The 111,390-nt window shown below is 45.8% G+C and overlaps 1 protein-coding gene across 4 annotated transcripts; it reads right to left on the reverse strand.

The window, feature by feature from the left end:
• Nucleotides 1-1,382: 1,382 nt before the first annotated feature.
• Nucleotides 1,383-101,865, reverse strand: SORL1 (sortilin related receptor 1). Of its 4 annotated transcripts, none has more exons than XM_068135380.2 (47): nucleotides 101,573-101,865; nucleotides 70,106-70,219; nucleotides 53,293-53,415; nucleotides 52,769-52,924; nucleotides 52,524-52,591; nucleotides 50,356-50,536; nucleotides 49,655-49,756; nucleotides 49,161-49,318; nucleotides 48,517-48,742; nucleotides 48,186-48,297; nucleotides 43,698-43,771; nucleotides 43,080-43,168; nucleotides 42,753-42,931; nucleotides 36,378-36,564; nucleotides 36,175-36,291; nucleotides 35,962-36,047; nucleotides 35,410-35,582; nucleotides 35,042-35,170; nucleotides 34,876-34,967; nucleotides 33,732-33,978; nucleotides 33,343-33,481; nucleotides 33,078-33,212; nucleotides 32,592-32,717; nucleotides 30,650-30,772; nucleotides 29,831-29,956; nucleotides 29,518-29,637; nucleotides 28,875-29,006; nucleotides 28,558-28,698; nucleotides 28,263-28,397; nucleotides 27,953-28,096; nucleotides 24,425-24,559; nucleotides 23,419-23,538; nucleotides 23,121-23,241; nucleotides 22,668-22,837; nucleotides 22,439-22,554; nucleotides 17,994-18,092; nucleotides 17,782-17,851; nucleotides 13,101-13,186; nucleotides 10,879-10,975; nucleotides 10,531-10,721; nucleotides 10,063-10,182; nucleotides 9,309-9,470; nucleotides 7,936-8,122; nucleotides 5,783-5,892; nucleotides 5,335-5,512; nucleotides 4,225-4,413; nucleotides 1,383-4,017 (listed from the first exon to the last, which is right to left on the reverse strand). In XM_068135380.2, exons 1-47 carry the CDS (start codon nucleotides 101,798-101,800, stop codon nucleotides 3,950-3,952), a joined length of 6,381 nt encoding a protein of 2,126 aa, XP_067991481.2. In that variant the 5' UTR covers nucleotides 101,801-101,865; the 3' UTR covers nucleotides 1,383-3,949. The 4 variants fall into 4 exon arrangements, with proteins under 4 accessions (XP_067991481.2, XP_067991482.2, XP_067991480.2 ...); XM_068135381.2 differs by having other exon boundaries at nucleotides 30,650-30,769; nucleotides 48,517-48,745; XM_068135379.2 differs by having other exon boundaries at nucleotides 48,517-48,745.
• Nucleotides 101,866-111,390: the final 9,525 nt, after the last annotated feature.

A 111,390-nucleotide genomic window follows, 5' to 3' on the forward strand; every position in this document is an offset into this window, starting at 1 on the left:
AGATGGCATTGGCTCATACCAGTATAATAGTTGTTTTCAGTTATTGCAAATTGTTAATTGAACCTATTCATGTGATACCTTTTCCCTGAGTTGTTTCCACCCTATTGGAAATTTTCATTTTATTTAATCTTCATATGCTGTTTGGAGTCTGGGTACTATTTGTTGATGAAAGTATGCTATAAAAGTTGTTAATGTCTACATGCTACACTACCTCATGACACCCATCAGTGCTTTGTTTGGAGTACTTTTTGTATACTTAGTCTCGGCTCATATGAGAGCTAACACACATGAAACATGTAATAAAGGGAGCAGGAGACAAGAGGAGGAGAGAGAGGGAAGCATAACAACAGTAGTGAACACTTAGCTGAAACATTTCCATCAATCCACCTGGAAAAAAAGAGAATAATCACCAGAACAGTCTTGAGTTGCTATTTCGAACAAGGGTTATAAACACTCCAAACAGTCATTCTAACTCCTGGGTCTCTCTATCAGACATGATATTTCTTAGGAAAACCACATTTCAAAGTTGCCTTCCAAAGCCAACCACCGACTGGGCATCCTCCATCGTATAAAGTCCTTCCATTGCACACCTGAAACTACAAGGCCTTCACTGCTCCCCTGCCTTAGGTCTTGCTCAGCTTGACGCCATGGAAACCAAAGCCTTCCAATATTATTGGAATATCACGTGATGAAGCTACGGGTCTATCACTCCGTCATTACAGACAGGTCGGTGGTCTAATCTGTCTTCTGCCTCCTCCTTTCTGGTCTTGCACCTCTGCTCTTTCCCTGCTTTGTCCCGCACCAGGTTTCTGCAGGGCTCACACAATCCACCATCAATCCCTTCTGGTGAAACTACATAAATCCAGGACCACTGCTCACCTCCACTCATTCGTTCCTCTTTTTTCCCACCTGTTGAACCAACGTCCCCATTCTCTTTCCTCCAGGTCTTCAAAACAGCTACCCTCATAAACCCCCAACCCCTATCCTCCCTCCTTCCAAATTTACAGTTTGCCCTCCTTGGAGTTTCCTTCTGTATCCACCTTGTGCACCCCATACATCCTCTCCCCTCCCACCCCCCCCCCCCCCCACCACACACCCCATTCTCTCTTCTACTCCTTTTGCATGAGTGACAACTGTTCCCTTTGCGTCCTGCATGAGTGTTTTTGTCTGTAATGTGCTGGTCAATTCAGTGTACTGTCTCTTCTTCCACGAGCCTCGACAATGTATACAAAAAAACCCGGTGTACTGTAACCCTTTGGGGGATCTCACGGGGCACCTCACGGAGGACAGCAAAGATTGGCATCGTTCACACAATTGAGATTGTACATGATGTTGCATTGCGAAGGAGCAAATATCCTTCAAGATTGACAAGAACACCAAAGTAGACAACCAATTTAATTATTATATTTATTGAAATAGGACTCAAGTTTGCCCCCAGACAACAGATAACGGAAGAGTTAATTTATGTACAAAGAGATAAACATTTTATCCACAGGGCATCTTAAAGTGAGTTTAAAGGCTTGCAGAAAAATGGACAGCAGAAGGTCATGGTTGGGAGGGGAAAAAAATGGAGAGCAAAAGGTCATGGGTAGTAGGGTCAAGATTGAGAGCGAGAGGTCATGGGTGGGAGGAGAAAAATGGAGAGCAACACGTTGTAGGCAGAAGAGGAAAGGTCGAGTGCAAGAGGTCATGGGTAGTAGGGTCAACATCGAGAACAAAGAGGAAAGAGGTCATTGGCAGGAAGGGAAACATCAAGAGTGGGATGTCGTGGGGGGGGGGGGAGGGGGGGAGATCAAGAGTATTAGAGGTTATGTAGCTCTGACAGACAGTAATGTAAGAAAAAGTATTATGTAAAAATATTTTTCAAAAATTTCTTTGGGATGTTAAAATGGTAATATTAAATATTATCGTTCAAATTATCATCATCATTGCCCTGTCTGTCCCTGTACCTTGTGTCACCGGGGCAGTACCGGTGTCCGAGCGGATCATTCCCAAAAATATACAAATCACAGCGTGAACCCACCATTCCGATTTGGAAAGAAAAATTACTTAAAGTGGCTTTTGCATCAAAGAAATAGCAAAGTAGACATTCAAACACATAGAGACAACTGAACCAAGTGTCGATGCAGAAGATTCAAAGTACACATTCAGTTCACCGTAACCAATAACTTTAGAATCACATGTGAAACCATTCCGCAAAAGCGATATACTCAATTCCAATAGTTCACAGACACAGAATCCCGTTTCCTTTTTTCATTCTCCATCCCACACCCAAAACAAAAATCACAGTACAGATGCTTTTGGCCGTACATGATTCTCCCCAAATTCAGTTTGTATTATTTTTTCAATCCCTTCCGAATTGAATTGAATTCCCAAAATAACACGTATCTGAGTGCACCGTGTGTGGACATACCGTGCGTACGTGTTCCCTTCAATGCAAATCACCACAAGCTTATCTTAAATGGTGAGTCTGGTTTAGTTTAAATGAGAGGTCTTTGCTTCCCCAATCACAGTGCAGTATGTGGACAATCATATTGACAGGGTGTTTTGCACAGAGGTGGATTGTTTAAAAGCAATTTGAAATACTTTTTTTTTTTTAATCACAATACGGCCATCCACATATTCTGTACACAATAAAGAGGGAGAGGGGCTCAAAGGAGAAAAATAGGGAGACAATGAAGAGGAGTCGAGATGATGATACAATGTGGGGTTAAGAGGTGAGGAGGGGCCAGGAATACGATGAAAAGAAAAATCAATGAGACGTACACTGCTGTGCAAAAGTCTTAGACACATTCAGGAGTTAAAATATATGAATGTTAAATAGAGAAACATCATCTGTAATGGACAAGCCCAGGACTAGAAGACCCAAAAGGTTGTCTGACATGGATGAGAAATAGCAAGAAGACGAGCGTTGAATGGACAACGGAACTGCAGACGGCTCAGGTCTTGCTGTCCGTCCCTCAACAGTACGAAGGTCACTTTTGAAATCAGGACTTAAATGATGTGTTGCAGTAAGAAAACTTCTGTTAAGAAAGGGGAACAAGACTAAAAGGCTGAAATATCCACAAAAACACACAAATTGGACAATGGAGCAATGGTCAAAGGTGCTTTGGACAGACTAGTCGAAGTTTCAGTGATTTGGATCGAGCCGACATAAGATGTATGTGAGACGATGAAAAACTGAAACTTGTAAAGAACCTTGCTTGAAGACAACAATTAAGCATGGAGGAAGTTAAATTCAAGTTTGGGGGAGCATATCCTCACGTGGTGTTGGAAAATTGATGGAATATTGACTGCAGCAAGGTACAAACAAATTTTAACCCACAACACCCAGTGGTGCAAGACTTATTGATCCAAAATTCATCTTACTGCAACATCATGATCCAAAACACTCAACTGGAATAATTAAAACTTATTTGCAAAATAAGGAGGAATCTGGAGTCCTTCAACGTGTGGAATAGCCTACTATATCAATGAAGCTGTACGTGATGATTGTGAACAACTAAAAAGTAATAAGAAACCCAGCAACTTAGATGATCTTTGGGAGGTCTTGTAAGAAGTGTGGAACACCATTCCACAGGAGTTTATAACAAAAATTTTTAAAGTGCCCCTGGAAGAATTTCAATGGCTTTGAAGTAAAATGGTGGACATACTCACTATTAGTTTATATCAAGGTATATTGTGTATAAATTTCTTTATTTGAAAATGTTTTTTTTCATAAAGGTATATTTGCATTTAGTTTCCTTATGCATTAGAGTAGAAAAATTGAAAATGTCTAAAACTTTTACACAGCAGCATATGGGAAGGATTGTTGGGTAATCATGACGTCAGAGATTTTTACCTACATCATATGTAGACAGCCCCGAATGGAATCCAGGAGATCTTAGTTATAACACAGTGCATATTACGGCACAAACACACACACATGCTCATCCAATGACTGAACCTGTCACGCAATCACAAGTGGCTCGTCATCCGAGAAACCCTGGATTGGTACATCATCGTCTTCATCATCTCCTGCAAAAACAAATGGGACGGGGTCCGGGTACAAACAAAGTGGGGAGGAAAAGAAGAAGAAGAGGGTATCAATTTAAGACCACGCTCGTGGAGGAAGTGCGAGTCGAGAATTGTTTTATGATCGAGGCCTTGCAATGGTAAGTGAGACTTGTGTGAGACGGTGAATCAGTGGAGAGCAGCAAGAAAGTTGCTTGTGATGTTCCTTACCGAGATAGAGTGTTGCCGAGCCATTGCGAGAATTGTAGTGAGAGTTGGCATCAATTACTAGTCTGGTAAAGCCAAAGCGCCTGCGTAGGATCAAGCAAGTTATGAATGCCGCAAAGGTCAGCAGCACAACGATCACGATCACAGGGATCACCACTAATGCATTATCCCATTTCTCTTCTTCATGTGCAGCTACAGGGAAGAGGAAGAAGTGGAAAGTGAACATATGAAAGGAGGAACCGGAAAGTGGGATTTGGAGAAGGATGTGCAAGGGTATAAGGACTGTGGATTGAGGAGGAAACCCCAAATGGGGAACAGCATTCATGCATGTTTATCACAGGATCGACCACACTTGAGCCACGGAATTATTCGGCCATGATGGAGTTATCTATAGGAATACCCTAAAGTACCAAATAATGGAGTGTAGAAAGGAGGGGGCAGGTGTGATTGGCTTTGTGGTGTAGTTAGTGGTTGGGGAGGAGGAGGGAGGGTTGAGTTTGAGTGAATAATTTCATCAATGTAGGAAGTAACAGTTCATTTTTCATGCCCAGCTATAAACAAGGAGAGCCACAAAAAGGCTGCCAGGCCTTTACCAGAACACTTACAACACCAGACCATTCCATGACGTCACGTCTCGAGGACGAAAATTATGGCGCATTACACCATGAAGAGGATTTTGAAAGAAATCATGAATCAAAACGTAATTTTTCTTTTTACTTTCTTTCTCTGTTTCTATTTCCTTCAGAACACTTTTCTTCTTCCTACTCTTCCTATCCCGGTGTGTACCCCAGTTTAGAATAGGTACACCGTATCCCTGCACATCGTAAGAGGCGACTAAGGGTTGGCTCCAGGAAGGGCATCCGGCCATAAAAAAAAACATTGCCTCAAACAGGGAACCATGATTGTCATGGGGCCCGCAAGGCTAACCCCTGCTCTGGCGGGGAAAATGGCCTTAAAACGATCATTCATTCATTATTTTCACTCTTCCTATTCCGAACACCGCAGATATCACATTTTTGTTGCACCTCATTTTACTCTCACGTGATTCTCGAATTGGATTTGTCTCGTAATGTCGTGCGTTTACATCACTTTGCCACCTTCACACATTCTTACCCTGGAAGCTGGTCGTGGCAGCAAGGCTGCAAGTGTTTCCACGGCGACAAGCTGCACGCACATTGAACAGGTACATCTGGCCAGGTTCAGCAATGGTCCACAAGACATGTGTCTCCATTGTTTGTATCACGTAAGGGCTTTTCTTCCATTCTAGGGATGTCACGTTGACTACATAACCCTGCGGTCAGAAATTTCACGGTCATGGTATTTACAATAATAACTTTAATGTCAGGAAGAGCATCCAATCTTTATCACGTGACATTAAAGACTTGAATGAATGACTGTTTTTTTTTTTATGTGCAAGCACTGCATATAAAGAGTCAAGACTCACAGAGGAGAAAAAGTTAGGTGAAACAAGGTAGATAGAGGAGGTTATTCAAGGTGAAGATGAGTCACAGGATACATTTTGTAAGAGAAGAAGAAGAAAACAATAAAATAAAAGACAAACCCTGCTGCGATTGAAGTTTTTGTCTGAAAGAGCAAGATCCTTCCATATAATCATCACTTCCTTCACTCCCAAGGGTACCACCTTAACTGCTCGAGGAGCTGCCAGTGGATCTTCAGGGTAAAAGGTAAATTGATAGAAAAGAGAACTTGATTATAACGAATGCTGATCGAGTTTGGTGACGATTGCAGACATGTTCGGGAACGTCTTTTTGATTAAAAAAAACAAAAAAACATTGTACTTATAACGCTCTTGTTTGAGGCATAAGGCTGCCCTCTCTTGAATCGATGCAATTATAATAACCTTAAAGTGGGGGTCAAACATGGATGTGCAGTGTGAGAAAGAGAGAAATAATGAGTACAGTATATATATATATATATACAGTCAAGTGAAAAAGTAAGTACATCCCATGTAAAGTTTTGACTTTTTCAACATATTTCAACATACAGCTATTTGATCTTCATGTCAACAATATTGATAGATAAAGGTGATATAATATAACAAATATCATGAAACATTTACATTTTGTAGTCCATTGTATAATTTAAATAAACATAAATGCAAATTTCGCATGTGGAAAAAGTAAGTACACCCCCACATTTATCATGACTTCAAATACCTAAAATTAGAATCAGGTGCACCAGCTCAGGTGCAAATGATTAGAACATAGTTAGAGAGGATCTTGGAGGAACCTGTCTTATTTAAACCTCAGACATTTAGTTTGGTTTGCTCTTTGTTGTTGAAGTGTGCGGCATCACCATGCCTAGATCAAAAGAGCTCTTTGAGGCCTTCAGAAAGAAGGTTATAGATGCCTACGAGTCTGGGAAGGGATTTAAAAAGATCTCCAAACAATTTGAAATCAATCACTCGACTGTCCGGAAGATCATCTACAAGTGGAGAAGATTCCAAACAACTGCCAACTTGTTCAGGCCAGGCCGCCCCAGCAAGTTCAGCCCGAGAGCAGACTGCAAGATGCTGAAAGAAGTCTCAAAGAACCCCAGAATGTCATCACGGGACCGACAGGTAGCTCTTGCCACTGTTGACGTCAAAGTGTACGAGTCTAACATAAGAAAGAGGCTGCACAAATTTGATCTACATGGGAGGTGTGCCAAAAGGAAACCTTTGCTGTCCAGAAAGAACATCAGGGCAAGACTAAAATTTGCCAATGAACACCGAGGCAAAAACCAGCACTTCTGGAACAATATGCTCTGGACAGATGAGTCAAAGGTAGAGCTATTTGGCCACAGTACCAGAAGACATGTTTGGCGAAAACCAAAGACAGCATTTGACCACAAGAACGTGATACCAACTGTAAAGCATGGTGGTGGAAATATGATGGTTTGGGGCAGCTTTGCTGCATCAGGGCCTGGGCAGCTCACCATCATAGAATCCACTATGAATTCTTCATTGTACCAGAGGGTGCTTGAGGATAATGTGAGGCCATGTCGGAGAAGTTGAAGCTCAACCGAAGGTGGACCTTGCAACATGACAATGACCCTAAACATACCAGTAAATCCACCAAGGAATGGCTGAAAAGAAAGAAATTGAGGGTTCTGGAATGGCCAAGTCAAAGCCCGGATCTAAATCCCATCGAGATGATGTGGGGGGATTTTAAACGAGCTGTGCATGCAAGAAACCCCTCAAACATCGCACAGCTGAAAGAATTCTGCATGGAGGAGTGGGCAAAAATTTCTCCCAGTCGATGTCAGAGACTGGTAGACAGTTATAAGAAACGCCTACTTGAGGTTGTTTCTGCCAAAGGGGGCAATACCACCTATTAGAGCCAAGGGTGTACTTACTTTTTCCACATGCGAAATTTGCATTTATGTTTATTTAAATTATACAATGGACTACCAAATATAAATGTTTCATGATATTTGTTATATTATATCACCTTTATCTCTCAATATTGTTGAAATGAAGACAAAATAGCTGTATGTTGAAATATGTTGAAAAAGTCAAAACTTTACATGGGGTGTACTTACTTTTTCACGTGACTGTATATCATTCACACATCATTCAAACAAAATACCAAACCCGTGTGGGGATACACGTACGACTGCAGCTCAAAGTAAGTATCTAAAGCATCCAAAGTATCTAAAGCTCTCCCGAGCGCAAATGCGCAGTCTGCTGTCCATGTTTTACAGTAGCCTTACCTGTTGCAAAATGCAGCGAATTAGATTTGATGGACCCGTTGGCCACAGACACCCACGCGTCGTATTCCTCTCCCGGTGATAGACCATGGATTGTGGTGGACACCGACAAATCCTTTGAGCTTACATGATAAGCCCGTGTTCCAGATACCGCATCATTGTCGTTTGGTTTTACCCACACTGTGTAGTTCTACGTGGAGCGAACAAATGGCGATTACAAAACACCAACAACCACATTGTGCGTGTTCAGACATCTTCAGTATTGATAGTACTTGATTGATCGGCAAGTGATAGTTGTATGACTACATCCACAAGTAATTTAAAAAAAACATTTTTTAAATGTGAAAGGATGTAGGGATAGTATGCTAAAAAAAAAAAGGTATGTAAACAAGGTAGGGGTGGTCACAAGAAATAATCATGTGAAACATCCCTACATCTTTGTTTGAATAATGGTTGCTCCCTGGTACATCCATGCATCCATTCAGAATGATAATAATTACCAGTGTAGGTTGACTTTTTCCATTCATGAACTGAACCAGTGAAATATTAAACCGTTTTCACACACACACACACACACACACACACACACACACACACACACACACACACACACACACACACACACACACACACACACACACACACACACACACACATACACACACTCTTCAGATAGTGTTTGTGAACCCCAAATCGAGAGAGAAGTACAGTGTAATTTGTAGGAACAACCCATGGCCCTTCCTTGTCATATGTGTAGCTGTGCAGAAATGCTTACTTTGCAGAATCCTTTCAAAGTTATGAAAAATTTGAACAGTCATGAACCTCCCCACTACAAAATGCAGTTGATTCCTGTTCCTGTCCTAAGCTACAACCAATTTTGAGTCAAGCTATCTGAAAAGAAGAAGAAGGGCTATTTTGCCAATGTATGTCAGTTTTGTAGATCAGGGATGCTGCCCAAGAGTTTCACAAGTGTTGTTGGATGTGAAATCCTCTGCAGATGACTGGTTGGTACCTTACAGGTTTATAAGTTTGTATATTGGTAGATTGTTTTTGAGGATTTGTGTTGTATTAAACATCTGGAGTGTCTGGGTCATCCCTACATAGGAAGTCTACCAACTTCCTTATAACCAAGTCAAAATTGAATGACACAAATTCCAAGCAAGACGCTAAAACTTTAAAGAAAGGCAGATATGAGGATATGCACAAGTTATAAGCAGAGGAAAACAACAAATGGGGAAATAAAGGGAAAGAATAAGGGAACAAACTTTACGAGCACAATTGAAAAGCAGGAAAAGGAGGCAATGAACAGAGAAGAAGAAGACTGAAGGACTAAAGAAGGAATAAAAAGTAACTTGAAGATGAGATGTAAAAGTGACCTTCAAGTTCTGTGAGGCACCGTATGCCGGACTCCATTTGAGGGTGACCGACGTTTCCGAAAGCCTGGGTGAATGCAGACCATATGGTGCTACATCGTACTCCACTGTGGAACGGATGGCAAGGTTTGATGGAGGACCGATAAATGGCTTTAGGACTCTTACCTGGAGAGAAAGAAAGCACAAGATTAGGAGATCAAAGGGAAATTAAACAAGTGTAGACAAATGAGGAATGAAAACGTATGAGGCAATGTGATGTCGTACACAGCATTTGAAAAAATACAAGGGGAGGACAACATGTAAAACTGGAATATCCACATCTTATCAAGATGATTGGGAGGTAATGTGAAGGTTAACTACCGAGCAATAAAAATAAAATAAGAGAAGATGAAAGAGGATGCAGTTATATGGTCAAGCAGCTGTGAAAAAGGGCAGGTGAGGTCAAGTGTTAAAGTATACCAAGCCACCAAGTATATCAAGATATCAAGTGAAGTTTATCAAGGTTACCCAGGGTATCCCAGGAAGTGACGGCACTTCCCCCAAGCTCAGTGGCTGTGTTAAGTGTTTGTTCCGTCAGTATGTCCGTGTGTGTGTGTGTGTGTGTGTGTGTGTGTGTGTGTGTGTGTGTGTGTGTGTGTGTCAGCTCTATTGCGAGCCTCAGCCCAAGTATTTTTTTTTTAAAGCCAAGAAGTATGAAAATGGATTGACATGACAACACGGAAAAGTGGTAAGCATGGTTTACATTATAAATACAAACCATGAAAATGGACATTTCATGAAGAGGAACAGTGATCGTTGCATTGTGATTGGCCGTCTGGATCCGTGGCCCTTTCTCCCACATGTTCTGTTCATTTTGGCCAGAGTACAGGCCAAATTCCTGGAAGAGAACCAGGGATACCAAGCATTCTTAAACAACACGGATTGCTAACATTAATTAATAAACAAACAAGAAATATGTCGTGCATAGCACGATACTTGTGAGATCCCCAAATAAGTTATTGACCTTTGGCCTATGTTGACCTCAAAAAAATACTTGGTGGTTGAATTCAGTGACCAGATATGCAAATCCTCTTCAAATTTCAAGTTAATAGGATAAAAATTGAGGATTTTAGAAATTTGGCCTCAAAATCAATAGGCTTTTTGCTTATGACCAACTGTACCATTTCATTTCCTCCCCTCACCCTCCTCCATTTTCATTCCAGTTGCTCATCACTGCATGACTAACCTCCCCATCTCCTTTCCACGAGCACAACATTGTGGTGGAATTTATAGCCTTAGGATAGTTGAGGAAAGGCATCTGTGGAGCAGGGCCAGGTAGCTGGAGAAGAACCTCAGGACTCCAAAATGAAGTACTTCCATGCCCCATATCCATAGCCAAGGACACGGTATACTCTTGGCCGCCAGCAATTTCAGTCACTAAAGGACACAGGGACAGGAGGAGAGCGGTAAGAACGAGGAGCAAAGACAGATCATATTTAAGGAGCCCTTTTTTCTGAGTATTGTACCTATGGATTCAACTTCCTGCTCAACACTACAACACTACAACAGCATCCATGGTCGTTCAAAGTAATACCTTTAAAGGAGTTTTCTGTTCCAGCAACGCTGAAGAATTTCATTTCCTCCTGAAAACCTTCGAAGGCCCACTTCAGACTCACATTGTAATTCTGGGGCTATAAAGGAAGGCAGGAAATAAAAGAAAACATAGAGGTGGTGAAAGAACTCATAGAATGGATAGAAGGAACATAATGCGGGTCTACATTGTGCCAGAACGGTTCCTGTCGGATAGTAGGCCGCTCACAAGCATGTATATGGGCTCTTAAACCTTGCGAACAGCCATCTCGGTAGGAACTGCAGTGCACCGTTAGCAAGGCCTAAGGCTTCTAGAGGCAGACAAAGGCAGAAACTGCTCGTTACTCGCGAGATGCTTCCATATCCGGAAGTAATTAGAACTTCCCCGAACATTCGCAGAAGTATATAATCCTCTATATTAACACTCGTCACATTTTTACTCCACTCTACATTTACGATTATCATCTAGCTACACTGCTACAGCAAACATTGCAGAGTATGCAATAAAAACTAGCGTGAAGTCGATGGCGCGCTATTGCAAATCCTCGCATTGTCCACGTACAGCAAAGTTGAAAGAAGCCAAAAAGTTCCACCAGGAATGACCCAATATCAAATTTTTGAGTTTAAATGTTTTTTTTCATTTTTACCCCTGTAGCCCCAAGTCCCTACCCCCTGGGGCATGAACCAGGGGACAAATCCAAAAAATCCTTACATATTTCATGCATCTCCAAATGTCGATTGCAAATACAAAGTTTCATTCAAAAATGTTTTAAAATGTGTGTGATGACATTTTTGGTATTTGACCTTTTGACCCCACCCCAGGGGTTGGGGCCAAAAATGACGCTGCTCTCGCACCTTTGTGCTACGTGGTGATCATAACTACCACGTTTGGTGAATTTCTGCACAACAGTTTAGGAGGAGATTTCATGGCGGACAGACCGATTACAATGCCGATTACAATAACCCACACTTTTTTTTTTATCAAAAAGCATGGAGATAATAAATGCTTGCATATCGATAGCTCAGAATACAGTATGAGGCCTCAACAGTTGCTCATATATAATTTGCGAGAGCTTTTGTCTTCGGATATCACTGCGAATAAACAAGTCGGCAAGGAGAAGCTGAAAAAATATGATAACAAAAATGAAAACTCAAAGATCACAATCAACAGAGCGGGTCAATCTCCAAAAACGCCAATTTGATTTCTGGCACGCATGGCCAAGGGTGTTTATCTGGTTTCTTGGACCAAGTGTGTTTATCTGCCTACTACATTTGAATACGGTTCAACCCCAGCAGAGTCATACCAAAGACTTTTAAAATACTACATGCTGCTTCCTTTTTTTAAAAGTGTTTTTTGTAAATTTTTTATATGTTGAAGGTGCCAGTCAATCGCCAGTCAGTCAATGTGCCAGTCAATCAATGCCAACTATATAGTCCTCATCGAGGCCAGGCCTTAAATAAAAAAGCTGCATTGATAGAAAAGTGAACACCGAGCACCTTGCTTGACACCCAGCATTTAAAAGGGATTTTTAACGGATCACACAAACACGGCTGTTGACTTTGGGTGAAGTGACTTGGCGGAACACCTGGATGTCAGCGGTTCCATATCCTGGTGGCAATTTACTCTCTCTGTAGTCAGCGGGGAAGTTTTATGGATAAATCTTCTTGCCTAAGGGATGCACCCACAGAGGTTGTCTGTACTTTATCCTCTAAATGCTGAATGTCAAGCAAGGACTCTGCGAATGGCATCTGCACACATCATTTTAAAAGTCTTTGTTAGGACTTGGTCTGACTCAGGCCTACCATATTCAGAGCAGACGTTCCAACCACATTGCCACTGAATTGACTTCAGCAGATGTCATCGACCAATATGAGAGGATGGTAGAAGGCAGTAAAGAATGAAAGGGATTACGGCTAATGTGTGATAGGATAATGTTAAGGATTTATTCAGACAAAGCCAAATATTAACTTTAGCCCAAAGACCAAAATGGATGGTCTTACGCGAAGCTGGTGTTTCTGCCTTCAGGTATCACAAGCCAGACAAAAAAATAGCCTTTCACCTGTTTGACACACTGCATGAGGGGGGTCTTCAAGAAAAGTTACCACTTCATCAGTGATGTCAGATTGGATTGACCAATCCAGGGAAAGAGAACCATGGGCCATATGTGATAAGTGGAAAGTAGGTTAGCGTAACGAGTGCGTAGACAGTGGTGTACGGAGACGTACCCGAGGAGAACCAGGTTTCCAGGACACGGTGAAGCTGTTGGTGCTCACGTCCAGAATCTTCACGTTTTGAGGAACATTTTCCCATGCTGTGCACACACGTACGATTGTAACCAAACATCACAGGTTCAAGTGCAGTTAAAAGTAGCATGAGGACACAGTGACACGAGTGTTGCAATATGTGCAAGAGCCTCAGTTTGAACAAAATTAACTTGTCAAAATAATAAATCCAATGCATTGGGGGATAATTACAATTCCTGTTTAATTAAATTGAGAGATCACATATGTATGAAGGTTGTCCTGGGTGGTTTGCCTTTGCCTTCCCCAGCAATCAGTCAGGGAAAGGAATTTGTAATTCGTTCAGGGCACCGGTGATAATTATCCTACTCTTGTAAAAGGCCAGACACTGGGATATTTAAGGTCTACCAACCAATGCTAGCAGACGGAAAGCCGGGCTTAAGGTCCATCGGAAATATGGAGCACACATTGATGCCACCCCCCCCCCTCCCCCGCGCATCACACACCAACTCAACAATCTTATTATAACGACAACCAAGCGCTTATCTGTCATTAGGGTTTTCGTTATGGTACTATCGCAGACTCGCAGGATGTGGTATGCAGAAAAACAAGGAGTAGTGTTCATACAGAAGCCTTCGGCTGTTTATTCCCAAGAAGCTCCGAAAAGTCCTAAAGGCTCCGTGAAAGGCTCTGTGAAACACTTCAATCCTCTTTTTAAAAATAGCACTTGTACGCAGATAATGACACAGAATGGGCCTCATCACGAAGATGGCCTAGTGGTTCGGTATAATAATAATAATAATAATAATAATTCATTTATTTTGTATAGCGCTTTTCAAGAAGCCCAAAGGCGCTTTGACAGAGTGGAAAACATAAAGCATAACAATACATGAAAACAACAATTGCAAAAAGACAAGAATCAATAGGGAAATATTTAAAGCAAAAGGAGGGAGGAGAAGTGATAGTCAGGGGTTAAATGCTGTGGGTTGAATGTTGAATGCAGTGTTGAACAGGTGGGTCTTTAGTGATGTTTTGAATGTGGTGAGTGAGGAGGAGTCTCTGATGGTGTGAGGTAGTGAGTTCCAGAGGGTGGGAGCAGTGATGGAGAAGGCCCTGTCCCCCCAGGATCTGAATTTGGTCCAGATGGAGGGGGTCAGGAGGTTGGTACCAGCAGAGCGGAGGTTGCGGGTGGGAGTGTGTCTGGAGAGGAGGTCAGCCAGGTAGGATGGGGCCAGGTTATGGAGGGCTTTGTATGTCAGGAGGAGGATTTTGTACTGGATTCTCTGGGGGATGGGGAGCCAGTGAAGCTTGTAAAGGACGGGGGTGATGTGGTCACGGGTCCGGGAATGGGTGAGTAGACGGGCAGCGGAGTTCTGAATGTATTGGAGTTTATTGGTGATTTTTGAGGGTGAACCATAGAGGAGGCTATTGCAGTAGTCCAGACGGGAGGTGATGAAGGCGTGGATGAGGGTTTCTGCAGCCGTGGAGGAGAGGGATGAGCGGAGACGGGCAATGTTTTTCAGGTGAAAGAAGGCTGACTTTGTGATCTGTTTAGTGTATTTGTCGAAGGAGAGGGTTTGGTCAAAGATGACGCCAAGATTCCGGATGTGAGGGGAGGTGGATACTGGGATACCGTCGATGTTGAGGACAAAGTTATGGGTGGATTTTGTGAGCGTTTTTGGGCCAATGATGATTATTTCAGATTTATCACAGTTAAGCTTGAGGAAGTTGATTTGAAGCCAGGATTTTATTTCAGTGATGCAGTTTGTCAGGATAGAGTGGGTGTCGGTGGAGACGGACTTGGTGGAGATGAAAAGCTGGATGTCATCGGCGAAGCAGTGGAATTGGAGACCATGACGGCGGATTAAGTGACCGAGGGGGGACAGGTAAAGGATGAAGAGGAGGGGGCCAATAACTGAACCTTGGGGGACACCTTGGGGGAGGGGAGCAGTGGGGGATTTGCAGTTATTGATGGAGATGAACTGGCGTCTGTCAGAGAGGTATGATTTAATCCAAGAGAGGGCAGTGCCGGTAACGTTAAAGGTGGATTCAAGTCGGGTGAGGAGGATGGTGTGATCGATGGTGTCAAAGGCAGCGCTGAGGTCGAGGAGGACGAGAATGTTGAGGTTGCCAGCGTCAGAGGAGAGGAGAAGGTCGTTGGTGATTTTGAGGAGAGCAGTTTCAGTACTGTGGTTGGAGCGGAATCCGGATTGGAATGTTTCTTACAGGTTATTGGCAGAGAGGTAATTTTTTAGTTGAGTGACTACAGCGCTTTCCAAAACTTTTGACAGAAAGGGTAGGTTGGAGATGGGTCTGAAGTTGTTTAGGGTGTCAGGGTTTAGACCAGGTTTTTTTAGAATGGGGGTAACAGCAGCAATTTTGAGGGAAGGTGGGACGATGCCTGTAGACAGGGAGGAGTTTATTGTTGCAATGATAAGTGGAGAGAGAGCAGGGAGAGAGGCCTTGACAAAGCTGGAGGGGATGGGGTCAAGAGTGCAGGTGGCAGTTTTCATTCCTAAGAGGAGTTCAGAGAGGTCAGTAGGGGAGATTGGGGAGAACCGAGACAGGGGATGGCAGGACAAGGGGGGGGCAGGTGGTTGGAGGGGGAGCGGGTGCGGCGGTGGTCAAGCTATTGTAGATGTTGTCAATTTTGCGTTGGAAGAAAGAGAGGAAGGAGATGCAGTTGTCTACTGTGAATGACTGGGTGGTGGTGTTCAGGGGGCGGAGGAGTTTGTTTATTGTCGAGAAGAGTGCTTTTGGGTTTCCGGAGCCAGAGTGGATAATTTGAGAGTAGTAGGCGGAGCGGGCGCGGGAGAGGGCATCTTTGTAGTGTTGTAGGTGGTCCTTGTAGGCTTGGGAGTGAACTGTGAGACCTGTTTTATTGCGGAGTCTTTCAAGTTGGCGAGCACGAGTTTTCATCAGGCGGAGTTCAGGGGTAAACCAGGGAGCAGAATGGGTGAAAGAAACTGTTTTGGTTTTTACAGGCACAAGCTGGTCAAGGCAGGAGGAGAGAGTGTGGTTGTAGTAGTCAGTGAGGTCGGAAGGGGTGTGGAGGTCAACGAAGGGAGAAGTGGACATTTTTTCAGAGAGGGTGGATGAGAATGAGGTAGGTGAAAGAGCGTTTAGCTTACGGAAGTTGATAGTGCGATAATGTCTTGGTGTTGGGGTGGGGATGTTGATGGTCATATTGATAGCTAAGTGGTCAGAGAGGGTGAGGTCGGAGCCAGAGAGATGGTGCAAATTTAATCCAGTGGAGCAGACAAGGTCCAAAATGTGACCACAGATATGGGTAGGAAAGTCGACATGTTGAGTGAGGTTAAAGCAGGTGAGTAAATCAGTGAAGTCAGTGGTTATTGTGGAGTCAGTGGAGTCCTTGTGGATATTGAAATCACCAAGGAGGAGGATTGAGGGGGAGAGGGAACATAGCTGGGTCAGAAAGTAGGAGAAGTCAGACAGGAATGATGGGTGTGGTTTGGGAGGGCGGTAGACGACAGCCATGACTGACTGCGTGTGACCAGAGAGTTTAAACGCCAGGTGTACAAATGATGAGGATGAGGCGATGGGGATGAGGCTGGTCCTGATGTCTTGACGGTGGATAACGGCAATTCCACCACCTCGGCCCCCCGAGCGTGGTTTATTGACGTAGGAATATCCATTGGGTGTGGTGAGGTTGAGTGTGTAGTAGTCCAGAGGTTGTTGCCAAGTTTCGGTGAGACAGAGAAAGTCCAGTTTGTTATCCAGGATGTATTCGTTCAGGATGAGGCATTTGTTGTTGAGGGACCGGGTGTTGAACAGGGTGAGCTTGATGTTGTTTTGAACAGCAGGGATGAATTCAGGTGATTTAGCCAGGGTTCGTAGGCAGGAGGTGCGATTGTGTGCGTTGCTGTGACCAGGTGCGCTGGGACGAAGAGTGAGAGTGCGCTGAGCCGACCAGAGGACGGGGATGGAGTGACCTGATTGCAAATATACAAACTTACGACCGGAGCCACGGTGAATGTACCTGGGCAAAGCGATCACGGCAAAGCGGCAAATGCAGCGGCAATCGACCGCCGCCGCTACAAATCTAGATCACGGCGGGAAACCGCCACCAAACCGCTGCGATGGTCACAACCCACGAGAGCGTGCCCGAGGAAACAGCGAGCAGGCGAAGGAGCCGGGCAGGCGAAGCAGGGAGCAGAGCCGGGGCTATGCAGAGGGCAGACTCAATGGCCAAAAAATCCGCACGACCACCAAAAAAGCAAGCAACTGACAGTGGCCCGGTCGAAGAAGCGGCGAGCATGTGACGCCTGCGTCCTCTTCATACCGGACCGGAAGCGGAAGCCATGCAGTATGAACCTCGCAGCACAGTAATAGCTTTACACTACGATGTAAGATTCGCAGATTCGCAAAGTGCTGTAAGCTTCACCCTTCGCAGGTAGCCATAGGAAAAAGAAGAAGCCACGAACATCCGCCCAGAGGCTAAAGGGATTTAATTATTTAACCTACCAATGTCATGACTGACGTTACACTTATAGTCGGGTCAGAAATGAAACTCATAACAGACATCTCAGGGGCAACTGAATTACGTCGGCACTATTTTATCAGACCTAGGAACTTCAGATCACTCTTTAAAAAAAAAGAGCTTTTTTGTACAAATCAAAGAAGACAAATGGCATCTGTACTTTACCAGTTGTATTTGCGAAAACGTGAACCCAGTCTGTCCAAGGCCCTTGGCCGTAGCTTGTCGCTGCTGCCACCTAAACACAAACGAGTACTTCAGGGCCTGCACCATCCATCATACTTAAACGACATGCCAAATGTAAGAGAGAGACTGGTTATGATGGTAAGGAAGAACAGCAAATGAGATGTGAATAAGAAAGCACAGAGGAGAAGTCTAACCCTGAGGTTGTAGTCTTCATTAGGGTTGAAAGACAGGGTGAATGTCCGTTCATTGGTGATTTTGTCAACTACGGAGGAGCCAGAGGTTTGAATGGAAACCTGTGGAAAGGCAAGTGATGGGGAAGGGTTAGCGGAAAGGAAAGGCTTCAAAAATAAAAAAGCGAAATGTATTTAAAAATAAAAAGAATGAGTACAAGCTTGTCTGTACTGTGTTTCAATAAGCTATCACACACACCGTGCTGGCAGTATTAACACTTTTTTCTCAGCAGGGCTGGTTTCCACTTGGTGATTCTTAAAGCCACTAACCACATCAAATTTGACAAAAACAACATGACCTTTCCAAGCATATGAAATCACCTGTGCAAAGTGAATTTGTAATGCACTTGATAGTTTGGAAAGAAACAGGAAGTGTCAACTTCCTTCACGTCGTGATTTCACTGAAACAACAAGTCATCTTTCATGATCCCAGTCACCTACAGTGCTTTCAGAAAGTATTCACATTCCTTGACGTTTCCACATTTTGTTGTGTTACAGCCAGAATTTAAAATTGATAAAATTGAGATTTTTTTGTCAATGATCTACACATAGTACCTCATAATGTCAAAATGGAATTTCTTTAAAGGAAATTTTTACAAAATAATTAAAAATGAAATGCAGAAATATCTGATTTACATAAGTATTCAACACCCTGAATCAATACTTCGAAGAAGGGCCTTTGGCAGTGATTACAGCTTCGAGTCTTCTTGGGTATGTCTGCATCAGCTTGCACATTTGTATTTGGGGACTTTCTCACATTCTTCCTTGCAGATTTGCTCAAGCTCTGTCAAGTTGGATGGGGCTCTGTCAGGGTGGTCATTGGGTTATTGGTCACCTCCGTGACCAAGGTCCTTCTTGCCCGCTTGCTCAGTTTGATCGGACGGCCAGCTCTAGAAAGAATCTCAGTCGTTCCATATTCTTTCCATTTCCTAATGATGGAACTCACTGTGTTCTTGGGAAATTTCAATACTGTAGAAATTGTTTTATCCCCTTATATTACCCAAATCTATGTCTCCTCACAATTGTATCTCGGAGTTCTACAAACAGTTCCTTGGACTTCATGGTAGAGTTTCTGCTCTGACATGCACTGTCAACTGAGGCACCTTATATATGGAAAGGTGTGTTTCTTTCTAAATCATGTACAATTAATTGAATTGCCACAGGTGGACTCCAATCAAGTTGTAGAGACATCTCAAGGATGCTCAAAGGAAATTGGATACACCTTAGCTCAATTTGAAATGTCATAGCAAAGGGATTGAATACTTATTAACTCAAGACATTTAAACTTTTCATTAACTCACCTGGAACAGTTCTGGGGAGTATATTAGTCAGAGAGCCTACTACACTCTATTTCAACCCATAGCATACAAAAGGTTTGACCCCCTAGAGTTGTTGGGGGTATCAAGCTGAGTAAAAAAAAGTATGTAAGATTGACCCCCCCTGCTGGAACTAGTCACCAGACCCCCCTAAAATGACCCCAATAATGGGTTATTTCAACCCATCTCATACATGGACCAAATTTGGTTACAATATAGTGTCATGTCAGGACATTACAAAAATGTCAAATCTAACAACTTACCCTGCTGGAAAGGTGATGTTAGACCCCCCGCAAAGTACCCCCCAAAATGGGTTATTTCAACCCATCTCATACATGGACCAAATTTGGTCACAATATAGTGTCATGTTAGGACATTACAAAAACATCAAATCTAACAACTTACCCTGCTGGAAAGGTGATGTTAGACCCCCCGCAAAGTGCCCCCCCCTAAAAACGGGTTATTTCAACCCATCTCATACATGGACCAAATTTGGTCACAATATAGTGTCATGTCAGGACATTGCAAAAACATCAAATCTAACAACTTACCCTGCTGGGTAGGTGATGTTAGACCCCCCCCCCCCCCCCCCCCCGGCCCCAAAGTACCCCTGTTTCAAGCCATCGTTTACATGAACCAACTTCGGTCACAATCATGTCATCAGGGTTAGTTAGCTGAAAATTAATATCACAAATCAAATAAAGTCAGCATACACTACAAGTGTTGGTTAATGAAATCAGCATACACACTACAAGTTACAACTACAAGTATAGAAGTTTGATTTAACTATTAATCTCCATTGTAAGAGGCTTCTGAGCTTTATTAGTTAATCTTTGTAATAAGATTAAACATTTTAAATTATCAAACCAATGCATTTCAAATAATGTTTGATTGTTAAACATTTTAATATCCTCTAATGTGGAACAAATATCAACTTTGTTATCATTATTAACCAAAAGAAGAGGGGAATGTCAAGAGGAAAACATAAATTCTTCAGATTAAGTTTCCATACTTACTATATGAAAGCATGTTGCTTAAAAACTGGAAAATCTAGAATATGCAGTTCCTCAAGGAGGGGCTCGTTCAGTATCTGTGAAAGTTAAATACAAAATGTATTTGCTATTTGACCATATAATGCTCATGAAATTTAGGATAGTATGCCTACAAGTCAATCATCTCTGATTGGTTTCATTCAGGCTTCTATTATTATATTATATTTGATCATGTCATGCTATTATAAGTGCATCAACAATATTTTATTGGTTGTCCTCTATTGGCTTCCGTAGTTTACAAAAAATATTACCAAGGAGGGCCTAGCAAGGTCATTTGCATACTTTTACTAAACTAGGGGCATTAAATGATGATGTATGTCAATGTACAGACATGTCTTAAGCTGTTAAGTTGTTACATTTGATAATTTGTAATATCCTGATGACATGATTGTGACCGAAGTTGGTTCATGTAAACGATGGCTTGAAACAGGGGTACTTTGGGGCCGGGGGGGGGGGGGGGGGGGTCTAACATCACCTACCCAGCAGGGTAAGTTGTTAGATTTGATGTTTTTGCAATGTCCTGACATGACACTATATTGTGACCAAATTTGGTCCATGTATGAGATGGGTTGAAATAACCCGTTTTTAGGGGGGGGGCACTTTGCGGGGGGTCTAACATCACCTTTCCAGCAGGGTAAGTTGTTAGATTTGATGTTTTTGTAATGTCCTAACATGACACTATATTGTGACCAAATTTGGTCCATGTATGAGATGGGTTGAAATAACCCATTTTGGGGGGTACTTTGCGGGGGGTCTAACATCACCTTTCCAGCAGGGTAAGTTGTTAGATTTGACATTTTTGTAATGTCCTGACATGACACTATATTGTAACCAAATTTGGTCCATGTATGAGATGGGTTGAAATAACCCATTATTGGGGTCATTTTAGGGGGGTCTGGTGACTAGTTCCAGCAGGGGGGGTCAATCTTACATACTTTTTTTTACTCAGCTTGATACCCCCAACAACTCTAGGGGGTCAAACCTTTTGTATGCTATGGGTTGAAATAGAGTGTAGTAGGCTCTCTGACTATATGCGATTGCACGTCATCCGTCTGTCCATCCGTAAACATATGCAACTTATTCAACAAAACTGCTGTAGGGATTGTGACTAAACTTGGCACAAATTATATTTGGTATGTTGCAACTCATGTTTGTTCATGGCATGAAACAAAAAAAATCGGGGTCTCAGGTGGTCTACTGGGGGTTAAAGTGGCTCCAGGTTTGACCCCCAAAATAGGTATTTGCTTTTTCCTCTGAAACTACACACAATTTCGATGAAACTTGACCACAACCTTTATCACCCATGATGTACCCACGTTTGTTCGCGGCATTAGAAAAATCGGGGTCTAAGGGGTTCTTCGGGTGGTGGGGGGTGGTGGGGTGCTTCCCCCCAAAATAGGTATTTTTTGTTTGTTTGTTTAAAGTCTTATGATTATGTTAGTATGATTCTACATGCTGCTTTGTCTTCTAGCAACCATTGAAATTGGTTTAAAATATCTTTAGTCAGTGCAGTATACTGTTTATTCTACCTGGTGAGTGCCAAGTGGTATTGCCGCTATTTTTTAAATTTATTTTGTAAATAAATTCTCCAAAAAATAAAAATCCACTTTGACAGTGTATTATGTGTAGATCAGAGACAAAAAAAATTTAATTTAATCCATTTTAAATTCAGGCTGTAACACAACAAAATGCGAAAAAGTCAAGGGGCGTGAATACTTTCTGAAGGCACTATATTTGTGAAGGTGTTTCATTGATACTCTCTTTCGCATGCCCATCCTTCCTCCACCTTCTCCATCCTCATGAAAGATATGTTAATTAAACGCAATTTAAATATGCCCACTAATGAAACTTCATGCATTTTTCATTTCCGCCAAAAATACACTTAAGATATTAAACCACGATCACATCACACACCCCTTAATCACCACCATATACATAAATACCACCAAATACACAGATAACCCCCTCTCCACAGATGCCTTCTCCCACCTCCCTCCCCACCCACTCCTACCCCTCCAAAACCCCCTGGGTCCACTCTTACAACATAAAATCGAATGAGGCCATTGGTGCTTGCTGGGGGTAACCAGGATAGTCGGAAGGCAGGGTCAGATTCCAAAGACAGGAAGGAGACGTTGAGAGTTCGAGGCACAGTGGGCACTGCAGAATGATGGAGTAAAGCAGGTTAGAGAAGCTAAACACGTGGCATCAGGATAACGAGGCACTGTGTAAAGCAAAGGGTGAGTACATGGTGCTGATAGCAGGATACTTACATCCTTCCGGAGTAATCAGGACAATAGAAGAGGTGGCATTATATTGAAGTACACTCGTTTTTACAGACACGGTGACCATGTAACGGGTTGCTGAGCGAAGCGAGCTGCAGTGCCAAGATGTCTTCCCTGCTGGGACCTGTGCACTCAATTGGCTGCCACCAGCTATTTGCCTACAATAGGGGTGTGGGGTTCACAGTGATGGATGGAGATAAAAAGAGCAGGAAAGAGATAGAGAAAGAGGAAGGGGAAGTAGAAAGGGAGAGAGAGTGAGAAGTAGAAAGACAGAATGGAGAGGAAGAGTAGAGAGCTAAAAACGTAGAGAGAAGAGAGGTAAAGAGGGAGAGGTAGAGAGAGTGAGAGGTAGAGAGAGAGAGGAAGAGGTAGATAGAGAGAGAACAAATGGAAGGGCAAAGCGAGTAAGGGAAAGAAAGAGAGAATGGAGAAAATGATTACGTTACGTGTACGATGTAGACGAATTCATGAGGGGCAGGCTTTGGAGGCTCCCACTCCACAGTGATGTTTCCATCAACAGAAACAGATGACTTCAAAGAGCGGACAGGAAAGTTCTTGAAGTCTGTGAGATGGGAAACGAGAAATGACTAAAATGTTCCTTTGAGGAAAGTACAGCTGTGACTGTGAGAGGCTCAGGCTGGGTATGTGTGGTTGGAATGTAGGAACGGTTGGTAGTCACGATGACTTAGTCATGTATGTAGGAGATTAAGATGGCAGAGGTGAAAGGTGTTCCCTTCACCTGGGCACGACTTTTCATCACTGCCATCGGGACAATCGTGAAAGCCATCGCAGCGCTGCGTAGCAGAGATGCAGCCAGCCATTCCTGTGCAGGCCACCTGATTAGGTCCACACACGAAAGCTGGGATTGGGAAGGGTTGGACAAAGGGACACGTGAGTAAATAAATCGTTCAGAGGGAAGTGAGGTGTAAATATCATGTGCTTTTAAAGTGATGAAGAAGGAGAGAGACAAAAGAGATACAACAGAGAAGGCAAATAATGGAAAAGGATTTTTTTTCAGGATTTGAAGAGAAAGTGAGAAATAAAAGGAGAGGGAGGGGGGGGGGGGGGTAGAGATGTAAAAATGGAATCAACAGGAAAAGAGGATTTAAAAAAACATGTTTTGATCCTTTTTAACCCAAGATAAAGCAGAGACAACCCAGAGTAGACCAGAAAATCACAATACAGATTCACATTTAATCAAAATCATCCGTCCACAACTTTTTTTGAGATATTCTGCAATGTATCGTTTTTAGCCCCATCTCCCAATGGTGAAGAATGACTTAAAAATCAAATAATTATCATATCCGAATCCATATTCAGATCTTCACCAAAATCGAATCGATTCATCCTTGTCACACACCCAACCCAACTGGTCCACCAAGTTTTGTCCAAATCTGTCCACAACGTTTTGGGATATCCTGTTATGTATCGGTTTTGGCCCTATCTCCCAATGGTGAAGATTCACTGTAAAAATTCCACTAGCCGAATCCAGATCTGCACCAAAATCTAATCATTTCGTCCTTGTCACATACACTACCTCTCTGCCAAATTACGTCCGAATCCGACCACAACATTTTGAGATATCTTGTTCACAAACAAATAGACAGACAGGGGTGAAAACATAACCTCCATCCACCTTTGGTGGCGGAGGTAAAAAGGTCAACTTCAAGAGGACTAAAGTGCAAAACAAAGTGAGTACTATTGTGACCAGACACATTCATGGGAGATCGGTCCGTCTGACTCACAGCAGCCGGCTTCATCTGAAGCGTCTGCACAATCTGTTCGTCCATCGCAGCGCTGCTTGGCTGGCAGGCAGCGGTCATCGCTGGTACACATGAACTCAGAGAGGGAGCACAACATGGAATCTGGGTGCTGGGGACCTGGGATAGAAAACATAAACACAGCAAAGTCAGATCCCACCTACCTCAGGCATGTCTGAAGGCCACCGGTCCCGAGAAGGATATGCGGTTAGACTAATTAGTAGAGTACTCGCCATATGGGTTGTCTTGATCCACGCATGCAACACTTTCTTCTGACACGTCCCTTTATTTGGGTGGTGTATAGGCAACAGACCGCTGCCACGATCATTTCCGAAAATAACAATAACCCAAGTTACACACATGAAGCAAACACATATGTACTGCATATGTGCATATATGTTCAGTGTGTGTGCGTACACGTTCATGTGTACTTGCCATGTTTATGATTATGTATGTACACATGTTTGTGTGCATACGTGTGTGTGTGTGTGTGCGTGTGTGTGTGTGTATCCATATATATGTGTATATGTGTGTGCACATGTGTGTGTATGTACCTGTGTATCTGCGTGATTAAGGAATCTCTTTCCTTAGTTGTGCTAATCTTACTGCAGCATGCTCAACCAATGGTGTGAGGCAGGGCGCAGTGTGACGTACCCTCTGCGAATGGTGCACGAGCGTCTGGTATGCGTTTCTCTCAAATTACATGGCAAATTATGCTGTCGGGACACAATACTGTAAGGACATGTCCTGAACATTTAATGCAGATGTGACAAACGGTGAGGGAATGGCATGTACAGTCGTGGCCAAAAATATTGGCGCCCTTGCCCTTTTTTCAAATAACTCACAATTTTCTCTAAAAACAAGTTGAAATTGACGAAAGTATTTGGTCTCCACAATTCTTTATTTCACTGTTAATATTACAGAACCTTTGTTTTTGATTCAGAACTTAATATATCTTTTTAAATCAGAAAATAAAAAGAAATGGCATTGACAAAATTATTGACACTCTCAACTTAATATTTAGTAGCACGGCCTTTGGACAAAATAACTGCAGTCAAGCGCTTCCTATAGCCATGAATGAGCTTCCTACACCTCTCTACTGGCAGTTTGGCCCACTCTTCTTGTGCAAACTGCTCCAGTTCTCCCAGATTTGAAGGGTTCCTTCTCCCAACTGCTGTTTTCAGATCTCCCGACAGGTGTTCAATGGGATTTAGATCTGGCTGGCCACTTCAGAAGTCCAGCGTTTTGTCTTGAACCATTCCTGGGTGCTTTTTGAAGTGTGTTTGGGGTCATTGTCCTGCTGCAAGACCCATGACCTTCGACGGAGACCCAGCTTTCTGACACTGGGTTGAACATTGTGCTCCAAAATGCCTTGATAATCTCCTGATTTCATGATGCCATGCACACATTCAAGGCACCCAGTGCCAGAGGCAGCACAGCAACCGCAAAACATCACTGAACCTCCTCCAATCCTCCATGTTTGACTGTAGCAAAGGTGTTCTTTTCTTTGAAGGCTTCATTTTGTTTTCTGTAAACATAGAGATGATGTGCTTTACCAAAAAGCTATAATTTGGTCTCCTCTGTCCACAGGACATTCTCCCAGAATGATTTTGGCTTGTTCATGTGTGTTTTGGCAGACTCCAGTCGGGCTTTCTCAGCAGTGGGGTCCTCCTGGGTCTCCTACCATAGAACCCCCTTTCATTGAGTTGGCGACGGATAGTGCAAGTTGAAACTGTCGTACCTTGTGTCTGAAGGTCAGCTTGAATCTGTTTGGCAGTTGATCGAGGTTCTTTCTCCACCATTTGAACAATCCTTCACTGCAGTCTTTGATCCAGTGTTCCATTGCAGCCACGTCCAGGGAGGTTGGCTACATTGGCCTGATAACATTGTGTGGACACAGGAACATAAAGGTCTCTGGAGATGGACTTGTAGCCTTGAGATTGTCCATGCTTGGCCACAATCTTGTGTCTGACCTCCTCAGACAATTCTCTGGTTTTCTTTCTTTTCTCCATGCTCATTGCAGGACACACAGTGACATAAAACAGCAGAATGACTCCTTTTCTCTATTCAACCTGGTTGAATGAGTGATTTTTATATTGTAGGCACCTGCAACTCACCACAAGTGAGTTCAATTCCAAAGTGAAGGAGAATCACCTGCTTGAAATCTGATTATTTCTAACAACTTCTAAAAGGTGCCAATAATATTGTCTGGGACATTTTAGGATTTCTGTGTGGAATAAGCTAAGATTTAGTATTTTTTTCAGTTTTTCTTGTTTTGTTCCACTGCAAACCAAAGAAATACATCTGTGGATACCAAAATATATTTTTATTTCAACAATTTTCTGCAATAAATGGTGCATTATTTGAAAAAAGTGCAAGGGTGCCAATATTTTTGGCCACAACTGTATATGGAATCACCCGGCCACAGAGGGTTTGCCGTTGCCTCAATTTTTCAGTTCAATTCCTGCATTTTCCATTTGTTATGCAAAGCATCCACAGTTCTCCACATGCACGAAGTGAAGGGACGTCTGCCGTAATACAAAATGCGTTTTGGTGAGTTTGTACCGAATAACAAGATCGCGAGAAAGAGCCATTGCATCGTTCGTTACCAATCATCTACAAAGCCATAGCTAATTACTATTACCAGCAGGCACTCCTGCCCTGTTCCTCGGCCCACCCTAGGTGGGCAATATGCTGTGGCACATTCGTGAAAATGCACTTTATAATTTTGTTATTTCTGAAAGAAATCTTATTGATCACATATCATACTGCAAAGGAAGATGATTTGTAATACCGGCTATCACCAAAGGTGGCGTTATTTTTGCAACACGTAAATTTTGGAGTTTCCGTGACATCCATATTTGTTCCATTAAAATATAGTAAGATACAGTACGTGACAACAAATAGCACCCAACTCTGCTCGAGGGTGAAGGAACCGCCATGTCACAGTAGAGTAGTTCTGTGCTTTGCCATGTTACTAGACAGCTGAAGAATTGGAAAATCACAAGATATAGCAAGAGAGCAAAAACACCAAAATCGTTGTCCAATAATATCGCCATCGTTGTCTGCTACGGCAGCCATTGGCTTATCGACTCACCGAGACAGCACCGGATATGCAGTTCACTAATTAAAACAAATGCACAAACACGGACTGAACTCATATTTGTCCTTTTTAACATCACCACGGCCCCATGGTGAAACTGAGGTCCTGCCACATAAAAAGAAAAACTCCATTATATTCATTATGGGAATGTAATTAATAACTTCACATCACAATTAATTCCCTTCAAACATTCATTATTTAATTCGTTGTCATACTTATTTACACCTGATACACTTAAAAGTCCCATTGGCCTCACCATGAATGAATGAATAAGCTTTCCAATAACATGGTGTATAGCTTATAAGAGTTCAATAATGTAGTTTTAATGGGCAACTCTAGTACCAAGCTCAGGCCTTCCGAGACAAAGGAAAACCGAATGATTTGCACATATCCATTTAAGGACATCGAACCTTGTGTGGTGCAGTTGGCTTCGTCTGAACCGTCCGCACAGTCTTGCCCGTAGTCACAAACAAGTTCAGACAATATGCAGGATCCATCCGCACATGTGAAGCGGTCGCTTGGGCAGGGAGTGTAACTGGTCGGGGAAGCCTCTCCTGAAGTGTTGGGAAAGCAGAGGATGACAGAGCAGTTTGGAAGGAAAGATCTACAGAGAGGTCACAGTTGAATTTCCCCGAAATTCTGTATGTGATCCTTCACCCTCCCCGCCACCCCCACCCCTTCTCCCTCCCCTTACGATTTACTCTTGAATCTACCACTCACCAGGACAGTCCTTCTCATCGGTCCAGTCGCCACAGTCATTGTCCCCATCACATCTCCACCAGGAAAGCACGCAGCGACCGTTTCCACATTGAATTTGAAATAGTGGATAACACAAGGATGGAGCATGCGTCAGTCCTGGGGGGAAAGGAGGGGTGGGCACGGGCATGTCAGGATATTATCTGCTGTCCTAAAATGAATGGAGGTCTGTCTAATCTAGAGCCTGGTGGCGTAACTTTATAACTACAGGCAAGTAGTGGCAACCAGCTGGTGAGTGGCCGGGGATCTGGATTCTAACCTGAGCATTCGGCTTCATCCGAGTAGTCTCCGCAATCATTGATACCATCACAGCGCCAGCGCAGACTCACACATCCTCCTCCCATACATCGGAACTCGTGAGTAGAGCAGGTCGTGGAAGAAGGGGTGGTGGAGGTTAAAGCTAGGGAAGGGGGGAAAAAATATCAAAAGTAATAAAATAGTGGATGTTAAAAAATGCGAGATTGGGATGGTGGCTGGCCTATGGTGGAGAATTCCCAGCAGGTTATGTGCCACGGGTGCGTTTGCGGAGGGGGTAGTTAGGATGTTGGTGTTCATGGAGGGGAAGCGTTTAATTACCCGTGTTTGGTGTGGTCATGCAGTTAGTCTCATCACTGTCGTCCGGACAATCCGCATCCCCGTCACAATGCCACGAGTACAAAATGCAGTGCCCAGAGCTACAGCGGAACTCATTTTCCTGACAGACCTCACCTGTGTGCACGGAAACAACACACCTGGAACTCATTTTCCTTACAGACCTCACCTGCGTGCACGGAAGCAACAAATCATTAGGCACGAATAACAAAAATACCAAGAGGTTAAAACGAGTCAATCAATCACACAATAGCCATGACAACACAGTGTTGCACATTCCTGTGAAAATCTAAAGCTCTGCTTCGTTTTTTACTTTACTCCACTGTGCAATGATAAATCCCTCTCTTGTTGTACCCATCGATCCATCATCCTGCTATTCCTTTCACCTTTGCAGAGACCATGAGGTCCTCGGCCTAAAACATCACTCAGTTTAAAATATCTGAAGGAGCACAAAAGGTTCCATTGACAAATAAATGTGGAATAATAACAAGAACAACAACAATTGGAATAACCGCACCAGCACTCAAGCAAGATGAAAATAAAACACAAATAAGTTATTGGAGGACCGAGTATGATAGAAGTCAAAAGAGTATAAAGGCTTTGGAGGAAGCATTATTGGTCCCATTACCGCAGTCCTTCTCATCCTCGCCACCGTAGCAGTCCTGATCTCCGTCACATTTCCAACTGACCGGGATGCATTGACCAGCAGGACAGAAGAACGAGCTTGGGCTGCACGACCGCTCCGGATCTGCACGTGACACGTACCAGACAAGAAGGAAAGTCACCGGGTCCTCGGCAAAGACTTGTCAGACATTTTGTGCAATCACGACACAGGAAGTGTTTGCTTCGTTTTTGCTTCCTTGCACCGAAGGTATGCAAAGGGAAAGGAAGTGCTTGCTTCTTTGTACCATAGGTCCGCAAAGAGAACAGCAAAGCCACACCTTTGGTCGGGCAGTTCCTCTCATCGGACCCATCTCTGCAGTCATCCTCCCCGTCACATTTCCACGTTGGAGAGATGCAGTGGCCATTGGCGCAGCTAAACTGGTGTGAATTGCAAGCAGTCCGAGCTGGAGATTAGAAAGGGAAGGGGTGAAAAAAAGGTGATGTTGCTTGGAAATAAGAACCGCCTTTAGAGGCCATTTTCCCCCGCAGAGCGGGGATTGACCTTTTTTGGGCACCGTGGTCCCTTTTTTGAAGCAATGTTTTACGGCCGGATGCCCTTCCTGCCACCAACACTGTTAGTCGCCTCTTGCGACACACAGGGAATTACCAGTGAAACTGGTACTCAATTTGCCGACCTCAGAAGGATGACTGGCTGAGTTTGCTTGTAAATAAGGGAAGCAAAAATTCAACAGAAAGGGAGGTTTAAAGGAAAATGGAGCAAAACAGCAGCGTTTGTGTTATTTACAGAATATATGGTCACGTGATCCACCCCACATGGTCACTATATCCAATGTGAGAGCTGTGCGTAATTATTCTGCAGCGTTGAGATTTCATTACAAGTATAAAATGTTCAATTTGGGTGACTCCGTTGATGAGTGGCTTCCAGATTGTGCGAGCAAAAATACCACAGACTAACCAGAAGAGAAAGGCACGAACAATTAACGAATGGATCACAGTAGCAGTGCTACCTGAAAATGTCACAACATGCAACATCTACAAATGGAGTCAAGGTCATGTGATGAGGGTCGGAGAATTCCATCAATTTTGGAACACTAGGAGTAGACACGAGAGTGAAACGGACGTTTTGCGAGACTCACGGCACGAGTTTGGTTCATCACTGCCATCCCCACAGTCGTCATTTCCATTGCAGCGCAGGTCATTTGAGATGCAGTGACCCATCAGGACACAGCGCAGCTGGTCTGGCCCACATGTTGTGTCTGCTGCAGTTCAAAGGTCAATGCATGAGATAGAAATTATAGTTCTAACAATTCATCTTCGGTCGTCACATTCTTTCTACAAGGTCTAGGTTTTATCACAATCTGAGTCCATACACTAGGTCTACTCAAAATCTACATGCACTCATTCAATACTGTGAAATTTCACTCTCTCAATCTCTCTCTGTCTGGCAAGCCTTCCTATCTACTTTCTTAACAATCCTCTTGAGGATATTCAGTCGCTCAAATTCATGGGTCTCACGCTCAGTCATGATCTTTCTTGGACAAACCACATTTCATAGTTGGCCTCCAAAACCAGTCACCGACTGGGCATCCTCCGTCATACCAAGTCTTTCCTCGGCACACCTGAACTGCTATCCACCTACAAGGAATTCATCTGCAGCTTGATGGAGTACTGATCTCCCTTATTGGCTAGCTCCCCTGCGTAGCTCGACGCCGTGGATACCAAGGCCTTCAAGATCGTAGGAATCTCTCGCGATTAAGTTGAGTCTATGGGCCGATCACTTTCCAGACAAGTCTGTGGCCTCTAAATCTTATACTGTCTCCTTTCTGGTCTTGCACCCTCTGTTCTTTCCAGCTTTATCCCCCTAGCCCCTGACCCCAGGTTTCTACAGGGCGCATGTGGTCCACCTTCTGGTGAAACTACCAAAATCTGAATCACTGCCCACCTCCACTCAATTGTTCCTCCTTCTCCCACCTGTGGAACCAACTTCCACATTCTCCTCAATCTCATTCTTCCCTCCAGGCATTCAAGACAGCTGTTCAGCACCATCTCAGATTGTTCCCAATCCAAAACCATGATCCTTTTTACCGCCTTAACTCAACCACTCCCAGACAACCACCCCTAGGCACCCAGCACACTTCCTTCCAGAATTAGTTTTTGCCTCCACCACCGAAGGTGGATGGAGGATATGTTTTCACCCCTGTCTGTCTGTTTGTTTGTCCGTTTGTGAACAAGATATCTCAAAAAGTTGTGAACGAATTTGGACAAAATTTGGCAGAGATGTAGTGTATGTGACAAGGACGAAATTATTAGATTTTTGGTGAAGATCCGGATTCGGATCCGGCTACTAGAATTTTAAAAGTGATTCTTCACCATCGGGAGATAGGTGCAAAAACGATACATAGCAGGATATCTCAAAAAGTTGCGGACGGATTTGGACGAAACTTGGTGGACCAGTTGGGTGTGTAACAAGAACGAATCGATTCGATTTTGGTGAAGATCTGAATTTGGATTCGGATACGAGAATTATTTAATTTTTAAGTGATTCTTCACCATTGAGAGATCGGACGAAAAGCGATATATAACATGATATTTATAAAAGTTATGGATGACTTGTGACTAAACTAGTTGGACGAGTTGGTTAGGTGACAAGAACAAGCTGATTCGATTTTGGTTTATGTCTGGATCCAGATCTGGCCTATCAGTGGGATACAAAACAAACTGTTCAGCCTGGCGGAGGTATGCGCTCTACCGAGTGCCGTTCTAGTTCCTTTCTGAGAGTATGCTTCTGTAGCCATCTTGTCCACCCCATGCATCTTCTTCTGCCCCTTATTCCTCCCCACAGCCCGTTTGTCCATGTCTGCCTCTATTTTGTCCTTCAACCCTGCTGTTGGTTTCCCCCCTTCCCCGCTCTCTAATGTTCCTCTTGTCATCTTACGTCCTGATTCGTCCAATGTTCTAGCTTTTCCACAAGCCTCGAAACTGCATGCAAAAAAGAGAGAGAAAAAACTCCCAACTCAACATCAGTTGAAAGCAATGTCAGTCCTCATTACAGGCCTCATCCAAGTCCTATAAACTCACCACAATTGTTCTCATCAGATCCATCCCAGCAGTCGTTTTCACCATCACAGCGCCACAGTGGGTTGATGCAATGACCGTTATCGCAACGATAATTGGCACCACAGCCAGTATCATGTGCAGATCCGTCTATTCGGGTCAGGTTCAAGGAATGATCTTCAGATATCCCGTTGCCAATCCAAGCACATACATCGATATAGCGATGGAGGTCAAAAAAGGTAAAAAAACAACTCTCAACTTGTGTACAACTATTTTCCAGACTGGGAACAGATCTCAAGAGTGATCGAGGATGATGATGATGACATTAATAATAATAATAATAATAATAATAATAATGTATACATAGTCACACAAATCATGCGATGTGCCATAGTTTAAGGAAAAAATGGTGTAAAAGAAAATAAAAAGGTAAAAATAAAATTTCTACATCATTCTCCCTCGATTGGTGTGCAGCTTGAGATACCCAACGATGACAGTGTGTGGGCGTACCGCACAGAACGTCCCCAGAATCTTGTGGCAGGCCTGGAGTAGAGTTGTCGGGGCAGGTACAGATTCTCTGGGAAGGACCCGAGGGCAAACAGAGATGGCTGCAATTTCCGTTTGAAACGGAGCATGCCGAGAGCCCTGATGGGGACGAAGGAGGTTGTGCAGAGGGCGGCGGGGGTGTGAGAGGTGCTGCCTATGACGGCTGCCAAGGGAAAATAAAATAAGCATGACATGCAAAGGTGGCCAAGCATGGCGGTGCTCAACTCACCGTTCTGTGAACCCTGATGGTAAACCTTCAGGTCAAGGATGTTTCCAAGGCGCTGCAGAAGAACCCGGATGCCGGAGCCATCCATTTTACTCGCTGTGAAAATACTCTCCCTTTCCCAGTCGCCCCAGTACATATATTTCTGTAAAACAAAGAAATTACAACGAGCCATGAACTTAAATGTCAACCGACACAGAAATTTTTTATGTGATTATTTAGATTTTTAATTGATAAACAAAGAACTGAATGTGGTTTTTAATTCCAATAACATTTTGAGGTGTTACAATTAAAAAAGCAAACCCGTCGGGTACCACCTGAAAATTGTGTTGGTCATGACGTCATCTGCGTGATCATAAAGTGATTATAAAGATACACAGTGCACATTAAAGCACCTTGTAGACGGCAATAGCATATGGGTGCGGTACACCCTGCCAAAGGAGCACTACACGGTCATCCCCGTTCAGCTTCGCACTCTCTATGCGGTCGAAGAAAGCATCTGTCCAGTAAATACGGTCTCCATCCACTGCCACGCCGTTGGGCCATCGCAGATTGGTGGACACCACGTGAACAGGATTGGACCCAGCCATCGTTGCCCGAGAAATGGCAGCGTGTTCACCCCAGTCAGTCCAGAACAAGAGGCTGGGGAGGAAGGGATAGGGTGAATGATGGAAGGACGATGTTTGTATGTTTTCCAAGTTCGAGACTCGATGACCTAGTCCGTAAAGAGGAGTAATACGGCAGATAGGTGAAATATTTGGGAGAATTGTGACTTTGATGATACAAGCACGAGAGTTGGCACACATTTAGAGTATGCCCTAAGGAAGATATTTGGCAATAGGGGCATCGCAATTTATCCTGTGACAACAATGGCGGACATTTTTCAAAATGGCCTCCATTGCTTGTTATTTTACATATATTTGGTACATTACTGTGTTTAAACTGTCGTTGTGGTCATACAAGCTTGACATTTGGCACATAATTAAAGACCCCTAACTATAGGGTTATCATATATTTGTCCTGTGACAACAATGTTTTTAAACTGGCCGCCATTTATATGGTATATTATGGTATATTAATTTGTATAAACTGTTGTTTGAATCATACAAGCATGGTATTTGGTACACAGTTAAATATTCTGACTATTACAGTCATCACAGATGTGTCCAATAAAAATGGCGCCCAATTTCTAGTACGGCAGATAGGTGAAATATTTGGGAGAATTTTGCCTTTGACGATACAAGCACGAGAGTTGGCACACAGTTAGAGTATGCCCTAAGGAGGATATTTGGCTATAGTATAGGGCCATCGCAGATTTGTCCTGTGACAAAAATGGCGGCCATTTTTCAAAAAAGGACAAATCTGCGATGGCCCTATAGGCAAATATCTTTCTTAGGGCATACTCTGACTGTGTGCCAAATGCCATGCTTATATCATCAAAGGCACAATTCCTGCACCTATCTGCTATACTAGAGGAAAGACTGCAAGAAGGAAGAACGAAAGGAGTTATAGAGCAGAGACGAAGCTAATGTTTCTCACCCCTGTTGTGGAACCAGAGCGAGAGAACGAGGTCGTTCCAAAAAGGACGAGTTGAGGAGAACTTTTCTCTGTGAACCGTCGAGCCTGCTAACCTGCACACGACACCTTCATTCAAACCAATTCCAAATTTATATTCCTCAATGCCCACACAAAGTTGGCCTCTTACCTCTATGGTAGGGGCCTGGGAATTGACCCAGTAGAGTAGAGAGCTGGAAGGATCCAGAGCAAGGCCCTCCACCCCTTTCAGTTTACCGTGTACTATCTGCTGTTCTGTGGATCCATTTAGGCAGACACGCTAGGATGGAAAGGGAAAGACAATCGATGGGATCACATTTGGTGAACGATGTGAATATGCACATGGTTAAAGGTCAGCAGTATGGAGTGGGGATTTAGCGATTGCGTAATGTGTATATAGCTTTGCTACTTGATCTGACATTGGCGAAAGTTGAGATAAAAGCAAAACATTAAAAAAACAACGTTAAAAAAACGTAAACCCATGTGGATCAGAAAGACGGCGACTGCAAGTGAGAATACCTGAATACTGTTATATCCAAGATCTGCCCAATACAGACAGTTGGTTCTGTAATTAAAGTCTAAAGCAGAGACGGAGTGCAGGCTGGCAAGAGGCAAGGTCTCTAAATGACCAGTCGCGAGGTCATAGCGCTTGATTGACGAACGGCGAGAGAACAGAATGAATTCCCGGATCTCTGTGGGACAAGAGAAACGGTCCTGAGGACATTCAGATCTACTGAGATATTCAGATCAAATAAGTTAATTTACGGTGCATCCGATCACAGACAAGAGTGTAGTCGTCAGTCCAGCGATGCATCAACGATTAAAGGGTCAAACACCTTGAAAACACGGCTCATTGTTCATAATCATATCAAAAAAGAGAAAGACTCCCCCTCCCCTGCCCCTCCATATCCTCACACCCTCCCCCCTGGACCTCACACAGTGAAGGTAAATATTTCAAACAAACAGTGGCTATTTTCTGGTACTTTGGGTTACCATGTAATATATCAAATGGAGAAAGATTCCAAAGCAGTTCGATTTAGTTATGAAACAAAGGCCTTGAGATAAACAAACCTTGAACAGGACAAGAAACAGCTTCTGGGCTCAAACTCCTCTCCACATCCCCTCCAGAACACGTGTCACCGGAGACCTTACGGTACCTGCTCAGTGACAGCGAAAGATCACCATCATAAACTTAGCTAGGCTTGTTAAGCGAAACAAAGGCCAAGTTTAAAGCTCCGATATTATCAATACAGGTCGGAGTCAAAACCGTCAAAAAATTCATACCCCCGAGTACGTTGGTACGTGTGGTTGCAGGAAGCTGGAGGTAACGTCGGATCTCCATCAAAGTCAGGGTCTCGAACGCAGTGTTCCGAGGCCACAAGGAGTCGATAGCCCTCGTCGCTGTGCAAAACACACATAGACCAATAGTCACCTCCTGCCTTTACCACGATGATAACCCCTTGAGTAAACCATGTCCAATCTCTCACCACTCAAAATCCAATCTGGAGCAGGAGCAGTTGATGGAGTGGATAGGTCGATCGTAATTTCTTCCATTGTAGCATTTAGCATGCGGTGTACGACGTCGATACACCATCTTTCTCCCAAGCAAGCAGGAGATTCCTTTTTCATCTGCCGGAGACCAATCCTTGTAGTCTACGTCAGAACACGGTGGGCCTGCAATTGGGTAGAGCATCCGCTTCAAGGGGCGCTATGGTAAGTTTGACATTGCAAAAGGGATCCGACATCAGGAGGGCATCACAGTGTGCTTAAAAAAAAAAAATCATTATGGGCCTTCAAATAACTCACCAGGGGACAAGGATTGATCAGGATAACTCCTGGACAATGTCATTGAATCATATCAAACACGACAGACCACAAATATGTAACCTCACGTACAGTGGCATAGTGATGGGGGTGGGGGGGAGGGTATTGGGTAGGCGGGGGGGGGGGGGGGGGGTAGGGGGTAGGGGGTTGGGTGACCGCACCAGGCGCGAAGTGGAACGGGTGCCAAATGACACCCTCAAAAAAACGTTTTCATGCTCAATTTGTTTGTATTGTAGCGGTTACAGGAAGCATGACACAATTACCGTGCACCAGCCGATGACGCAACCGGCGAGCGGTCACGTGTCCGGACTCGCCCGGGCGTGTCCAGACTTGCCCTTCTCGGGCGAACACGTGACTTACATATTTTGCATACCACGCCCCGCCTGAGAGGCGTGGCTTTTGTGTGTTCAGTTTGCGATATAGATTGCCGCCCGTTCGAGGGGCAGATTCAGTGTGCTTTTGAGTTCTTTGGTTTTGAGCTAAATAAATAGCTCGGTGAAACTTCGTTCCTGTGTCGTCCATTTTGTCTGGCTTTATAGTGCGAGCACAGCTCCCACAATTGGTGACGCCTTTCTACGAACACGGCGATGGAGTCAGCTGCAGCTTTGAAGCTCCCGGGCTTTTGGGAATCTCACGCGGCCGTTTGGTTTGCTCAAGCCGATTCTCAATTCGCCCTGCGGAACATCACGGAGAACACGACGCGCTACCACCATGTGATGTGGTCTCTGCGCTCACCGCCTCCTCCGCTGCCCGGGTTCTGAGCTTCCTCCAGCACCCGCCGAACGCCGACAAATACGGCGCGCTCAAAGGCCTACTCCTCGGTGCGTTTGGACTCACGGAGACCGAACGCGCACGACAACTACGACACCTCCCGGAGCTGGGCGAGGCCCGTCCGTCCGAAAGCATGGACCACATGCTTGCTCTTCTCAGTGACCACAGCCCGGACTTCCTCTTCCGCGAGCTGTTCCTCCAGCGGCTACCCGGGCAGGTACGCTTAGCTTTGGCTAACTCGCCCATCACGGACCCTCGCGCCCTGGCCAAGGAGGCCGATAAATTTTTCTCGGCCAGCGACACGTCGGAGCGGCCGCCTGGAACCCTGGGCCGACCGAGGCAATGCCCGCGCCATGACCGGCGCCTCCACCGGCCGAGTCTGCGCCACTGACGGCTGCAGCCGCCGCGACGCCCCGTCGACCGAACCCGACGCGACCGCCGGAGCCTCCACCAGAGCGGACCATGTGCTATTACCACGCCAGGTTCAGGCAGAAGGCCAGAACGTGCCGCCCACCGTGCACTTTCGGCGGGTCGGGAAACGACCAGGCCGGCGCTCGCTGCCTGCCATGAGCGTCGGCCATTCAGGCAGCCTTCTGTTTATCACGGACACAGAGTCCGGGCGGCGTTTTTTGTGTGACACCGGCGCTCAGCTGAGCGTGATACCCGCCTCGGTGGAGGACAAACAGGCCGCACTATGCGGCCCGCCTTGGTCGCCGCAAACGGCTCCTCCACCCGCACCTTCGGTTCGTGCAGCGTCGCATTCTGCTTCGGGGGTCAGCGCTTCAGGTGGGACTTAATCACGGCGAACGTGCCCATGGCCTTGCTGGGTGCAGATTTTCTTTGTGCGCATGGGCTTTTGGTTGACGTCAAACGGCGTCGGCTCATCAACGCGGAGACCTTCAGCTCGCTCGCTTGCTCATTGAGTGGCTCTGCTCCGACCAAGATAGACTGCGCGCTCCCGGCTGCGGACGATTTCACCCGCCTGCTCGCCGAGTTTCCCGCCCTCACGCAGCCGACGTTTTCGGCCGTCGCCGTCAAGCATGGCGTCGAACACCACATCCCGACCACAGGTCCACCGGTCTACGCCAGGGCTCGCCGCCTCGACCCGGCCAAACTCGCCGTCGCGAAGGCGGAATTCGATGCGCTGGAGCGATTGGGCATTGTGCGGCGCTCGAATAGCGCGTGGGCCTCGCCCCTGCACATCGTGCCCAAACCGGGTGGCGGATGGTGACCATGCGGCGATTACCACCGCCTCAACGATGCCACCACCCCCGACAGGTACCCGATACCACATATACAAGACTTTTCCGCCCGTTTGGCAGGGCGGGTGATCTTCTCCAAGGCCGACCTTATTCGGGGCTACCACCAGGTACCTGTCCGGCCGGCCGACGTTCCGAAGACGGCTGTAATTACACCTTTTGGCCTCTTCGAGTTCCTCCGAATGCCGTTCGGCCTTAAGAACGCGGCCCAGGCCTTCCAGCGGCTGATGGACAGTGTGCTGCGCGATCTCACCTTTCTGTTCATCGACCTGGATGACATTCTCATCGCCAGCACTTCCCGGGCGGAGCACCTCGTCCACCTGCGCACGCTTTTCGAGCGCCTCGGCCAGCACGGCCTCATCATCAACCCGGCGAAATGCCAGTTTGGCGTAACGGCCGTCGACTTCCTGGGGCACCGCATCACGAAGCGCGGGGCCGTCCCGCTGCCTACCAAGGTGGAGGCAGTCACAAGTTTCCCGTGCCCCCGCTCCATCAAGGCCCTACAGGAATTTTTGGGTATGGTAAATTTTTACCACCGGTTCGTGCCTCGCGCTGCCCAACTCATGCGCCCCCTGTACGAAGCCCTCCGGGGCAAGCCGGCCAAGCACGACGTCGCCTGGACCACCGAGATGGACGCGGCGTTCACGGGCGCTAAGCTGGCCCTCGCCAACGTGACCATGCTGGCACACCCGGCGCTCGACGCACCCATCGCCCTCACCATGGACGCTTCCGACTATGCGGTGGGCGCCGTGCATGAACAGTGGGTGAACGGGGCTTGGCAACCGCTGGCCTTCTTCAGCCGGCAGCTTCGCCCTAACGAGCGCAAGTATAGCGCTTTCGACCGCGAGCTCCTCGGTCTTTACCTGGCCGTTCGCCACTTCCGCCATCTTTTGGAGGGCCGCCCGTTCACGGCGTTTGTAGACCACAAACCCCTGGTCTTCGCCATGGCCAAGGTTACGGAGCCGTGGTTGGCCCGCCAGCAGCGCCACCTCTCCGCCGTGTCCGAATTTACGATGGACATCCGGCACGTTGCGGGCAAGGACAACGCTGTGGCCGATTGCCTCTCCCGGTCCAGCGCGAACGCCGTCCACCTGGGTGTGGACTTCGCCCGCATGGCGGCCGACCAGACCGCCGACCCCAAAGGTGCAACCCCTCCGGACAGCGGACACAGGCCTGCGGTTGGCCGACGTCCCCTTCAAGGACACAGGCACAGTTCTCCTGTGCGACGTTTCCCTGGGCCAACCTCGCCCCATCGTGCCCACCGGATGGCAGCGGCGCATTTTTGACGCCCTTCACGGCCTTTCCCACCCGGGCCGGAAGGCATCACAGAAGCTCGCGGCAGCAAAGTTCGTCTGGCACGGGCTCCGCAAGGACGTCCGCGACTGGGCCAATGCCTGTGTCGCCTGCCAGTGCGCGAAGGTCCACCCAGGCCCCGTTGGCACCATTCGACGTGCCCGCGCGGCGCTTCGACCACGTCAATGTGGACCTGGTGGGACCCCTTCCCTCCTCGCGGGGTTTCACCCACCTCCTCACGATGGTGGACAGGACCACCAGGTGGCCGGAGGCCGTCCCGCTGGCATCAACATCCGCCGACGTGGTGCAGGCCTTCATTGGCACTTGGATTGCCCGTTTCGGCGCGCCCTTGGACATCTCCTCCGACAGAGGCCCGCAATTCACCTCCGAGCTTTGGGGCGCGGTCGCCCAGGCCTTGGGGGTCAAGCTTCACCGCACCACGGCCTACCACCCCCAAGCCAACGGCTTGTGCGAGCGGTTCCACAGCTCGATGAAGGCCGCTCTCAGAGCCAGTCTCCAGGACGACGGTTGGGCCGACAGGCTCCCGTGGGTCCTATTGGGCCTCCGAACGGCCCCTAAAGAGGACCTCCAGGCTTCCACCGCTGAGCTGGTCTACGGCCAGCCACTGCGCATGCCGGGCGAATTCACCCCTGACGCCACCGGCCCCTGTTCCGCGGCTCGCCAACGCTCGGACCTCCAGGAGGCCGCCAGGAGATTTGCCCCCATGCCCACGTCCCACCATGGCTGCCCCCAACCCCACGTCCCCCCAGCACTTCGCATTGCGGAGTACGTTTTTATCCGGCACGACGCACACCGGGGACCGCTCCGGCCGCCGTACGATGGACCTTTCCGGGTCCTGCAGAGGGACAACAAGTCATTCATCGTCGACATCGGCGGCAAGCCGGACCGCATCTCCGTGGACCGCCTCAAGCCGGCCCATTTGGACCTCGACCAACCTCCACGGTTGGCCCTTCCTCCACGACGGGGCCGTCCCCCGTCAACCAAGCCCCCCGCCCGACCATCCATCGCCACGCCGCCTACCACCCCCACACGAATCGCCAAGGGGCGTTTCGGCCGGGTCATCAGGACCCCCCTCAAAATGACTCTCCCGGTGCAGATTAATTCTGGGGGGGAGGGGCGCTCTAGCGGTTACCAGAAGCATGACACAATTACCGTGCACCGGCCGATGACGCAACCGGCGAGCGGTCACGTGTCCGGACTCGCCCGGGCGTGTCCAGACTTGCCCTTCTCGGGCGAACACGTGACTTACCGATTTTGCATACCGCGCCCCGCCTGAGAGGCGTGGCTTTTGTGTGTTCAGTTTGCGATATAAATTGCCGCCCGTTAGAGGGGCAGATTCAATGTACTTTTGAGTTCTTTGGTTTTGAGCTAAATAAATAGCTCGGTGAAACTTCGTTCCTGTGTCATCCATTTTGTCTGGCTTGATAGTGCGAGCACAGCTCCCACAGTATTGTGTATAAATTATGATACAACGAATTTATACACGAGATACAATTAAGATAAACGACAAGCAACTTTCAGAACCACGTTTTACAGTTTAAACTCCGTACTACGTGTCAATGTGTCAGGTTGATGTTTACAAACTCCTTTCCATCCGGATTCACTTTTTTCCTAATTCCTATTTCTATCACCTCGCACAGTAAATAAATCCGTGTTCCGGTGTTTGCTGCGTATATCTCTCATCTTGTATAATAAGGTTTAATATGCACTCGGTAACATGGAGATCGCTCATTGGTCCAAGGGATGGAGGGGTGTAACTGTTGGACGTTTGTTATGTAATTAACATGTTAATTTTGTAACCACAATACCCGTTTGTTATGTAACCCCCACAATACCCACCACCATCCCACATGCTCCACAATCCCCCATTAACAGTGTGCCTCGGCGGTGTAAGTGTCGAGTCCGTTCCACATCTGGTCCGTGCTGTATTTATTCTGGAGTTAAATAAAACTGATTTATCAATTAATACAAAATCCTTGATAAACCGTCAATTGAACGGAAAAACAAAACCTACCAATCTGTAGTGAACATTCGACCAGCGTTTTCATCTGCGCTACGATTATAACACCAGCATCTTCTTCTTCACTAACACCACGCTCGTCTGATTCGCTCGCACATGGTTTGAAACGATTCGGATCTACAATTCCTCCAAAAGCATTTCCATCACTAATTTTATCTTCAATAGCTTCTTCCCAATCCCACTGATCAGTTTCAACATGCTGAGAACCTTCAGTGTTGCGAACGATGTCGGAATCAGTATCGGAATCCAAGCTCGACATGCACTGTTTCTCTATGGAAGTCACTGTTAGGATCAAGGTGAGTTCACAATGTGACGCCACTGGAAAAATTGAAAATCGACACTTTTTTCTGCACTTAGAGATTGGCAAAAAAAAATCAAAAAAACTGTCCCTTCAAATTTGACTGTGATTAATGATTTTCAATGGTTTCCAGAAAAAAACTAATTTTGCATTTGGGTTCCCCTTTAAGATTGATGTTGAGCACAGGACTAAATTGGAAGACCTGACAGTAGATTTAGTGCTGGAAAGGGGATGTGGTTAAAGAACCTTATGCAGCATATTTGGGATTTTGGACATGACTTGTAATTAATTAACAGTAGGATTAAGCAGAAATAGGATTGGTAGGGTTAGAGGATCGAGGTGCAGGATTCCCAAGGCAACAGGGGTCACTCCTTACCGAGCACGTGTGTGAGGTTGACCTGAAAGATGAGCCAACTGTGCGTCTCGTCCGATATTGATCCGAAGATGGTGAATACGGCTGTACGTTCTCCCGGCTCGGTCAGTATCCCGTAAATGGTCAGGGGCTCCGATGAAAGTGCCATCTCCTGCCATGTTCCACCCTCATCCACACTGTAGCTGTGGTTATGAAAAAGAAGATGAAGAAATCAATCAATCAGGGTGAGGGAATAGGAGTAAAGGTCGGGTTTCGACACGCGCATCATTGAAAGTGCCGAAGTTTATTGCAATCTTATGACGTGCGGAGAAAAGCAGAACTTCACAATACCGGATCGATTTAGTGGTTCCGTTCTGCCTGATGGCAACTATAATGCCACCGTGGTCTCCAAATGCAAAATCATGGGGTCCTTGCAGGGTCTGACGAGATCAATACAAAGAGAAATGAGACTGTTAAAGGAAAGACGAAGATGAGCTCAAGCATGAAGCTCGATTCATATCTGAAACGAATCAAAATGAAGGACAAACAGTGTTCGAAAGGAGTTGTAGTAACAGGTTGGTGCAGTAAATACATCAGTTGAACTTGGGAGGAGTATATTTAATGGGCTGGAACAGGGGACAATGAAACGAGTTGTAGGTAAGATCAGCTGTGGTTAAGATGGTGGGAGGTACACACCTGGAATGTAATGAGGATAAAGTGCAAGAAAAAGTGTACACAAAGCTTATCGGTGAGGTTCAAGTATGCAATGCTTCAGGTGAGAGTCATGTATGAAGGAAGAGGTGGAATCGTAAATTAAATATAAACAATTATAAGTTTGTGGGTTCAATTGTAAAGTGGTATCAAAGGATTCATTTGAAGATGGTGGGATAGAACTTGTGTCGGAATAAAACAGTGAGCGTGTCAAAATAAGTAAATAAATATCTATAGGCTATCCATGGATCCGAGTACCTCTCTCCACTTCACTCCGGCATTGGTCGAGATGTAAACATTTGGTTTGTTGGACAGAAATTCTCCAACGGACCCTGGAGGAGTACAGAGCGAGGTGCCACACAGCAAAGCTCTCCTTTGACCAAGCATGACAACAGTAAAATAAACATAGTTGGGCCATATTAAATGTACAAATGTAACACCGATATTAAATAAAGGTTCCATAGATGAATTGGGGAACTACAGACCTGTTAGCTTGACTTCCGTTGTGGAGAAGGTGTTGGTGATATTAATTAGGAACATTTAAATAAATATAAACTAATTAAAGCTTTGTCGGCTAACATCGCCACCACCTTACACTACGCATCTGAAGAGCTCAAAAACCCTAGCTAACAATACCCATGACCTTCATCCCCCACAAATGTAACTTCCATCATCCCCCACAATCCCCCATCAACTATCACCCCACATCAACCACGGACGTCCAGACAAACTTGATCTTTAAATTGATATTCATTCTGAAGGAGAGGAGATGAAATGTAATGATGTGATGTAATGACAGTTTAAAATATATATATTTGTCGGAGACTAAACCGACACCCCTCACTGGCTTTGCTAGTGCGGAGGGTGACTTTGACACCCTGCCAGGATGCCAGGACTGAAAACAACACCTGGCAAAGGGTGGATGAACTCCCGTATGGAGCCAAAGGCCATCCAGTAAGGAGATGGTGTCTCCTAAAAAACGCCCATCCAGTTTGGACCTGTTCAAGTCATACCAAAAAACTTTTTAAATGGTACATGTTGCTTCCTACTAGCTTGAAACGGTAGAGCATGGACCTTTGGCATCCATGCGACCCTTTGTTGGCATCCATGGGGAGGAGGAAATTCCTCTTGAGGAATTGCTCCGCTGAGTACGGTGATAAAAGCAGCGCCATTTTTATGATGTCGCTGGTACCCAGAGTCTCCCGGTAAGTGGCGTTAGTGATGGCACTTCACCGAAGCTCAGTAGCTGTGTTAAGTGCTTGTCTCGTCAGCATGTCCTTGTGTGTGTGTGTGTGTGTGTGTGTGTGTGTGTGTGTGTGTGTGTGTGTGTGTGTGCCAACTCCATTTCAAGCCTTAGCCCATATATGAAAAATAAATTAATTTTAAAAAGGTATTGAACACGTTTTTATTAAAGGGTGGTCACATTTAACACATTTATTGGAGATCTATGAAGTAGTTTCGGATTGGACGGATGAGGGAGGTGCAGTCGACATCGTAGACTTTCAGGTATTTGATGAGATACCACATAGGAGGTTGTTAGCTCAGGTGAGGCTTGTGGAGTAGCCGGTCAGGTAACTTACTGTATTGGAAACTGTATTAGTGATAGGAAGTAAAGCGTGGCTGAAGGAGACAGGACGGAGGTGATTACGAGGATCATAGGATAGAGATGTTTAAAATCATCAACGGTGTGGACAAGATCCAGGAAGTGGAGATTTTTTAGCAGAGTGAACAGTGACAGGGCCAGCGGCCATATCTTTTGTAAACAAGATGAGTTAGGACAGTTTTAAAGCATGTGTTTTTCATTCAGATAGTGGTTAAGGTTAAGAGATTAAGAGAGGAATGTTCTCCCAGAAAGGTAGTGGCAGTGGAGGGGGTGGATAGGTTTATATGGGAATTAGACAACTACCTGGATACATTGGAGATAGAGGGGTATGGGGTAATTGGCAGGACTTGTAGGTAGCTAGTGTGTGGATGGGTGATTGATTCTGGGGTTGGTACAGCACAGACATGATGGGCCGAATGACCTCCTCTTGCACCAAAGTTGCTTGCGTGTATCTTTATATGTAACGGAGTGCAAAGTACGTGTGCCAATCTCAGGTAATTGGTTTACACATATAAAAATGCGCCATGTTGTTCATCCCTGGGAATGAACATCAAAGACCCAAAAGTGAAGCAGGAGTCGACTAGTAAAGAACCCATCCTCACGGATTGGTCAATTTCCTCACTTTTATGATTTACGATTTGTAATACCAGGAAAACCCCCACCAGGTGGCATGATGTATGATACATCTTTACATGGAAAGAAATGGAGTCCTTTTCCCCACCCTGAACCTTAGGGACAATAAATATATTTATTGCCTAAAACCCTCCAGTTTACACTGCAAGTACAACGACCAGTTTCAAACTTATTCCGTCGAAAGGTTCAAGAGTGCAGAGAAGTGAAACAAACAAACAAACACTTCTCAGATTATACATCGTATGATAAGAACCTGGCACAAAGCTCCATTGAGTGTATAACCACAATGTGGTTACAAAAAGCAGAATTCAATAAAATATGTCAATGTATACTATAAAAGATGTTTGTCTGTATACGTCTGTGTGTCACCATTTTCTCAGAGATGGCCAAATGGATCTTCATCAAACTTTCCGGAGTTCATCAGTGAGTGCCGGGGAGTGTTTTAGGCAAACTGAAATTTTTTTGAAAAATAAACGTTTGATTTTTATTACTTGCAAAATCGAAGATTTTTCAAGTATATTGGTCGGTTGCGTTTGTGGTTCTGTCTGTCTGTCTGTTTGTTTGTATGTTTGGCACTGGCCTACAGGTCACAATTCTAAACCGATCGTCACGAAACTTCACCAAGTTGTATAGGTCGTCCCAATTGAGAAGTCTATTGTTTTTGGGGTCAAAAGGTCAAAAGGTCAACATAGGCCAAAGGTCACCAACTTCGCCAAATTTCTAAAATCCTCAATTTTCATCCGATTGACTTGAAATTTGAAGAGGACTTGCAGATCTGGTCACTGAATTAAACCACAAAGTATTTTTGAGGTCAACATAGGCCAAAAGGTCAACATAGGTCAAGTTTCAAAAATCCTCAATTTTCATCCGATTGACTTGAAATTGAATAGCATTTGCACATTGAGTCACTAAATAGGGAAACTAACTATTTTTGACGTCAAAAGGTCAAAAGTCAACTCAAGATCAACCTTCCAAAATCATCATTTTTCATCTGAAAAATCGTCACTTTTCTTCCTGTTGACCCGAGCTTTGATCAAGATTGTCAATTTTAATCTTGATGAAATGGACAATTTGCTGTATCAATGGAATTTTTTTGCTTGGGGAGAGGGGGGGCGGATTTTGCAAGTATCGTGCTCCGCATGACGTCTTCTTGTTTATTTATTTATTTTTAAGTCGCTCTATAATGCCTAATCCTTTGTAGCGATGTTAAAGGTAATCTTAAATGATCCCTCTCCCCATTTATTAGAGGGTGTAGGGAAGTGTTTTAGGCCCCCACAGAAATTAGAATACTGGAATGGCACTCGGTAGAACGCAAACCTCCGCCGGGCTGAACAGCTTACGTTTTGTACCCCATTGATAAGCCGGATCTGGATTCGGACCTGACTCAAAATCAAATCGCCTTGTTCTTGTCACCAAACTACCTAATCCACCTAGTTTTGTCATAACCTGTCAACAACTTTTTTAAATATCGTGTTATATATAGTTTTTGGCCCTATCGCTCAATGGTGAAGAATCACAAAAAAAAAAATCTCACATCCAGAACTATATTCAGATCTTCGCCATAGTCGAAATGATTCATCCTTATCACACACTAAACCTGTCCACGAAGTTTTGTCCATATCCATCCATAACCTTTGGAGATATTGTGCTGTATATCGGTTTTAGCCCGATCACTCAATGGTGAAGAATCACTTACAAAATTCTCTGATCTGGATCCGGATTCGAATCTTCACCAAAATCTAATCATTTCATCCTTGTCACACACCCAACCACTCCACCAAATTTTGGCTGAATCCATCCGCAACCTTTTGAGATATTCTGTTTACAGATAGGCAGCCAGACAAACAGGCAGGGGTGAAAACATAACGTCCGAAAACATAACGTCCGAAGATTGTTGACAAACAGGCAGGGGTGAAAACATAACGTCTGAAGATTGTTGACAAACAGGCAGGGGTGAAAACATAACGTCCGCCCACGTTCGGTGGAGAAACTGAAATTAGCTCATGGAGAAACCACAACACAGATCATGCACACACGTGCAGACAAGTACATGGGACAACACCGGACTTGACTTCAGATGAACAGCCACTGAGCTTGGGGGGAAGTGACATATCTGCTCGGAGAACTCTGCGTATTGGCAACGCCAATCTTATGACGTCGCTTTTCCCTTCCTCTGCACTCAGTGGGGGAAATAAGGAGAAATTTCCTCCTCCTCACGGATGTCAACCTCTGGTTTTTTGTTCATGTTCTATCCATTTAAATGTTTAGCCTCAAGGAAGGAAGCAGTACATACCATTTAAAAAGCCTTTGGTATGGCTTGGCCAGGGTTCAAACCACCGACCTTCCGGACTCAGGGCAGATGCTCTAACCATCATACAACCGAAGCGGCATTCAGTATCCAGGAAGTAATTAGAATCAAACAGTGACGACGAGTTTACTTAAACACAGCGAACGTGATTAACAAAACAGAAGTGCTGTATGTGCAGCAAAGCGTTAAACTTGGCACTAACCAGAGGCTACAATGAGTCCCGGTGCAGAGGCCTTGGTTAGGACTGGCGACAGACGCCGTCCAACACTTTCCAAGCGGCCATATTTCTGGGTAATATGCAGGGAGCAGTTCTCCTGAATACAAGGAACGAGGAAGAAGCCATATCACTGACGGAGCAAGATGAAAAAGTTTGATGCACACAGAGAAATAAATTAATCGGTGGACACTTCAAACATTGTCGTAAAACTAAAGTTTGGATCATCAACATGTGTTTTATGCAAAACTGTTTACCAAGTGCAACTGAGAAGTTACCAGGGAGCTAAATGTTTTGACGAGTGAACAAAATAAATCACCGAGCAATGGAGCGGGCGGCCGTATGCATCCATGGCTGGGGCCTGGAGCACCTCCCAAGTGCCACCCTTGTCGAAGGACACCAGGGAGCGTTTCTTCAAGGGGTACTCTAGCCCGTTACCCTGGAGATGATAAGTGCGGTTGTCTCGAAATACCTGGGAAGCAAGGTACACCCCAGATAGACCTGCAACCCGGTGAACATCTGCAAATGCTTCATCGCCAAGCAACCTGCTGAGCATGGTGGGGAACAAGGCAGTGAGGATAACGGGTCATGGAAAAGGTCTCTTGGTATGTACCTTGTTGGATGAACCAATCATTAGGTTCACATCATGCACTGGGTTTGACTCACCTTTAACTGAAAAATAAAATAAAAATTCACAAAATAAGGCATCAAGATTTCACTGAACTCAAGTTACAGAGTGCGGTGAAGGAATGAGGAGAAGGTGCGAAATAAACAGTCAGAATGAAGCTAAAAGTGAGAATGAAGCATAGGTGAGGACGAATGACGAAATGGCATAACGAGCTTCTTGCGGTGATAACATCATGAAGGAGATTCGTGCCAAGATGATAAAACCTGGAAAGAGCGTCAAGCCGAGTGAATTGGACGTGTTGTTTGAACATTGAAAAGCCCAATCCCCCAGCTCACGTGAACAATACACCATGGGGATTGTAGTGGAGAACATTGTCCAAGGAGCGGGAGAAGGACAGGCTTCGTCTGTCAGACACGTACAGGTTTGCATCGCCCGGACCGTGGATAACGCAAACCATCACAGCATCCTCTTCGGCATCCACCACAATTAGCTCCTGCATCACACACGAAGAATGTGAAGATTGTTGACAAGCGGATAGATGATCAAGACCGGTCAAAGGGACGGGTGAGTTAGCGAGGAGTACGGGGGACCAATTAGGACCAAAAGGACATGGCACAAAAGATGATGAATGAGGATGAATAAGGGCCCAATGAAGGGACAGGATACGGGGCAGAGGAAAGTGAAAACAACAAATGGAGACAAAGAGACAGTACAACACGAGTAAACACGGGAAAGGTGAAGAAGAGTTTGGTTGTTCAGGTATCGTGACCGTGAGCATTTTTGCCACGGAGTTTTACCGATGTAGTTCGCGGGTCACATGGACACAAACCGTGATGCGACGCCTGGTATGGAAGTCTGCCGCTCTCATAGGTGAACGTTCAAACGACGTCCACAGCTGCACCGAGTTGGGAAATGCAGATCCCAGCAGTTTCTGTGAACGGACCAGGGTTAAAGGTGAGTCGTAGGCTAATTCGTAAGGTCGTAAGGAAAAGTCGTCATGGGTTGAGGAAACTGATACAGTAAACCCTCGTTGCAAACACACTCATTAACCTCTACATATTTTTAATGAGGATTTATCTGAGGAACCTGAGACTCCTTTGAACCTACAGGCGTGGAAGTTTGCTCACTAGCGCGGATCTTGTCCTCACTTGACCAAATGGTGCGTACGGTGGACTCATTCACATGACACCCACGGCCGACTGGCGCTACACTCATCCCACCACACAACTTATCTCCTGGGCACAAGGAAATGCACAAGGGCAGAAGAAATCTCCTGGGCACAAGCTGACTCGACTGCAGCGCAATGCAGACTGAAAACAGCAGAGGTGGTAGAAGATGGTGGGAGACGTCACCTCACAGCAGCACATTCAAACCCACATGTAATCAAGTTTGATGTCGCATTTATTCCCAGGAGTATAAACAAATCTGTGTTGTGAGGACCCGGGTTGGACGAGGGTTTACTGTATGCAGAACAACAGATGAAGACACAAAGTCGTCTGCTCAGAGAGATGGCGTGGGCAAAGGGCTTACCACAGTCTTGGTGGCAAATAAATATGGGCCTCGAATTTCAAATCTGTCTGCTCTCTCAAGGACGACGTGCAACTTGGTAGAGTCCTGAAAGTAATCGTTTGAACGCAGAACTGTGGTCATGCCACCGGGTTCTTCACGAGTCACATAGATCGTTGTGGGATCATCATATGGTACTTCTCCCCTAAAGTGGAGGTTTAAGGTTGGTCAGGTAAATACAAATGTAAATGAGACCATGTATGACATGGAAATAATATATAATCTTCACCGAATTTCACCAACCATAAAACACAAAGGCTTCAAAAAGAGTAAGATGTCATTTGGTTTGTTAAGAAAGGACATTGAATTGGGGAAGGAAGCCTTGTGGCTGAGGGGATGAAAGGGTGTAAGGCAATGACATGAGATCGTGGTGCACTGGCTGCTTGATGCCTTGGAGGGAAGAGTGAGTTTGAACTGACTCAGGAAGTTAAACAAATTGGGGAAAAGTGGAATAGAGAGAGGAAGTGTGTGATAACCCTGGATGTTAGGAATTTCACCAGGAAGGCATTACTGGAAGAATGCACATGCATCCTGGACAAACTGGAGAGGTGGTAAAAATAGAGGCCACCAAACTCTCTATGATGTGAAAGCAACAGGCCTTGTGCTTTGGCCTCATCTTGGGAGATCCCAATAAGGTCGAGAACTTTACATTCCAAAGAACTTGGTGAGACGGATGTGATGCTGGGCACTGGCACACAAATAACACAAACGCTCAGATGAACTACAGACAGCCTTGAAAGCTCCCAGTGTTTTTTTGTTTTTTTCAAGGAATGACTTGGAACGACGGAGGATGGCCAGTCTGCAACTGGCTTTGGAGGCCAACTTTGTATGTCGATTAGTGGGATGGGTACTGTACAACACAATATGGAGCCATCCGCAACAAGGAAGAGAAGGTTTTCTGGAGCATCGGAGAGTTAATATAGATCTGAGGAACAACACTAGGCCCAAAGAACTGCCATGGGGAACTGCAGCATCCATTGGAAGAGGAGGTTGAGGATTCCATTGATGGCAACACATAGACTGAGTGAGTGGAGGAAGTCGGTAATCCAGGAATGAAGACGGATCTGGACGTCACAGCAACAATGAATGAATGAATGATCGTTTTAAGGCCATTTTCCCCGCTAGAGCGGGGGTTAGCCTTGCGGGCCCCATGACAATCATGGTTCCCTGTTTGAGGCAATGTTTTTATGGCCGTATGCCCTTCCTGACGCCAACCCTTGGTCACGCTCTTACGATGCGCAGGGATTCGGTGTACCTATTCTAAACCGGGGTACACACCGGGATCATTCATCCCAGAAAGCTGGTACTCAATTTGCCGACCTCGGAAGGATGACAGGCTGAGTCAACCCCCCTGGCGTTAATTCAGTGATCGACCGGGATTCGAACCCAGGATCCTAGGATCCCAAGCCGGCACCCTAACCGCTAAGCCAACACCAGGCTTTGGTGCAAGTGGTTGCTTTGCAACCTTTGTGGTTGCTTTGCAAGTTGCTTTGGTGCAAAGCAACAGTGCTTTGCAAACAGAGCAAGACGCCAGACTGTGTCGTAAGTTCGAGATATGTCCAGAGAGATGGTCCTAACCTCTTGTCTGAGATTGAGGGTCTACAGCCATTGCCGAGAGAGGATCAGAAGCATGTCGAGAGTTGAGTGACCAGGATGGAATCCAATCCGATGGTCAGAGATCAGACCGTTTGAAAACAGGAAATATTTGACATCAGATGTAATGATGGATTCCATGACTTTACTTGTAATTTGAAGCAACTACATATTAATTTGGAAAGGGGGCGGATTCCAATTATATCATTGAACAATTTGGAGGCAAAAAAGGAGAAATCCACTAAATGGCAAAAAACGTGTCACACATTTGGCAAATTTGTTGTTGGGACAGGTAGACAAATAATTGCTGTTGAGACAGGTAGACAAAGACAAAAGTTTGGAGAAAGAAGAAAGTGCACAGAAAGTAGGTGCTCCAAATAGATTTGCATGTTTTAAATATTAAAATAAATGAGAGAATTGAGTGCATTGTACAATAAAAATCACCATTACAGAGCCAGAAGCGTGCACACACAGCCGTGTAAGGAGGGAACAATCCTCACCTCACCCTCACCACCCTTCCCTCATAACCCATCCCTCACCAAAAGTAAGCTTTCACTTTCTCTTGTATCAACATCCAGGTCTCACCAAAGTTGTCTGACTTCCATAACTGTGAGGAGAGAAACAAGAAGACTTCTTAACACAAATTACTAGGACAGGGGATGGGGGCTGAGTGTAAGGTCCGCAAGTTCACAACTAGAGGAAAACACTGAGGTACAGGAAGGAAATGATGAGAAAAACCACAATGTCACAAAAGACAAGGAGACAAAAATTCGTTGTTTGAAACCTGTTTGCTTGTACTGTCGTATCCAAGGAGGAGCTGAGGTTGTCGTCCGTGCAGAAGCAAGTCGGACGGGCGGAATGGACATGGGCAAGGTGTCACGGTCCTGCCGTAGTCTGTTGTCCGCCATAGGAAACTGTGCTCGGAATCTGCAAAAATGTACTGTAACAGAGAGACAAGACACCCACGGGTACAGGTGTGTTTCTGGTTGCACGAGAAGCCTCTCCACTAATTCCAACCTCTCAATTAATGGCTCTAACATCCAATATAAGGCAGGCCGGCTCGGCTCTGGAAATGCAGCAGAAACGTCACGTAAGAGATGTGGAAAGTCCCCACAATATGACTGAGGTGGAATGTTTAATTTAAACAAACAGATGATGTACAGTGCAGTCGCCTACCCACAGAACGGTGGAAGAAGAACATTTTTGATGAGAAAAGTGAAAGAAGAATCGAACATGTTTGAAGAGTTTAAGTTTAAAGTCACGTGAACAAACGAAAGGTAGAGATAGTATGGGCCTGCAGGAGCTTACCCTCTTGTTGTCCATTGGGCTGTGGTAGAACTGTGAGATGACAGTCACCGTACCGTTGGGTAGGTCTGAAAACTTCTTCTGAATGTTGCTATAATTTTTTCCATAATCGTAGGACATGTACAGCTGATGAAGAAAACGGTTGGAATAGTTACAATTCACTGCAAATAATAAGGGTATGTCTAAAATAATAACCACAACTTCATAACTCATAACAAAAGGAAAGATTGTGAGGAGTGGCAAGCAACAGCTCCAGAGATGGATGAGGAAGATGATTCAGAGGGCAAAAGTGGGGATGATTGTTGTACAAGAGCACACGGACATCTCTGGACCCGTCTGGCATCCACCATTGCTTTATTATGAATGATCACCAACTTGGAGAGGAATTTGGGTGTTTGGGTGGTCCGTCCAGCAAGGCATCAACACTATGGTTTGGTCTCCTGTCAAATAACCCAGACAGTGCATTTAAAATGTTATACAAACTACAGAGTTCATAGAACACTCCTGGGTCTCACTATCAGCCATTATCTTTCTTGGGCAAACCAAATTTCAACGTTGGCCTCCAAAACTAGCCGCCGACTGGGCATCCTCCGCTGTACAAAGTCCTTCATCGGCACACCTGAACTCCTATCCACCTCCAAGGCCTTCATCCGCAGCTTGATTGAGTACTGCTCTCCCCTGCCTCACATCTTAAATGCCATGTCCAAGTTCTGCACAACTGGAGGTGTTTGGAAGCAATAAGAAGGCGATTTGTGTTCTACAGTGTTAAAGTATATAATCAAATTGAAATAAAATAAAGATTGTGAGCGTCGTATAAAAAAAATGAATTCCGGAAGTTTACTGCCATTGACGCAGTGGCCATTACACTCCCTTATCTACTACGTTTACATTAGTTCTTCGTACCTGTTGTTTGTGTCCTTTTTAATGCCCTTAAAAACATTAAGTTTCCTGTTTGGAATGATTTTCAATTTTGTTCGACTGCGAGACAGGCAGAGTGAAAATAATATGTTACCCTTTGCTCATGTGTGATCGGGACAAATTCAGAGCCATAATATTGCTAAACTACACGTTCGTTTTCTGATTCACGTTCCGATTCGTGTTCAAAATATAACATTCAATTGAAATCAAGTTGTTCCGCCATCATAAACTGACGTTTGCAGACAGACACGTGAACCAGTTGCTTAACCTCACTTTTCGCTTCGTGTGCGCAAAGCAAGGAAGCAGCACGTACCATTTGAAAAGTCCTTGGTATCACTCGGTCGGGATTCGAATGACCAACCTCGCAGACCTAGTGCGGACACTAACCAATATACCACCTTTGATTTTATCCTCGATGGACGCTAGGCCAGGTGTCTCGTCTGACAGCACTGGTTGCTGGTAGACGTTAAAGACCCCACAGTGTCCTTCACAAAGAGTAGGCGAGTGATGGATGGTACCACAATCGAATTACAAATTCCTGTCCCAAAATTCAACTGCAGGGAAGGCAAAGGCAAACCACCCAGTGCATTTCTTTGTGCAGGAAGATGCTTTAGCAATCCCAGACATCGCCAAAAGGGCGTGGGATAAAGATCCTTGTCCTTTGAGCGATAAAACAACCTTCGCGTGTCCTTGATTATCTCGTTCTGAGAACTTTTAGTAAGCGCACTTCTGTTTACGAAGAGCCCAAGGAGAGTTTGGCTGCAAACCACCTTTTTTACCCACAGAATATTGTTAAAAACTACTCTCCTATGAATTATTATCCTCAACACATGAGAATTTCACGATTCTACAATGGATATTATCCACAAGCCTCAAACTTGTAACAAAAGTAATCTTTCAAGGTGACCTTTGGCAAGGTTTGCAGAACATCATTCAGAATGTATTTATGAGACTTATGGCAACACCCATGAGTTTTCCACAACCTGTCGGTCAGGTTTTCTCACCTCACGTTTTCTCACCGAGCCATAGGTAAACACAATGGTTTTACAACTGGTTGTACAAGCTGAAGTGTTGGCAGAACAGGTTGAAAGCAAAATGTTTTTCCATTTCAATTTATGATACGAGCAAAGAACCCTTCCATGCGAAGAACCCGGGTACATTCCCCCAGAATTACATATGCGTTCATTCCCCCAGAATTACAGATGGGTTAATTCCCCCAGAATTACAGATGGGTTAATTCCCCCAGAATTACAGATGGGTTAATTCCCCCAGAATTACATATGCGTTCATTCCCCCAGAATTACAGATGGGTTAATTCCCCCAGAATTACAGATGGGTTAATTCCCCCAGAATTACAGATGGGTTCATTCCCCCAGAATTACAGATGGGTTAATTCCCCCAGAATTACAGATGGGTTAATTCCCCCAGAATTACATATGCGTTCATTCCCCCAGAATTACAGATGGGTTAATTCCCCCAGAATTACAGATGGGTTAATTCCCCCAGAATTACATATGCGTTCATTCCCCCAGAATTACAGATGGGTTAATTCCCCCAGAATTACAGATGGGTTAATTCCCCCAGAATTACATATGCGTTCATTCCCCCAGAATTACAGATGGGTTAATTCCCCCAGAATTACAGATGGGTTAATTCCCCCAGAATTACAGATGGGTTAATTCCCCCAGAATTACAGATGGGTTAATTCCCCCAGAATTACAGATGGGTTAATTCCCCCAGAATTACAGATGGGTTAATTCCCCCAGAATTACAGATGGGTTCATTCCCCCAGAATTACATATGGGTTAATTCCCCCAGAATTACAGATGGGTTAATTCGCCCAGAATTACAGATGGGTTAATTCCCCCAGAATTACAGATGGGTTAATTCCCCCAGAATTACAGATGGGTTAATTCCCCCAGAATTACAGATGGGTTAATTCGCCCAGAATTACAGATGGGTTAATTCCCCCAGAATTACAGATGGGTTCATTCCCCCAGAATTACCGATGGGTTCATTCCCCCAGAATTACAGATGGGTTAATTCCCCCAGAATTACAGATGGGTTAATTCGCCCAGAATTACAGATGGGTTAATTCCCCCAGAATTACAGATGGGTTAATTCCCCCAGAATTACAGATGGGTTAATTCCCCCAGAATTACAGATGGGTTCATTCCCCCAGAATTACATATGGGTTAATTCCCCCAGAATTACAGATGGGTTAATTCGCCCAGAATTACAGATGGGTTAATTCCCCCAGAATTACATATGGGTTAATTCCCCCAGAATTACAGATGGGTTAATTCGCCCAGAATTACAGATGGGTTAATTCCCCCAGAATTACATATGGGTTAATTCCCCCAGAATTACAGATGGGTTAATTCCCCCAGAATTACAGATGGGTTAATTCCCCCAGAATTACAGATGGGTTCATTCCCCCAGAATTACAGATGGGTTAATTCCCCCAGAATTACAGATGGGTTCATTCCCCCAGAATTACAGATGGGTTCATTCCCCCAGAATTACAGATGGGTTAATTCGCCCAGAATTACAGATGGGTTCATTCCCCCAGAATTACATATGGGTTAATTCCCCCAGAATTACAGATGGGTTCATTCCCCCAGAATTACATATGGGTTCATTCCCCCAGAATTACAGATGGGATCATTCTTCCAGAATAACAGATCCTGGAATCCTGGACCTTGATCCAAGCAATGGAGAAATCATTGGATAGTATTGTTACGGATACGACTTTGATGGTATGGTGGGCCGAGCGGGATGGCCGCCGTATCCGTACAAGTTACCCCGATTGCACCCGGGGTTGACTAATCGCGCTATGCTGGCTCAATAAGAAAAAGAAGACACCCGGCTGGATTATAATGACACAATACGACACCAGGGGTTCAGTTCTCAAGTATATTCGTACGGAAAAAGGTTAGATTACAACTACAAGAGGGACAGCATAGGAAGACAGGCACTTAGACACACTCTTATATTAACCCTAGACAGACCACAGATAAACGGGACAACGCTGACTCACACGGGATTTGATGGCAAGGAAAGCGGCAGTCGATGGCTCAGGTGCACCTGGCTCAGGGACAGAATCACGTACGGTGGTGTCCAGCAGATGCGGGGAGGTCGCTCAGCGCTCGTGGGTCGCGACTTTGGTGGAGATGCCGGGGAGGTCGCTCAGCGCTCGGGAGGGTGGCGTCTTGTCCTTCCAAGCTCGGGGCGCATCTCCCGTCACGTCCGGCGCGGGGCCGCGTATATCCGGCGGGGAGTGACACGCCCTCGGCTCGTTAGCGCCGCCCCAGATGGCATCGGCCCATGGCTTCTCATTGGGTGCGGGGGTTACCGGCTCCGCCCTTGACGAGGGGCCGACAGGGAGCCCCTTCGTGGTAACCCCGTGGAGCGCGTGGTCAATGGCGGCTAACCGAGCCGGAAGGAGGACGCCCACTCCCCATGCCGTCACCGCGCCGCCCCCCTCTTTTGTTGTTGTTGTTGTAGTTGGCGCTTCTTCATGGGGAAGAGATGCGGAGAGGTATGGGGAGGTCCTAAACTTCCTAACAGGTGCCATATAATCACATTCTGGTGCAACGAAGAGTCATAATTAATGGAAACAAGTCCTTAACTGACATAGATTAAGAATAACTAGCAAGATGTCCTATAATTGTCTACGTGTGGTGCGGGGGACCTGGGCACGACATTTAATGGGGGGATGAAGGGGAAGATCGGCTCTAATGGGTGTTGTTTACAGACAATGGGACTAGGGAATGGGGTAAGGGAGAGTTGGGGAGTATCGGAGAAAATAGGGGAATATTTACAAGCGGATATGGAGGCCAAATTCCATATTCGCAACATTGCACCCTTCTCTACCCTCGGGGCGTCCCGACCCGATAAATTTTTACCTACTTTAGTGTGGCACGCAATGTAGTTCCCTCTACTATTAACTCTACCCTGAGTGCGACAGTTTTACAGATATTCACAAATGAGTAAATATGTCCCCCTGCGACGTTGCACCCTTCTCCTCACAGAAACACACCCACAGGATAACCGAATCCGGAAAGAATTCTCAAACTAAACATACAGCCGGTAGGGAGCATTATTTACAAGACTACGCTGCTATTTACACTACGGTCCAGGACCTGTTTTTGGAGGAACACATGCAGATGTTATGCATAGAGAGAGCGCGCTTGCCAACATCGATACACCAACCCACGAGTGCTCTGTGGCCGACGGCCTTTAATAACGTGCAGAGCACCCTTTCCCGAGCATCAACAGCACCACCCCACCACCAATCGGTGCAGTCACCATTGTTCATTGGAATAAAAATAACTTCAACAACCCCTAACCCTGCAGGTGTCTCTTGCTCTTCTTGTGGTGCACTTGGTGGTTAACTAAAAGTGGTTCACCTGTATGGCATAGGTGCCACGTTGACCCATAGGTCCATCCCCGGGTGGTGCTTGGCCGCAAACGAACTGCGGTCCATTGTGGGTGGCCACAAACATTGCGGTCCATATGGTGTACCGATCCAGGCAGCGAACAGCGAAAGTGCAGGCCCACAACTGCGTCGCCAGCACCTCTCTCTCCTCTCTCTCTACCCCAAAGCCAGATCCTCGGAGGTGGGAGACAAAAGAAGCAGACAAGTGAGTAAGGTGGTAAGGGCGCAAAAGTGCACGCAATGTAAGGTAATGCACACTGGGGGCACATGGGAACCAGGTGAGACAGGTACGTTCCTATCGTACGCCCCCCCCCCCACCAGGTAACCTACATGGCCCCTCCCTTACCCCTTACTGCATCCACACAACACAACACTACTCATAAACATCTACTTTACAAATCAACAAACATCCCTACTGTCTTCCCCGTTCCTCCCATATACCAAATTCGTCTTCTCTCCCTCCTAACCAATCAAATTTGCCATTTTCAACTCTCATCAAAATTTGCCATCTCCAACTCATCATCAGTCCCTCCTAGGGAGGGAGAGATGGAATCACCCCAATGTCTCATCCACGTCGTGATGCGTCTCACAAATCCTCACAGCAATCTCATTTCCTGCACAAAACAAAGAAAACACAGGTGTGGAGTCATCATCATCACCACAGGTAAGTAAGTGGCTGCGTATGGTGCGACAGGTTCATCAATCCTAACTATCTCCTAAATGACTTTAACAACTTTACACTACCCGGGGTCTCTCTCCGGCCAAACCATTGGCCCTCTTACACTATGGGTTCTAAAAACCAATTCCCATTGGCCAAACTGTGGTGCTCTTCAATTTGGGGTCTCACTCCCCCGATTCATCTCCCGGTGCCCTCGTACAATTTCTGGGCTGTGGCGTGTACCTCTCCCAGTGGGTCTACCCACCTGCACACCTCCACCACTGCAGTTGCCTCCGAGCTTACCTGCTCCTTGCCCTAACCTAACTACCTGGGGAAGGCCCTCTGGCACTCTCCCCACTCCGTGCCCTCTCTGGCACTGGGCTGCCCGATCCACACCCGGGATCCTCAGGCACCCACTCACAACTACCGGCTCCCAGAGCCCACCTGCGGCCTCACCTGGCCGACATCCTCACAGTGGTGGAGTGCCCAACCAACTACACACACTAACAGGCTACACGCCCAGCCATTTCCACAACACTAATGCACCCATTCACAACACCATTCTGCAACCGCACCACAAATGCCAATATCCAACCACAATTTACCTGCACCCTCTACCTAACACTTACACTACCCGGCCCGGGTGCTCGTGAAAGGGGTCCACTCTTCCCCCATCCACACCTTCACACCATGCACACCACTCCGTACCACTCACTCCAACTCTCTCCACACACCTGTACCTGCACACCTGTGCTCTCACACCTGGTGCCACCTGCACCCTTCTCTCCCCAAGCGCATTCGCGCTGATCCACACACTCACTACTCATACACTGCTCCACACACCTGTCCAGTTGCACACCTGTGCAATCACACCTGTTCAATTCTCACAAACACGGCATCATCTCAGCTAACTACTCCCTTCTGAAACTTGCGCTTCCCAGTCGTCCCTTTAAACTATTGCGCTCCCTCGTCATTATCATCCATACTAATCTACCTGCGTCCCCACTACAGGTATCAGTCACTAACTAATCTTAACGTTACCTAATGTCATCTTCTCTAGATCCCTATCAATATAACCTAACCCACCCGGGCTAGTTTCCACTGCCATACACCCCATAAGCTATTGCTCCTTTGCCCCCCTCACATGGGAAAGGTGGCAGGGATGCCACCCTCTCCCACCGGGCCTATCGCTCCTCAATCCCCCAGTCCTCTGGCACTAATAAGCCCCCCTTATTCAGAGGTACTGGGTCCCGCCTCGGCATCTAAAGCCGAGGCGATCCACGGGGGCGCCTGCTCGCCGGTGTAAGGTCTTATCCGGTCGGCGTGGACGATCCGAGGGAGGGCTCGTGGCCCCATTTTGATCTTAAAGACCACGTCACAGATTTGCGACAGGACGACTCCTGGGCCTTGCCAGGGGGAGGTGAGTTTTGGGCACCTTCCCTTCCGCCTCCGGGGATTAAAGAACCAAATCTTCATCCCCGGAGCGTATTGACTCCCCTGGCTCCGGTCGTCGTACCTGCGCTTCATCTTTTCCCCCGCCAGATGGAGTTGGCGGCGGGCGAAGGCATGGACTAGCTCCATGCCTTCCTCTAGGTGACGTGCGTACCCCTCCCTCGGCGGGTTAACCACTGTGTCTGGCACGGGACCGCATAGCAAGTCGGCGGGAGCCCGTAACTCCCGCCCATACATAAGCAACGCTGGACTGCATGCGGTGGCCCCGTGCTGGCTGGTTCGGTAGGCCATGAGCAAGTAAGGGAGATGTTCGTCCCAGTCATCCTGACGGGTGGTGGTGAACAGTGCCAGTTGTTGGATTAAAGTTCGGTTGAATCTTTCCACCATCCCGTCAGATTGAGGTCTTAAAGGCGTTGTCCTGGTTTTTCGAATTGACAGGAGACTGCACACATCTTTTAGTAATTTGCTCTCAAAATTTCGTCCCTGGTCGGTGTGCAACTCCTGTGGAATCCCATGCCGGCACACAAATCCTTCCACGAAGGCCTGCGCTACCACCCCTGCTTCTTGGTTGGGGAGGGCGTAGGCCTCCGGCCACTTGGTGAAGTAGTCCATCACAACGAGGATATACTTATTACCTTGGCGGGTGCGGGGCAGCGGTCCTAGAATATCCATAGCCACCCGCTCAAGGGGGGCCCCCACCTGATGTAATTGAAGGGGGGCCCTCATCCTCCGTGCTGGTCCCTTTTTGGCAGAACAGGCGTCGCATCTCCGACACCAGTCCTGTATGTCGCGCCCCATATTCACCCAATAGAACCTCCGGCGGACCCGAGATATTGTCTTTGTCCTGCCCAAATGGCCGCCGGAGCGGGTACCATGCACCTGTTGCAATATGACGTTCTTGAATTTGTCAGGGACTATCACCAGCCAGGAAGTTCGATCAGAGGGAACCTCCACCCACTTGCGATACAAGATGTTGCCTTTCAATTCCAGGGTCTGCCACTGAGCCCAATATGCCTTTGTCTGCGCCCCGAGGGGGGTGACCTCTTCCCCCTTCGGTCTTTGCCCCAATTTGACCCATTGGAACACCGGCCCCAGAACAGGATCCTCCTGCTGGGCCGTGCTCCAAGCCAACTCTCCAAATTCCTCGTCCGCGGTTAGTGGCAAAATTGGCCCTCTCACCCGGGTTGCCCGGACGACGAGAATCGGGGCGGAATCGCCCAATTGCTCCCTCTCCTCGTGTCTCGCACAAAATTTACAGTTTTCCCCCAGACAAGGACGCCGAGAGAGTGCGTCCGCATTACCATGGGCCTTCCCGGCCCTATGGGCCACATCAAAATCGTACTGCTGCAACTTTTCCAACCACCTTGCAATTTGGCCCTCCGGTTCCTTGAACCGAAGGAGCCATTGCAAGGAGGAATGGTCAGTTCTAACCAAAAATTTCCGCCCGTACAAGTACGGGTGGAAATGGTTCATGGCAGCCAGCATAGCCAATAACTCTTTGCGAGTGACGCAATAATTTCTCTCGGGCCTACTTAAGGCCCGGCTATAATAACCAATCACTCTCTCCACGCCCTCCTGTGTCTGAGACAAAACTGCGCCCAATCCTTCCTGGCTCGCATCCGTGTCCAGGGTAAATGTCCCGTCACTAGTGGGGTAAGCTAGAAGGGGTGCGGATGTTAGACACCCCTTCAATTTTTGGAAGGCCTCGTGGCACTCCCGTGTCCAATTAAATCGCGTCCCCTTCTCCGTAAGCCGGTGGAGGGGACGGGCCAACTCCGCAAATTTCGCCACAAAGCGCCGGTAGTAGGAGCAGAGTCCCAAAAATCCCCGCACCTCTTTGATGGTACGTGGTGCGGGCCACTCCTCTACCGCTTTAATTTTGTCTGGGTCTGTTTTTACCCCCTCGCGGCCAATCACGTGACCTAGATAGGCCACCTCTCTTGCAAACAAAGTGCACTTACTCGGGTTCAGCTTCAACCCTGCCTGTCTGAGGCACCCGAACACCTGGTCCAAATTAGCTAGTGCCTGGGGGAACGTTTGGGCATGTACCAGGACGTCATCCAGGTACACCAGGCATGACTGCCATGGCATGCCGCCTAGTACATGCTCCATCAATCTCTCAAAGGTGGCGGGGGCGTTACACAAACCAAACGGCATCACAGTAAACTGATACAGTCCCTTACCTGTGGAAAATGCCGTTTTCTCCTTCCCTGCCCTATCCATCTCCACCTGCCAATACCCACTCTTGAGGTCCAAAGTTGTGAACCAATTTGAGCCCGCAACGGCATCGAGGGTGTCATCAATCCTTGGCAGGGGATATGAGTCCTTGAGTGTCACGTTGTTTAGCTGGCGATAGTCCACGCAGAACCGCGTGGTCCCATCCTTCTTTTTGACCAGCACAACAGGTGACATCCAAGGACTTCCCGAGGGCTCGATCACACCTGCGTCGAGCATTTTTGCAACCTGCTCGTCAGCTTCCGCCCTCTTGCTCCAAGGGAGCCGTCGGGCGGCCTGACGAATAGGCCGGGCCTCACCGGTGTGGATCTGATGTTTCACCAGGCCCGTACGTCCAATATCCTCGGTGGACAGGGAGAAGAGGTCCAAATGGGACCCAACCAGTTTGTGTAAGGCCTCCCTCTGGGTACCTCCCAACTCTACGCTACTACGATTTACCATCTCGCAAATGGGATCGGGCCAATTCCTACTTGTTATTGAAGGCTCCCCCCGGGGTCGGCTCGGCTGGACGTTCTCGCCCCTCACTGTCGCGACTTCCTCAACTGGGGTGCAGCCAGCTACCCTCGTGCCCCTTACTATAGTGCGTGGTTCTGTACTCACATTTACTACTCGGACGGCCACTACCGGTCCGTCCGTTTTTACAAGGGTGCGGCCCACGATTAAACCCGGTATGGACTGCGCTGCCACCGGTTCGACCAGGCCGCAGGACTCCTGCCATGTTGGGCGAGCTGCCCACCGGGCCGGCACTATCGCCTCGGCCCTGGGGGGGATGGTCACGGCCTCGGAAGCCTCCAGCTCCGCTCTCTCGGCCGTGCTCACTCCCCCTAACGGCAGCTCTTCTCTACTCCCACCTGCAGGATCCCCCGGCACAAGTCGATTTTACAACCGCTGGCAGTCAACAGGTCCAACCCTATTAAACATGGGTCGCACACCTCCGCCACCCAAACATCTATCTCCCTCCTTACCGACCCTAACTTGAGGGTCACAGAACCACGCCCTATGATCGGGGCCGTTACCCCGGTAGCAAGCTGCAAACTATAATTTTGCAGGCGCTGGATCTTATCCCAGCCACCTGCGCTCGAATCAAGGACCACAGGGCTGATGATCGTGGCGCTAGCTCCTGTGTCCACGACGGCGTCTACCCCCACGCCGGCAATTTTGCATCTAATTGTCAGGCTACCGGTTCCAATTTGGCCACAATAAATGACCCGTCGCGTCAATGAGGGCTCTCCTCCATCCTCTGCTGCCGAACACCGCCCTACGTGCCCGACACCTTCTAGTTTCCCGGGGTCTGGCGGGGGGGTGTCTGGGGTCGGCTAACCCGCTCCCCCCTGGGCGGAGTTGAGGACCTCAACTGCCGGGGATCATCCCGGCGCGCGTTTCGACAGTGCCGCGCCAGGTGACCCAGGCGGTTGCAGGTATAGCACCTCACCTGATAAGGTGCTTGCCTCCGGAATTCCAAATTCCCCCCCCTGTAGGTCCGAATTGGATTACCCGCTCGTGGTCCACCGCGGGCCACCTCCGGGGCCGCCTGCCATGGTCCAGGTCCTGCCAGGCGCTGGTCCACCAGCCTCCGGACCATGCCCGCCAGGTCAGGACCCACGTCGGGGGCGGGCCCCCTAAGGGGTCCGCCCTCCATCGGGGGTCCCATCTGGCGGACCGCCATTGCGAGACGCTCGCCCCCCCGGGCCAGGGGCCTCGCTGCTTCCCAACGGGCCGCAGCGTCAGCCGCCTGGCTCAGAGTCTGCGGGCGCCACATGGCGAGCTGTTGCCGGAGCTCAATATCCGGGAGGGCCTGGATAAAATGGTCCAGCGCCAGGCTTTCCCGGGAATCCGCTGCCATGCTAGCATGTGCGATCCCCACTGCGCGGCGAATGTCGTGGGCAAGTTCCCCGATGGCTTCCTGGGGCTTGCGCTTTCGCAGCGCGAGCTGAGCTTTAACAAGCTCGCTCTGCTGTTCTATTCCAAATCGATTAATTAGGGCGTCGCGGAGGGCTGGCAGGGTGAGAGCACCCGCTGGTAATGCCGTCAGCACCTCCGCCGCCGCGCCGCGCAATGCGGCCACCAGGTGTACTCCACCTTCGTCCTCACCCCAACCGTTACCCTTACACACACAGTCGAACTGCGCCAGGTACGCGCGTAGATCACTCTTGCCGTCATACGGCGCGAGTGGGACCTTGTGGGACCACCTCGTATGCGAGTCGTTGCCCGCCGGCCGGACCCCGTGCGTCGCCCCTTGCGGGGTCAGCGCGGGGCCGAACCGGCCGGGCCCCCACAGTACACTACCCCCAAGGGGCTCTCGTGCCTCCCCGGTCCCTCCAACAACTACCCCTGTTGGTGTCGATGCATGGGTCACACCTCCGCAACCCGCTACCCATTCCATACCACCACAACCTTGCTCACCCACACCTCGCACCTCTCGTTCCATACCCTCCGGACCAGCCATACACCTCACTCTTGGCCTCTCACGAACATCCGGGTCTATCTCGACCCCCAAGCTTATTAAATCACCTGGCGCATCATACGCACGACCATATTGGTCACCACTTACACCGGGTCCTCTTTCTCTTCGCTTCTCCTCCATCACCTGCGAATCCCTCATCCGGTTAATGAGCACATCATCACGATCCGAACACAGACTTTGGACCAATTCTTTTACTTCCTCCTTTATCTCTTTCTTATCCTCTCTCCGTCGCTTCTTAATTTCGCTCACCCCTTCTTCCACTTCCTCTAATTTTTGCTTCATCTCCTTCATCTCTTCGTGCGCCCCTTTAAGTTCTTCCTCTAACTCCACTTTATTTTTTTCTATGTGCTCCCGCACCTCCCGCTCTTTAACCTCCATTACCTCTACCACCTTGTCCATTTTCCTCGTCAGGTCCTCATGTACCGTCTGGCACTCTTTTTTAATTACCCCTACGTCCTTTTTCATCTCCTTCTGTGTCGATTTTAAACCCTCTATTACCGCTGTGTTCTTCTTTACCTGGTCCCCCAACTCCTTTTGTCCCACTGTCAGTTGTTCTACTCCCAGCGTCAACTCCTCTATACCACCTTGCAATTTTACAGTCCCCTTTCTCACCTCTTTCTCCATGCGCTCCTTACAGTGCCTCACCTCCTCGCGCACTCCTCCGACCTCCTCACTCACTCCTCTTCGGATCTCCTCTCCCATCACTTGCATCTCCTGCCCAGATGCCACCCTCATCTGCTCCATTTCCTCCCTGTGAGCATCCAGTTTGGTTTCTACCCCCATTCTGACCCCCTCTATCTGCTGCTCCATTTGTTTAACTTCCCTTTCCGCTTGGTCCCTCATGTCCCTCAATTTGCCTTCCATACTGTTTTCTAACCCCTCTAACCCTTTTTGCATCCCTTCCATTTGATTCTCTTGAGCGGCCATTCTGTTTTCTACCCCCGTTAACCCCTCCTGTATTTCCCCTAATCTATTGTCTAACCCCTCAAATTTGTTGTCTAGTCCCTCAAATTTGTTTCCTAATCCCTCTATTCTACTCCCTAACCCTCCGATCTGGGCCCCCATGTCCTCCCTCAATTTCTCGCTATTGGACCCCATCCTTTGTTCTAACCATTGGCTATTGGCCCCCATGTCATTCCTTAAACCCCCGATCTGGTTTCCCATGTCATCCCTTAATTGCTTGCCCATTCTTTGTTCCAATTGTTCGCTATTCTGGGCCAACAGGGCCCCTATTTGCGCCATGAGGACTTGCATGTCCATCGGCGGCACGGGTACCGCTACTGCAATCCCCTGCGCGGCGCCGACCTGTTGTTCACGCTCCTCTTCCCCATGCCTAGCGCCGCCATTTTGCGAACCTGCCGCCCTCACTGCTTCGCTCTCCTCATGTCCCTCAATTTGGTCCTGGATCGACCCTGCTTCACTCTCCCCTACCGGACCCCAGCCGTCTTGATCCGCCATAGCGCGACTTGCAAAATTCGAGTTTCGTAAAACAAAACAAATTTCGGCCGCTCCAAATTTTGACCAAATTTTTTTTTTTCCTCTATTCGTTTTTTTTTTTTTTCTTCAAAATTTGGTCGGGCCTCGAATCCCACTCCTGACACCAATTGTTACGGATACGACTTTGATGGTATGGTGGGCCGAGCGGGATGGCCGCCGTATCCGTACAAGTTACCCCGATTGCACCCGGGGTTGACTAATCGCGCTATGCTGGCTCAATAAGAAAAAGAAGACACCCGGCTGGATTATAATGACACAATACGACACCAGGGGTTCAGTTCTCAAGTATATTCGTACGGAAAAAGGTTAGATTACAACTACAAGAGGGACAGCATAGGAAGACAGGCACTTAGACACACTCTTATATTAACCCTAGACAGACCACAGATAAACGGGACAACGCTGACTCACACGGGATTTGATGGCAAGGAAAGCGGCAGTCGATGGCTCAGGTGCACCTGGCTCAGGGACAGAATCACGTACGGTGGTGTCCAGCAGATGCGGGGAGGTCGCTCAGCGCTCGTGGGTCGCGACTTTGGTGGAGATGCCGGGGAGGTCGCTCAGCGCTCGGGAGGGTGGCGTCTTGTCCTTCCAAGCTCGGGGCGCATCTCCCGTCACGTCCGGCGCGGGGCCGCGTATATCCGGCGGGGAGTGACACGCCCTCGGCTCGTTAGCGCCGCCCCAGATGGCATCGGCCCATGGCTTCTCATTGGGTGCGGGGGTTACCGGCTCCGCCCTTGACGAGGGGCCGACAGGGAGCCCCTTCGTGGTAACCCCGTGGAGCGCGTGGTCAATGGCGGCTAACCGAGCCGGAAGGAGGACGCCCACTCCCCATGCCGTCACCGCGCCGCCCCCCTCTTTTGTTGTTGTTGTTGTAGTTGGCGCTTCTTCATGGGGAAGAGATGCGGAGAGGTATGGGGAGGTCCTAAACTTCCTAACAGGTGCCATATAATCACATTCTGGTGCAACGAAGAGTCATAATTAATGGAAACAAGTCCTTAACTGACATAGATTAAGAATAACTAGCAAGATGTCCTATAATTGTCTACGTGTGGTGCGGGGGACCTGGGCACGACATTTAATGGGGGGATGAAGGGGAAGATCGGCTCTAATGGGTGTTGTTTACAGACAATGGGACTAGGGAATGGGGTAAGGGAGAGTTGGGGAGTATCGGAGAAAATAGGGGAATATTTACAAGCGGATATGGAGGCCAAATTCCATATTCGCAACAGTATATACACCTGATTGCATCGCAAAGTCCTGGACGTTGCTTGGTGAGACCATAATCACCATCACCAGTAGATATTTGTGTGGTCCTCTTTCCCGCATCTCTGCTATTGTGAGGCAAAGCCGACTTCGCCTTGCTGGTCACGTGATGCGCCATGAAGAACCAGCAAAGAAAGTACTGCTCTGGAGGCCGGAGGAACCCGGGAAAAGGGGGCGTCCTCTCACAGCACTTTACGACCTCATTGATGAGGACACCAGCATGATTGGCGTTAATTTACTCCATGCTAAGTCTAATGGAGAACACTGGAAAAATCTCATCATGTCACCACATTAAGTGGATGTCATAAGAAGAGGACATTAAAATATTTAATATTGATTATTCAAATAAGTATAAATGAAACTAGAACGGCAACCAGTAGAGTGCATACCTCTGCCAGGCTGAACAGTTTACCTTTTGTATCCCACTGATAGCGTGGATCTGCATTCGGATCTGAGCCAAAATCGAATCAGCTCGTTCCTGTCAACTACTCAACTAATTAACCATGTTTTGTCTGAATCTGTCTTAAACCTTTTGAGATATCGTGCTAAAAATTAGTTTTTGGCCCCATGTCTCAATGGTGAAGAATAACCTTAAATTATCGTATCTGGATCTTCACCAAAATGTAAACAATTCTTCCCTGTCACACACCCAACCTATCCACCGAGTTTCGTCCGAATCCATTGACAACTTTGAGATATCCTGCTCACAAACAGACAGGGGTGAAAACATGACCTCCATCCACCTCCGGGGGGCAGAGGTTACGATAATAATAATAATAATAATAATAATAATAAATAACATAAAATTTCAAGTGAAAATATTACAGGCATTTAACACATTCAGCACACAACACCCATAACTCAGGGGCCAGCACCCATTATTCAGGTGCCGGGGGCCAGCACCCATTATTCAGGTGCCTGGGGGCCAGCACCCATTATTCAGGTGCCCGGGGGCCAGCACCCATTATTGAGGTGCCCGGGGGCCAGCACCCATTATTGAGGTGCCCGGGGGCCAGCACCCATTATTGAGGTGCCTGGGGGCCAGCACCCATTATTGAGGTGCCCGGGGGCCAGCACCCATTATTGAGGTGCCCGGGGGCCAGTACCCATTATTGAGGTGCCCGGGGGCCAGCACCCATTATTCAGGTGCCTGGGGGCCCGCACCCATTGTCCAGGTGCCTGGGGCCCGGCACCCATTACTCAGGTGCCCGAGACTCAGCACCCATAAATCAGGTGCCCAGTACCCATTACTCAGGTGCCAAGGACTTAGCACCCATAATGCAGGTGCCAGAGCACAGCACCCATCACACAGGTGCTCTCGATGGCAAAGTGCCCAAGTCCCAGCGCACACGTCACACCCTAAGCTCAACCCCGCAAGACCATTTTTCACGGCTTACAGGGCCAAATATTTTGCCTTGAGGCGTTGCTCTAGATGTGGAAATATCACACTAGCCAACAATTTTCATCAAAACACCTTCTCTTCACCACTTCCGCATTTTTAAAATCTTGTTTGTTTAGCAGATAAAATCCTCTTTAGTTTCGTAAACCTGAACCCGCAGCACGTCATGCTCGTTGTTTGATATATTTTTAAGGACTATGGAATGATAAACTGCTGCCTTTAGGGTTACAAAAGGATATTTAGGGAAACCACTAGTTCAAGGAGAGAGTTGGGTCCTCAGGTAAAAGGTTTTCCTTAAAAGCAGGCCCTCCAGCGAGCAAAGATGGACAATTTAAATAAAATAATGTGAGCTAAATCAACGTCATGCATCCATCAGGAATTGCATGCCAGGATCCGAGACAAGAAGGTGAATGAGGTGTCCGTAGTAAGTGGCAGAGGAAGATCGGGAGGAATGGCAATGGAGGGGTCGTCGTAGGGAATGCTCACGGCACTTGAAGATTTCTGGTTTCCTGGTGGGTTTCTGGCCAACGCGATGATCACGTCGCTCCCCTCACCCGCCCAATGAACCACCAATTGGCTGTGGTTGTCGTGAAGGATCGCCTGAAAGAGAAACACCAACGTCAACACCAAAACCTCATTTGAAAATTATTCAAGGATCAATCACTTTTTGGTGGTAAAAAGTAGTAAATGATTCCTAGTTTTTTTACCTGACTGTTCATCCAATTCTGATAGCGCAGCACTTCTCGTGTATCGTGTTAGCAGTTTTCATGCTGACGGGGATCGGTTCATGTCGTTTATTTGTTTTTAAATGCATAATATAGGGAAATAAGGATGAAGAAACTCGTTGTCTGACTCTTTGTACCCCCCTGCATAGGAAAACGTTAAAATAGGTTTGTTTAAGTTTGATTTAAATCCACATTAGATTTAAGGCCACAACGATTAAAATGGAGGGAGAACAGGCAGAGGTAGAGTAGAGAGTTCCATAAGCCGGTGCTAAGCCACAGTTGCTTTTCTTCTTCTTCTTCCTTTTTAAAAGCCCAAATTATTCCCATGTTCTTGTGGGTTCGGTGAGGAAATACTTTTTGCCCGTCTTTCAAAAACCGGTCGGTCAGGCCCTCGACGTCCAATTGAAGGTGACAGGATTTTGGAATTGGTCCAGGGTGCCGGCGATAACTCAGCTACTCTTCGCAAAAGACACTGTGGGATCTTTAACGTCCACCAGCTACTGCTAGCAGATGAGTCTTCTGGTGTATTGGCTTTGTGAGCGACAGCACACACGTTGATGCCTCACTCTACATGCGAAACACCAGGTTGACAGTTTATAGCTGGGTTGGGTTTCGAATGGCACAGAGGCAAGGGTGTGTGCCTCCTGCCATTCCTAGGCCATAGCTGCTTGGACAGAGTGAGTGAGTTTGTTCCAGAGGCGGGAGAAAAGAGGCATGAAGGAGTGAAGGTGAGCAGAGAGTCTTGATTTTGGCAGTTTCACCAGAAGAGGGTTTCTGGCACGTATTGTGTGTCCTGCAGGAATATTTGGGGGGCAGAGCCCAGACAGGGCAGGGGGAGCAAGGCCAGAGAGGAGTCGGTATAAGACAGAAAGACCACCAACCTGCCTGCGGTGAGTGAGTGGAAGGCCCTCACAATCAGCTTCATCGCGGGAGATTCCAATGATTCTGAATGCTTTGGTTTCAACAGCGTGAAGACGAGCGAGGTGTGAGGCAGGAGCACCAGCCCAGAGGGGAGAGCAGTATTCCATTGAGCTGTGGATGAAAGCCTTGTATGTGGTGAGGAGCTCAGAGGAGCCAAGGAAGGACTTTGCACGACGGAGGATGCCCAGTCGGCGACTGGCTTTGGAGGCCAGATTGGAAATGTGGTTTTTTCCAGAAAAAGCAATCCCTATTTTCTTTGATCCCAGTAACCCGCTTTGTTAGATTACAAGTAAACCCCTATGTTAGATTACAAGTAAACCCCTATGTTAGATTACAAGTAAACCCCTATGTTAGATTACAAGTAAACCCCTATGTTAGATTACAAGTAAACCCCTATGTTAGATTACAAGTAAACCCCTATGTTAGATTACAAGTAACCCCCTTTGTTAGATTACAAGTAAACCGCTATGTTAGATTACAAGTAAACCGCTATGTTAGATTACAAGTAAACCCCCTTTGTTAGATTACAAGTAAACCCCTATGTTAGATTACAAGTAAACCCCCTTGTTAGATTACAAGTAAACCCCTATGTTAGATTACAAGTAAACCGCTTTGTTAGATTACAAGTAAACCCCTTTGTTAGATTACAAGTAAACCCCTATGTTAGATTACAAGTAAACCGCTTTGTTAGATTACAAGTAAACCCCTATGTTAGATTACAAGTAAACCCCTTTGTTAGATTACAAGTAAACCCCTTTGTTAGATTACAAGTAAACCCCTATGTTAGATTACAAGTAAACCGCTATGTTAGATTACAAGTAAACCCCCTTGTTAGATTACAAGTAAACCCCTATGTTAGATTACAAGTAAACCCCTATGTTAGATTACAAGTAAACCGCTATGTTAGATTACAAGTAAACCCCCTTGTTAGATTACAAGTAAACCCCTATGTTAGATTACAAGTAAACCCCTTTGTTAGATTACAAGTAAACCCCCTTGTTAGATTACAAGTAAACCCCTATGTTAGATTACAAGTAAACCCCTATGTTAGATTACAAGTAAACCCCTATGTTAGATTACAAGTAAACCCCTATGTTAGATTACAAGTAAGCCCCTATGTTAGATTACAAGTAAACCCCCATGTTAGATTACAAGTAAACCCCTATGTTAGATTACAAGTAAACCCCCTTTGTTAGATTACAAGTAAACCCCTTTGTTAGATTACAAGTAAACCCCTTTGTTAGATTACAAGTAAACCCCTTTGTGAGATTACAAGTAAACCCCTTTGTAAGATTACAAGTAAACCCCTTTGTTAGATTACAAGTAAACCCCTTTGTTAGATTACAAGTAAACCCCTTTGTTAGATTACAAGTAAACCCCTTTGTAAGATTACAAGTAAACCCCTTTGTTAGATTACAAGTAAACCCCTTTGTTAGATTACAAGTAAACCCCTTTGTTAGATTACAAGTAAACCCCTTTGTTAGATTACAAGTAAACCCCTATGTTAGATTACAAGTAAACCCCTTTGTAAGATTACAAGTAAACCCCTTTGTTAGATTACAAGTAAACCCCTTTGTTAGATTACAAGTAAACCACTTTGTTCGATTACAAGTAAACCCCTATGTTAGATTACAAGTAAACCCCTTTGTTAGATTACAAGTAAACCCCTTTGTTAGATTACAAGTAAACCCCTATGTTAGATTACAAGTAAACCCCTTTGTTAGATTACAAGTAAACCCCTTTGTTAGATTACAAGTAAACCCCTTTGTTAGATTACAAGTAAACCCCTTTGTTAGATTACAAGTAAACCCCTTTGTGAGATTACAAGTAGACCCCTATGTTAGATTACAAGTAAACCCCTTTGTTAGATTACAAGTAAACCCCTATGTTAGATTACAAGTAAACCGCTATGTTAGATTACAAGTAAACCCCTATGTTAGATTACAAGTAAACCCCTATGTTAGATTACAAGTAAACCCCTTTGTTAGATTACAAGTAAACCCCTATGTTAGATTACAAGTAAACCCCTATGTTAGATTACAAGTAAACCGCTATGTTAGATTACAAGTAAACCCCTATGTTAGATTACAAGTAAACCCCTTTGTTAGATTACAAGTAAACCCCAATGTTAGATTACAAGTAAACCCCTATGTTAGATTACAAGTAAACCGCTATGTTAGATTACAAGTAAACCCCTATGTTAGATTACAAGTAAACCCCTTTGTTAGATTACAAGTAAACCGCTATGTTAGATTACAAGTAAACCCCTATGTTAGATTACAAGTAAACCCCTATGTTAGATTACAAGTAAACCCCCTTGTTAGATTACAAGTAAACCCCTATGTTAGATTACAAGTAAACCCCTATGTTAGATTACAAGTAAACCCCTATGTTAGATTACAAGTAAACCCCTATGTTAGATTACAAGTAAGCCCCTATGTTAGATTACAAGTAAACCCCCATGTTAGATTACAAGTAAACCCCTATGTTAGATTACAAGTAAACCCCCTTTGTTAGATTACAAGTAAACCCCTTTGTTAGATTACAAGTAAACCCCTTTGTTAGATTACAAGTAAACCCCTTTGTGAGATTACAAGTAAACCCCTTTGTAAGATTACAAGTAAACCCCTTTGTTAGATTACAAGTAAACCCCTTTGTTAGATTACAAGTAAACCCCTTTGTTAGATTACAAGTAAACCCCTTTGTTAGATTACAAGTAAACCCCTTTGTTAGATTACAAGTAAACCCCTTTGTTAGATTACAAGTAAACCGCTATGTTAGATTACAAGTAAACCCCTATGTTAGATTACAAGTAAACCCCTTTGTTAGATTACAAGTAAACCCCAATGTTAGATTACAAGTAAACCCCTATGTTAGATTACAAGTAAACCGCTATGTTAGATTACAAGTAAACCCCTATGTTAGATTACAAGTAAACCCCTTTGTTAGATTACAAGTAAACCGCTATGTTAGATTACAAGTAAACCCCTATGTTAGATTACAAGTAAACCCCTATGTTAGATTACAAGTAAACCCCCTTGTTAGATTACAAGTAAACCCCTATGTTAGATTACAAGTAAACCCCTTTGTTAGATTACAAGTAAACCCCTTTGTTAGATTACAAGTAAACCCCTTTGTTAGATTACAAGTAAACCCCTTTGTTAGATTACAAGTAAACCCCTTTGTGAGATTACAAGTAGACCCCTATGTTAGATTACAAGTAAACCCCTTTGTTAGATTACAAGTAAACCCCTATGTTAGATTACAGGTAAACCCCCTTGTTAGATTACAAGTAAACCCCTATGTTAGATTACAAGTAAACCCCTATGTTAGATTACAAGTAAACCCCTATGTTAGATTACAAGTAAACCCCTATGTTAGATTACAAGTAAACCCCTTTGTTAGATTACAAGTAAACCCCTATGTTAGATTACAAGTAAACCCCTTTGTTAGATTACAAGTAAACCGCTATGTTAGATTACAAGTAAACCCCTATGTTAGATTACAAGTAAACCCCTATGTTAGATTACAAGTAAACCCCCTTGTTAGATTACAAGTAAACCCCTATGTTAGATTACAAGTAAACCCCTATGTTAGATTACAAGTAAACCCCTTTGTTAGATTACAAGTAAACCCCTTTGTTAGATTACAAGTAAACCCCTATGTTAGATTACAGGTAAACCCCCTTGTTAGATTACAAGTAAACCCCTATGTTAGATTACAAGTAAACCCCTATGTTAGATTACAAGTAAACCCCTATGTTAGATTACAAGTAAACCCCCTTGTTAGATTACAAGTAAACCCCTTTGTTAGATTACAAGTAAACCGCTATGTTAGATTACAAGTAAACCCCTATGTTAGATTACAAGTAAACCCCTATGTTAGATTACAAGTAAACCCCCTTGTTAGATTACAAGTAAACCGCTATGTTAGATTACAAGTAAACCCCTATGTTAGATTACAAGTAGACCCCTATGTTAGATTACAAGTAAACCCCTTTGTTAGATTACAAGTAAACCCCTATGTTAGATTACAAGTAAACCCCTATGTTAGATTACAAGTAAACCCCTATGTTAGATTACAAGTAAACCCCTATGTTAGATTACAAGTAAACCCCCTTGTTAGATTACAAGTAAACCCCTATGTTAGATTACAAGTAAACCCCTATGTTAGATTACAAGTAAACCCCTATGTTAGATTACAAGTAAACCCCCTTGTTAGATTACAAGTAAACCCCTATGTTAGATTACAAGTAAACCCCTATGTTAGATTACAAGTAAACCCCCTTGTTAGATTACAAGTAAACCCCTTTGTTAGATTACAAGTAAACCCCTATGTTAGATTACAAGTAAACCCCTATGTTAGATTACAAGTAAACCCCTATGTTAGATTACAAGTAAACCCCTTTGTTAGATTACAAGTAAACCCCTATGTTAGATTACAAGTAAACCCCTATGTTAGATTACAAGTAAACCCCTTTGTTAGATTACAAGTAAACCCCTATGTTAGATTACAAGTAAACCCCCTTGTTAGATTACAAGTAAACCCCTATGTTAGATTACAAGTAAACCCCTATGTTAGATTACAAGTAAACCCCTTTGTTAGATTACAAGTAAACCCCTATGTTAGATTACAAGTAAACCCCTATGTTAGATTACAAGTAAACCCCTATGTTAGATTACAAGTAAACCGCTTTGTTAGATTACAAGTAAACCCCTATGTTAGATTACAAGTAAACCCCTTTGTTAGATTACAAGTAAACCCCTATGATAGATTACCGGTAAACCCCTTTGTTAGATTACAAGTAAACCCCTATGTTAGATTACAAGTAAACCCCTTTGTTAGATTACAAGTAAACCTCTATGTTAGATTATAAGTAAACCCCTATGTTAGATTACAAGTAAACCCCTATGTTAGATTACAAGTAAACCCCTATGTTAGATTACAAGTAAACCCCTATGTTAGATTACAAGTAAACCCCTATGTTAGATTACAAGTAAACCCCTTTGTTAGATTACAAGTAAACCCCTATGTTAGATTACAAGTAAACCGCTTTGTTAGATTACAAGTAAACCCCTTTGTTAGATTACAAGTAAACCCCTATGTTAGATTACAAGTAAACCGCTTTGTTAGATTACAAGTAAACCCCTATGTTAGATTACAAGTAAACCCCTTTGTTAGATTACAAGTAAACCCCTTTGTTAGATTACAAGTAAACCCCTATGTTAGATTACAAGTAAACCGCTATGTTAGATTACAAGTAAACCCCCTTGTTAGATTACAAGTAAACCCCTATGTTAGATTACAAGTAAACCCCTATGTTAGATTACAAGTAAACCGCTATGTTAGATTACAAGTAAACCCCCTTGTTAGATTACAAGTAAACCCCTATGTTAGATTACAAGTAAACCCCTTTGTTAGATTACAAGTAAACCCCCTTGTTAGATTACAAGTAAACCCCTATGTTAGATTACAAGTAAACCCCTATGTTAGATTACAAGTAAACCCCTATGTTAGATTACAAGTAAACCCCTATGTTAGATTACAAGTAAGCCCCTATGTTAGATTACAAGTAAACCCCCATGTTAGATTACAAGTAAACCCCTATGTTAGATTACAAGTAAACCCCCTTTGTTAGATTACAAGTAAACCCCTTTGTTAGATTACAAGTAAACCCCTTTGTTAGATTACAAGTAAACCCCTTTGTGAGATTACAAGTAAACCCCTTTGTAAGATTACAAGTAAACCCCTTTGTTAGATTACAAGTAAACCCCTTTGTTAGATTACAAGTAAACCCCTTTGTTAGATTACAAGTAAACCCCTTTGTAAGATTACAAGTAAACCCCTTTGTTAGATTACAAGTAAACCCCTTTGTTAGATTACAAGTAAACCCCTTTGTTAGATTACAAGTAAACCCCTTTGTTAGATTACAAGTAAACCCCTATGTTAGATTACAAGTAAACCCCTTTGTAAGATTACAAGTAAACCCCTTTGTTAGATTACAAGTAAACCCCTTTGTTAGATTACAAGTAAACCACTTTGTTCGATTACAAGTAAACCCCTATGTTAGATTACAAGTAAACCCCTTTGTTAGATTACAAGTAAACCCCTTTGTTAGATTACAAGTAAACCCCTATGTTAGATTACAAGTAAACCCCTTTGTTAGATTACAAGTAAACCCCTTTGTTAGATTACAAGTAAACCCCTTTGTTAGATTACAAGTAAACCCCTTTGTTAGATTACAAGTAAACCCCTTTGTGAGATTGCAAGTAGACCCCTATGTTAGATTACAAGTAAACCCCTTTGTTAGATTACAAGTAAACCCCTTTGTTAGATTACAAGTAAACCCCTATGTTAGATTACAAGTAAACCGCTATGTTAGATTACAAGTAAACCCCTATGTTAGATTACAAGTAAACCCCTATGTTAGATTACAAGTAAACCCCTTTGTTAGATTACAAGTAAACCCCTATGTTAGATTACAAGTAAACCCCTATGTTAGATTACAAGTAAACCGCTATGTTAGATTACAAGTAAACCCCTATGTTAGATTACAAGTAAACCCCTTTGTTAGATTACAAGTAAACCCCAATGTTAGATTACAAGTAAACCCCTATGTTAGATTACAAGTAAACCGCTATGTTAGATTACAAGTAAACCCCTATGTTAGATTACAAGTAAACCCCTTTGTTAGATTACAAGTAAACCGCTATGTTAGATTACAAGTAAACCCCTATGTTAGATTACAAGTAAACCCCTATGTTAGATTACAAGTAAACCCCCTTGTTAGATTACAAGTAAACCGCTATGTTAGATTACAAGTAAACCCCTATGTTAGATTACAAGTAGACCCCTATGTTAGATTACAAGTAAACCCCTTTGTTAGATTACAAGTAAACCCCTATGTTAGATTACAAGTAAACCCCTATGTTAGATTACAGGTAAACCCCCTTGTTAGATTACAAGTAAACCCCTATGTTAGATTACAAGTAAACCCCTATGTTAGATTACAAGTAAACCCCTATGTTAGATTACAAGTAAACCCCCTTGTTAGATTACAAGTAAACCCCTATGTTAGATTACAAGTAAACCCCTATGTTAGATTACAAGTAAACCCCCTTGTTAGATTACAAGTAAACCCCTTTGTTAGATTACAAGTAAACCCCTATGTTAGATTACAAGTAAACCCCTATGTTAGATTACAAGTAAACCCCTATGTTAGATTACAAGTAAACCCCTTTGTTAGATTACAAGTAAACCCCTATGTTAGATTACAAGTAAACCCCTATGTTAGATTACAAGTAAACCCCTATGTTAGATTACAAGTAAACCCCTCTGTTAGATTACAAGTAAACCCCTATGTTAGATTACAAGTAAACCCCTATGTTAGATTACAAGTAAACCCCTTTGTTAGATTACAAGTAAACCCCTATGTTAGATTACAAGTAAACCGCTTTGTTAGATTACAAGTAAACCCCTTTGTTAGATTACAAGTAAACCCCTATGTTAGATTACAAGTAAACCGCTTTGTTAGATTACAAGTAAACCCCTATGTTAGATTACAAGTAAACCCCTTTGTTAGATTACAAGTAAACCCCTTTGTTAGATTACAAGTAAACCCCTATGTTAGATTACAAGTAAACCGCTATGTTAGATTACAAGTAAACCCCCTTGTTAGATTACAAGTAAACCCCTATGTTAGATTACAAGTAAACCCCTATGTTAGATTACAAGTAAACCGCTATGTTAGATTACAAGTAAACCCCCTTGTTAGATTACAAGTAAACCCCTATGTTAGATTACAAGTAAACCCCTTTGTTAGATTACAAGTAAACCCCCTTGTTAGATTACAAGTAAACCCCTATGTTAGATTACAAGTAAACCCCTATGTTAGATTACAAGTAAACCCCTATGTTAGATTACAAGTAAACCCCTATGTTAGATTACAAGTAAGCCCCTATGTTAGATTACAAGTAAACCCCTATGTTAGATTACAAGTAAGCCCCTATGTTAGATTACAAGTAAACCCCCATGTTAGATTACAAGTAAACCCCTATGTAAGATTACAAGTAAACCCCCTTTGTTAGATTACAAGTAAACCCCTATGTAAGATTACAAGTAAACCCCTATGTTAGATTACAAGTAAGCCCCTATGTTAGATTACAAGTAACCCCCTTTGTTAGATTACAAGTAAACCCCTTTGTTAGATTACAAGTAAACCCCTATGTAAGATTACAAGTAAACCCCTATGTTAGATTACAAGTAAACCCCTATGTTAGATTACAAGTAAACCCCTTTGTAAGATTACAAGTAAACCCCTTTGTTAGATTACAAGTAAACCCCTTTGTTAGATTACAAGTAAACCCCTTTGTTAGATTACAAGTAAACCACTTTGTTCGATTACAAGTAAACCCCTATGTTAGATTACAAGTAAACCCCTTTGTTAGATTACAAGTAAACCCCTTTGTTAGATTACAAGTAAACCCCTTTGTTAGATTACAAGTAAACCCCTTTGTGAGATTACAAGTAAACCCCTATGTTAGATTACAAGTAAACCCCTATGTTAGATTACAAGTAAACCCCTTTGTTAGATTACAAGTAAACCCCTTTGTTAGATTACAAGTAAACCCCTTTGTTAGATTACAAGTAAACCCCTTTGTTAGATTACAAGTAAACCCCTTTGTGAGATTACAAGTAAACCCCTTTGTAAGATTACAAGTAAACCCCTTTGTTAGATTACAAGTAAACCCCTTTGTTAGATTACAAGTAAACCCCTTTGTAAGATTACAAGTAAACCCCTTTGTTAGATTACAAGTAAACCCCTTTGTAAGATTACAAGTAAACCCCTTTGTTAGATTACAAGTAAACCCCTTTGTTAGATTACAAGTAAACCCCTTTGTTAGATTACAAGTAAACCCCTTTGTTAGATTACAAGTAAACCCCTATGTTAGATTACAAGTAAACCCCTTTGTAAGATTACAAGTAAACCCCTTTGTTAGATTACAAGTAAACCCCTTTGTTAGATTACAAGTAAACCACTTTGTTCGATTACAAGTAAACCCCTATGTTAGATTACAAGTAAACCCCTTTGTTAGATTACAAGTAAACCCCTTTGTTAGATTACAAGTAAACCCCTATGTTAGATTACAAGTAAACCCCTTTGTTAGATTACAAATAAACCCCTTTGTTAGATTACAAGTAAACCCCTTTGTTAGATTACAAGTAAACCCCTTTGTTAGATTACAAGTAAACCCCTTTGTGAGATTACAAGTAGACCCCTATGTTAGATTACAAGTAAACCCCTTTGTTAGATTGCAAGTAAACCCCTTTGTTAGATTACAAGTAAACCCCTTTGTGAGATTACAAGTAGACCCCTATGTTAGATTACAAGTAAACCCCTTTGTTAGATTACAAGTAACCCCCTTTGTTAGATTACAAGTAAACCCCTATGTTAGATTACAAGTAAACCCCTTTGTTAGATTACAAGTAAACCCCTATGTTAGATTACAAGTAAACCCCTTTGTTAGATTGCAAGTAAACCCCTTTGTTAGATTACAAGTAAACCCGTTTGTTAGATTACAAGTAAGCCCCTTTGTTAGATTACAAGTAAACCCCTTTGTGAGATTACAAGTAACCTCTATTTTGTTGGATAACCCCCTATGGTAGATACAGGTAATCCCCTTTGTTAGATACAGGTAACCCCCTATTTTTAGGAACAGGTAACTCCCTTTGTTCGATATAGGTAATCCCTATCTTGTTGTATACAGGTAACCTCCCGGTGTGTACCCTGGTTAGAATAGGTACACCGTATCCCTTCGTGTCGTAAGAGGCGACCAAGAGGGTTGGCGTCAGGAAGGGCAACCGGCCATAAAAACATTGCCTCAAAAAGAGAACCATGACAAGTACAACTACATATGGGCAGGGTACAGCCCGAAGTGGAGATCTGTTTCTGAGGTTTGGGACATGGAATGTAGGGACAATGACAGGGAGATCAGGAGAAGTGGTGGAAGTATTGATCAGAAGAAGAGTGGACATATGTTGTGTGCAAGAGACGAGATGGAAGGGAAGTGGTGTGAGAATGGTGAAGGGTAGGCAGGGACAGAAATACAAGTTTGTGTGGCAAGGGTGCCCGGAGGGCGTGAATGGTGTTGGTGTCCTGTCTTCTGAGGAGCTTCTAGACAGTGTGGTGAGTGTGACGAGAATGAGTGATAGGTTGATGATGGTGAAAATGATGATTGGAAAGCTCTTGGTGAACGTCATCTCGGGATATGCTCCGCAGGTTGGTCGGAGCGATGAAGAGAAGGACAAGTTCTGGTGTGCGATAGAGAAGCTGATGGAAAACGTTAAAGATGAGGAAGTTGTTGTGGTAGGAGGAGACCTAAATGGACATGTGGGAAGGAGTATGGATGGTTTTGAGGGAGTTCATGGGGGTTACAGATATGGTGTGAGAAATGGAGAAGGTGAAAGAATTTTGGAGTTTGCTGATGGAGCTGATTTGTTGATTTGTAATACTCAGTTCCAGAAAGGCGATAATAAGCTTGTTACATACACGTCAGGTGGGTCGACGACAACCGTTGACTACCTGATGGTGCGTAGGCGAGATAGGGGGCACCTCTGGGACACAAAGGTGATCCCAGGGGAGGAGGCTGTTTCACAGCACCACTTGGTTGTCTGCGACATAAGGGAGAAAGGTGCGAGGAGAGCTCGGTGGGTGAAGTACCAACCAAGAATGAAGGTGTGGAGGTTGAAAGAGGTGACAGTAAGGGAGGCATTAAAAGAGAGGCTGAGTAGGGTAGAGGATGATGTGGTTGAGCTTGAATGAGGTTGGATGTCAATGAAAGATAGTCTGTTGGGAGCCGTTGGTGAGGTATGTGGATGGACAAAAGGACCACCGAGGCACTCGGAAACATGGTGGTGGGAAGAGAAAGTTGGAAAGAGGATTGACGAGAAGAGGAAGAAGTTCAAGGCGTGGCAGAAGGCGAATGGTACGGGAGCGGAAAAAGCAGAGCATGAAAGTTATTAGGCAGCCAAGAAGGCTGCAAAGAAAGAGGTCGCAAAGGCGCAGGAGGCATGGAAGAAAATGTTCGGAGAACGCTTGGATTCGGAAGAGGGTCAGAGAGCGGTATTCAGGATTGCAAAGAAGATAATGAAAGAGAGGTGTGATGCGATGGGGTGCGTTGCTTGAAGGATGAAGTGGGACAAATCGTTGTAGACCCAGATGGAATTAAAGGAAGGTGGAAAAGATATATGGAAATGCTGTTGAATACAGAGAATGAATGCGATGGCAACATAGAGAGTAACCCAGTTTTAGGACCGGCAGAGAAGATAACTGAGAAGGAAGTTGAGGAAGCGATAAAAGCAATGAAGAGTAGAAAAGAGGGAGGGCCGACGGGAGTTGTGGGAGATATGTTGAAGGCAGCAGGAAGTTGGGGTGTGAAGAGAATGGCAGAGATCTGTAATCTGGTGGTGAAAGAAGGCCGCATTCCAGTGCATTGGGAACTGAGTACCCTCGTCCCTCTATACAAGGGGAAAGGTGACCCTCTGGAATGTGGCTCGTACCGAGCGATAAAGTTATTGGAGCATGGAATGAAGGTATTGGAAAGGGTGTTGGAGAGGAGGATAAGGAAGAAGGTGAAGATCGACAAAATGCAGTTTGGATTTATGCCAGGAAGAGGAACGACAGACGCGCTCTTTATTGTGAGGCAGTTGCAGGAGAAGTACATGGAGAAGAGGAAGAAGTTGTTTCTTGGGTTTGTTGATCTTGAGAAAGCATTCGATAGGGTTCCACGCGAAGTATTGACATGGGCATTGAGGAAGTTAGAAGTGGAGGAATGGTTGATCAGAGTAGTGATGGCAATGTACAAAAGAGCGCGCACAGCTGTAAGGACGAAGGACGGGAACAGTGGTGAGTTTGAGGTGAAGGTGGGAGTGCATCAGGGGTCGGTACTAAGTCCACTACTATTTGTAGCTGTGATGGAGGTGCTGGCTCAGAACGTAAAGGAGGGTTTACCGTGGGAGTTGTTGTATGCAGATGATCTGGTGTTGATTGCGGAAAGTATGGATGGACTGAAGGAAAAGATGAACAAGTGGAAGGAATGTATGGAGACAAAAGGTCTGAAGGTGACTATAGGAAAAAAGAAGGTGATGGCAAGTGGTAAAGCATGTGGTGAGGTGGAAAGAACTGGGAAGTGGCCAAGTGCTGTGTGCAGGAAGGGTGTCGGAGTGAACTCCATTCAATATACAATGTGCGCTGAGTGGGTTCATCAAAAATGTAGTTGTCTGAGAGGGTCATTAACCAGTGTGGCAGCTACATTCAAATGTAAGGTGTGCGCAGAGGGAGCTGCAGATGGAGAAAATGTTGAGTTGGATCTTGGAGACGGCGTGAAGCTGGAAGGTGTGAAAACATTTTGCTACCTCGGAGACATGCTGAATGGAGAAGGTGGATCAGACTCGGCAACGATTGCTCGAGTGAGATGTGCATGGAAGACGTTTCGGGAACTGAGTGGCGTGCTGATGAGGAGGGGAGTGTCGTTGAAGCTGAAGGGAAAGGTGTATGCTGCATGTGTGAGAAGTGTTATGATTTATGGGAGCGAGACATGGGTCATGAATGTCGAGCAGCAACGAAGGCTGGAAAGGGTGGAAATGCGAATGGTTTGGTGGATGTGCGGAGTATCGTTGAGAGAAAGGAAGACAAATGATGAATTGCGAAAGATGATGGGAATAGAGCCTGTGATTGATGCTGTGAAGAGGAACAGGTTGAGATGGTTTGGTCATGTGTTGAGGAAGGATGAAAGTGACTGGTTGAGAAGAGTGATGGAAATGAATGTAGAAGGAAGTAGAGGACGGGGAAGACCGAGAAAGACTTGGCTAAAGATGGTGGAAGAAGAAATGCGGGCAAGGGGGTTAACAAGGAGAGATGCAGAAAATAGGGCAAAATGGAGAAGATTGGCATGGGGACCGCAAGGCTAACCCCCGCTCAAGCAGGGAAAATGGCCTTAAAATGCATGTTGTTGTTGTTGTTGTTGTATACAGGTAACCCCGTTTGTTAGATGCAGGTAACCCCCTTTGTTAGATTCAGGTAACCCCTACTTTGTTAGATACAGGTAACCCCTACTTTGTTAGATACAGGTAACCCCTATCTTGTTATATACAGGTAACTACATTTGTTAGATACAGGTAACCCACTTTGTTCGATACATGCAACTCCACATGACGAATCAAAACCAATCTCTAGCAATGTGATCACCACCCATGCCGATCATGATCTTTTACCCTGTAAGTGTAAACACACCTAGGTGTTGCTGTGATCATGTGGATAAGCAAACACCACAAGGTAAATTCTCGAATGTCATCCTGCCTCTGATCGCCGTGACTCATCATTTTAAAACTATGTTTATATAATGAAGAAAAAGTCACACTTCGTTCTTTTCATGCAAATTGGCCTTTATAACACAACTTTCATTGCATTTGAATTGGAACAGCCCTTTAAAATGTCTCAGAGAAACCTATCCCCACAATCTTCAATCCACGTTCAATCGACACCTTCAACCTTGTCCTTCAAGCCTTTGCTCATTTCTCTGCACGATTCCTGTCTTTACTGCCAAGCTCTGCTGTCCTTAGAGAGTGAATACACAAAGGTAGCTGTGACAATGGACATGGAAAGTTCTGAACAAGATGAGGCCATTTGTCAAAAGAACATCTAGAGGACAAGGCCTTTCGATCAGACTTTGGCATCTTCTATATTGCAGCCAAGATGGCCAGTTTAGCACTCTCACCACCTGATGGTCTACTTTACAATACACGGCCTAAGTTAGCGGAACATCAGTGGGAAATATCGAGTTGGATTTGTCTGCACTGGGGTTCGTATCTCTGAATGAGTAAGATAACTAACAGAAAAGCAATCTACCAAATTAGCTGCAGTGTAACCCAAAAAAATGCGAAAAGTTCGTGAGGACCAATCTGGAAATCAAACGCTGTTTGTTGTACTCCACCAAGGCAAAATGCAGACAAAACCCCAGATATTAAAAACATCAACAAGGAAATAGAAATAGCATCGCCATGGCAACAGGAAATGAAGTGTGTGATCTTGTGCCATTGCCAACAAAAAAGCACACTAATTAGAATCAGGAACTTAGGCAAAATAATGATGATTTAAAGTGAGGGGTGCTAGGGAGGAAAAGCAGGATAGAAGAGAGTACCACAGGAGGAAATCAGAATAGTACTCGGTAGAGGACATACACGTACAAGAAGACATAATTTAAAAGAAGACATAATTTGACGTCGCAAGTCAACCGATACGCCTCTGTCCACATTAAGTCTTTCCTTACTCTAACTTTGACCTAAAACCTCAAGACCATTTCACCTCAATATCTAATCTGTACATGCATCATGATACATCAGTTGCCCTTTGCATCATAATATATAATTATATCAAGTTTGGTCAAAATCCCATCACTGGTTCACAAGTTATTGCGGCAACAGGATTTTACTTAACGCAACCTCAGACCTTTGACTTTTGACCCAAAAATCGAATCAGTTCATCTTTACATCATTATACATACTTGTACCAAGTTTGATATAAATCCCTTCAGCTGTCCTCAAGTATCACATTTTTATCTGCATGACCTCTGTCCTTTGACCTCTTGATGTTGAAATCTAATTAGTTCATCTTTACATCATAATATATACTTCTCCCAAGTTTGGTCAAAATCCCATCGCTGGTTCACAAGTTAGCACGGTAACAGAATCTTTACCTAACGGGACCTCTGACCTTTGACCTCTTGACCGCATAATCTAATGAGTTATTATTTACATCATTATACATATACTTGTACCACGTTTGACTTAGATCCCTTCAGCCATTCTTTAATAAGTTATCTTAATACGAAAACTTATCACGGACGCACAGACGGAAGGACAGACAACCCGAAAACATAATGGCTCCGGCGATAGTATTGGGACTCCCGGTGTGTACCCTGGTTAGAATAGGTACACCGTGTCCCTGCGTGTCGTAAGAGGCGACTAAGAGGGTTGGCGTCAAGAAGGGCATCCGGCCATAAAAACATTGCCTCAAAAAGAGAACCATGACAAGTACAACTACATATGGGCAGGGTACAACGCGAAGTGGAGATCGGTTTCTGAGGTTTGGGACATGGAATGTAGGGACAATGACAGGGAGATCAGGAGAAGTGGTGGAAGTATTGGTCAGAAGAAGAGTGGATATATGTTGTGTGCAAGAGACGAGATGGAAGGGAAGTGGTGTGAGAATGGTGAAGGGTAGGCAGGGACAGAAATACAGGTTTGTGTGGCAGGGGTGCCCAGAAGGCGTGAATGGTGTTGGTGTCCTGTTTTCTGAAGAGTTTGTAGACAGTGTGGTGAGTGTGATGAGAGTGAGTGATAGGTTGATGATGGTGAAAATGATGATTGGAAATCTCTTGGTGAACGTCATCTCGGGATATGCTCCGCAGGTTGGTCGGAGCGATGAAGAGAAGGACAAGTTCTGGTGTGCGATAGAGAAGCTGATGGAAAACGTGAAAGATGAGGAAGTTGTTGTGGTAGGAGGAGACCTAAATGGACATGTGGGAAGGAGTAGGGACGGTTTTGAGGGAGTTTTTTTTTTTTTTGTATACTGAATCGAGGCTCGTGAAAGAGCTAACATTTATTTCACCATGGGGGTTACGGATATGGTGTGAGAAATGGAGAAGGTGAAAGGATTTTGGAGTTTGCTGATGGAGCTGATTTGTTGATTTGTAATACTCAGTTCCAGAAAGAGGATAATAAGCTTGTTACAGACACGTCAGGTGGGTCGTCGACAACCATTGACTACCTGATGGTGCGTAGGCGAGATTGGGGGCACCTCCGGGACACAATGGTGATCCCGGGGGAGGAGGCTGTTTCACAGCACCACTTGGTTGTCTGCGACATAAGGGTGAAAGGTAGCATTTGCGTAGGCGAGGAGACCTCGGCGGGTGAAGTACCAACCAAGAATGAAGGTATGAGGGTTGAAAGAGGTGACAGTAAGGGAGGCATTAAAAGAGAGGCTGAGTGGGGTAGAGGATGATGTGGTTGAGCTTGAACGTGGTTGGATGTCAATGAAAGATAGTCTGTTGGGAGCCGTTGGTGAGGTATGTGGATGGACAAAAGGACCACCGAGGCACTTGGAAACATGGTGGTGGGATGAGGAAGTTGGAAAGAGGATTGACGAGAAGAGGAAGAAGTTCAAGGAGGCAGAAGGCGAAGGGTATGGGCGCAGAAAAAGCAGAGCATGAAAGTTATCTATCTATAATTCCAGTAATCTCTGTTTGTACGTTTGTCTGTGACCGCTGTTTCTCGACAACCACGGGTCCGATATACTTTTAACTTGCCAGGTATATTGCTGGGGACCCGAGGATGTGCCTTTTCAAGGTTTCATATTAATCGGACAATTACTTACCGAGCTATGTCCAAAAAACGATTCAACCAATCAGAGAGCAGCGAACTATCGCGTGTGCCGAACGTGGCGGACACACTCTGCCTCGGATGGCACATTTGAGAGCGTATTCATTTATTTCACGTTTGCAAACTATGTTGGCGTTAAACTATGTTTTAAAACTAATAAAAACGAATTTGCGATTCATTCGCTTTCCTGCGCGTTTGTGCACGCGATGGCGATTTCTTTACCAAACTCCGGAAGCCGTTCGCTTTGGACCAAACCATTTCATGTAAATAGAGGGGGGGGATATAATTTTAGATATAGATATAGTACGGGCAATGCCCTAGTAAATATAAGTCAGCCAAGAAGGCTGCAAAGAAAGAGGTAGCAAAGGCGCAGGAGGCATGTAGGAAAATGCTCAGAGAAAGCTTGGATTCGGAAGAGGGTCAGAGAGCGGTATTCAGGATTGCAAAGCAGATAGCGAAAGAGAGGTGTGATGTAATGGGGGTGAGTTGCTTGAAGGATGAAGTTGCACAAATCTTTGTGGACCCAGATGGAATTAAAGGAAGATGGAAAAGATATATGGAAATGCTGTTGAATACAGAGAATGAATGGGATGGCAACATAGAGAGTAACCCAGTTTTAGGACCGGCAGAGAAGATAACTGAGAAGGAAGTTGAGGAAGCGATAAAAGCAATGAAGAGTAGAAAAGCGGGAGGGCCGACGGGTGTTGTGGGAGATATGTTGAAGGCAGCAGGAAGTTGGGGTGTGAAGAGAATGACAGAGATCTGTAATCTGGTGGTGAAAGAAGGCCGCATTCCAGTGGATTGGGAACTGAGTACCCTCGTCCCTCTATACAAGGGGAAAGGTGACCCTCTGGAGTGTGGCTCGTACTGAGCGATAAAGTTATTGGAGCATGGAATGAAGGTATTGGAAAGGGTGTTGGAGAGGAGGATAAGGAAGAAGGTGAAGATCGACGAAATGCAGTTTGGATTTATGCCAGGAAGAGGAACGACAGACGCGCTCTTTATTGTGAGGCAGTTGCAGGAGAAGTACATGGAGAAGGGGAAGAAGTTGTTTCCTGGGTTTGTTGATCTGGAGAAAGCATTCGATAGGGTTCCATGCGAAGTATTGACATGGGCATTGAGGAAGTTAGGAGTGGAGGAATGGTTGATCAGAGTAGTGATGGCAAAGTGCAAAAGAGTGCGCACAGCTGTAAGGACGAAGGACGGGAACAGTGGTGAGTTTGAGTTGAAGGTGGGAGTGCATCAGGGGTCGGTACTAAGTCCACTACTATTTGTAGCTGTGATGGAGGTGCTGGCTCAGAACGTAAAGGAGGGTTTACCGTGGAAATTGTTGTATGCAGATGATCTGGTGTTGATTGCGGAAAGTATGGATGGACTGAAGGAAAAGATGAACAAGTGGAAGGAATGTATGGAGACAAAAGGTCTGAAGGTGAATATAGGAAAGACGAAGGTGATGGCAAGTGGTAAAGCATGTGGTGAGGTGGAAAGAACTGGGAAGTGGCCAAGTGCTGTGTGCAGGAAGGGTGTCGGAGTGAACTCCATTCAATATACAATGTGCGCTGTGTGGGTTCATAAAAAATGTAGTGGTCTGAGAGGGTCATTAACCAGTGTTGCAGCTACATTCAAATGTAAGGTGTGCACAGAGGGAGCTGCAGATGGAGAAAATGTTGAGTTGGATCTTGGAGACGGCGTGAAGCTGGAAGTTGTGAAAACATTTTGCTACCTCGGAGACATGCTGAATGGAGAAGGTGGATCAGACTCGGCAACGGTTGCAAGAGTGAGATGTGCATGGAAGAAGTTTCGGGAACTGAGTGGCGTGCTGATGAGGAGGGGAGTGTCGTTGAAGCTGAAGGGAAAGGTGTATGCTGCATGTGTGAGAAGTGTTATGATTTATGGGAGCGAGACATGGGTAATGAACGTGGAGCAGCAACGAAGGCTGGAAAGCGTGGAAATGCGAATGGTTCGGTGGATGTGCGGAGTATCGTTGAGAGAGAGGAGGACAAATGATGAATTACGAAAGATGATGGGAATAGAGCCTGTGATTGATGCTGTGAAGAGGAATAGGTTGAGATGGTTTGGTCATGTGTTGAGGAAGGATGAAAGTGACTGGTTGAGAAGAGTGATGGAAATTAATGTACAAGGAAGTAGAGGACGGGGAAGACCGAGAAAGACTTGGCTAAAGATGGTGGAAGAAGAAATGCGGGCAAGGGGGTTAACAAGGAGAGATGCAGAAAATAGGACAAAATGGAGAAGATTGTCATGGGGACCGCAAGGCTAACCCCTGCTCTAGCAAGGTAAATGGCCTGAAAATGCAAGTTGTTTGTTTTGTGTTGATAGTATTGGGATACGGATCTAGATCTTCACCAAAATCTAATAAATTTATACTTGTCCCACACCCAACCTGTCCACTAAAGGTCGACCTAATTCGTCGATGACTTTCTAAGAATCGAAGATATCCTGCTCAGAAATGGACAAAATGGGGTGAAAACATAACCTCGTCACCGAAAATGAGAATATATAAAGAGTGAGCAAAAGCAACGGAGCACGATGGACATTTGTGATGTGTCTATGTGCCCTTTGGAACAGGTGTACCTGCTCATTGTAAAAGCTAATGGCTCAGAGGTGTCTGTCTCTACTCCTACTGTGGGGGGAAGCATGACCATTTTCTTATGCACCACTCACTCGTCTTGTAAGAAGTACTAGGCCTCGCCGGGGAGTGAAATGGGCAAATGATGTCCCGTATTGCCCTCGGATTGCTAAAATCAGAGCAGGATGAACTGAGATGACAGAGCAGGATGAACTGAGACTCACACAGGTGTGTCTGTACTGGCACCATTTGTGGTGGAGGTGATGACGAGCACAGGAGATCACGCTCACATTATGGGAGTACCGAGATCAGGCGGATGCAGGATTTCACAATATCATGGCCAGAAGACCTCCCCGGGACTATAGTATGGATATATTTAGCTAGGTAGTCATTCATGCCATTTGAAATTTCATGACGACGCAAGGGGACTTGAGTAAAATACCACAATATCACAGTTATAAGAATCATGAAAACACCAAAAGTGGTTTTCTTTCACTCCGTGTTGTGACAAAGGCCTCGTGGAATCTCCCGTGGATGGAGACACTTGAATCGTAAAACAAGCAAACTAATAAACAACGTGCTAGGTTCAATGACGTGCATCGTTGCACTATTACTTTCATCATGATATGATCTGCTGATTCCGTGACCTTCGATTGGTTTTATGACGATAACAAAACGAGGGTAGACAAAACAAAACAAGTTCAGCTTCCTGAGACTGCGTGCAATCATGTGCGATTACTTAGTGCTCATCACAAAGCACAAAATGTAAACACTACTATAAACGAGAGGTTTTTACATTTAAAACACCAACGTGACAAGCAATCAGTGGAGAGAATACCTCTGCCAGGCCAAACAGTTTACGTATCGCATCCCACTGATAGGCCAGATTTGCATCCTGATCTTCACCAAAATCGAATCAAATCGTCCTCGTCACACACCCAACCTGTCCACCAAGTTTGGTCCAAATTCGTCCATAAGCTTTTGAGATATTCCGATCACTGACAAACAGACAGACAGAGGTGAAAACGTAACCTTCATCCACATTTATTGGGGGAGGAAATTAAACCAACAAATCGAACAAAAGAGAAAACAACACAAACCCACAAACAAATAACACAAAATAAACACAACCTTCACCTAAACAACACAACCAGGGTAATAGTAAGCACATGGCAGCGTAAGGTATACTATGGTATATTTATAGGGTAGTTGTACATGGTGTTTTGAGGCATATTATGTTGCATTCATAGGGAAGTTGCACATGGTGGTGTGATGTATCACATGGTATATTTATCGGGTAGTTGTATGTGGTGGTGTGAGGTATATTATGGTCTATTTATAGGGTAGTTGTACATGGTGGTGTGAGGTATATTATGGTCTATTTATAGGGTAGTTGTACATGGTGGTGTGAGGTATATTATGGTATATTTATAGGTTAGTTGTAAATGGTGTTGTAAGGTCTATTATGGTATATTTATAGGGTAGTTGTAAATGGTGTTGTAAGGTATATTATGGTATATTTATAGGTTAGTTGTAAATGGTATTGTAAGGTCTATTATGGTATATTTATAGGTTCGTTGTAAATGGTGTTGTAAGGTCTATGATGGTATTGTTGCGAATATGGAATTTGGCCTCCATATCCGCTTGTAAATATTCCCCTATTTCCCCAATACTCCCCAACTATCCCCAATCCCCCATTCCCTAGTCCCATTGTCTGTAAACAACAATCAGTAGAGCCGACCTTCCCCTTTTTCCCCCATTAAATGTCGTGCCCAGGTCCACCGCATCACACGTAGACAACTTTCGGACATCTTGCTAGTTATTCTTAGTCTATGTCAGTTAAGGACTCCTTTCCATTAATTCTGACTCTTCGTTGCACCAGAATGTGATTATATGGCACCAGTAGTGAGTTTAGGACCTTCCCATACCTCCTTCCATCTTCTTCCCCAAACAACAACAACAACAACAACTACAGCTACAACAACAACTACAACCACGGCGCGCGGGGGGAGTGTGCGTCCTCCCACCAGCTCGGTTAGCCGCCATGACCATGCGCTCCACGGGGTTACCACGAAGGGGCTGGCTGTCAGCTCCTCGTCAAGGGCGGAGCCTGGTAAACCCCCCGCACGCACCCAATGAGAAGCAACGTGCCGATTCCACGAGGCGGAGCTAACGAGCCGAGGGCGTGTCACTCCCCGCCGGATATACGAAGCGACTCACCGGATGTGAGGTCAGATGCGCCCCCAGCTTGAAGAAGAGCAAGTCACTACCTCCGAGCGCTGCGACCTCCCTGCATGCTGCATCTCTGGACCGGACCGAGTCGATTCTGTCCCTGAGCCCAGGTGCACCTGGAGCCATCGATCCTGCCTTTCCTAGCCATCAATCCCCGTGTGAGTCAGCCTTTTGTCCCGTTTATCTGTCGTCTGTTGGGGTTAATATAAGATTGTGTCTAAGTGCCTATCTTCCTTTGCTGTCCCTCTTGTAGTTGTAATCTAACCTTCCGAACGAATATAATCTCCTCCGGAGGTCTTGAGAACCGTATCCCTGGTGTCGCGTCATGTTAATCCCAGCCGTGTGTCTTTTCCTTCATTGATCTAGCGTAGCGCGATTAGTCAACGTTCGGGTATAATCGGGTAACTTGTGCAGACGTGGTCATACCAAACCGCTCGGTAAATAACATCTAAGCCACGTCTGTAACAATTGGTGTCGAGGAGTGGAATTCGGACCCGGGACTAAATTTATTAGGCCCAAATTTGTAACAATTAGAATCGATTCGGAGCGCGTTTCCCGCGCGAAATTATAACGGCGAAATTTGATTTTGTTATACGAAAATCAAAACCCGAATTTTGAAAGTCGCGCTATGGCGGATCAAGACAGCTGGGGTCCGGTAGGGGAGAGTGAGGCAGGGTCGGTCCAGGACCAAATTGAGGGACATGAGGGACAGGAGGAGAGCGAAGCAGCGAGGGTAGCAAACGCACAAAATGGCGCCTCGCTGGTCACCGCGCCCGCGACCGTGGCAGCGCCACCGGTGGATTTGAACTTGTTTTTAATACAAATGAAGGCCCTTATGGCCCAGAATAGTGAGCAAATGAGGGCTCAGAGTGAGCAATTGGGGGTAATGGGAAACGAAATGGGGGTAATGAGGGACGAAGCGAGGGGTACTGGTGGGAAATTAGACAATAGATTAGGGGAAATACAGGAGGGGTTAATGGGGGTAGAAAACAGAATGGCCGCTCAAGAGAATCAAATGGAAGGGATGCAAAAGGGGTTAGAGGGGGTAGAAAATAGAATGGCTGCCCAGGAGAATCAGATAGAGGGAGTGAAAAATGGGTTAGAGGGGTTAGAAAACAGTATGGAAGGCAAATTGAGGGACATGAGGGACCAAGCGGAAAGGGAAGTTAACCAAATGGGGCAGCAGATAGAGGGGGTCAGAATGGGGGTAGAAGCCAAACTGGATGCTCACAGGGAGGAAATGGAGCAGATGAGGGTGGCATCTGGGCAGGAGATGCAAGTGATGGGAGAGGAGATCAGGAGAGGAGTGAGTGAGGAGGTCGGAGGAGTGCGCGAGGAGGTGAGGCACTGTAAGGAGCACATGGAGAAGGAGGTGAGAAAGGGGACTGTAAAGTTACAAGGGGGCATAGAGGACCTGACGCAGGAGGTGGAGCAGCTGACGGTGGGACAAACGGAGTTAGTGGAGCAGGTTCAAAGGAACACTGCGGTATTAGGAGGTTTAAAAGCGACACAAAACGACATAAAAAACGACTTGATAGCGACAAAGAGGGAATGTCAGATGGTACGTGAGGGACTGACAACGAGGTTGGACGAGGTGATAGAGGTAATGGAGACGAAGGACCGGCAGGTGAGGACGCACCTGGAAACGGTCAAGGTAGCCTTAGAGGATGAGCTTGAGGAGACGTACCGGGGAATAAAGGAGGTGAAGCAGAAATTAGAGGAAGTGGAAGAAGGGGTGAGCGAAATTAAGAAGCGACGGAGAAGGGACAAGAAGGAGATAAAGGAGGAAGTAAAAGAATTGGTCCAAAGTCTGTGTTTGGATCGTGATGATGTGCTCATTAACCGGATGAGGGATTCGCAGGTGATGGAGGAGAAGCGAAGAGGAAGAGGACCTGGTGTAAGTGGTGACCAATATGGTCGTGCGTATGATGCGCCAGGGGATTTAAGAAGCTTGGGGGTCGAGATGGACCCGGGTGTTCGTGAGAGGCCACTGGTGAAGTGTGCGACAGGTCTGGTGTGCGAAAAAGGAGGTGTGCGAGGAAGTCCGACGCTGGGGTGTGTGAGGAAAAAGTGCGTGCCAAGGAGTAGTGAGGGTGCTGGCGAGAGTGAGTCGGTCGTAGCGCGTGTGCGAGGGAGCACATGGAAGCGCGGTGTGGTAAGTGTTACAGAGGGTGTGACGGGAGAGTGTGCGCAGGAGTGTGCGCGAGAAAGGTGTGTGACGGACAGGTGCATGAGGAAAGAGTGCGCTGTCAGAAGTAAGGAAGAGTGTCCACCTGTGGTGAGTGTTACAGAGGGTGTAACGGGAGAGTGTGCGCGAGAAAGGTGTGTAATGGACAGGTGCATGAGGAAAGAGTGCGCTGTCAAGAGTAAGGGTGAGTGCGCTGTCAAGAATGGAGGTGAGAGTAGTGAGAGTGACAAGGAGAGTGAGTTGGTTGTGACAGGTGAGCGAGGATGTACACCTGGGATGGAAGGATGCACACCTGGAATGGTAGAGCGTGAGTGGGAATGCACGCTGGAATTGGTGGTGAGGCACGTGGTTGGGTGTGCGAATGAGAGCACCCCTGTGATTGTCACAGAGGAGGTGACAGAGGAGGGGGTGCGAAGAGGTGTGTTAGTGAGGTGTGCGACCAACGAATGTGTGCCAAGGTGTTCGGTGGTCAGGTGTGTGACCAAGTCTGTGAGTGGAATGAGGGTACCTGGGTGTGTAAGGAAAGGTAGCATGGGAACGGCTGGATGTGTGAGCAAGGAACGGGCTGCGGGGTGTAAGCGTCCAGGTGAAGCATCGACGTTACACGGGTTAGAGGTTAGAGCGACTTTTAGCCGAAGCGGGCCCTCGGTGCGTGCTGGGCCTCGCTTTGAACGGACGCGTCAGTGCTCCACAAGGCGGAGCGGGCAGCCCGATAGAAAGGGTCGTCATGGCGACCACTTTTTGTTGAGGCATTCCGGCAGGTCGAGATCGGGACATTGGATGGCTCCACGCCGAGATGGTGCGTGGGATCTCGGCCCGGGTAAGCCCCCGTCCCTGCACCGAATGCCGGACGCATCCAGCCGCTGGCACAGAACAACCCGCATTCATGGCTTGGCTTTACGAAGCCGGGCTTTGGACAGGAATTGGCGCACCGAGAGGCATTAGTGAGTAGACTGGGTGATGAGGTTAGTGTTTTGGACCCAAAATTAGAAAAAAAAACAAAATTTGGTGATTGGCAAGGGATTGGCAGTAGTGATTGGCAGATGATGGGTAGTGATTGGCAAATTTTTGATTTGTTGAAATTTGATGTGCAAAATTAGTAGTGAGAGACCCCCGATGTGGTGGGATGGCAAATCCACCATCCTTCCCATGTGGGAGCAAAGGAGCACTACATTATGGGGTGTATGGCAGTGAAAACTAGCCCGGGTGGGTTAGGTTATATTGTAGGGATCTAGAAGAGATTGACATTAGGTAACGTTAAGTTTAGTTAGTGACTGATACCTGTAGTGGGGACGCAGGTAGATTAGTGTGGATGATAATGACGAGGGAGCGCAATAGTTTAAAGGGACGACTGGGAAGCGCAAGTTTCAGAAGGGAGTAGTTAGCTGAGATGATGCCGTGTGTGTGAGGATTGAACAGGTGTGATTGCACAGGTGTGCAACTGGACAGGTGTGTGGAGCAGTGTGTGAGTAATGAGTGTTGTGGATCAGCGCGAATGCGCTTGGGGAGAGAAGGGTGCAGGTGGCACCAGGTGTGAGAGCACAGGTGTGCAAGTACAGGTGTGTGGAGAGAGTTGGAGTAAGTGGTACGGAGTGGTGTGCATGGTGCGAAGGTGTGGATGGGGGAAGAGTGGACCCCTTTCACGAGTACCCGGGGCGGGTAGTGTAAGTGTTAGGTAGAGGGTACAGGTAAATTGTGGTTGGATATTGGCATTTGTGGTGCGGTGGCAGAATGGTGTTGTGAATGGGTGCATTAGTGTTGTGGAAATGGCTGGGCGTGTAGCCTGTTAGTGTGTGTAGTTGGTTGGGCACTCCACCACTGTGAGGATGTCGGCCAGGTGAGGCCGCAGGTGGGCTCTGGGAGCCGGTAGTTGTGAGTGGGTGCCTGAGGATCCCGGGTGTGGATCGGGCAGCCCAGTGCCAGAGAGGGCACCGAGTGGGGAGAGCGCCAGAGGGCCTTCCCCAGGTAGTTAGGTTAGGGTAAGGAGCAGGTAAGCTCGGAGGCAACCGCAGTGGTGGAGGTGTGCAGGTGGGTAGACCCGCTGGGAGAGGTACACGCCACAGCCCAGAAATTGTGCGAGGGCACCGGGAGATGAATCGGGGGAGTGAGACCCCAAATGGAAAAGCACCACAGTTGGCCAATGGGAATTGGTTTTTAGAACCCATAGTGTAAGAGGGCCAATGGTTTGGCCGGAGAAAGACCCCAGGTAGTGTAAAGTTGTTAAAGTCATTTAGGAAATAGTTAGGATTGATGAACCTGTCGCACCATACGCAGCCACTTACCTGTGGTGATGATGATGACTCCACACCTGTGTTTTCTTTGTTCTGTTGCAGGAAGTAAGGACTGCTGTTGGATTTGTGAGACGCATCACGACGTGGATGAGACATTGGGGTGATTCCATCTCTCCCTCCCTAGGAGGGACTGATGACGAATTGGTAATGGCAAATTATGATGTTGAGTTGGAGATGGCAAATTTTGATGAGAGTTGAAAATGGCAAATTTGATTGGTTAGGAGGGAGAGAAGACGAATTTGGTTTATGGGAGGAACGGGGAAGACAGTAGGGATGTTTGTTGATTTGTAAAGTAGATGTTTATGGGTAGTGTTGTGTTTTGTGGATACAGTAAGGGGTAAGGGAGGGGCCATGTAGGTTACCTGGTGGGGGGGGGGGGCGTACGGTAGGAACGTACCTGTCTCACCTGGTTCCCATGTGCCCCCAGTGTGCATTACCTTACATTGCGTGCACTTTTGCGCCCTTACCACCTTACTCACTTGTCTGCTTCTTTTGTCTCCCACCTCCGAGGATCTGGCTTTGGGGTAGAGAGAGAGGAGAGAGAGGTGCTGGCTTCGCAGTTGTGGGCCTGCACTTTCGCTGTTTGCTGCTTGGATCGATACACCATATGGACCGCAATGTTTGTGGCCACCCACAATGGACCGCAGCTCTTTTGCGGCCAAGCACCACCCGTGGAAGGACCTATGGGTCAACGTGGCACCTATGCCAAACAGGTGAACCACTAACAGTGGCCCCCTGACGGCCACAATAAAGAAATGGACGCGGTTGGCGCCTTTCTTTATTTTTAAAAAGAAGTAAGAAGGCCAAGTGCACCACACGAAGGCAAGACCAGCGGCAGAACATCGGCCGGCTGCGACACCACACAATGATTCATAAACACTTTATTGGTGCACCGGATGGTGCTCACTGTGTGATGGGGTGGTGCTTTTGGTGTTTGGAAAGGGTGCTCTACCCATTATTAAAGGCCGTAGGCCACAGAGCACTCGTGGGTTGGTGTATCGATGCTAGCATGCGTGCTCTCTCTATGCATAACATCTGCATGTGTTCCTCCAAAAACAGGTCCTGGATCGTAGTGTAAATAATGCTCCCTACCGGCTGTATGTTTAGTTTGAGGATTCTTTCCGGATTCGGTTATCCTGTGGGTGTGTTTCTGTGAGGAGAAGGGTGCAACGTCGCAGGGGGACATATTTACTCATTTGTGAATATCTGTAAAACTGTCGCACTCAGGGTAGAGTTAATAGTAGAGGGAACTACATTGCGTGCCACACTAAAGTAGGTAAAAATTTATCGGGTCGGGACGCCCCGAGGGTAGAGAAGGGTGCAATGTTGCGAATATGGAATTTGGCCTCCATATCCGCTTGTAAATATTCCCCTATTTCCCCAATACTCCCCAACTATCCCCAATCCCCCATTCCCTAGTCCCATTGTCTGTAAACAACAATCAGTAGAGCCGACCTTCCCCTTTTTCCCCCATTAAATGTCGTGCCCAGGTCCACCGCATCACACGTAGACAACTTTCGGACATCTTGCTAGTTATTCTTAGTCTATGTCAGTTAAGGACTCCTTTCCATTAATTCTGACTCTTCGTTGCACCAGAATGTGATTATATGGCACCAGTAGTGAGTTTAGGACCTTCCCATACCTCCTTCCATCTTCTTCCCCAAACAACAACAACAACAACAACTACAGCTACAACAACAACTACAACCACGGCGCGCGGGGGGAGTGTGCGTCCTCCCACCAGCTCGGTTAGCCGCCATGACCATGCGCTCCACGGGGTTACCACGAAGGGGCTGGCTGTCAGCTCCTCGTCAAGGGCGGAGCCTGGTAAACCCCCCGCACGCACCCAATGAGAAGCAACGTGCCGATTCCACGAGGCGGAGCTAACGAGCCGAGGGCGTGTCACTCCCCGCCGGATATACGAAGCGACTCACCGGATGTGAGGTCAGATGCGCCCCCAGCTTGAAGAAGAGCAAGTCACTACCTCCGAGCGCTGCGACCTCCCTGCATGCTGCATCTCTGGACCGGACCGAGTCGATTCTGTCCCTGAGCCCAGGTGCACCTGGAGCCATCGATCCTGCCTTTCCTAGCCATCAATCCCCGTGTGAGTCAGCCTTTTGTCCCGTTTATCTGTCGTCTGTTGGGGTTAATATAAGATTGTGTCTAAGTGCCTATCTTCCTTTGCTGTCCCTCTTGTAGTTGTAATCTAACCTTCCGAACGAATATAATCTCCTCCGGAGGTCTTGAGAACCGTATCCCTGGTGTCGCGTCATGTTAATCCCAGCCGTGTGTCTTTTCCTTCATTGATCTAGCGTAGCGCGATTAGTCAACGTTCGGGTATAATCGGGTAACTTGTGCAGACGTGGTCATACCAAACCGCTCGGTAAATAACATCTAAGCCACGTCTGTAACAGTATATTTATAGGTTAGTTGTAAATGGTGTTGTAAGGTATATTATGGTCTATTTATAGGGTAGTTTTACATGGTGTTGTAAGGTCTATTATGGTATATTTATAGGGTAGTTGTACATGGTGTTGTAAGGTCTATTATGGTATATTTATAGGGTAGTTGTGCATGGTGGTGTGAGGTATATGATGGTCTATTTATAGGGTAGTTGTATGTGTTGTAAGGTATATTATGGTATATTTATAGGTTCGTTGTAAATGGTGTTGTAAGGTCTATGATGGTATATTTATAGGTTAGTTGTAAATGGTGTTGTAAGGTATATTATGGTATATTTATAGGTTAGTTGTAAATGGTGTTGTAAGGTCTATTATGGTATATTTATAGGTTCGTTGTAAATGGTGTTGTAAGGTCTATGATGGTATATTTATAGGTTAGTTGTAAATGGTGTTGTAAGGTATATTATGGTATATTTATAGGTTAGTTGTAAATGGTGTTGTAAGGTCTATTATGGTATATTTATAGGGTAGTTGTACATGGTGGTGTGAGGTATATTATGGTATATTTATAGGGTAGTTGTACATGGTGTTTTGAGGCATATTATGTTGCATTCATAGGGAAGTTGCACATGGTGGTGTGATGTATCACATGGTATATTTATCGGGTAGTTGTATGTGGTGGTGTGAGGTATATTATGGTCTATTTATAGGGTAGTTGTACATGGTGGTGTGAGGTATATTATGGTCTATTTATAGGGTAGTTGTACATGGTGGTGTGAGGTATATTATGGTATATTTATAGGTTAGTTGTAAATGGTGTTGTAAGGTCTATTATGGTATATTTATAGGGTAGTTGTACATGGTGGTGTGAGGTATATTATGGTCTATTTATAGGGTAGTTTTACATGGTGTTGTAAGGTCTATTATGGTATATTTATAGGGTAGTTGTACATGGTGTTGTAAGGTCTATTATGGTATATTTATAGGGTAGTTGTGCATGGTGGTGTGAGGTATATGATGGTCTATTTATAGGGTAGTTGTATGTGTTGTAAGGTATATTATGGTATATTTATAGGTTCGTTGTAAATGGTGTTGTAAGGTCTATGATGGTATATTTATAGGTTAGTTGTAAATGGTGTTGTAAGGTATATTATGGTATATTTATAGGTTAGTTGTAAATGGTGTTGTAAGGTCTATTATGGTATATTTATAGGGTAGTTGTACATGGTGGTGTGAGGTATATTATGGTATATTTATAGGGTAGTTGTGCATGGTGGTGTGAGGTATATGATGGTCTATTTATAGGGTAGTTGTATGTGTTGTAAGGTATATTATGGTATATTTATAGGTTAGTTGTAAATGGTGTTGTAAGGTCTATGATGGTATATTTATAGGGTAGTTGTACATGTTGTAAGGTATATTATGGTCTATTTATAGGGTCGTTGTACATGGTGGTGTGAGGTATATTATGGTATAATTATAGGGTAGTTGTACATGGTGGTGTGAGATATATTATGGTATATTTATAGGTTAGTTGTAAATGGTGTTGTAAGGTCTATGATGGTATATTTATAGGGTAGTTGTACATGTTGTAAGGTATATTATGGTGTATTTATAGGGTCGTTGTATGTGTTGTGAGGTATATTATGGTATATTTATAGGGTGGTTGTACATGGTGTTGCAAGGTGTATTATGGTATATTTATAGGGTAGTTGTACATGGTGTTGCAAGGTATATTATGGTATATTTATAGGGTAGTTGTACATGGTGGTGTGAGATATATTATGGTATATTTATAGGTTAGTTGTACATGTTGTAAAGTATATTATGGTCTATTTATAGGGTAGTTGTACATGGTGTTGCAAGGTATATTATGGTATATTTATAGGGTAGTTGTACATGGTGTGAGGATATAATATGGTATATTTATAGGGTAGTTGTACATGGTGTTGCAAGGTATATTATGGTATATTTATAGGGTAGTTGTACATGGTGTGAGGATATAATATGGTATATTTATTGGGTAGTTGTACACCGTGCACGAGTGTTTAAATCGCAGTGGGGTGCATTCACAAGATGGAACATTGTCTCGTGTACACACAATTGTTGAGCTCAAATCGGATCTCCTTCCATCGCGCTCCACCAGCGGACACACAACACAACTACTCACCGTGGTCACGTGTGGGCTCGGCGGTAGCTCCGCGTCCCTGCGCACACGGTTTCTCCTCAAGTCGTGTGGAGATCCCCCAGACTCGTCGGCCTGTGGAACGTAAATGTTCCAGTGCTGATGATTTATAGAGGAATCCCGCGGAAGATGAACGTGTAAGTTATTTGCGGCTCCCAAAGAATCGCACAGGACACCTGAGAGGAGGAAGCATACATAGAGTGACACGGACATTGCTCCGATCTCCACCGCAGTCGGAACCGTCGATGAATCTTTTGCTGAGAGGAATGCATGCGAGAAAACCCGAACCGGCCGCCGCGGATCGCGTTTGTGTGGAACGGAGCGCGTGCTGCGTGGAAAACCCGACACAGAGAATCCCGTCACGATGGATTCGGAATGTGGTGAAGAATGTTTTTGGATTTGTTTTGTTTTTCGATGATTTGATATACTGTACCTTACGGTTACCATACTATACTGGGTAGTTTACCATTGCCTACTTCTCAGTGTTGTTTGTCAGTTGTCAGGTGTGTGTGTGTGAAAGGCATGTTGTTTGTGTAGTTATACTAGAGCTTTCTGATGTGGAATATGATACACCGAAAAGATCGTTATGATCTGTTGAGTTAACTGGGCTACTTAACTGCAATGAATCTGAAGAATTTCCATGTTTTAAATGCGCGCCATGTTAAGGTGTATAAAGCAGCTTTATACATCCATCCTAATTCCAAAAGAAACAATAAAAAGCAATCAGAGATTGCAGACCCTTGCCAGGACGTGTTTTGGTGTTTTTTAAGGCTTTTGTGTTAAAACAAATATGGCGGACGAACCACGTAACCGATGACGTCATCGTTATTTTTATCCTCCACCAAATTATCCATAGATGACACTCAAGAAATTTCATCTTGATCGGATGAAGTTTTGTACTTGTCGAATTATGATGTCATTGAAGGAGCTGCGCTCCAACGCGAGTCGAAAGAATTGACGCGACCAAAGACGGAATTCGTCCGAGTTGCTTTATTGAAACAAAACAGCTCAGGTATTCTGACAAGCCCGTTTATCGGGCAGCAATATATATACACATTTATGCCGGGGCGTTTGCCCGGGAAAACCGAGACCGGGCATGCCCGGGTGTCAAGGGCGAGTCCTGGAAAGGCGAGTCTGGACATGCCCGGGCGTCCTGGACGCGGCCTGGCAAGTCGAGGCTGGGCGTGCCCGAGCGCTCTAGGCGAGCCCTGGAAAGGCGAGAGCGGGCATGCCCGGACGCTCTGGGCGAGCCCTGGAAAGGCGAGTCTGGACATGCCCGGGCGTCCTGGACGCGGCCTGGCAAGTCGAGGCTGGGCATGCCCGGGCGCTCTGGGCGAGCCCTGGAAAGGCGAGAGCGGGCATGCCCGGGAAAGACGAGACCGGGCGTGCCCGGGAGGTTCGGGCGTGCCCGGGAGAGGCGCGTCTGGGCCCGTCCGGACGAGCCCGGCATGGCGATCGCGCCCTGGCCGCGTCCTGGCAGGTGCAAGGCGATTGTGTACATTCAGCGGGAACCGCTACACACGCCCCTCCAGAATCGACCTGCACCGGCAGGGTCAATTTAAGGGGGGTCCGGATGACCCGGCCGAAGCGACCCCTGGAGGGTCGTGGGGGGGGGGGGGGGTCCGATCCGGTGGTGGGTGGTCGAGCGGGGGGAACTGTAGACGGGGGGCGGCCTCGCCGCGGAGGAAGGGCCAACCGTGGTGGTCGGTTGACGTCCACGTGCGCCGGTTTGAGGCGGTCCACAGAGAGCCGGTCCGACCGGCCGCCGACGTCGACGACGAAGGACTTGTCGCCCCGTCGCAGGACCCGGAAGGGCCCGTCGTACGGCGGCCGGAGTGGCCCCCGGTGTGCGTCATGACGCACAAAGACGTACTCCGCTGTGCGAAGCGCCGGGGGGACGTAGGACTGGGGGCCACCGTGGCGGGACGTTGGCACGGGGGCAAATCGTCGGGCGGCCTCCTGGAGGTCCGAGCGCTGGCGAGCGGCGGACCAGGGACTGGTAGCGTCAGGCACGAATTCGCCCGGGACGCGGAGTCAATCGGATGAAAATTGAGGATTTTAGAAATTTGAAAAAGGTGGTTGACCTTTGTCCTATGTTGACCTTTTGGTCTAAGCTAATCTCAAAAATAGTTGGTGGTTGAATTCAGTAAGCCGATATGTAAATCCTCTTCAAATTTCAAGTCAATCGGATGGAAATTGAGGATTTTAGAAATTTGAAAAAAGTGGTTGACCTTTGGCCTATGTTGACCTTTTGGCTTACGCTGATCTCAAAATAGTTGGTGGTTGAATTCAGTTGCCTGATGTGTAAATCCTATTCAAATTTCAAGTCAATTAGATGAAAATTGAGAATTTTAGAAATTTGAAAAAATGTGGTTGACCTCTGGCCTGTGTTGACCTTTTGACCTTTTGACTCCAAAAATATAAAGGTTTTGTCCGACCTCAAAATGTATCATTTGGTGAAGTTTCGTAAAGATCGGTTTAAAATTGTGACCTGTAGGCAAGTATAAGTGAGCGGACAGACAAACACACACACAAACTGGAGTGATCAACAAACTTGCAATTTATTTTATTTTTTTTTGCCAAATAACAAACAAACAAACAAACAAACGGACTCAAATTGAAAAACCTCTCCTCTGGCGAGGGTAACTAGCTGCTTGCTGACGGAGTCCACCCCTGCCTCCTGGCTGCTTCCTACCTCCTTCCTTCATCCTTCGCTCCATCACTCTTTCCTTCCAATGAAATCCTTTGTGCGACCTCCCTTACCTCAGAAGACCGTTGCTCGGCAACGGAAGAGGCGGAAGTGGAGGACGCACGATCAGGGGTGAAGGTGCAACTTGGTCAAAGAAGAAATGTGAATATTACCGCAGATGGAGTGCAGAATGGCTGAATTCGAAATTAAACATTGTTAAACCAGGACGACGAGTTCTCCAAAACACTGGAATTCCCATTTTGGGCGTGGTCAGTATAACAAGAACCTGCGGATGGCGCGAAATTCTCGTCATGGCTTCTCCCTCAGCTGAAGTAAATGTTGTTGTTGAAATCCGTGTCAGATAATAACGAGAGATCGTTTGAGAATTACTCACCGGAGCTTTCAGGGAAAATCACTTCAATTAATTGAATTCCTGCGTGGTCAAACGACGTGCCCAGCGGCGGGAGAAGTTCAAGAGAAAACACAAAACGGGTGGAAAACCTGAACGTTGTTTCCTTCGAAGTCCGCGTTTATTGATTACCTGAACGCTGTTTCCTCCGAAGTCCGCGTTTCCTTGTTAAATTCTTTACTGTTTTCGCACCAGAACCAGACTCTATGGCGAGTGAACGGTCGCGGATCTTCCAACCCTTTTTTTTTTTCCTTCCCTGTCCCCTCTTGCTCCCTTACCTGTTTTTCCTTACTCAACCTGAAGATCGCGCGAACGGTCCCGCCGCATATAGATCTCTGACCCTCACATGGGGGTGATGCGTGATGGGTAAGCCTGGTTTTGGCGGTCATCGCGTAAGCCGGTTCTGTCTTCTTCCGACTCCTCTCCGGCCTTGCACCCCCAGCTCTCTCTGTGCTCTGTCCCCCAAATATTCCTACAGGTCGCACAAGCTCTGCCAGCAACCCTCTGATGGTTAAACTGCCGAAATCTGGGCTCTCCGCTCACCTTCACTCTTTCATTCCTCTTTTCTCCCGCCTCTGGAACAAACTCCCTCACTCCCTTCAATCCCACTCCTCCCTCCAGGTCTTTAAAACAGCTGTTCACCACCATCTCTTATCTTCCCCCATCCAAAACCTTGATCTTTTCTACCCCTGCTAATTCACCCCAGATCCACCTTGTTTGAAATTCCAACTTCTTTCCTGGAAGTCCTGGCAGTGTCCATATGTTTTATACCTCTCCCACCGCCCCCTTCCCATGCCCCCCCCCCCCCAAAGCCCTCGCCCTCTCTCAGATCTCTCGATGTCTCCATGTCTCTCGGTCCCTGCTCTCAAATGTTGTGTTTGTGTCCTTCCCCCTCTCTCCCCATCTTGTCTACCGCTCCCGATGTTATATGTTTTATGTGTCGGTTTGTCTTTCTGTGTGATTAATGTTCGCTCTTTCACGAGCCTCGATCTTGTATACAAAAAAAAAAAAAAAAAAAAAATCCTTCGGAGGTGGACAAACGCCTGTCATCCTTCCGAGGTGGACAAACGCCTGTCATCCTTCCGAGGTGGACAAACGCCTGTCATCCTTCCGAGGTGGACAAACGCCTGTCATCCTTCCGAGGTGGACAAACGCCTGTCATCCTTCCGAGGTGGACAAACGCCTGTCATCCTTCCGAGGTGGACAAACGCCTGTCATCCTTCCGAGGTGGACAAACGCCTGTCATCCTTCGGAGGTGGACAAACGCCTGTCATCCTTCCGAGGTGGACAAACGCCTGTCATCCTTCCGAGGTGGACAAACGCCTGTCATTCTTCCGAGGTGGACAAACGCCTGGCATCCTTCCGAGGTGGACAAACGCCTGTCATCCTTCCGAGGTGGACAAACGCCTGTCATCCTTCGGAGGTGGACAAACGCCTGTCATCCTTCGGAGGTGGACAAACGCCTGTCATCCTTCGGAGGTGGACAAACGCGTGTTATCCTTCGGAGGTGGACAAACGCCTGTTATCCTTCGGAGGTGGACAAACGCCTGTTATCCTTCGGAGGTGGACAAACGCCTGTTGTCCTTCGGAGGTGGACAAACGCCTGTTATCCTTCGGAGGTGGACAAACGCCTGTTATCCTTCGGAGGTGGACAAACGCCTGTTATCCTTCGGAGGTGGACAAACGCCTGTTATCCTTCGGAGGTGGACAAACGCCTCTTATCCTTCGGAGGTGGACAAACGCCTGTTATCCTTCGGAGGTGGACAAACGCCTGTTATCCTTCCGAGGTGGACAAACTGAGGACCAGCTTGCTGGGGCCGAAAGGTCACCACCAATAAAGAAAGAAAGAAATAATATGACTTATTCGGCAAAAATAGATGGACATAGACTGTTTCATGGCGGTGCGTCACAGGCACGGTACACAGTGTCATGGCGGTGCGTCACAGGCACGGTACATCGTGTCATGGCGGTGCGTCACAGGCACGATACATCGCGTCATGGTGGTGCGTCACAGACACGGTACATAGTGTCATGGCGGTGCTTCACAGACACGGTACATAGTGTCATGGTGGTGCGTCACAGACACGGTACATAGTGTCATGGCGGTGCGTCACAGGCACTGTACATCGTGTCATGGTGGTGCGTCGCAGGCACGATACATCCTGTCATGGCGGTGCGTCACAGGCACGGTACATCGTGTCATGGCGGTGCGTCACAGGCACTGTACATAGTGTCCTGGCGGTGCGTCACAGACACGGTACATCGTGTCATGGCGGTGCGTCACAGGCACGGTACATCATGTCATGGCGGTGCGTCACAGGCACGGTACATAGTGTCATGGCGGGATTGGCGGTGCGTCACAAGCACGGTGATTTATCAGTATGTGTGCGCCGTCCTTCGGATGCACGTTAAGCCGGGTGTCCCACCTGCTATCATTAGTCGGTGCATGTTATAGATCCCACGGTGTCCTTCGCCAAGAGAGGCGAGTTATCACCGGCATCCTGAACAAATTACAAATTCCTGCCACAATTATTGGTTCACGAGTGATCAAACAGAGTGACCACTATATTCGTCATGGGTGTGTGTCTGTCTGTCTGTCCACAGCATAACTACCCGATGATATCATCTGATCTTGATGAAACTTGGGTGGGAGGTTGATATCATGATCTAGTTGTGTCCTGCCTAGAGTGGGTGTATTTCGCCCATTGTGGGCGGAGCCACGCCCGAAAAAGATCTTTTTAGGGGGTAATTGAGTTCAAGCTACATCTTCTCTGAGGGAGTTGGTGGAATCTGACAGGGGTTTCGGTATTTGGTTAGGCCAATGTCATGTGTCTAGCCCCACGGAGCTCGATTTTTCATTTTCGCCCCAAGGTCAAGGTCACAAGGTCACGAAATTTTAAAAAGTCGATTTTTGATGGTTCGCTACCGTTTGATGGTTTCATTGTTCGCTTCCTGATTGGGTGAAATGTCGTACATGATCTTATATTATCACATACATCATGAAATACAAGTTTTCCAACAAATTTCAGAATCTTCGACCTTTGACCTTTGAAGGTCACAAAGGTCAAATTTTTAAAGTTGTCGGAATCGAACCGACTTTTCGGTATTGTGGAGCTAACTAACCTCATAACATTGCTCATTGAGCATTGTCATTGAATACCGCTCGCTTGTGAACCATCGTCGTCTCCTGACTTGTTATATTTTCTATTTATGAGGGGCAGGGGAGGGAGTACACATTGGGTAATCAAGGTGACAATTCATACATAGCATACATACCTCCGCTAGGCTGAACAGTTTATGTTTTGTATCTCTCTGATGGGCATTGATCTGGATTCGGACCTTAACCTAAATCTAAGCACCTTCTTCTTCTCACTTACCCAACTCATCCACCTAATTTTGTCATGAGGCGTCCATACATTTTGTGCCTCCGTCGACAAAGTTTCCGGAGGTATTATGTTTTAGGGTTGTCCATACGTCCGTCCGGGCTAAACCTCATTTTTGTCAGCAACCACATGTCCGATTGAGACGAAACTATTCGGGTAGGAGTGACACCCATGCAGAATGTTGTTATGATAATTGTGACGTCATAGGTCACATGATATGGCAGCCATCTTGAATTAAACACAAATAATTTTAAAATATATTTCTCGGAAACCGCTGAATGCAAAAATTTGAAACTTGGCACATTGTCAAGTACTCCCAATGGGGAACAAAAGCATGATATTGATGACAATTTTACAAATATCATCTAACAGCACTGCTGCATATACTTTGATAATGATGATGTCATAGGTCATGTGGTTTGGCAAGCATCTTGGATAGAATAACGAACCTTATCGATCAACACTAAACTTCACAAACGTGATCCCCTACCCATACATATGCAGAGTGATGGCATCTACCCGTTGTGGAGACTATGCGGAGGCATATTGGCGACACAGTCGCATTGTTCTAGTTGAGATATCGTGCTATATATCATTTTTGGCCCCATCTCTCAGTGGTGAAGAATCACTTGAAAACAAGACCGAAAGTCTAAGAGCAGCGTAGCCGGGCTTGTAAAATATTATAAACCACAAACACACGATAAGCTTTTGAAACAGTCGCTAATGCTGTTTATAACATTAAACGAAGAAATTTGGAGGTTTCCCGACATCCCTGAAGTAGGTTGTACTTACAGAACTGAGAGAAGATCTACTGTCATCTAGATTATACCCCACAAGCGTTGGGTACGTACCGTTTTGTTGGAAGAGACGTAACGCCGATGCTTTCGATATTTGATGATCATTTTAACAATCGGTTTGTTTGTGTTTCACATTGAATGAAAAACGTAAAGATAGAGCATGGAGATTGTGATGTATAACAGGTTCGATTATGTGTTCGGCATGAACGGCATATAAATCAAAATGGCGGTGTGTGGAGAGTTAGCCGCTGTAACGCCGTAATGACACCAGACGTAATCACATCACCCTGTCATGTGACCAGATCCTCAGCTCTGATTGGTATACAATGAGGGGACATACATACATACAGACGGACAAACTGTTCTAGACGGGTTTGCCCATAGGGCGTAGCCGTAAAAACTATAACGGCACTCGGTGGAGCACATACCTCCGCCTGGTGAACAGTTAGCTTTTGTATCCCACTGATAGGCCAGATCTGGATTCGGACCTGAACCAAAATCTAATCAGCTTGTTCTTGTCATCTAACCAACTCATCCCCCAACTTTAGTCATAACTCGTCCATAACGTTTTTAAATATCATGTTTTATCTCGCTTTTCGTCCAATCTCTCAATAGTGAAGAATCACTTAAAATATTCTACTAGCCGGATCCGGATATTCACGTAATATTTAACCAATTCTTCCTTGTCACACACCCAACCTCTCCAAGAAGTTTCGTCCAAATCCGTCCACAACTTTTTGAGATATCCTGCTATATATCATTTTTGGCTCTATCTCCCAATGGTGAAGAATCACTTTAAAATTCTACTACTTCCAGCCGGATCCGAATCCGGATCTTCACCAAAATCTAATAATTTCGTCCTTGTCACATACGCTGCCTCTCTGCCAAATTTGGCCTGAATCCATCTACAACTTTTTTGAGATATCTTGTTCACAGACAGACAGGGGTGAAAACATAACCTCCATCCACCTTCGGTGGATCCACCTTCTGTGGCGGTGGTAGAGAAACAAAATGAAAATTGATGATTTTATGCAACCATGACCTTTGAGATTCAGAGGAAAAAAAAAAAAATCAGCTTCTAGCTTTTGATTGGTAAACCAGTTCTGTGACCCAATATGCAAATTTTTCAAATTTCATGTCAGTTGGACGAAAATTGATGATTTTATGCATCCTTGATGACCTTTGACCTTTTTATCTAAAAAAAAAACACATTCGCATTCTACCTTTTGATTAGTGAACCAATTCAGTGACATGCAAAACCATCAATTCAATATACCAATTCTTTAAATTTCACGTCAATCTGGTGAGTTCAAACTCCTCTACCTATGACGTCATGATTATGATTAAAATATTATCAAGGAGGTACTCCGATGGTGAAAATTTCGTGTCTATCAGACCAACAGCTGCTGAGATAAAAATTTTTAATAATGATTAGATAAGTGTTGTACTTGTTGAATTATGACGTCATAATGAAGGCATTGATGATATCATTAACATGATTTTGCAATAAATGTTCGTTTCCCATTAATCGTACACTTTTCAAAATCCAATCTCACCCCTCCCCTCCAAAACTTCCCCATCACCCCTTCCCTCCAAAACTTCCCCATCACCCCTCCCCTTCAAAACTTCCCCATCACCTCTCCCCTCCAAATCTACCCCCTTGCCCCGCCCCTCCAAATCTTCCCCATCACCCATCTTTTTCAAATATTCCCCCTTGCCCCTCCCCTCCAAATCTTCCCCATCACCCATCCCTTTCAAATCTTCCCCCTTGCCCCTCCCCTCCAAATCTTCCCCATCACCCATCTCTTTCAAATATTCCCCCTTGCCCCTCCCCTCCAAATCTTCCCCATCACCCATCCCTTTCAAATCTTCCCCCTTGCCCCTCCCCTCCAAATCTTCCCCATCACCCCTCCCCTCCAAAACTTCCCCATCACCCCTCCCCTCCAAAACTTCCCCATCACCCCTCCCCTCTAAAACTTCCCCATCACCCCTCCCCTCGAAATCTACCCCCTTGCCCCTCCCCTCCAAATCATCCCCATCACTTTCAAATCTTCCCCCTTGCCCCTCCCCTCCAAATCTTCCCCAGCACCCATCCCTTTCAAATCTCCCCCCTTGCCCCTTCCCTCCTAAACTCCCCCACACCCCTCCCCTCCGAGACTCTCCCTCGCTCCTCCCCTCTCACCTCTCCTCTTCAAAGAGTCCTCCCCACTTCTTCCCCCTTCCAACTTTCACCTTCATCTCCCTCAACATTCTGCCTCACTCTTCCCCCTCCTCAAATAACACCTCACAGCTCCTCACCCAATCACGATCAAACCTTTTGTCCGCCCCATTCTTCCCTTTCTCCAAGCTATTCTGAAATCTCTGACACACCTTCAACAGCTCTCCCTACCTCTTCCACATCTTACCCTACCGCTCCCCCCCCCCTGTTCTGTATCCGATGCTCCCCCTTCCTCTTCTTTAACAGTATGGACCTCAAACATCCGGGGCCTTCGCTCAAACTTGACTGATCTCTCCAAAAAGGTTGC

Source organism: Myxine glutinosa, chromosome 14 (assembly GCF_964187855.1).
Source record: "Myxine glutinosa chromosome 14, kmMyxGlut1.1, whole genome shotgun sequence".
Taxonomy (NCBI): domain Eukaryota; kingdom Metazoa; phylum Chordata; class Myxini; order Myxiniformes; family Myxinidae; genus Myxine; species Myxine glutinosa.

Bases quoted from the DNA above. Each gene is read 5' to 3' on its own strand.
- SORL1 (XM_068135379.2), bottom strand. From the start codon at position 101,800: ATGTCCGTGTCACTCTATGTATGCTTCCTCCTCTCAGGTGTCCTGTGC. The intron at 28,699-28,874 runs GTAATTAAACGC...CCCCTTCCCTAG, and splicing joins CATGACCACACCAAACACGG to CTTTAACCTCCACCACCCCT. The intron at 10,722-10,878 runs GTATTACTTTGA...TGTGTCCTTTAG, and splicing joins AACAGAAAACTCCTTTAAAG to TGACTGAAATTGCTGGCGGC.